The sequence below is a fragment of the Monodon monoceros genome, unplaced genomic scaffold, assembly GCF_005190385.1.
Source record: "Monodon monoceros isolate NGI ecotype Baffin Bay Population unplaced genomic scaffold, NGI_Narwhal_1 Super_Scaffold_6, whole genome shotgun sequence".
NCBI lineage: Eukaryota > Metazoa > Chordata > Mammalia > Artiodactyla > Monodontidae > Monodon > Monodon monoceros.
This window is the reverse complement of record NW_021703783.1, coordinates 9,240,389-9,384,567: the sequence shown is the minus strand read 5'-3', so window position 1 is coordinate 9,384,567 and position 144,179 is coordinate 9,240,389. Positions and strand designations below refer to the sequence as shown.

At 42.0% G+C, this 144,179-nt stretch overlaps 3 protein-coding genes across 7 annotated transcripts; 1 reads left to right on the top strand and 2 right to left on the bottom strand.

The window, feature by feature from the left end:
* Positions 1-41,559: 41,559 nt before the first annotated feature.
* Positions 41,560-46,783, bottom strand: CDKN1B (cyclin dependent kinase inhibitor 1B). Its single transcript, XM_029206257.1, has 3 exons — positions 45,724-46,783; positions 45,051-45,180; positions 41,560-42,915 (listed from the first exon to the last, which is right to left on the bottom strand). Exons 1-2 carry the CDS (start codon positions 46,196-46,198, stop codon positions 45,059-45,061), a joined length of 597 nt encoding a protein of 198 aa, XP_029062090.1. The 5' UTR covers positions 46,199-46,783; the 3' UTR covers positions 41,560-42,915; positions 45,051-45,058.
* A 31,618-nt stretch (positions 46,784-78,401) lies between these two features.
* Positions 78,402-96,425, top strand: GPR19 (G protein-coupled receptor 19). The gene is made up of 2 exons (XM_029204756.1): positions 78,402-78,558; positions 94,275-96,425. The coding sequence occupies exon 2, from the start codon at positions 94,291-94,293 to the stop codon at positions 95,542-95,544; it is 1,254 nt and encodes a 417-aa protein (XP_029060589.1). The 5' UTR covers positions 78,402-78,558; positions 94,275-94,290; the 3' UTR covers positions 95,545-96,425.
* CREBL2 (cAMP responsive element binding protein like 2) lies at positions 78,549-137,123 on the bottom strand. 5 transcript variants are annotated; one of them, XM_029204759.1, is made up of 5 exons: positions 136,792-137,123; positions 112,079-112,276; positions 110,752-110,896; positions 79,701-79,776; positions 78,549-78,714 (listed from the first exon to the last, which is right to left on the bottom strand). In XM_029204759.1, exons 1-5 carry the CDS (start codon positions 136,804-136,806, stop codon positions 78,705-78,707), a joined length of 444 nt encoding a protein of 147 aa, XP_029060592.1. In that variant the 5' UTR covers positions 136,807-137,123; the 3' UTR covers positions 78,549-78,704. The 5 variants fall into 5 exon arrangements, with proteins under 5 accessions (XP_029060592.1, XP_029060590.1, XP_029060591.1 ...); XM_029204757.1 differs by lacking the exon at positions 136,792-137,123 and adding an exon at positions 134,396-135,608; XM_029204758.1 differs by lacking the exon at positions 136,792-137,123 and adding an exon at positions 134,396-135,608 and having other exon boundaries at positions 78,557-78,746.
* Positions 137,124-144,179: the final 7,056 nt, after the last annotated feature.

The following is a 144,179-nucleotide window of genomic DNA, read 5'->3' as shown; positions in this document are numbered from 1 at the left end:
TCCTTTTGAGATCTAGAAATTTGGGTGCAAATATAAGTTATTGGTACCTTTTCCCAAACCAGTGACTATTTGTGATTTCTGATGACCTTGTAGCCTTTTATTTATTTACTTTTAATTTTATTTATTTATTTATTTATTTTGGCTGCGTTGGGTCTTCGTTGCTGTGCGTGGGCTTCTCATTGCGGTGGCTTCTCTTGTTGCAGAACATGGGCTCTAGGAGCACGGTCTTCAGAAGTTGTGAAGCCCTGCTTTCTGACCTTTGCAACAGAGAACTATAACCAACACCAGAGCGGTTAAGATTGACTCTTTTACTTTAACAATAAAAAATAATAGGGTTTCCCTGGTGGTGCAGTGGTTGAGAATCCGCCTGCTGATGCAGGGGACACGGGTTCGTGCCCCGGTCCGGGAAGACCCCACGTGCCACGGAGCGGCTGAGCCCGTGAGCCATGGCCGCTGAGCCTGCGCGTCCGGAGCCTGTGCTCAGCAAAGGGAGAGGCCACAACGGTGAGAGGCCCGCATACTGCAAAAAATAATAATAGTAATAATAACAGATTTTGGGGGGTGTTTATGCAGTGCCCTTAAGTGAATTAACTGTTTAACAACCATTTAGGGGTCTCTCGTACCTTTGTCTTCATATTAGGCATAACAGTGCTTTTTTTTCATGGAAAATGTAGTTTATTTTCCTAACCACAACATAAATAGTTCTTGTAACAAATTCATATAGTATAAAAATGTCGAAAAGTTAGAAGGTTTTCCCCCTCCATCTGTTTTCACCCTCTAGAAGTAATATGAAGGTTTGTAGTTTGCTATGTGTTCTTCACAATGTCTACAATTATACAAATATGTGGCTGTGATTTTCTTTTACAAAATAGCATAGTGTTTATGGATTGCTGGGCAAATTTTTTCCACTGAGAAAATATGACCTAAATATTGTGCCTAAATATGACCTAAATAGAGTCATTCTCTATCTCCACAGATTATTTTTTGCCCTTTCCCTCTGCCTGCTCTGTGCCCCAGCAGCCTGTCTCCTGTGTACTGCCTCACTCAGCTTCCACTGCCAGACGCTTCTGATTGGGTCCAGCCCATGGGACATACCAGCAACAGATCAGAGCCTAAGAGGAAAGAAGTCAGAGTATTCCTTCCCTGCTTTCCCTTGCTTCAGCTCTGTCTTTTGCAATACAGTTGGCCCTCCATACCCTCAGGTTCCACATATATCCCTGTGAATACAGAGGACCAACTGAAAGGGACTAGAGCATCCACAGATTTTGGTATCCATAGGGGGTCCTGAAACCAATCTCCCACGGATACTGAGGGATGACTGTAGCTGAATCCCGCGTTGGCTATAGTTCCACTGGGTGGCCCTGCCCCTATGTTCCAAATTTCACTGTACTTCTATTATTTTTTTATTTTTTTTTATTGAAGTAGAGTTGATTTACAATGTTGTGGCAATCTCTGCTGTACAGCAAAGTGACTCAGTTATACACATAGAGACATTCTTTTTTTTTAAATTTATTTATTTAATTTATTTATTTTTGGCTGCATTGGGTCTTCAATGCTGTGCGCGGGCTTTTCTCTAGTTGCGGCGAGCAGGGGCTCCTCTTCGTTGCAGTGTGCGGGCTTCTCACTGCGGTGGCTTCTCTTGTTGTGGAGCAGGGGCTCTAGGCATGCGGGCTCAGTAGTTGTGGCGCGAGGGCTCGGTAGTTGTGGCTCATGGGCTCTAGAGCACAGGCTCAGTAGTTGTGGCACACGGGCTGAGTTGCTCCTCCACGGCATGTGGGATCTTCCTGGACCAGGGCTCGAACTCATGTCCCCTGCATTGGCAGGCAGATTCTTAACTACTGCACCACCAGGGAAGCCCTAGACATTCTTTTTTTTATATTCTTTTCCATGATGGTTTATCACAGGATATTGAATATAGTTCCCTGTGCTATACAGTAGGAACTTGTTTATCCATCCTATATAAAATAGTTTACATCTGCTAATCCCAAACTCCCAGTCCTTCCCTCCCTCTCCCCCCTCCCCCTTGGCAACCACAAGTCTGTTCTCTATGTCTGTGAATCTGTTTCTGGTATTTATGTCCTCTCTTATGTACCTTAAGGCCTCTCTTAAGCCCTAGAATGGTAATAGCTTTCCACTATTGCTAGTCTGTAGGTACGTCCTCACCCCTTCTTCGTTTGCTTAACACTGCTCAACCTTTGTAAGTAAACCGTTCCTTAAAATTTCTTCCTTTGACCCGTCTGGGGGTGAGTTCTGTTTCCTCCTGGGACCCTCTCTTATACAAACATTTTTCTAAGGTGATACACGTAGCTGTCGCTCATCCTATGGACAGGTCGTGATTTATTTAACCATTCTTTTATTGATGGACGTTTATCATATTTTCAATTGCATTGTTTATTACAAACAATGGTTCAGCCACCATCCCTGTGTGTGGGTATGTGTATGTGCGTGCAAACTCTTGGTGACTATTTTTGTAGGAGAGATTCCTAAAACTGGAATTGCTGAAACAAAAACATACTAATTTTAAATTTGATAAATATTTTCTCTCCCCGCTGGGCAGAGAGTCAACAGTTTCATCTCCCTGAAACATACTTACATTTAATGAGCAACAAACAAGCTATAGCTATGATGAATAAAAAAGTAAGGCTCTGGTAAAACATGCAAGTTTAGACCATTAATCCAAAAGAAATCATGGATATTTTAAAACCTAAAAATAAAGTAAGTCTTTGTAAAGGAGTTTCTGAATCCTACAGCTATTCAGACAATGTAATCCTTCAATCAGCTTTATTTCAAGGAAAGAGAACAATTTCTGACTGTTTGAACTAATCTGACCAGAAAAAGTTCCTGTAGTCCCTAAGTGTATTAGATTAAGCCCATGATTAAGAATAAAATCCAAAGAACATTCTGATGGTAAGTTTCAGAGTACATTCACATAATATGCAGCTTCCATTTGGGGTCCAGATACCAAGATGTTTGCTGCTACATTCTAGGTTTAAGTTTACAAGATTTAATATCTCAAAAGCAGAGATAGATTCAAGAATCTAAGACAGGGGCTTCCCTGGTGGCACAGTGGTTAAGAATCAGCCTGTCAATGCAGGGGAAATGGGTTCCATCCCTGGTCCGGGAAGATCCCACATGCCGCAGAGCAACTAAGCCCGCGAGCCACAACTACTGAGCCCGCGTGCCACAACTACTGAAGCCCGTGTGCCTAGAGCTCGTGCTCCACAACAACAGAGGCCGCCGCAATGAGAAGCCCGTACACGGAAACGAAGAGTAGCCTCCGCTCGCTGCAACTAGAGAAACCCGTGTGCAGCAACGAAGACCCAACGCAACCAAAAATAAATAGAAAATAAAAAGAAGCCAAAAAAAAAAAAAAAAAAGAAGCCAAGACAGAGACATTCATTGAGCATTGTATGTAATAAATTAAAAATAATCTAAATTTCCACCAGTCTGGAAATGGTTAAATTTCAGTACATCCATACTATGGAATTTTATGCTGCAGTTTTAAAATGCACTCCCTTGATTATGAGCAAATTTGAGCACCTTTCATATACTTAGGGTGGGTTTTTTTTCATTGAAAGTGAATATTTTAAAGTTTATTGACTATAAAATGCAATTTTGAAGATGATTGTAGGCAATTTTGTGGGGGAAAGAAAAACAAGAAAACAAACAAATCAGTAAAAGCATACTAGAAAAATTACATCAGTTAGAAAAATACCAGTGACCCAATATTAGAAGATATGGCTAAGAAACTGATTAAAGCATGTGAATGCATATCGAGACTACTGAATTATTCTGCTTATTGTATTTTTAAATATTCTGATAATTAATATGAAGATTTTTAAATATTTGTATACATACATTATTTTTTAGAAAGAAATAAAATTTTTTTAAAAAGCTATTTGTCAATAAGTAAATATTCCAAAAATTATACAACTTTAATTACTTTAGTGACCTCTTTCACTCTCAAGAGTCCTAGTTTGGATGATGAATTATATGGTCACACACAATATTGGTGTGAATTCCAGTAAGTGATTCCATAATCAAAGAAAAGTCCTTTGGTCCTCATTTCACAGATTGGTGAAAAATTGTACAATTCTATTTCTAAACAAGTATACAACGTTTAATATATCTATGCATCCTTCTTTTTGCTTGTAATTATCTGTTTCATTGATTAACAGGCTCAGCTGGGATTAGTTTTATTTACGTAGAACAAAACCAGTTACAAGAAACTAGATAGAAGTTTATTTCAATCACAGTATAAAACGTAATACGTGGTAAAGCTAGGATTTGATTCAAAATCTGTGCTCTTATTCACTGCATGGTGTATAGCAGTTACAATGTGTTCAACTGTAAGTAACTGTAAGGCATGTTATCACACATGCAAAATGAGTCTTCTATGGGAACATATACAGTTGTGTTTGAGCTTCTTTTCAAAATAGTTTCAATTCTCTTGGATAAGTTAGATACATGCTCTACTTCCATATTGTTAACTTAAATAAGTATTATTGAATACCTAATATATGAAAAGTAATCCATGAATTGTAGTAGGATATAGAATGAATAAAGTATGATTTCTGTCTTTAAGTATCTTAGATTATAATAAGCTTAAAGATAATTATCATCATTTAAGCCTGTGACATAATTTTATTTTGTAAGTAGAATAAGTTTCAAGAAGCACCTAGATCTATCAGCCAGTAATTCTCCTATGGAGGAAAACAGCAATTGCATCAAAATTTAAAATTTTCCAGTAATGTATGTCCTTTTTTACATTTAAAATAAAAACCCAGTCCAAGTTTATTTAATAAAGATGCTGTCCTAATTGGCAATCTGTGTGGAAGAAAACAAAGTTAGATCCCTTCCTCACAACGTGTATCAAATTCCAGATGGACCAAAATTTTAAAAAGAAATATTAAATAAAACAGGAAACATGGCAGAAAACAAGATAGAAAACTTAAGAGCCTAAAGGAAAAGACAAATGTAATTCATCATAGAGAAATAAATATAAGTTAATATGACAAAAGACACCAGAAATGAAGTCAAAACACAAATGATAGTGTGAAATAGCAATAATGGAAATCACAGATCAAGGGTTATATCCCTTAGGGCAGTCTTTGTTTTGTCTTTTTCCCCCCCACATCCTTCTATATGGATTATCTGTTCATTATCTCCTTTGCCTATATTTCTATTGGGTTGCCTTTTTTTCTTATCTATATATAGAAGGTTTATTATGACATGGATACTAATTCTTGTTATGTATGTAGCAAATATTTACTCCCATTAAGTTGCTTGTCTTTTTGTTTTAATTAATTTATTTTTAATTAATTTATTTTTGGCTGTGTTGGTCTTTGTTGCTGCGCGCTGTCTTTCTCTAGTTGCGGCGAGTGGGGGCTACTCTTCGTTGCGGTGCGCAGGCTTCTCATTGCGGTGGCTTCTCTTGTTGCAGAGCATGGTCTCTAGGCACACAGGCTTCCGTAGTTGTGGCTCGCGGGCTCTAGAGTGCAGGATCAGTGGTTGTGGCTCATGGACTTAGTTACTCTGCGGCATGTGGGATCTTTCCAGACCAGGAATCGAACTCGTGTCCCCTTCATTGGCAGGTGGATTCTTAACCACTGCGCCACCAGGGAAGTCCCTAAGTTGCTTGTCTTTTAATTTTACTCATGATGTTTTGTAGCCCTGACATCATGTAATCAAATTATCAACGTATCAGTATGGCTTTTGCCTTTCTGTATCTTCTAATAATAATAGACTCTTCTAGGTTCTTAATACGACCTTAATTAATATTTGTGAATAGTAAGAAGTAGAAATTTAATATCTCCTTCCCAAAGGAAGGTTAATTATCCTTACATCTTTCCCAGAAGCCGCAGTGAGTGAGTTTCTTCTTGTCTTTTATGGACTCTGGTCATGCTGATCTCTGAACTAGTCACTGTGGGCTGGGTGACTGGATATGCTGATTGGCTTAAGTTAATCCAGGCAGCAACGGAGCTGGAGATGAGGTCAGTCCATCTCAACACACTTCAGTAAGGCTCAGTGAGTGAGGAATGATAGTCAAAATAAATTTTGGGAAACTGTTCCTAGTAGAAATGTTACCATGCATGTTAGCCTCAGATCCTAACTCCCGCTTCCCTGAGGGAATGTAAGCTGTGGGGAAGTGTTACCTTTGTCTCACAGGAAACCATCAGAAGAGAAAAACAGGAGGCCACCAGAACTGGTTAGAACACGCTAAACCCAAGATGGTGGAAGACCTGATCTCCAATAGGCCTTGAGCCCCATTAGCATACATTAGCATGCTAAATGACGTACCCACCTGCCGCCATGACAGGAAGTAGTGGACCATAGAAAGTAGAAAAAGAGGTGGCACCTCAGTTCCAGGAAGAACCCCACCTATTCCCAAAAAAACAATGCTTATGCTTCCCCCTCATTAACCCTACCTTTAAAAATCTTGCTTTGATCACCCCTGATGAGAAGTTGATTTGCAAACTAAGTTCCCAGTTCTTCATTCTATGGTCATTGTTTTTTTGTGTGTGTGTTGTTGTTGTTTTTTTTGCAGTACTCGGGCCTCTCACTGTTGGGGCCTCTCCTGTTGCGGAGCACAGGCTTTAGACGTGCAGGCTCTGCGGCCATGGCTCACGGGCCCAGCCGCTCCGCGGCATGTGGGATCTTCCCAGACTGGGGCACGAGCCCATGTCCCCTGCATCGGCAGGCGGACTCTCAACCACTGCGCCACCAGGGAAGCCCCATTCTATGGTCATTGAGTAAAGCTTGTGCTGTTTCAGTCTCGCAGAGAGTGTCCTTCAATATAGATCTTCACCACCGGGTCAGCTTCATCTGAGAGCAGATATTTTCATGCCTTTCCATTCAGAGTCTCCCCTTTGCTCTCAGAGTTCGTTCTTCTGCCTTGTGTTTCGATTCTCCAGAGAAACAGAACCAGTAGGATAGAGAGAGAGAGAAAGAGTTAAGGAATTGGCTCACAGGATTCCAGGTGCTGGCAAGTCTGAAATTTGTAGAAGAGGCTGGCAGGCTAGAAATTCAGAGAAGAACTGATGTTGCAATTTTGAGTGTGAAATGTGCAAGCAGGAAACTCAGACAGGGGTAGACACTGCAATCTTGAGGCAGATTTGCCTCTTCTTTGGAAAACCTCATTCTTTGCTTTTTAGGCCTTCAGCTGATTGGATGAGGCCACCCACATTACGGAGAGTAATCTGCTCTACTCAAAGTCTATCGATTTAAATGTAAATCACATCTAAAACATACCTTCATAGCAACATCTAGACTGGTATTTGACCAAACAACTGGGCACCAGAGACTAGTCAGGTTGACCCATAAAACTAACCATCACATGCCTCATTCTCTAATTTGTGGTTCCTTGTTGCCAGCAGGTCCAAGGGACCTCTTCTTCCTCCTGCTTCTCCAGAAATCATGTACAGACCACTCCAGAATCCTTCCCACCAAAGGACTTTTCCCTGGCCTACCATATCTTTTAGCAGTGATGAGACATACCCATCCACCAAATGTTTGCCTCCTTTTACTACCCCATGTACTGTATCACTGCACTATCTCTTTATCCTGACAGAGCGGGTGCTCTTCCGGGCTGATGCAGCTTTCAATCAAACCTCCTTCTGAACCAGAGACTTTTTTTAAAAATCTCTTTTCAAAATTAATTTTGAACTGTGGCTCATTTTTAATTTAGGAAATTGCTGTTACTTAAGTGATTATATTTTTACCCAAATGGAAAAGCTATAGAATTGTGATTCTTGCAGTAGTGTTTTTGTAAACAAAGTTGATTTAAATTTAAAAAAAAAAAAAAAGGTTGTTGGTTTACTGCTGTTTTCCCAGCTCCCAGCACTGTGCCTTGCATGTAATAGGAGCTCAATAAGCATCTGTTGAATGAATCTGTTAACAGAGTGAATGAGTCACATTCTCATTGAGACTCTTCTTGCATTCTAAGATAAATTCTAATCAGTCACGATGCATTATTCATTCAGAATACATCTAAATTAAATCTAGTTCTTGAGTGATTGATTCTTCTGTGTTCCATACGTGATTGGGCCTGTTTCTTTTCTTATGCTGTCTTTGTCCTTGCTGGTATCAGAGTTAAGTCGGGCTTATAAAATGAATCACATAGCTTTCCATTTCATTCTGTGCTCTGGAAAGACTTGGAGAGGATGGGGATTATCTGTTCCTTGACTACTTGGGAAAATTCGTTGTAAAACATTTGTTCCATATGCCTTTTTGGTGGGTATTTCTTAGACAACCATTCCATTTCTTCTGTGGTTATTGGCCTGGTCAGGTTTCCACTTCTTGCGGATTCAGTTTTTAAAATTTAGGTAGTCTTCAATAATTGTTCGCTTTTTAAAATATATTGTTATACGTTATATATAACATTCTTTAAAATCTCCTCTATATCAGTATTATGTCTCTTTTTTAATCCCAGCATTAATTTTATTTTTTCCTTTCTGTTGATTAAACTTAACAAAATTTATCTAATTGCTTTTTCTTCTCAAAAAACCGGTTCTTCATTTTTATTCATTTAGGGTTGCCAGATTTAGCTAATAAAAATATAGAATATAAGTATGTGCCCTCATTAGTTTCCCATTTTATCTTTTTTTTTCCTTTTCCTTTCTTTGTTTTTTGTTTGTTTGTTTTGTTTTCCCTAGCTTCTTGGGTTAAAAGACTAGGCATTTATTTTCAGTCTTTCTCATTTTCTAAAAATCTGTTTAAACCTACAGAGATTTTCTTCTTTCATCCCATTCCACGGGTTTTTGTTCAATTCTAAATAATTTGTAACTTCTATCATTACTTTCTCTTTAATCCAAGATTTATTTAGATGTCTGTTTTGATTTTTAATTGTTAAGTGTGTATATAGCTTTGGGGATGGTTCTTTTTATCCTCAGTTTCTGATTTTATTACAGTGTAATCATTGCACGTGGCCTGAAGTCTGTCAAGATTTTCTTTCTGGTCAAGTACCTGCTTCCCAAATTTTTTGGTATTGTGACACATGTGGAAAACCATATTTGTGCATCTAATTGGGGTAAACCGAAAGGAATTGAGAGTCCCAGATAAGAATGCTAGTGAGGGACTTCCCTGACAGTCCAGTGGTTAAGAATCCACGCTTCCACTGCAGGGGGCAGGGGTTCAATCCCTGGTCAGGGAACTAAGATCTCGCATGTCCCATGGTGTGGCCAGAAAAAAAAAAAAAAAAAACAATGCCAGTGGGAGTCAGGTCACAGTCCCCAAAAGCCTCTGGCCCATTCTGGAGGATCCCATTCAGTCACCCATGGTATACAACTTGAAAAACGTGCTCAGTTTTTGTGAATGTTTTATGTGTATTTGAAAAGAATGCTGTTTCTCTTCTTGCTGATACGTCCATATATATGTATATGTTTGCATATATGTTTAAGATTTCAATGGTCTGATCAAATCCTCTATAGTTACTTCTTTTGATCTGTTTCCTTGGTGATCACATCCTCCTCTTTTACCGCTAGTGGTAAACACTATCCTGCATTTGGTGCTTATCACTCCATGCATTTTATTATGCTTTAAGTACTACGTATTTAATGTGAATCAGTATATAGTATTCAATTGCCTGTTTTAAATTTTATATAAACAGTATCTTACTCAATATCTTTTTTAGCAATTTGCTTTTTTCATTCAATATATTTGCAAAAGCCATCCCTATACTGAATGTGTAGCTCAAGTTTAATCATAATCTAATCAGGTTCTTTTGTAGTAATCTTTATTAATGAATCCAATTTAACTATTCATTTTCCTATTGATGTATATTTCTAATATATGTTTCTTTTTTTTTTTACTTTTACTATGCTGCTCTGAACATTCTTGTCCAAGTCTTACTGACTTACTATGGCAAGAGTTTCTCTAGAGTACATGCCTCAGAGTGGAATCCTAGGCCCTAGATTATGTGCATTAATAACTCTTCTAGACATTACCAAATTGTTCTCCAAAGTGGACATACCAATTTATATTCCTTCCAGGGGTGCATAATAGGTCCTATGGCTCCATACTCTCACCAGCAATCGGCATCTTCACATTTATATTTATTTTTGCCAAACTGGCTAAAAATTGAACTTGGTTTTTATTTTCATTTTTATAATTCCTAGTAAGGTTCATCATCCTATGATTTGTGATTTGGTTTTTCTTTTCTGTGAATTTTTTAATTTTTGTCTCTTTTTTCCCAGTGGGTTACTTGTATTTTATTGATTTGTAGGAGTTCTTTATGTAATCTGGATACTAATCCTTGTGTAACATTATATATGTTACAAATATCTTCTTTCAGATTGTAAGTTTTTGTAACAATCAATTTTTATGATGTCTTTTAATAAACAACTTTTTTTTTATTTTAATGTAGTTGAAATTATCAACCTCTTCCTTTGTGATTTTGGCTTTCTTTCACCTTAAAAGGCAAGACCATAAAAATATTCTCTAGTTTTTTCTTCTAAAAATTGCTTTACACTTTGGGTTCTTAACTGAAATTCATTTTGGGTGTATGATCTGAGCTAGAGATATAATTTTGTATAATCGGTTATCCCAGCATCTCGGATATAATAGTTCATCTTTTCCCTATAGATCCAGAGTGTCAGTTTTATATAAGTCATGTTTTCATAGATAGATGGGTCTGCTCTGTTCCTAATTGTCCAATTGTCCATTCATGCACTAATATCACACTGTTTTAATAACCATAGCTTCATATTAAAGGTGGAAGTCTGGTAGGAAAAGTTTCTCCATCTCTTTCTTCTGTTTGATTGGGCCTAATAGAATCCTAAATTAAAAGTTACTGTCTCTTAAAACTGTGAAGATAATATTTTGCACTTTTATTTTTCAATTCAGTGTTTCTGATGAGAAGTCTGATGTCAATTTGATGCTCCTTCCTTTGTAGGCAGTCTATCTGTTTTGGTTTTTTTCTGGAAGATTTTAAGATTTATCTTTTTATCTTTTCTGTCACAAATCTCACACTATTTGTAGGGATTTTGTAGGGACCTTTTGATCTGAGGACAGAATTCTCTTATTTAAATGTTCTGCTTCCCTTCCCTACTCCATATTCTTTCTTTCTAGAATTCTTATTAAATGAAAGTTAGAATTCTGGATCTATCTTCCACATCTCTTGATTTTTCTTTCATACATTTTATCTTTTTCCTATTTGGTCTATGTTCTGGGAGAATTTTATAGCTCTGTCTTCCAGTTCATTAATTTGTTCCTCAGTAAATTAATTTGGCCTTTCTATTAAATTATCTCAACAATCGACTTCCACAATCCTTGTTTATTCTTATTTATATGTGTATTAAGTTTTCCCATTTGATGACACAAATCACACTATTTCAAAGCCTTAATCTTCTTGCCCTATTAACTCTATTTTGTCAGATAGAAGTTTTATCATCTGTTGGGTTTCTTATCTCTCTTTCATGGTGGCATTCTTTTGGCCATTCTTGATTTTTCACTCATCTCTTTAATGGACATTTCCTGTTAGATCTATGTTGCATCTGTTTTCTTAGCCTTTTCTAAAGAAGCACAGAATTTACCACTGGGTATACCTTGAAGGCTGATGTTCTGATATGGGTGTTCCCCACTCCTCCAGGTATTGCCAGACACTGGGGGTGGGGCACTGCCTTATCTTTCTTGCTGCCACCCTCCTACTCATTTTTCTTCGCTGAAGATAGAAACCACCATCACTGTTGTTTGACTGAAGGGATAGAAAAGTAGTGGTGAGCAGCAATCAAAGTATCTAGATAGTCCTGCTGCAGTACCTGAATTGATCGATTTATTGGTTACCTTTGAACTTCTTCCTGCTGCTAGCATCCATCACTTTAGGGCAAGGAACATTCTTGGTGTCCCTGCTACATTTTGCAGCAATAGCCACTGTTCTAGTTTTTTTTTTTTTTTTTTTTTTTTTTTTGGCTGTACTGCGTCTTTGTTACTGCACGTGGGCATTCTCTAGTTGAGGCGAGTGGGGGCTACTTTTCATTGTGGTGTGCAGGCTTCTCATTGCGGCAGCTTCTCTTGTTACAAAGCATGGGCTCTAGGGGCGCAGGCTTCAGTAGTTGTGGCACACAGGCCCAGTAGTTGTGGTGCACGGGCTTAGCTGCTCCACGGCATGTGGGATCTTCCTGGACCAAGGCTTGAACCTGTGTCCCCTGCATTGGCAAGCAGATTCTTAACCACTGCGCCACCAGGGAAGTCCCACTGTTCTAGTTTTAGCTCTGGTTTATCTCCAGGATTCTGTGTCATGCAGGGATATGTCACAGTGTCTGGTCCCTAGAAATTTCCTCTCTTATTTCCCATGCAGCTGTGATTTTCTTCATTTATCTTTTCCATTACTTATAGAAATTTGGAGCTGAAGAGAAGATTGTATCATTTTTTTCAATCCATTATCTTCAAATTCACTTTTTCACCACACTTAAGGTATGTATAATGAGAGAAATAAGACAAAGAAGTGGTCTGTGGAGGCCAAAATATCACCTTATTCTGATACAGCTACTGGGGAATGTAGCTTAGCATGAAAGCCAGATGAGCTTACTAATACTGAGCCACAGAATTATATAAACTTAACCAGCCTGGCCCAGCAGCACCGACTGGAGCAGGTCTCATCATATGGATGGCATTCTGTCCTGCAAGAAATAGAACTGTGCTTTCTCTGCCTGACTGGCTCCCAAAGAGGAAGGAGAATGAAGCTAATTGTGCTCTGTTTATTATTCCAGAATTCACCAATCAGATTAAGTCACCCTCTCCAAAAACACAGATGTACTAAACTTTGTCCCATGGAAGATGTATTCATGTACTATTGCCACTGTAACAAATTACCACAAACACAGTTGCTTGAAACAACACAAATTTATTCTCTTATAGCTCTAGAAGTCAGAAGTCCAAAATCCATTTCACTGAGCTAAAGTCAAGGTGTTGGTAGGGATGATTCCTTCTGGAGACCCTAAGGAGAAAATCTGCTTTCTTGCCTTTTTTAGGTTCTATGCCCACCTGTATTTCTTGACTCGTGGCTCCTTCTTCCATCTCCAAAGCTCATCGCTCCCATCTCTGCTTCTGTCATCACATCACCCTCTTCTCCGACTCTTGCTCCTCCTGTGTTCCTCTTATAAGGACCCTTGTGATTACATTGGAACAACCAGGTTATCCAGGATCTTTTAGCAAATTAAGCTACATCTCACTAGAATGGGGGCAGTTCCTACAGGGCCTCCCAATTAGAAAATAATAATACCAACCAAGTCTGTTCCGTTACATTGGGACAACCTCAGGATCCTTAACTTAAGCATGTCTGCAAAGTCCTTTTTGCTGTACAAGGTAACATATTCACAGGTTCTGGGGATTAGGATGTGGACAAGTTTGGGGAAACATTATTCAGCCTAGGACAGAGGTAGTATCAATAGCTGGTTAAGAATGATTCCCCACTGATATTCCCTTGATTCTTGTTCCCTTAAACCATTGGTTTAGCCATTAAGCCTATGTCAACCAGAAGTGTGTCTCACATCTTCAGGAGAGAATCTTGGCAGCCTATCAGAACAGTCCTGCCCCATTTTCTTGAGGCTACCTTTCCCTCTTGTGTCAACCAACTTTGTACCCTCCCAGGGACACTAGTAGGAAAGAGAGATTTTGCTCATGAAAAGTTCCAAAAGAGTTCCCTAGTATGCATTAATTAAATAGTTCAATGCCATTCTGTATCCAAGGCTAAAATTTCATTCATTTTTCTATAACTTTTTTATTATTCCTATCCGTAGAGTCCATGTAGCATATCAGAGGATCAGCAATGAGATTAAATGACAAAATTACACTAGTCTAATAATAATATGCACAAAGAAACCTGGAAATAATCGTCAGGGAAATGCAAATCAAAACCACAGTGAAATACCACTTCACACCTGTTAGAATATCTATTATCAAGAAGACAAGAAATAACAAGCATTGGTGAGGATGCAGAAGAAAGGGAACCCTTGTGCACTGTTGGTGGGAATGTAAACTGATTCAACCACTATGGGAAACAGTATGGAGGTTCCCCCCCAAAATTAAAAATATAACTACCATATGATACAGTAATTTCATTCCTGGGTATTTATCTGAAGGAAATGAAACACTAACCTGAAAAGATATATGCACGTCATGTTCACTGCAACATTATTTCCAATAGCCAAGACATGGAAGCAACCTAAATGCCTATCAATGGATGAATGAATAAAGAAAATGTGAGATAGATAGATTATATACTATACTAAGTGAAATAAGTCAAATACCATATGATCTCACTTATATGTGGAATTTTTAAAAAATGAATTCGTAGACACAGAGAACAGATTGGTAGTTGCCAAAGGCAGGGGTGGTGGTGTGGTGAAATGGGTGAAGGTGGTCAAAGGTACAAAATTCCACTTATAAAATAAATAAGTCTCAGGGATGTATGTACAATATGGTGACTATAGTTAATAATACTGTATTGTATATTTGAAAGTTGCTAAGAGAATAGATCTTAAAAGTTCTCATCCCAAGAAAAAATTTTGTAACTACATGTGGTAGGGCTTCCCTGGTGGCACAGTGGTTGAGAGTCCACCTGGCGATGCAGGGGACACGGGTTCGTGCCCTGGTCCGGGAAGATCCCACATGCTGCGGAGTGGCTGGACCCGTGAGCCACGGCCGCTAAGCCTGCGCGTCCGGAGCCTGTGCTCCACAACGGGAGAGGCCACAACAGTGAGAGGCCCGCATACAGCAAAAAAAAAAAAAAAAAAAACCTTTTCATTTTCCCATCCTTTTTGAAGATGAGGTGCCGGCACTGCAGTGTTGTCATGAAGGTGAATTCTAACAGAACTCCCACAATAACCAGTAAACATTTTTCTTCCTGTGCTGCAATGGCTCTTTCCACTGCCTCCTTCTGTGGAATTCCTTAGGCTTAAGAAAACCATCACCTGGGGACGATTTCTCCCTCATATCTAAATAACCGGTTTCTAGCAGCCTTGAGGACAAAAATAGAGGGAGTAATTCCTGAGCCACATGAATTCAAACTTAGTCCATCTACTCCGCCCTCTTTTGCCCTTGAAGATGGTTCAAAACAACATAAAAGCGGAATTTAAAGTCGGGCTGTTTGTTTATATTACCTACCTACGCTTAGCACTAGCACATTGAAAATTAATCTCTCGCTAATGCTCTGTGGTCCAGAGAGAACCCAGCTGCCCCATGGTTTAAAAACAGCAAATATTTTCTTGCTCCTTTAATATCTAAAAGGACGGTATATGAAAAGACTGTTTCTTTCTCCTTATAATTGAATCCTTGCCCCAGCTGTAACTGCTTATTAAGGCCTCTTCAGCCCGCTGGCCCCTGCTACGTTCCTCTCCTGGTCCCTGTGCTCATGCCAAGGCCCTCTTACAGCCTCTGAGTGGCTTTTCCAAGGTCTTTTTCCCCAGCCACATCTCTTAAGAGCCAACTGCACCATCATAGAAAACTACCTGGTCCAATATAAGCCTATACAAACTGCCAAGATCAAAATGTCCTTGGAGAACAGACTAGTGGTTGCCAAGAGGGAGAGTGCTGGGGAAGGGATAGAGTGGGAGGCTGAGGTTAGTAGATGTAAGCTTTTATATATAGAATGGATAAACAACAAGATCCCAGTGTATAGCACAGGGAACTATATTCAACATCCTGTAATAAACCATAATGAATATTTCACAAAAGAAGGTATATGTATGTATAACTGAATCACTTCACTGTACAGCAGTAATTAACACAACACTGTAAATCAACTATACTTCAATTAAAAAAAAATGGATCAAAATGTCCTGCACACACACTCAAGAACAAGACCCCAGGGCCAATGCCAATCCTTTGCCACTCTAGAAGCCTCGATCACTCTACATGTACTCGTTTGCTTCTCCCTGACCTCCTTATTTGTCATATACCAATTTTCTGGCCAATGCATCAAAAGTGGGAACACTGAAGGGGTATCCAATCGAAAGCACCCTTCCTCCTTTTCTGAGTTCAAAACAAATTACGAAATAAGATAACGGAATGGAAAAAGAAAACCAAATGATTACTTAATTCCTAATAAAGCTGGGTTGCAGGATTCGGTTTACTATGAGAGAAGAGCTTCCTGACACGAGGCCCCAGAATAAGAGGCAGCAACTCTGATCCAAGGTAGACTTGCCTCACTGAGGGTGGGAGCGTCAGCTGCTCCTGCAGCGGACCTCATGCTAGCTGGGTGCCAAAGAGGAAAGTGGGCAGGAATGAGTTACACAAGTCCACTTTACTTCCCCCAGATTTGCCAATTAAATCATGCCCTCCTTCAGTTCAGGGCAGAGTTAAGAAAGGGCCAAAAAAAGCCAGGTGTCACACTAATGCAACTCCCTTCCCCTGAAAGGCAGTGTTTGAATTTCTTTTACTAGTAAAATATACGTATGTATGACTTGGATAATTAAATAACTTGATTTTTTAAAAAATTTTACTGGAGTATAGTTGCTTTACAATGTTGCGTTAGTTTCAGCTGTACAGCAAAGTGAACCAGCCATACGTATACCTGTATCCCCTCATTTTTGGATTTCCTTCCCATTTAGGTCACCACAGAGCATTGAGTAGAGTTCCCTGTGCTATACGCTAGGTTCTCACTAGTTATCTATTTTATACATAGTATCAATGACATAGTGTATATATGTCACTCCCAATCTCTCAGTTCATCCCACCCCTCCCTTCCCCCCTTGGTGTCCATACGTTTGTTCTCTACATCTACGTCTCTATTTCTGCTTTGCAAATATACGATATTTGTTTTTCTTTTTCTGACTTACTTCACTCTGTACACAATGGAATAACTTGATTAAAAAAAAAAAAAAGCTGCTGGTAGAAGCCGCTACCTGGTGGGACTGAGGTGCCAAGGTTATAATCCGAAAGTCTGAAGCTTAGATTTCTCTGGCATTATCCATTAGCATTAGGAAATGATTTCCCACTCTTTCAAATAGTTTTCCATATGTCTTTATGAAAACACTTTAGTTCATACATTTATTGGCCATGTACTTTAAAACATTTACAGTTTGCAGCAAGATTTAAATACAAGTTTGGCTCAATTACAGAGACAAGTGTTTTTAGCCTTCTCAGCTTCCTTCCATTACCCCTTCTGTTCTCTCTTTTCATCCCCACCATGCGACTCACTCCTCACTTCCAGACTTGAATGAAATCGCCACACCACAAGGTGTGAAATTAATTTCCCAAATGGTCACAGAGTGGCCAGATGATGGCCACCTGGGAGTTCAGAGGACTTAGCTCCGCGCAGGGTGAACTGTGGCCAAGGGAAAGGGAAGCAGGAGGAAGCAGGCAGATAGATGCCCTCTTCTTGCCGTTTTTCTTGGACTCCTCTGAGGTGTAGCTTCTTCCTGAAACCTTTCTGAAGAATTCCTGAGTCCTGAGCAAATACACCTAATGAAAGACCTGCTATTCAAAGACTACTTTGCATCCTCTCTTCCCTTTTGCCTCACTCTTACCACCTGAAACCACTCGGGCTATATAGGGTCACCTTGCCTCTGCCCAAAAGCCAAACTCAGGGCTTCATGCATCCTGTCTGCCACAAATCCAGCGCTTACTGAGTATTTCTTAGGGAAGCAAAGAGAAGATTGCTTTACATATTACATAGGAAACCTTCCTTTGAAATATCTTTGAGTTTCTTTCCTCAAAAGTTCCGCAGCTTAGAGCTCACCCAACTCTACTTCCTCTTCTCTTCAAGATTGTAATAAAATTTTCTTCCCCATTCTGTGGTGGGTAGAATAATTCTGTCTCCTCTCAGCATTTTAATTTTCCTCACTGCCAATCACCCTGCTTATTTCAACAAAGGCCCTCTAGTGAGCCGAATGCACAAAGCATTCATTCTTCCTTGTAGACAAGAAGGGAGGTATTGCCAGGACATGCTTTTAATATGTGTTCCCCGTGTCACACAGGCATAAAGCAAAATTCCAAGCTGGCAAGAAGTGGAGGGAAGAAAAAGTTATGTCAGGGTGAAGCAAGCATGGGTCTAGGTAGGTACAAGTTTTTAGTGATGTCTGGTGGAAAGAAAGTTCCAGATCAGGAACGTGAATCTTGAGGCAGGGGCAGACATGACCTAAAACTGGGTTCAAATGAGGCCACATCACCTGTGAAGGGGAGGCCAGGAGCTGGGAAAGGATTTTCAGTCATACTGGGAACAGGCACAGTTCAATTTAATACTCAGTAAATCTTATACTCAATAAACATCCCGTAAGTTTGCCGCCAGCATCAGAACTGATTCCCGTGGCAATGAGACTGATTCTGAAAGTGGACAAATAGATCTCCTGCCTAGAGTTTAGGGTTGAGGGACCAGGAAACCAAGTCGTTCCCTACTCTTAATATTTTCCCCTCATGCTTAAGAATAACACATTTTCTATTGATGCTGTTAACAAATTATCACAGGGACTTCCCTGGCGGTCCAATGGCTAGGACATCGCCTTCCAGTGCAGGGGGTGCGGGTTCGATCCCTGGTTGGGGAGCTAAGATACCACATGCCTCACGGCTAAGAGGCCAAAACATAAAACAGAAGCAAGATTGTAACAAATTCAATAAAGACTTTAAAAATGGTCCACATTTTTTAAAAAAGAAATCTTTAAAAAAAAATTACCACAAACTTGGTGGCTTGAAACAACACAAAGTCTCTTGCAGTGCTGTGGGCTAGGAGTCTAACACATGTCTCACTGGGCTGACATCCAGGTGTTGACAGGGGAGAATCCTTTTCCCTGCCTTTTCCAGCTTCCAGAGGCTGCCGCATTCCTTGGCTCGTGGCCCCTTCCATCATTTGCACAGCCAACGAGGGCAAATCGAGTCCTCTCATCACTTCACTCTGACGTCTTCTGCCTTCCTCTTCCACTTTTCAGGATCCATGTGATTACATTGGGTCCACTTGCATTACACAAAATAATCTTCCTACTCGAAGGTCAGCAAATTATCAAACTTAATTCCATCTGCAACCTGAACTCCCCTTTGCCATGTGATAAAACGTAAGCACAGAATCTGGGGATTAGGATGTGTGCATCTTTTGGGAGCCATTATTCTACCTACGACATGGTGATAAGTACTGTGGAGAAAAAACAGAGCAAGGATGGGAAAGAGGGAGGGACCACTCTTCCATAGTCGTGCTGCCCTCTGACCACAGCTGGAAAGGTTCTCTGTTTTATTTTTGTTTTGTTTTGTTTTTTTGCGGTACGCAGGCCTCTCACTGCTGTGGCCTCTCCCGTTGCGGAGCACAGGCTCCGCATGCGCAGGCTCAGCGGCCACGGCTCACGGACCCAGCCGCTCCGCGGCATGTGGGATCTTCCCGGACCGGGACACGAACCCGTGTCCCCTGCATCGGCAGGCGGACTCTCAACCACTGCGCCACCAGGGAAGCCCTTAAGGATTCATTTGATTAGATTGAGCCAACCTGGATAATCCGAGATCTTCTCCCCATCTCAAGGTCCTTAACATTAATCATTAAACATTAAGACCCTTTTGTCACTTAAGGTAACATATTCACAGGTTCCAGGGATTAGGATGTAGACATATTTGGGGAACCATTATTCTACATGCCACATCTTACCTATGATGGAATTTTTTAGGCATCTAGGCTTGTTGATGACTGAATTTCCAACTTGTACTCAAAAAGGTCAAAAGCCCTTGGAGAGAATTCAACTGGTAGGTATGATATTTCAATTTAGTCAAAAAGCAGAAATTAAGATTTCTCACTGTTAGCTCCCTAGACTGGAAAAATGTGTGCGTATTTTCTCTTGACTCAGAAGTGAAGCAGCAGCGTGATGCCTCCATCACCACCAAGGTACAAAAGAGTTACATCAGCCCAAATAATCCCCTGGTGCTGCCTCTGTGTAACCAGCACATCTTCTCACCCCAAGCCCACAGCAATCACTGATCCAGTCTCCATCTCTTTGCTTTTGCCTTTCTGAGAATGCTACATAAATGGAATCATATGATCTGCAGTCTTTTGGGTCTGGCTCCTTTCACTGAGCAAAATGCATTTGATATTCACCCATGTTGTTGTATGTACCAATAGTTCTTCCATTTTTATTGCTGAGTAGCATTCCATTGTATGGATGTGCCACAGTTTGTTTATCCATTCAATTGTAGATGGACATGTGGGTTTCCAGTTTTGGTGATTATGAATAAAGCTGCAATAAACATTCATGTACAGTTCTTTAGTGTGAACCTAAGTGTTCATTTCTCTTGGGTAAACACCTAGGATTACTGGGTCATATGGTAAATGTATGTTTATCTTTATAAGAAACTGCAAAGCTCTTTCCCAAAGTGGCTGTACCATTTTGCACTCCTACCAGGAATGTATGAGAGTTCCAGTTGCTCTACATCCTTGCCAGCATTTAGTATTATCAGTTTTTTGTTTTGTTTCAGTTTGGTTTGGTTTGGGTTGGGTTTTTATCCATTCTAATATGTGTGGTATTATCTCACTGTGGTTTTAATTTCCCTAATTACTAATGATGCTGAGCATATTTTCATGTGCTTATTCACCATTCATGAAGTATCTGTTCAAAATCTTTTGCCAATGTTAATTGGGTTGCTTGTTCTCTTATTGGTAAGTTTTGAAAGTTCTCATATATTCTGCATGTAAGTCTTTTGTCAGGTATGTGATCTTAAAATATTTCTCCTAGTCTGTGACTTGTCTCTTCTTTCTCTTAACGGTGTATTTCACACATCAAAAGTTTTTAATTTTGATGAAGTCCAATTTACAAATTTTTTTCTTTCATGGATCATGCTCTCAGCGTCGTATTTAAGAATCCTTTCCCTCATCCAAGGTCATGATTTTCTCCTGTGTTTTCTTCTAGAAGCTTTATAGTTTTACATTTTGCATTTAGATATTTGATCCATTTTGAGGTGATTTTTGCATAAGATAAAAGGTATGGGTTGAGATTCTTTTCCTCTTCCTCCTCTTCCTCTTTCCCCTTCCTCTGCTTTGTTTTCTTTTCTTTTCTTTTTTTCGCATATGGTTGTTATCTGTTCAACACCATTTATTGCAAAGACTATCCTTCCTACATTAAATTGGTTTCGTTTTTTTGTCAAAAACAGACTGACAATACATGGGTGGATCTATTTCTGAACTCTGTATACTGTCCCATTGATCTTTGTATCTATCCTTTCAACAAACACCACTGTCTTGATAACTATAGCTTTGGTGAATAGGTAAATCTATTTTTTTAATCCAAAAATCTCCATCACTCAAAATATTTCACCTTGAGCAAGTTACATAACTTCTCTTAACTTCAGTTTTCTCAGCTGCAAAAAGAGGATATTCATAGGACCTCTGTGAAAGAGCCATTATAGGAACTGACTAGACAAGGAATGGGGGGGTGGGGTTGTGGTGGATGTTGCCTGTTTTGTTTGTCCAGCTCTGCTCCTTTCTTCCAGGATCGGCATCTCCTTCTTTTACGGAACAACTCTTCTTACTCACTTTAGAATGTATACCCCAAGCATAGTAACACCAGCCTGTACGTCATATTTCCCAGTCATGTTCCTACATGATTTCATAGATTATGTTCAGCCTCATGGACAGTTCTACTTTTTTGTTTGTTGATTTTTGATCGGTAGGCAAATTCCTACCAATCCTTCAATACTTAAAATCCCATTTCCTCAGCAAAACTTTCCCAGAGTTGCCTTTGTCCATGTGTACCCTCCCAGCAGTTTGTTCAAATCTATTTTATTGTTTCTAACTCATTATACTATGACTTCACACACACACACACACACACACACACACCCCTCGGAGCTCCTGGAGGGCTTGAGGGCTTGAATAATGTTTTTTATACCTAATGCTTAGCATACAGTAGGTGCTCAATACATTTTTATTGGGAGGAAAAAGGAAAGGAAAAAAGAAAACTGATTGATACAAATTCCTTCCCTGATAGATATTTGCCCGAACTTTGTGCAAATGGGCCTCCTTGCAGCGCGTATGAGCGCCACGGGCATACGTTATTTTAGCTCTTTTAATGACTCGGCCAGACGACCACAGAATAGATTATGCTAAGCACTAATGCAGTTACATCATACCAGCATGGACTGGTTCTCATTTGGTTAATTAAGATATATCGTGCTGAAGAATGAGGCACTGGCCCTAGGAAGCAGGTCTAGCGCACCAGCCATGAAGAAAACATGCTTATTATCCCAAGCATGGGCCATGTTACATCAGATTATTAAGTAGCGTTACAACATGCCCTTAGTTTTGAATTGTTCTCAGTGTTCCCCAAGTAAAGAATAATGTGTAGTCTCCACTCAGAATAGAACAACCAAGGAAAACAAATACAATGCTCCAGATGCTAAAACTGAATGGAAGAATGGACTTCTATGAATATACTATGCAAACTGAGAGACAGCAAGGAGCGATGGGAATAGATGCTGAGGAATATCAGTGAACAGGTAAGGGAAGGATGTATTTTGAAAAGGTGCCACATGTGTGAATAAATCAGCTTCCTCCCATTAGGTGTGTGATATTGTGATATATCATAAGAAATATATATTTGGTCTTCATCTCCTTTTCTGGCACAGAACTCTTAAAACCCTTAAAATCTCCTAGATGATGAGTGATCAAGGTGTCTTATTTTATGTTAATGAGGTGACTCTTGGAAAGCATCTAAGGGGCGGGGTTGGTTGCCAGAGGAACCAACCCTGTGATTAGAGAGTTGGAACTTTCAGTCCCACCCCCTGTCCTGTGGGAGAGCCTCTCCTCTCCCTTCTATTCACGCCCCCCCCAACCCCAGGCTGAATCAATCACCAATGGCCAATGATTTAATCAATCATGCCCAGGTAATGAAGTCTCCATAGAAAGCCAAAAGGATGGGGTTCAAAGAGCTTCCAGGTTGGTGAACCTCTGGAGATTTGGGGAGATTAGCACAGTGGGAGAGGGCATGGAAGCTCCACCCCCTTTCCTCAGACCTTGCCCTCTGCATCTCTTCCATCTGGCTGTACCTGAGTTATATCTTTTGATAATAAACAGTCAATCTAGTAAGTAAAATGTTTCCCTGAGTTCTGTGAGCCACTCTAGCAAATCAGTAGAACCCAAGATGGGGTCACTGGAACCTCCAATCTGTAGCCAGTCGGTTAGAAGCACAGGTAATAACAGTGTGACTGGCGTCTGAAGTTAGGATGGGGGGGTGGGGAGCAGTCTTGTGGGATGGAGCCCTTAAGCCGTGGAATCTGATGCTTTCTCTTTTTCTGACAGAGTCAGAACTGAGTAGAACTCTAGGACACCCAACTGGTGTCACAGACCGCTCGGAGGTGTGGGAACCACTGCCCCGCACAGCACATCCAGGTTGGTCCCAGAACCTTATAGGCATAATATTAACTTGCATTCCTGGTAACTTTGGCTGACATTTCGTAGCACACCCATTAGCCACCGTTTTCACACATTATAATGAGAGATTTTCAAAGCACTTTCAGATATATTATTTCAGTTGATCATGACAACAACCGCATGAAGAGAAGTTATTAGCTTCCCTCATAAGCTTGGAGACGTTAGGCTAGGCATCCTACACAAAAATAATGACCCAACATACAAGTTGGTCATGCCACTGAGGAAGCCTGCCAACTAATCAGATCCACCTCCAACCGGCCCCCAATGCCCATGCCCTGCTCTGGGTATACCCCATCTGAAAAGCAATTGGGCTTTCCAGGGCTTAAACCCTGGGGGCCCAAATGACAGGCTGAAATGAAGACCTAGGGCTTAATTATTCTTTATAGAATCCCCTCCAAAACAGGAACTGAAAAGCAGACGGTGAGGAAATTTCCCTAGGAGCTCTTTAATCACCCAAAGGAAATGACTTTTTAATGAGACCCCTCACTAAATAAACAAATTAGCCAACACCACTTGGCTACTGTTATCTACCCCGACACCTCCCTCAGAGGAAGCTGGACACCCCCTCCCAGGCAACTGATGCAGGAGGGAAGAAACCTACCCAAACGAGTTCAGCAAAGATAAGGCTTTTGATCAGCTCCTTACCTACTTTAGAAGAAGGTGGCCTTTGAGAAACACCTGAATCTATTTGGAGCTAAAAAGCAAAAGAGGTTCAGAGGCCGGTTCATAGTAAAAGGACTTCCTATCTCAAGTCAGTCAATCAATCAAGCAGGCAACCCATCACCTTCCTTGGGCCTTCTCTGGTTCTCCTGCCATAAGATGGCCTTCATCCCTTAAGAAGGGGCTTCCAAACCTTACAATGTCCAGCGGTTGGTGTAGCCTCCCCCCAAAAGTGTCTACGAATCATAACTAAGTAGTATCCCCCGTTTGTCTTCTTCCCAGAGCAACTTTGGAAACTGATACTGTTCTTTCCATCTTGCCTGAGGAAAGACAGGTAACAGAGAAATACAGAGGTATTCCTGTAGTCATTCCGAGGAGCTTTGTTTTTGTGTCTAATGAAACAATTATTAAAGATTTGGGAATATCAGTTTTCCGTAGACGGCAAGACATTGCTGGCCAGAAATATTTAATCACAAGACCGTCTTCCAATCTGGCAGAAAGTGAAAGAGAATGATTGGGGATCGCGTGTCGCCCTGAGCCAGTTGGCTGTGTTCTCACTGAGATTATTTACAAGAATAACAGGACAGTCTCTAAAGGCGGCCTGAGAGTCAGCAGGACCTAAATTTGAGCCCTCTTTCGGCGGCTTAATGTGACCTCGAGCAATAGCTCCCAGGCTCCGTTTCCTCATCGATACAGCTACTTCTCAGAATTTCATCAGGATTAAAAGAAATAATGTAGATAAATGCCCAGCACACACTGTGTGTTCCATAAATGTTGGCCACTGTTATAATTTATTTAACTGTAGAGAGAAAACATCTGCTTATCAGACTATTGGGTTTTTTTTCCTGTAGGCAGACTGTAGCAAAATGCAACCCAGGCACTTCAGGGAGGTGTAACTCAAAACCTAACATTTGGAATCATTTTTTGTATTTCTTCTCACTACAAACTGGAAATAATCCTATGTGACTATTAAAATTGAGTTGGTAGAAAAAGTATAGAAGTTTGCAACAGATGGTCCAGGCTACAATCAAATATCTATTCAGTTACTTGCATTCTAATTGTATTTTTTCCAAATGAGGGGAAATGGTGGTAGGACATAATTAACAAGCAAGAATTTCCAGGTAATACTGGGCACATCTGCCCTTCCACGTGAGGAGTGGGGAGAAAGGCTGAAGGCCACTGCCTTAAGGGACCTTGACATTTGTAGTTGCATTAAGACTTCTAATTCCCTGTTCAAGCCAGATTTAGAAGGAACTGTGGAACTGCCAACCCATTTTTAAGGAAACAGAGATTGCGATATTAAGTTAGTACATCTAGTTCAGAGGGAAGTTATGTTGTATTATAGCTACATTATCATGTTTTTATAAGCCATTTAATTAATAGTAAAATGTCTTCTAATCTAAGAGGTATGAAATTACCTGCCCAACCTCAAGATGAAAAGTTTACTATGAAGAGACAGCTGCTACTCTGCGTGATTACATGAAGCTTAGAGTAAGGTTTTTTTTTTCTTTTTGGCTACGTGCCATGTGAGATCTTAGTTCCCCCACCAGGGTTCGAACCCGTGCCCCCTGCACTGGAAGCTCAGCATCTTAACCACTGGACCATGAGGGAAGTCCTAGAGTAAGTTAATAAAATAAAATTTTCCCCTTTTAGAAAGTTTTAGCACATAAAATTATCTTTACTCTGAAAGGTACTCCAAGATATATTTTTTAAATATTATTTACAGTTGCTATCCACTAGTGGATACATTTCAAATGTATCTTGGTTAGACAATCACATGTAACAAAAGTTCCTTTCCTTGAAAATGCCTGCAGGAGTTCTGAAAACATAATAACTTCACTTTACTGTAACACTGATACTCTTTTCCTGTCCCAGCTTTTGCCTGCTTCTTTTTAAGATACAAAGAGTACCCATCTTCTCAGTCTCCAGAGCTTTCAGGCCACTGGACAAGAACAGAATGCAAAGTACTCAATAACTACATATTTAAGTAACCACCGTATAATTGGAGTTGAGCGGAGGTGTTCTGGGGAAAAGAAAAACAAAATCAATGACCCTGTGCAAGATGTGTATTCTCCTCGTTCAAAGTCTCCCCCCACTATCTGTCCCACCTGCCAAGCCAACTTTATCTCTTTGTATGCCCTGGAACACCTCCCTCCCCGAATCCGTCTCTTGCATAGCTACCAATCAGAATAGTCCCTTGCTCAAAAATCCTCAAGGACTTCTGTATCAGTTAAGATTCGCATTTGGCAACTAGTAACAGAGCCCAGAAATAATAGTGGCTTAAACAAGATAAAAGTTTATTTTTCTTTTCTTTTAAAGGAATTCTGGAGATAAGCAATGCAGAGCTGCTACGGCATCGCCTAGAGTTCCTGTATCTTTCTGCTCCACAATGCACCTTCTATGCTCAGGAACAAAGGATGCCTCCTCAAGTTGCATCCATCTTATCCACCTTCTAGGCAGCCAGAAGGAGACAGACAGGCAGATGTCAAACTTCATTTCAAACGCCTTCGGGGCCTAACACAGTCCAGCATACTTCATGAACCCTCTTTAAATAACTGCTAGATCCACAAATGAATTAATTTGGCAGCAGTACTGAAGCAGGGCGATTTATCATTTACAAAACTTTAGCAGCTTTTAACAGTACACCCAGGGCATCATATTAGAAACTATAAGGTGTAAATTGTGACTCTTAAACTGACACCCTGCTTTAAAATATCTCTATAATTCGCTTGCCACAGTACCTGAAATTCCCAGAGTTAGAGATTTATTCTGGGCTGTTTTCTTTATTTTTTTGTTTGAAGTATAGTTAATGTACAATGTTGTGTTAGTTTCAAGTGTAGAACAAAATGATTCAGATATATATATATAAATATATATATGTACTTTTTCAGATACTTTTCTCTTATAGGTTATTACAAGGTATTGAATACAGTGCCTTTGGCTAAACAGTAGGTCCTTGTTTACCTATCTTTGTATATAGTAGCGTGTATATGTTAATCCCAAACACCTGATTTATAGAGAGTTATTCTGTTAAGAGACTATATTTGCAGTAAAAGGAAATATGCTGAGGGAGCAGGGAGAGTTCAAATACGTATAAGGCAACTTCTAACATATGGAAACTTATAGCATCCACAAAAAAAAATACTCAACGCTATCAAGCAGCATAGAAACGCCAAGATCAGGAGGCGTTTCAGAGAAGGATAAACGTCTACAAACATCTTTTGGTAAATGTGTGAGTCAAGTGATTTGTCAGTGTCCTGCCAAGACCGGAACAGAATAAATAAGTTGAGGAGAAGGAGGAAGGGCCGTCCCGGGCTGGTCAGAGAAGCTGCCTAGTGGCTGTGCTGACAGACCTGGGTTCCCTGTGTGCAGCAGAGAGGAGTGAGGGCCTTAGAAAACGGGATGATAGGCAACCTGAGATGAGCAGAAGGTACAAGTAAAAAGCGTCTCTTGCCCAATGCAGAACAAGGAGAGTGCAGGTGTCATACAGGGAAGGCCGAATCCGGGAGATCTGGGTTCCAGCCCTGCCTCAGCCACCCGCTGGTTGGGTCACCTTGAGCCACTGACAACCTCTCTGGACCTCAGTTTTCTCAGAGGAGTGGTTGGGCGAGATGAGCTTAGCGTTAATGAGCATTAAAATGATTATCACTTGATACATTAACATTATTATATAACATGATAATAATATAACTTGATACTGACCCTCATGTGTCAGTCAATCCGGAAGAGGTTGTTGAAAGTATGAGAATGAGGGGACTTCCCTGGTCGTCCAGTGGTTAGACGCGGGTGCTTGCACTGCAGGGGGCGTGGGTTAGATCCCTGGTCGGGGAACTAAGATCCCCCATGCATGCCAGGCTGCGTGGCCAAAAAAAATGTATGAGAATAAATAAAGGGGTGAGAGTGGGTTAGGTCTGGGAAGACAGGAAATACAGGCCATTGTGTGGAAGCAACGTGCCAAACCAGAGGCATCTCTGCTGCTCTGCTCCGGAGGGCCCGAGATGCTATTCTAGCCGTGAGCTTAGGACCTACTCTAGCAGTGCAGAAAGGCCACTTCTCGTGTGCAGGGGTGGTGGTATATTCCAGAGTAAAAATATAATGATAAAATAGCAAATACACACGTAATTATTATTTCTATGCAGGCCTTGTTCTAAGTTCTCCCCATATACTTTTTTTTTTTCCATAGAAAAGTGTTCTTAAGATTGTCAATAGAGAGGAAAAGCAAGAAACAGAATTAAGGCACGTCACAGGCTTGGCTCAGGGCCTGGCACACAGTAGGCACAGATCTTTTGTTTTTTAATAGTATCTTTTTTTAATATAAATTTATTCATTTATTTTGGCTGCATTGGGTCTTTGTTGCTGCCCGTGGGCTTTTCTCTAGTTGCGGTGAGCGGGGGCTACTCTTCATTGCGGTGGGCGGGCTTCTCATTGCGGTGGCTTCTCTTGTTGCAGAGCACGGGCTCTAGAGCACAGGCCCAGTAGTTGTGGCTCACGCGCTCTAGAGCACAGGCTCAGCACTTGTGGTGCACGGGCTTAGTTGCTCCACGGCATGGGGGATCTTCCCGGACCAGGGCTCGAACTCGTGTTCCCTGCATTGGCAGGTGGATTCTTAACCACTGCACCACCAGGGAAGCCCCAGATCATCGTTTCTATTGTTGACAAACAAAAGGTCTCATGAAGACATTCCCCTTTCTCCTCGCATGTAACCACCCTCTACATTCTGCAGTGTCCTCGGTCTCCCATTCACCAAATCTCACATTCCCACGGTCACACAAATCCATCAGAAGATGTAATGGGATTCACAGCTCTTCTCAGGTATATAACTCCAACCCTGGGCCCCAGGCCTCCAGAGCCAGGTGAGGATATGCTAGAGATAAGGGTTTTGTTCCCTCCTTCTCACTTTCCATCAGCAGTTCTCTCTTTTGAGTGAAGACTTGTTTTATTTTATTTTACTGGCAAGAGAGGAGGAAGGGAGATGGAGGGAAGAAGAGTGAAAGGGAACAGAGAAGATAAGATACAGGAGGTATTTCAGGCCTGGGTTTTGGCTGCGGAGGACAGGTAGGGCTATTATTTTTGAGAAATTTGAAAGCCTAACACCAAAGACTGAAGCAGAAACAACTGTGATTGGAGCTGGGAATTACAGGTCACTTAGACCAGCTCCAAAAGAAGCTGAGTTGATAGCAGAGATAATGAACAAACTGTGAGCAATCAATTTGCCAACACCACCTGTAAAAGCTTAACGGACATGGACCAATGCTAGGTCACTATAACAGTTTAACCAGCAGAGGTCTCTCTTTTACTAATCTTCAACTGAAAAAACCAAACAGCAACAAAAATCCCCGTGGGTTGTGCATTTTTATTATTCCTCTTTTGAAGTCACTTTCCAAAACCAAACATGTAAACAATGAATCATTTGCCCAAAGTATTCGTGAACACTGAATCCACTTGCTCAGTCAAGATGAAAGACTAAAATGCTGAGCTTTTTTGAAGAAAATGATTCCATATTCACCCCTAAAGCTGTTCACTAGCTTAGAAGCTTCACACCAACTGTACCGGCAAAGGACAAAATGTGGACCGGTCCGTAAAATGACACAAGCAGCCAGCTCATTGTGACAATGAAGAGAATGCAAGCTGAATCCGTAGCAGGAGGAGCGGAAGTAAATCAGTTGGCCGATGCAGCAGACCAACACCAGGCCGTGGGACTTGCTTGGGTCCTCCTTCAAAACCTGAAATAACTCAGCTGTGACTGGCATCTGCTCTGATGGTCCAAGGACCTCACGTCTCCTTCACTCACTGAGGCCAGAGTTTTAAAATGTTTTTTATATTGTGTATGTTGAGAGCATCTCAAAGGTGTGAGCCTGGACTTTCTTTCCCACACCCTATTGGAATGATCCCAACATGAGACTAAGGGTTTTGAAAAGAATTAGACAAAAGGAGGAAATGAGAGAGTTTAATTTAAGCTTAATTGAAGTCACTCTCTTTGGTTATCCAATGGTTTCCCATTGCACCTTGATGTCAAGTCCAACATTCCTAACGTGGTTTTAAAAGCCCATCGTTGTAGGGCTTCCCTGGTGGTGCAGTGGTTGAGAGTCCGCCTGCCGATGCAGGGGACATGGGTTCGTGCCCCGGTCCGGGCGGATCTCACGTGCTGCGGAGCGTTTGGGCCCGCGTTTGGGCCCGTGAGCCATGACCGCTGAGCCTGCGCGTCTGGAGCCTGTGCTCCGCAACAGGAGAGGCCGCAGCGGTGAGAGGCCCGCGTACCGCAAAAAAAAAAAAAGCCCATCGTTGTAGGGACTTGCCGCTCTAGTCGGAGCCCTGATCAGCCCTGCTTAGCCGCGTTTGCGGCATCCCAGCCACAAGCACCTTCTTTCACTTCCTCAAAGGCCTTCCCAGACTTGGGGCCTTGGGCAGGGCTCTGCCTGGATCACTCTTTTTCCAACTGGTCCCCACCACTAGGTGAGACCCTGTGTCCCAAATTCTTGCACCATCCTGCAGGGCACCCACTACAACATGGGGGACTGCAGAAGGCACCACAGAGAGGGATGGATTTTTAACTTTTTGTTTGTTTTTGCGGTACACGGGCCTCTCACTGTTGTGGCCTCTCCCGTTGCAGAGCACAGGCTCTGGACGCGCAGGCTCAGCGGCCATGGCTCACGGGCCCAGCCGCTCCGCGACATGTGGGATCTTCCCGGACCGGGACACGAACCCGCGTCCCCTTCATCGGCAGGCGGACTCTCAACCACTGCGCCACCAGGGAAGCCAGAGGGATGGATTTTTAAAGGCTTGTTTCTTTTTGGTGAACACAGGCTGGCCTGGGGTTGGTGTTTGGACTTCCGCCCCTGCCTGATACCTCAGCTGGACACCTTTGTGTAGGGCCCAAACTGTTGGAGCCCAAAGCAGAAGCTCCGAGGTTCCTTCATAGCACTCATGGTTCAGAACACTCATCAGCTACGATTCCTTGTCCATCTCCTCCAATGGCCTGTGGCTTCATGAGGGCAGTGCTCCTGTCTGCCACGTTGAAGACACAGAGCTTGGCCCTTAGAAGGGGCTCCATGATATTCAGGCAACAGTGAAGCAGTGTTTGGCACCGCCGAGCAACCACGAAGTTATACCTTCACATGCCTTTTTCTGGTAAGATAATACATGTTAACGGTTCAGCCTATACTCTTGTACTATCATCTTCCTTCGGCTCCTGTGAGTATGTGGTTTGTGGCCAAAAATCAGGAATCTAGCTTCCCTGGAAAATAACCTGATCCACAGGCATGGAATGTGTGCTCTGGACTAGGAAACAGGAATCCCAGAATTGTAAGCCAGAAGGAACCTATGAATCATCTTATTTAACTTATCCACGTTACAGGAAATCATGGATTCGAATTTTCTCACCTGTCGAATGAAGACTGGATGCAGTGATCTCCCATTCCAGGTATTGTGAGGTTTCTAAGTTTTGCCCCAGGTCAGTCCCATGGAGCGTGACAGCTCAAGACTGGCCTACTAACTTGAAATTCAAAACGATCTCCCCAGCACTAGGTCCTAAGTAACTAAACTATGGCAGGGAGTTAATGCCAAATGCCAAAGATCAAGGAATGTGAGGTTCGGGATAATATTACCAATGGGATCCCATGTGGCAAAAAAAGATGGAACAGGCTCAATTTCCCATGGTTTGTTAAGATGTCCCTGAGTTAGTGGGGATGATATTTACATCTCTCTTAGGTGCCCTGGAAGCAAAACCGTATACCCAAACACACACACTCCTCCGAACTCATATATGCATTTAACGATATCTGAAACTAAATGGAAAAATGGAGAGGAAGTGAATTCTAGAAATGCCTTGTTCTTTGCTAATGTCTGAAAAGAGACTGTATGAGACACAAAGAGAAACTTATTCTGTGTTCAAGAGTTAGCAGGATAATTATGTGTCAAATCTGAAAAATCTTTATGTTTTATTTCTTGTTAAAATCCATTATAAAAAATACAACAGGGACTTCCCTGGTGGTCCAGTGGTAAAGAATCTGCCTTCCAATGCAGGGGATGCGGGTTCCATCCCTGGTCACGGAACTAAGACTCCACATGCCGCGGGGCAACTAAGCCCGTGCGCCACACCTACTGAGCTCGCGTGCCTCAACTAGAGAGCCCACGAGCTGCAAACTACAGAGCCCATGCACCCTGGAGCCCACGCACCACAACTAGAGAGAGAAAGAAAACCCGCACACCACAACTAGAGAGAAGCCCATGCACCGCAATGAGAGCCCGCGTGCCACAACTGAGACCCGATGCAGCCAAAAAATTAAAGAAAAAAAATAAAATAAATTTAAAAAAATAGATATTAAAAAAAATACAACCAATAATGAAATGTATAAAGTTAAAGTCTCTTCATACTCCCCCTCTCAGAAATTGGAGAGGTAACCTTTCAGGCCGGGACCATGCATATATATGAATTAAAAATTTTTTTTTACAAAAATGGGATCATACCATAAATATTGTTCTGTGCCTGGCTTAATATTATGAACTTTTCCTATTCATACATATAAAGCTACCTGGGGTGTTTTAATAGCTGCAATCTGTGTCATTCTTGTATATTCTACAGTTGGTTCAATCAAATAATCAATCCTGTAATCCTAAAGCAAAGGGGAGGTTGTTTGGTCATTTACTTGTTTGTTTCCTTTTAAACAAACAGCGATCATTCTGGTAAATATATATTTAGTCATACATGTGATTATTTTCCTAAATTTGTAGAACTGCTAAATGAAAGACTAAACCCACAGTACATAACATAAAATACAATATGTGTGTATATGTGTGTGTAGGAGGGATTTAACATTTTTCCCACATGATAAGCTATAACCTAACACCAATTATTCCATAATATTGTCTCTCTACTGATTTGAAATTTCATGTTTATAATAAATTCTGCTTGAAGACTTTTAAAAGAATAGAGAATCTGAAGGGAAAGCCAGAATAAGACAATGATTTTGTAGAAACTCAGGTTATCCAACGATATACAGGCATTAAAAGCAGGAATGGACGAGATGTATTGAGAAAGGTCGTTGTACTTGTTTTAAGAGGCTGACTCTGGGGGTTTCTATGGGCAAAGTAAGGTGATGCCAATAAGCCAAAAATTAGACAGTTTGGATGAGAGGGATTTCACACTGAACTTGAAAGGTGGTCATGGCTTCCACATATGCAAACTCCTTGCTTCTCTGGTCATCACTGAAGCTAGAAAAAAATCACTCAGCTTTGGATAGAAGGGAGGGAAGCAAATGTTACACTATCAAGAAACGATAATGGCCAACTTTGTATCAGAGTGATGCTAACTGTAACTCTACCTAAACTTATATATTCTGTATATAACTTTTATCCCATAGTCTCACATTACAACGGAGCATGTTTTCACATTTTAAGAGCCTTTTGTGTTTCCTTTTCTGAAAATTGTGGTCACAACCTTTGCTTACTTTTCTACTGTTTTGTTTGCTTTTACTCATTGATTTGTAGAAACTCTTTATTTATCAGGGAAATTAGCCCTTTGATATATGGGTTGCCAACATTTTTTCCAGTTTGCCATCGTCTTTGTGTATGGCTGTGAGTGTTATTGATTTAGTACCACAAACAAATCTATACCAGGTCCTTTCTAAGGTAACTAAAGATGGCCCTAGAGTCAACGAATGCTTTTTTTTTTTTTTTTTTTTTTTTTGACAACACCATGTGGCTTGTGGAATCTCAGTTACTCGACCAGGGATTGAACCCAGGCCACAGCAGTGAAAGCCTGGAATTCTAACCACTAGGCCACCAGGGAACTCCCACAAATGCCTTATTTTTTAAACTTTTTTAAAAAATTGGGGTAAAATATACATTAAACTTACCGTTTCAACCAGTTTTTGCAGTATATTCATTCTGTTTATTAAATTACCACCCCCCTCCAAAATTACTTGTTCCTCTTAAGGGTAACAATAGCAGTAATTAAAAATGAGAAAATATGTTTACAAGGTTAGTATAGTGCCGGTTGTGGTTACTTGAGAATCCAAAAAAAAAAAAAAAAAAAAAAAAAATGGATGTCTCGGGGAATTCCCTGGAGGTCCAGTGCTTAGGGCTCCGAGCTTCCACTGCAGGGGGCACAGGGTCGATCCTTGGTCAGGGAACTAAGATCCTGCATGCTGCGTGGCATGGCCAAAAAAAACCCCTGGATGTCCCTATTAATTATGTGTATAATGGTTATTATTTATATATACCAGGTACTGTGCTAAGTACTGCACACAGTAACTTGCAAAAGGGTCTCACAGGCAATAAGTTAGGTAAATAGGACTCTACCCCAAGCAGTCTCATTCCAGAGCCTCAAAAAGGATGGGATCCAGAATCCTGTGAGATTCTTTTAGATGGAACATGGATGAACTTTAAAATTCTTCCAGTACAGTAGCTTCTCTTTATCCGAGTTTCCGATTTTCTCAGTTTCAGTTACCCGTGGTTAACCGGCATCCAGATATATTACAAGGAAAATTCCAGAAATAAACAATTCATAGGTTTTAAATTGCAGGACCTTCTGAGTAGCATGATGAAATCTCTCAATAGTCTGGCTCCTTCCCGCCCAGGACAAAAAGCATCGCTTCGTCCAGCATATCCATCCTGTATATGCTACCTGCTCCTTAGTTTAGGAAAAAACACGGTATATGTAGGTTTCGGTATTACCCTCGGTTTCAGATATCCACTGTAAGGGAGGACCACTGTAGCTGCATATTTATTTATGTACTATTATAGTTAATTACAACATAACGTAAAATTTCCCGTTTTAACCGTTTGTAAATGTCCAGTTCAGTGTCATTAAGTACATTCACATTGTTGTACGACTCTCACCACCATGTCACTGACTTTTGACTTTCTATGGCGGGTTTTCCATGCAGAATATTTTTATGTCATTGAATTTATGAATATGAAGGGAAAGCCAGAATAAGGTAATGATTTTGGAGAGACTCAGATTATGGATTTTATGTGTTGTGTCATACTTAGAAAGACCTTCCTCACTCTGAGATTATATCTTTAAAACTTCTCTGAGGGCTTCCCTGGTGGCGCAGTGGTTGAGAAATCTGCCTGCCAATGCAGGGCACACGGGTTCAAGCCCTGGTCTGGGAAGATCGTACATGCCGCGGAGCAAATGGGCCCGTGAGCCACAGCTACTGAGCCTGCGCGTCTGGAGCCTGTGCTCCACAACAAGAGAGGCCGCAACAGTGAGAGGCCCGCGCACCGCGATGAAGAGGGGCCCCCGCTTGCTGCAACTAGAGAAAGACCTCGCACAGAAACGAAGACCCAACACAGCCTAAATAAATAAATAAATAAATAAATTTATATTAAAAAAAAAAAGTTCTCTGAGATCTCTTCTCGTATGTCTATGCCTTTTTTTTTTAAATTTCACTCTTTAATTCTTGAGGAATTTATCTGGTATGAAGTGGGAGATAAGGATCCCACTTTATTTATTTATTTTAACACAACAGGAATTTGCAACTAGACAAAATTCATTTTAAATCCATCGGGGTGGCGGGGGGAGGGGTGAGGGGAGGCAAGCAAAGAATCCAGGAAAATTCTGAAAAAGAGAAGAGTAAAGGTACTGGTTGGGGTGTGGAGGATTAGTGCTATGAGTAATTATAACTATTCTAAACTTACAGTAATTAAAATAAATGGTCCTCAGTGTTTAAACTGAACAATGGAACGAAATAGGATGATCAGACTTAGAATTTAGTGCAAAGGTACAAATTTAACTTAAAAGGTATAAATTTATTGCCATCTTTATCATTTTGCATATACCTATCCAAAAACATGGCACGCCTTTTCATTCGTTCCAATCTTCTGATAGAGGCGCAATCACGGAATGAGAACACTGCTCCATCTCCCTCCCACCTTCCTCTCTGCTGACAAGTGCTACTGAAAAGTTACTCATGGAGACTTTGTTTGGGATCTAAATTTTTTTTCCAGGGTCATTCCTAACATATTGGCTCTCCCAGGTTCTCTACATAAATGTGGAAAGCTGTGATCAAGTCTGCTTTAATCAGACAGAGCTGTACCATATTTCCATGGGCTGGGCTCAAAACAAGTACTATGTGTTATAGATTAAACCGTAGGTGTTAGGTGTTGGTAGAATTCTTTAAGGGTTCCTGAGGCTGGGTTTGGGCCTTGACGTAACTTGAGAACTTAGGATGGCAACTAGAAGTTATCAGCTACTCCTCAATATTATCAGCCACCAATCTCAAAGATGGGGCTTCGAGTTACCACGGGTGTTGGTCTAGAAGAGCAACGTCCAAACAGAAATATATAATGCGAGTCATATCTATAAATTAAAACTGTCTAGGGACTTCCCTGGAGGTTCAGTGGTTAAGACTCTTGAGCTTCCACTGCAGGGGGCATGGGTTCAATCCCTGGTTGGGGAACTAAGATCCCACATGCCGGAAGGCAGGGCCAAAAAATTAAAAAAATAAAATCATGTTTGAGTTTTTTTTTTTAATTGTCTAGTAACCACACTAAAAAAAAGTTTAAAAAGAAACAGATGAAATAAAATTTAATATTTTTAACCCAATAACCAAAAATATGATTATTTCAACATGTAATCAATATAAAAATTATTAATGAGATATTTAACACTTTTTCATACTAATTCTTGGAAACCCTGAGTATATTTCACACATAGCACATCTCAGTTTGGACTAGTCACATTCAAGTGCTCGACAGCCACAAATGGCTTCTGGCTACCATATTGGAGAGCACAACTCTAGAAAATGGTAATGAGCAAGGCAAATGGCTTGGTTTAGTAGATATCCAGGAACTCCAAGTTTGGAAATACAGTATCTCAATGGTCTGGAACAGACTTTCAAAATCACTAGTCCTAATATTCACTTGATATTTGAATCTCTTCTACAATGTCCCTATTAAGGGGTCATCCAGACTAGTGTTTGACTGGTATTTCCAGGAATGAGGAGATCACTGCTTCCTGAAGCTACCCAGTCCATTGGGGGACAATCTTAACTCCCAAAAGTCCTTGCTAAGGGCACAAGCAGGTTGGTTTGTGGTGGTCTGAGGAGGCTGGTTGGTCTGGGCTAAGCTTAAGGGGTTAGTTGGGTTAGGAAGTATTGGGAGAGTTTAGTACTAAAAAATTGACTGTAGGTTGGACAGGATAGGAACCGTTAGACTGAAGGCTGGGTCTGGACATCTGGTTAAAATCGTCAGCCACACTGCAACAAGAGTAACGGACCCCCCAAAAAACTGTACATATGCTAACCTCACTAATCTGGAGATTCAGTGATTTGGAGAATAATTCGAATTATCATAAACTTTAAAAAATTTCACAGTAAAGTAAAACATAACCGGGTTATAAATTAAGGAAGGCTATCACTTGTATAAGACCTGTATTACAAATAACATTATCCTAAATGGTAAAGTACTTTATCAAAAGAATTAATTTCAGACCCAGTAATCAGAGGCACTTTCAAAGTCTTAATCCCTATCTCGATTTTATTTTAACATGCTCCTTACTCAAAAACACCCTGGAAATCAAGGACAGAAAACTTTTTTTTCTTAATTCAGTAAAAATGATACTGACTGCCTGAATTTTGAAGGATTCTGACTGGGTGACCTTTGAAATAATACATTTTTGCTATAATTGTATTTCTTCTGTTGCTTTTTTCCCTTGGAAATGAGAAAGTGTTCTTTTCCGGGCTACCTTCACCCTCCCGCCCTGCCCAGTTCTACCTTTCCAAGGCAGGGGAAAGGTGCATCCTCGCCAGGGCTCCTGCCAGCGCCTCCTAGTACCTCTGGCCAGCAGCCGGTGAAGCGACGCGCCCTGGACGTCCAGTAACGTTTTATACTACACTCTGCCCCCGCCGCAGCTTCTCCAGATTGTACACCGAGGCCCCAGGCACCCCCACACGCCCGCACACTGTCTACCGCTCTTCGGGATAAAATTTGGGAACGGAAGCCCCGCCCACCCTCCTCCCTCCTGCCTTCACAAAACCAGCTACTACACCGCACCTCGGGCCGCCGAAGTAGGTTTCGCCACACGAGCTGGGGCACCGTCTTTTTTTACGAGAAAACAAGCATCCAAAGGAAAAAAAAAAAAATTCAAACTGCTCTCGCGGGCCAATGGGGAAGAAGCGGGAGGGGGCGGAGCCAGCGCGCGACGGGCGGGGCGGGCGCGGGGGCTGGTACCGCAGGGGATTCGTAAAAACGCGGCGGGCGCACGGTTTGGGGTTTTTTTTTTTTTTTTTCCTCCAAAACTAGCTAAAGCTCGAGACTCCGCCTGAAGCTGCAGCTTCTCGGGTCCACCTTAAATCTTCAGTGGACTCGGCGCAGGGGTCAGTGGGTGCAGCCAATGCCAATCAAGTTTACAACCACCAGCACGGGAGGGAAAAAAAAGAGAAAAAAAAAAAAACTTCAAGTTCTCTGGTCCGCGCACACACTCACACGGACGCACGCATACACACACGTCCACAAGCACACAAAAGGAAGGAGGGGGTGGGGGACAGGCGTTCGAGAGAGAAGGGGGACATGTTTGCAGAACTCTCGCTCGAGGCTCAGTGCCCGTGGCCAGAGCGCTCGGGGAAGGCGCACGGGAAGCGCGGCCCGGCCCGAGCGCCATGATGGTGGCCGCGGTTCGGAGCCCATTTTCTGGAGGGGGAGCTGCAATGATGCAATCCCCCGGCCCCGCGTCCCGGCTGCGCGCCCTTCTCCCTGCCTTTTCTTCACGTTCGTTTTGAGGCGCGTCGACGTTTGGCTCCCAGCACGCCTCGATTCCTTTCTGTATTTTTCACTCGGGGATTCCTGCCTCCTCTGTGTGTGTCCCCACGCGAGACAGGCCCGGGACGCGGATGGCCGCACGGGGACTTGAGTGTACGTGTAAATGCTACACTTTCGGTTCTGCGGGGTCTGGCTGGCGCTGACCCACCCCGCCCTACCCCCCCGCAAGCCGAGATCCAGGGGGTGCCACCAACCCCCACCTCCCCGGGGGAGGAGAGGGTCTAGCGTGACCGTGGACCCTCTGACCCAGCCCCCCGCCCAGCTCTGCTCGCAGGATTTTTACCTTAATTTTGGCCGGGAGGGAGGGGAGCGAACGTAGGGTGTGGCCCAGGTGAAAGAGATGGCAAACTTGAAAAAAAAAAAAAGAAATTCGTACTCTGAAAAACAGATCGCAGATCCTAGACGAGCTTCTAAAACACCTTTCTTTCAATTCAGAAAAGCTTCGGAAGAGCAAGTGTCTACGCTAACGAGGGTTAAGATGAAATGGCGAAGGCAGCGTTCCTCGGCAGCCCGGAAAGGTCTCGGCGCGCGGCCGGTGGGCACACCGTGGCCTGAAAGGCCGCCCGCCCCGCTCCCCTCCTGTTGATTTCCACTGTCCCCTCCGTCCCCAGTTATGCCTCTGGACCCACAGTTTCCTAGGTCTTCCCTGCCCTGGTCCCCCGCACTGGGCAGCGGGGATGCAACCGAGGGACTTAACAGAGCGGGTGTAAGGGAGGAAGCGACCCCCGCGAGCGGCTGTGGCGCGCGGCCCCTCCTGCGCACGGCTGCGGCCCTCCTGGGCCGCCGGCGAGCCGAGAAGCCTTTCGAAATGCGCGGGGCTGCGGATCATTGGAGCCTGGGGTGGGGGTGGGAGCGGGCTGCTGCCCTGGAGGGTCCACGAATTCGGAAAGGTTCTTCTCTCCGCTCGAATCTCCCCAGCGCCCCGGAGTTGGCGGGGTACTGATATGCAGGGTCTGATTGTGGAGAGGAATGGGGGTTTTCGCTTCTTTCTTAGCCCAGAGGAGAAATGATGAGGGAGGCAAGTTTCGGAGAAACCGCCCAGCCCAGCTGCGGGGGCCGAGGCGCAGCCGCCCTCCATGGCCTGCGGGCGCCCGGGGCGCGGGAACTGCGCGCAGTGATCCGGGCGGTGCGGGAGCCGCCAGTTGCAGACGAGGAGCTAGACTTGATAGCCTTTTCGTCCCGAGGCTCCAGCCAGCCTGACCCCGCAACTGCCGCGGCGGGCCGGCGCGGGGCTGCGGGGCAGGGTGGAGAGACGACGGCGCAGTGGCCGGGGTAGCGGGGTAGGGGGTGGCTGGCGCCGGCGGCCGCATCCCCTCGGAGGGACGCCCGCGGCGGACCCTGCAGTCCGGGGTCGGGGAGAGGACGCTCCGAATCCCGGGAACACGTTTGGAGACTTGACATAGAACGCGTGAAGGACCGACACGGTGACTTTAGGGACTGCGTTCCTGTGAACGTGCCTGGCGCGGCGAGCATCCACTTCTTCCTGGCCCAGCACTCCTAAAACGCAATCTCTAAAAATTCACATTAAAGATGGCTCTTTGGGAAAGAAACGGGTTATAAGCAGCAATTAGAAGAGGACTTTTTCCCCCTATCTGTTAGAGACACTTTTTAAAGTATCCTTTTTGGCTCAGTGAGAATTTATTTCATTATTTCCTGACTCTCCACTCCTTCCTCCCCATTTTGAATTGTTTTTCTTGCTTTCTCAGTCTCTTCCTGAAAAACACCCTGCCTTCGTGTTTTGAATAGAATCACAAAAACACCTTTAGTCTTTAATTAAAATAATACCAACTTGGAAGATGTGGCCCAGCCACCAAAGGACCTACTTTTCCCTTCCTGGCAGTCGAAGAGACTCAACCCTGGGGGTTTTTTTGGTTTTTTTGTTTTTTGATAAGCAATTTCAGGTCAAAATAAGCTGAAATTATCTTGTTTAGAGCCCCTTTTGGGGTGCAATAAATTAAATGCAAGTATTTGAGAGAAACAATTGAACCCAAATCCAGATTTTTGCATTTAACCATTTGCAGATTCCTAGAAAAAATAATTTAATCTTACACCTTAGCCACATTTTATGAGAATTTCAAATTGCAGGGATTATCCTAATAAATCTGACTTTAAAATGCCGTGTTTAATTTTTTTTCTTATTTAAATAAAAAATATCTTTGCTCTGTGTATATGGGATCCTCAAACTCTCAGATCCGGTATTCAGATTAACCAGTTTTAGGTTGTGTAGATTATAACCAGGAAATTTAGAAATTGAGGAGTTCGTGTATGATGACCAGTTCAATTTGAAGCATACCTGTTCTACCTAAATTAGTGTGGAATGCACACCCATTTCTCAAGGACCTATATATCTGAATATTTTGGATGAGAGGTGTAGATTAGATGGTCTGAAAAATGGCCCTAATTCCTCACAACACTGCATGTGTAAATACAGAATTTAGAGAAATCACCATGTTAGTTTCATTTTCAATCCTGCAAACGTGTGATCGGTCTACGCTTATGTAACAATTTTTGGTTCTGACACATTCATATCCTAGAGACGTAAATATTTGAACTAATGGAGACTTTGACCATCTTATTAATATGAAAATGTGGCCTGCCTACTTTCCACTTCTAAAGCTTTGTCCACCCATACAGAACTAAGTGGAAAAGAGTTACTACATTCGGACCTACATAAACATCATCTGAGTGGTGGGCCTGAATTATCTAGGTGTTTGCCAGTTCATATTATATTTGTGGAAATATGACTACAAAGCTAGGTCAAATACCTCAAGCTTACTAATAAGGTACATTACATACAGTTCAAGTCAACAAATAGCTATGGAAGTTTTCTTTATTGACTACTTGATGTGTAACAATAATTGGCGTCTTTTTCACACATTACAAAAAATTATACCTGGCTCAGTATGCAACCTTTTAAGCACAGCCATATTATTTAAAAGAAGAAGGGGGAAAACCTAGTCTACCCAATACAGCATTTACAAATGCACAAAACATGCCGCTTTGGCTTGTATATTGTCTAGATTAAAAAAAAAAAAATCTCTTTTTAACATAAATAAGTTAGTATAATTTTCAGTGTCTTTACAGAGTTATGTACACAGGTACACTTCAAATGGTTTTGTTTCATACACATACACAGGCAGTGTAAAAATACTGTTTAAAGATGTAGTATCCATTTCACATTTCACCTATCCACGGGTGCTTTTCTCTATACGCACTTTCCTTTAAAAACACCACCTTCCTTTGGGCAAATTAACAAATAGAATGAGAAGCTGTAAATTAAACATTATTTCATTATTTTTTATGTCAAGTTACTTACAGATCTTTAAAAATATCCAGGGATTTAGAATGATTTTGACTGTGTCTACACACCCTGAAGTGAAAAGAAAATTAAGAAATTTTCTCAACAAATCTGATAAAAATTAAATGGTCAATTCTGAGCATTCAGAACTCCCCCCATACATGCCAGATTTTTGCCCAGGGGTACCTGGAGTGATTACCAAACAGCTGAATACTTTAACTGGCAAATTCCAATTTTAAGGGAGACTGGAGAAGCCGGGGAGCACTGAGTAGAGTTTTGTTTAAAAAAAAAAAAAGCCATTTGCTGCTACATAACGGAATCATCTGAGCTCCTAAATGAGAAAAAGCTTCATGTAAAAATAAGTATCAATTATCTGCAGCCAGTGTTCAAATTTGGATGATTTTTTAAACGAAGTATCAGTTCTCACTGAAAGGGACATTACATCTTTAAAGAAAACAAAACCTTCCCCCCAGACTGCTTCTCTTAGTGCAAGTCAAATATTTTTCTCCTTGCTCTAAATCGAAGCAAGCTCTTCATACCCCCCCATGCCAATTCCTCAGCCCCACCCTGCCCTCCCTTCCCCAAGGTTTATGTGCTACAAAAAAAGTAAAAACTATATACACAGGTAGTACAATGAAGCAAATAAGGAAAAACCTAATTGCACAATGCTACATCCAATGCTTTTAGAGGCAGATGATTTAAGAGTGCCTAAAACTTTAGTGTTATTGGGTTGTTGCTGTTCAGTGCTTATAAGGGATGTCCACTCCGTGGAGTCAGCGATATGTATTCAAAATGTTTAATTTATATCTTCCTTGCTTCAAGCAGTGATGTATCGGATAAACAAGGAAACATACTCTCAATTCTGCAAAAGAAACAAGAAAGTATTAGGAGAAAAGCACGAGAACAACACTGCCAATATATTACGGGAATTATTTTGTTACTGTCTTTGTTGGGAAATACCTGAGCAATAGCAAAGAAAGAACGTGCTAAAAGTTGGTGCTCAGAGTCACCTCCATCCAACATTTCCTTCACTGGATTTTTACTCTCCCCTGCACTGTGGACTTTCGTCTAGAGCAGTGGTTCTCAACAGTGGGTAATTCTGCCTCCCCCTCCACCCCCGGGGGACATTTGGCAATGTTTGGAGACATTTTTGGTTGTCACACTGGGTGGGGAGGGGGTGCTACTGGCATCTGCTGGGAGAGGTCAGGGATGCTGCCAAAACATTCTACAATGCGCAGGACCGCCTCCCACGACAAAGAATTATTCGGCCCCAAATGTCAACAGTACAGAGGTTGAGAAACCCTGGTCTAGAGAATCGGGGGTCAAAGATAGTGAGAAAGGACAGACACAGGAAAATTCAGAAAGTGTAACACATAAGAGTAGCAAAATTTTCTAAGTTTGAAAAATAACTGGAAATCACACTTAAAAAGACTACCCAAAGAAAATTCTATTCACTTTTTTTTTTCTCAAAATATTTTAGGCTTAGTCATATGTAGAATATACACACAAATGCTTATGAATAGGTCCTTACTACTATTTCCTGTATTCTCTGAACTGGCAATATTTACTAACAAATGCTTCTCTGTATGTCAGAATGGGGCCAGATCAAAATCCAGTAGGTCTGATTTGCTGTGGCTCATCTGATGAGCTAGGCCACAAGTCACAAACCAACAAGAGCTGCAGGTGGTAAGGTTGCTTCAGAAAATTTTTTCAACCAATTTACCCACTTCATATATAAGCTGTGATGGAGAAGTTCAATAGCGCTGTTTTGTATAAGCTCTGAAAAATATGTATGTAATGAAATCCTATATGTGACACTGATTTAAAAATACAACAAACTTGAACCCCACCTTCATCCCTTTTTTTTAAGTTTTAATTTTTATAGATGAGGATTTTAAAAGTTAATATCAACATCTCTTAGGATCTCTTTATATGCTAGGCTATGAGGGTGTTTTGGAAAAAAAAAAGAGGACACGGTCGTTGTCTGTAAGACGTTTACAAACTATTAATACATGTAGCCTGATCATTATGGAGACCAATCCACGTAAAGCTGGGGGCTGAATTATTCAAATTAGCTTTTCATGTTGATCATATTTTAGTAGACGGCAAAAATCTCCACTTCCCTTGTTTGGGGTACACCTACCCCGTCAGCTCTGATATCTACTATCCATTTCCCCTACAAGTATCTAAATTCCCCTGTTATAGCACGACTGGCATACACATGCTGACGTGTTCCTGGACTGCTTACCCTGGCAGTTACTTTAACTTTTGCTTTGCAACTTCAGTGTTATCAGAAATTCCGTCAGAACCTTAGGATTTCTGAGCCTTCCATTTTGGTTTTTTTAAATACACACGTTCCTTCTCCATCCCCCAAACTTATCAGAAGACAGGGAAAGTGAGAGTTTGTGAAAATGATAAAAACCAAAGGAAACCACATACCTCTCTTGTCACGTTTCTAACCATTTGAACAACCAGCTATGAGCCATTTGTGCCTCACTTTTCCCTCAAAGTTTGAATTAAATCATTTATTTGAATTAAATCATTTTTCCATGTGTGGCTCAAAATCTGAGTCAACCTGGTCTTCGGGGAGATGAATTCTCATGAAGTGGGATGGAGGCAGACCCCCGCTCTTGTTCAGATGGAAAAAGAACCTATTGTTCCCAACATGTTTTGATGGGACTCTCAGAGAACTGACCTTCCTCCCCACAGGGCCTTGGTTACAAGTACTTGCCTGGGACCCTTGCTCTAATCATTTGGTACTTCAAAGGAAAATGATCTCAGGACATAGAAACTGGGAAGAATTACAGCACCTCCACAGTAATTCTCAGTCTTCCCCATTCCTACTTCTTTTGACCTCCAAAATATAAACCGAACAAAAACCCACAAGCTCTAATCTGCCAGCCACCACTGAGATCGGGTTATCCTGGGGCTGGAAAGCCCACGAGTTCCTGCAGCCCAATTCGGGGGTCACTTCTTTGCTCGTAGTAATCAACCCACCGAGTACTTTACGTTTGACGCCTTCTGAGGCCCGGCTTCTTGGGCGTCTGCTCCACTGAACCCGCGTTCGGGGAACCGTCTGAAACATTTTCTTCTGTTCTGTTTGCTCTTTTGTTTTGAGTAGAGGAATCTAAGGGCAGGAGGGAATTTTAAAAAGAACACACACAAACAATCTTTATTAGAAAAAACAATGGGTGACAGAAGTGGACCCAAGAACCAGGGGACGAAAAACCCACCACCTACACCCACAATCCTGGATCCGTCATTCCCAGTGGCCTTTAAGGGCACAAAATGAGGTTGTTTTCACATAACAGAAAGTATTCTACGCCCCCAAAGCTCTCTCTCCAAAGCGAAGAGGGAGGCCGTTGATAAACATCCCAACGTTGTCACATACCTACCGCTGGCGAGCGGGGAGGAGCCGCGATGTTTTCAGTTAGAAGAATTACCAGATAGATAACACAGTCTCAGGCTTCTGACTTAAAAGTCATAAACAGACAAGCAGTCAGCTAAATAAATAGCATTTAAAACCTAAGATTAAGAAAGTGCGCTCCCCCAGAGCTAAATCAGAATGCGCTGAAAACAAAGTTGAGGTTAAAGACCCTCAGGCAGGCAAGGCAGTGCCGCTAACACAGACACACAGAAAGACATTTCACTCATTTGAAAGGGTCATTACCGTCTGTGGCAGGTCGCTTCCTTATCCCAGTGCACTGCTCCGCTAACCCCGTCTGGCTGTCCGGTGCATCAGTCTTCTGGTCTACCAAATGCGTGTCCTCTGAGTTTGCCTGAGACCCAATTAAAGGCACCGCCTGGCGGGTCCCGCTGACATCCTGGCCCTCCTGCGCCGGCACCTTGCAGGCGCCTTTGGGTGGCCGCGGGGGTCTGTAGTAGAACTCGGGCAAGTTGCCCTTTTCCACCTCTTGCCACTCGTATTTGCCCTCCAAGGGCTTGTGATTCTGAAAATCAAAATTCCACTTGCGCTGGCTGGCCTCTTCCATGTCTCTACAGTGCTTCTCCAAGTCCCGGGTTAACTCTTCGTGATTGACCGCGCCGAAGAGGTTTCTGCAGGCCGAGGGCTTGGGGTACTCCGCCTGTCTGGCGTCCATCCGCTCCAAGCTCGGGCTCCCATTAGACACTCGCACGTTTGACATCTTCCTCCCCGGGCTCGGCGACCGCCTCTCTTGCGCTCTCGCAAAACAAAACGAACAAAACAAGACGCCCCGACCCAGCCCGAGCCCCTCTTATAAGCCCTGCGACTGCCCTCCGAGCCAAGAGAAACAAACACGGACGAGTAAGTGCCCGAGCGTCAGGAGCGCGCGGGGCTGGGGGAGGGGGCGAGGGGCAGCCCCGGCCAGGCAGCCCCGAGTCCCCGCCGATCAAGTGGACTGGCGAGCGGGAGGCGGGGAGGGGAGGGGAGAGGAGCGCAGCGGAGAGAGGAGGGGGCAGAGCCAGTCCAAGTCCGGGCAGCTGCGAGCCCGCGGGTCCCGCCGACCGAGCGGCTCTCCAAACCTTGCCGGCGTCGGAGTCGCGGAGCGGCGAGAGAGTGGGGACAGGGGAGGGGGAGAAAAACACCCCGAAAAGACGAGCCCCCTTTTTTTAGTTGCCCAATATGGCGGTGGAAGGGAGGCTGACGAAGAAGAAGATGATTGACACCGCAAGTCTATTTAAACAGAGGAGGAGATCATTGGTCGCGGCGCCGGGAGCCGCCCCGCCGAGGCTGGCGAGCGCGGCCTTAAGGTGGCCCCGGGGCGGCCGCGGCGCCTCCCCGCCTCCCGAGCGCGCCCTCGCCGAGCGCGCGCCCGGGAGATGGGCTGGTCGCGTGACTGCTGGAGGCGCACCGCTGCCAGCAAACCTGCTCCGGCTGGCCTCGGAGAAATTAAAAATAAGACAAACAAGCTCGCCAAACGGCCGGGGAGCCGGGGAGGGGCCTGTGCAGCGGGGCCGGCGGGGCGGCGGGTTCTGGTCCCGGCGCTGCGCGGGCCGGCGCGCGGCTGCTCCGGAGCCCCGACCTCCCGCTCCTCGCCCGGGAAAGCTGGGGAGCTCGAAGGTTGCCGGCAGCTGGTTGTGCGCCTCGCCGGCGATCTTGTTTTCCCCGCACTCGCCCAGCGGGGGATGGGGGCGGGGGCGGGCAGCTGGGGGGCGGAGGCGGACGGTGGGAGCTCGGCCCCCAGCTGAGCTCTCCCCCGGGGTCCCAGCCGCACGCACGGCGGGGGAGGCGGGGAGCCCTTCGGCCTGGGTGACTTACTTAGGTGGGGGTGAGCAGTGGTTAGCTCACCCTTAACCTAGAAGTCTGTGCTAGTCTGGGGGGGCAGGGGGCTTAGGGGAGAAGCCACGGCGAACGGCTTTCTATAAATTAGCCTGGAAGAGACGCAGCACTTACAATGTATTCTGAGCCCAAGCTCTCCCTCAGTAAAAAATAAGAAAGGATTTCCAGATCAAAAAGTCGACTGGTCTCCCAAGTCCCCAATAAGCTTTGTAACTGCCTCAGACACATTTAGTTTAAAAAAAGAGAGATTACACCCCTGGCCCAGGTTCTTGCTTCCCAGTCACAGTTAAGGCCACTGACACGGGCTGCGTGTGGGAACTCGTCTCTTCTTTGTATTTTTCAATTCTTTGCCGGGTTGTAGCAGTTTCCTCAACCTGAGTCCCGCCGCCAAATACAACAGTTCCTTCCTTCCTCCACCTTTCTCTCCCACCAGACTCACTTCTCGGAACCCACCCAGAACACCATTCAGATGCAAGTGACGCCTTCAGAGGGCTGCAGGTCGTCGAAGAGTGAAAGTAACCGGGAAGTCCGGATTGTGAAGTGATGTATAAAACCGCCACCACCGTGTCCTCACGTCTGATGATTACTTGGGCATTTCTCTGCTCCCCTTTGCAACTTGAAATTTACCTAAGCAATATGATCTTGAGCAAGGTGATGGACGTTAAAACAGGATGGACAGGGCTGTCATATCTGAAACAGAGCTCAGTCTTTAACTGCCTCCCCCCAACCCCGTGTATGATCTTGGTCTGGGTCAAAGTTACACATTTTACTGGAAACTAATCTCCAGTTCTAACAGTGCACAACGGCAATTGTACACAACAGTTTTCTTGGGCGTCTATGCTACAAATGAGTTTGACTTTTAACTTGTTTTCTTAACCACGTATTATTCGTCCACTTTGTGTCCCTGCCTTGCTTCATACACTCCAGAATGTAAGAGCTGGGAGGGACCTTGGGAACCCTGTGGTTCAACCCTCTCTTTTTTTTTACCACTGAGGAAATAGAGACCGAGAGGATTCCTGTCCAGGGACACATAACCAGTTGGTAGCAGACTAGAGGCAGGTCTCCTGACTCTAAAGCTGGTTCATTTTCTGTTCCTTTCCCTCCTGATGACCCCAACTGGTTTGGGATTTCGTCTGGATTCGCCTATGTCCCTCTCCTACAAATGATTCAAAATGGCTCCTTCTCATGACCTGGGCTGCCTGCAGATGTTTCCTTGACGTGGCCTGTGGTCCCTGATATTTTAATACAGCTGTCACTGGCCTTTGGTATGACCTTGGCACTAATTTGACTAAAATGCAGATGCCAAAAGGGCAGGGTGAGACCCAGAGAGCAGTGAGGGAGGCAGTGCCCAAAATTTGTTTCAAGGTCGGGACTTCCTACCTGACCAACAGAAAATATTTCACCTGGGATCAAAGTAAAAGGTCTCATCTTCTTTATTTTTTTACATTGAACGCCCCACTTAGTTTGCTGAGTTGGAGAAGAGGGGGAGAGGGACAGGAAAATTAGGGTAGGTCTCAATACCATAATTTATACCCTATTCCTGAAATTAGATCATTGTTGTTGAAATTTTTACACAATTGCTAGACTACACCGGAATTCTATATTATATATAAGCATCAATGCAGATGCATAAATACACAAACTACCACATATATGTAAATGGAGATATTCTAGAGTATTGCACCTTGCCACAGATGTTTGATTTTATTCGTGCAATTAATATCTTACAGAAAAGTTAAAAATGAATACTTCTATCCCCTCCACACCCTGAATATTTCTTCAACTAATATGTAGGACCACCATTTTGTCGCTTTGTTAATCTTGAAAAGTAAACGAGTCACAGTCACGCCACCTTAAGACGTCTGGCTGCCAGCAGAAAGGCTGTGCTTACTCCGACCTTGCTATGATCTAAAGTGTTTTGTTTACAGTCAAGGCACCGGAGATCTGCACAGCAAATAATGAGAAGGCAGGCGTCTGCTGTAGTAGCGACGAAGCGTGAAAAAATACTATGGAGTCCCCGGGGGAAGAGGGAACTGGGAGCTCAGAGCGCCATCCTCCTGCGGAAAGTAGGCGGTGGCTTTAAAAGACTGAGCGGGGGAGAAGAATTTCCAATAAACAGCGTGAAGGCGGAGCCTGGGGAGAAGACAGAAAGTTCCACTGGCACTGCTCTAAAAAGGGCTCTGCTGGCCCAAGACCCAGAATCTAGTCCTGGGTGATGTTTTTGCTGTCATTTTCACTCCTGGTAGTTTTCTCCTTAGAGCTGAGAAGCGTCCCATAAGCCACCCAAGATTGCGTGTCCTTCACCAGCTGAGGAGAGAGAGGAAGACCAAAATAACTTAAAAGAAAACACCTGTGTGGTAGCCAAGCGTCCCGGCGGGGCGGCAGGGCAAGCTCGCCTCCCAGGTGTGGTCCGTGGTCCTCGCAGGGGGGAAGTCAGGCAGCCCCAAGTTTCGCGAAGGCGCAGGTTTCCTTGCTCTGTTGCCCCTCCCACCACAAGCACACAATTTTAATCCTTCCTCCAGGGTGTTTATGGTGAGGCAACGTTCACTCAATTTCACTAGTCTTCTAAACCGACATATTTTTAGAGTTTGGCAATTTGACAGTCGTCTGTTTCTGACACTTTTCATTCGATTTAATAAATATTTATTGAGCATCTTCTATTAATTTGCTTATTCTTTATTTCAACAAAGATTTGTTGAGTGCCTTTGATATCCGAGGCCCTGGGGATACAGAAGTAAACAAACAGATTTAAACTAGGATGAAGTTTACACTCTAGTAGGGGGAGAGGAGACAGATGATACACAGTAATACATGAGTGAAATATATACACTGTATAAGGAGGTGATACATGCTGTGGAGAAAGAACAAGCAAGGGAGGGAGAAGGAGAGTGTCGTGAGGTCCCAGTGGGACTAGAGTGGTCGGGGAAGGCTTCATTGAGGAAGTGGCCTTGGAGAGATGCCCCGAGGACTCAAGAGAGAGCAGCCATGCAGATATCTGGGGAGAGTGTCCCGATAAAGGGAACAGCAAACACAAAATCTCTGAAGTGTGGTCTTGTGTGATGTGTTCAAGGAACATGGAGGAGCAAGGGGAGAGTAGCAGCCGGAACATCTGCTCATATGAGGCCATGCAGGCCTCTGGAGGGTTTTTTATCAATGACTGAGTGATAGGGGAAGCCACTGAAGCATTAGGAGGTTCTAAGCAGTGGAATGATGCGCTCTTACCATGTGTAAGGTATTCCCCTAGGCGGTATTCTCAGCAGCCTAAGGATGAGAAGTCACAGTCCCTGCCTTTAGGGAGTATACCTCCTAGATGGGGAGACCACCATGTGCACAAAAACTCCAGAGACAGAAAGCAAAACCTGGAAGAATGCAGTCCAAAGATAGAGTACAAAGGAGGGAGAAAGAGGAAGCCTTCAAGGAGGTGATACGAGTCAGGTCTTGAAGAATGAGGAAAATGTCAAGAAGATTATAAAGATGTATTGGCAGGGGTGTTAATTGGCGGATGGGGTCAGACGGTGGCAGGTGTATGGATGACATGCTAAAAAAAAAAATGTTTTATTCAGTAAGCAATGGAGCATTTGGTGAAAAGAATATCGTGATCACTGTCCAAACTTGTCTCCTGACCCGGAGCAAGCCTGGGCCCTGAGAGACAGTGTCTAGGGACAGAGCTGAATGAAAGCTGGGTGGACCGTCCCATTATGGTCTTAACCCAAAGGGAGCTGGTTGTTGGACAGAGTACGGGTGTGAGGCAAGAGGGTAGAAGCATGAGCCACGAGACCACAATAAGAGGGTTTGGAACAGAGAATAGGAGGCTGTCTTGTGTGAGCTACTGAGCTACGAAGGCACAGCTGCAGGTGCTTTGTATGTGGTGCGCACAGCCTTGACGGGAAGCGGAGGCAACTGTTAAGAAGCCCACGCCGTCTTGGACAATCAGATGTTTGTGTTCAGTAGTGGCATCTGACAGCAGAGTAGAGGATGGGTGTGATGAGCCTGGAGGGGCTGACACAGGGAGGTGACTTTGCAGGCTGATTGCAGTTGCTCGAGCAAGAGATACAATGGCCTTAAGCTGTACTGCAGAGGAGGGAATGGAAAACTAGGAATGAATGTGTGCTTGCTTAGGTAGTCAGAACAGATACGGGGGCTGGAGAAAGATGGAGAAATGGAGGATGGCTTTAAGGACTCACGCTTGGGTATTTGAGAGAATAATGCCGTTAATTAAGAGAAGTAACACAGAGAGATGATGTAATAGAGAATGTTAGTTGTCCACCAAATTCCATCCTCACCTTCTTCCTCAGTATCGGAATTGTAACTGGGCATACAGCTGCGCAGCTACTCTAAATTTCCCAGCCTCCTTTACCGTTGGATGTGGCCTGGTGCTAGGTGTTTTCCAACAGAATGTAAGCCAAAGTGATGTGTGTCTTTCAGGCCTAGTGCATAAAACCTATCACATGACTCCTTCCCTTCTGCTTCTCTCTTCCCCCTCCCATGGGCTGTAAAGGTGAATATTACTGTAACCTTGGAAGCCACATGTTGAAGGTGATAGGGCCACCATCAACCTGAGTCCCTGATCTGACCCAAGAGAAAAAATGAATTTCTATTTTGTTAAACTGTGATATTTTGGAGGTCCATTTGTTATAACATTTTATAGTCAATCCGAGCTAATACAGAGGGAAACGTTTGGGAGATAGGGAATAGGGAAGATTAAGAATTTGATTTGATGCAGACAGTATGTGCATTGAAATTAACTGGATCCCTGAGGAAAAAAAGTATAAGAGGTTATGTTCCTTAAGAGGGCAACTGAGACAATATTGGAGACATGAATCTGACACATAATGTGAAAGGATGCTATGGTTGGCGGGACTCTCTGAGGCCTGTCCATATTTACAAATGTGCCAGTAATCATATGGCCAGAGCAGATCCTGAGTAGATTAAAGCTTTCAAAAGTGTGGAAATAAGGATGTGTGTGGTGTTCTCAATATTCTTCATCACATTTGAGCTGTGTAACACTCATTGTTTCTTCATTGTCCCACCCTCCCTTCTCAGAAAGTCTGCTCCCTTAGGCTCTTCTGCTGAGAGATTATATCCCATTGTTCCCATTCTCTAGATTTTTTTTTTTTTGCCAAGCCACGTGGCTTGCAGGATCTCAGTTCTCAGACCAGGGATTGAACCCGGGCCACGGCAGTGAAAGCCCAGAATCCTAACCACTAGGCCACCAGGGAACTCCCCCGATTCTCTTTCTGAAGGTGACCAGAGGAGGGGAGAGGCTGTATCTATCTGACCCGCATTTGGCCAACCAAATTCTCTCTCCTGAAAATTTGAAACCAGGTCTCAGAAACTTCAATTAGTAAACTGTAAATTAGAGATTAATAAGGTAATGTAGATTTGGAATTCAAAGAGCAGTTTTAAGAAAGCTGTCTTCGGCACATGTGTGATGGAGATGCAGATTAAGATCGCCTGCAGCGTCAGAAGAAAGAAAGGGACATTCAAAGAGGGGCAGAGAAGAGAGACCACGGGTTTTAGAAAGACAGATAACAGCACCCCCAAACTCCCCAGTTTCTGGGTCCTGCAGCTCAGGAGGTCCAACTCCCTGGATTTCAGTTCTGTGGGACAGCCTGTGTTTGTAAAACAACTCCTCTCATTTTGCTCCAAGCTAGTTTGTTACTGGTTTCTATTAGAACGCAAGACATCCCTGATTAACACAATACTTTACATACTTGAAAGCAGCTTCTCTGGTGTCATCACATTGGACCCTCATAAGACCACCGTTTCGAGAAGAACGCTATTATCCCCTCTTGCAGATGAGGTCCTGAGATAGAGAAGGCCGAGTGCTCCAAAGCTAGGACCAGTATGCCTGCTCTTCCGAAGCTGAGTCCAGAGTCCACTGTGATGACTCTTGAAGATGTAATGACTTGGTGGGTTTGTAAATTTTATCACTGAGGCTCATTGGTTTAAATTACCTACAGTGTACTATTCATAAAAAGAAGGTTCTGGGGAAAATGAGATTCAAGTTCCTAAAAAGAAAAATAGCATCTTCGAAAGAACCTGGACTCAGAAAGGGTTTGAAACTGATCCAGTGGGGTCAGACTTTAAAGAAAAAATGCATCAGGCAATTTTAATTAGAGAAAAATCTTCATTTTCAAGTAAAATGTAGTAAGCAAATACAGTACTGCTGGTTTCATAAGAATGTGAAATAAATGGCAAACCCTGGATCCATGACTTTAATTTCCATGACTGAAACATAAGTGGACACCTCTGTGAGTAGAATATGGAATTTGGAACAAAAAAACATATTCACCACCAACTCACCATTTTCAACTACAGTCATTGAGAAGATACAAAGGAGAAAACCTCCCTCAATTATCTCAGTCTTCAGTTTATGCAAACTTATACCTAAAAAAAAATAACTGGAAAGTGCTCATTTTTTGCTCCTGACCACTCTCTGAATAACTGTTCACATGAATATTTGTTCATTCCTTCATTCACTAAATTTTTAATGAGCTCTTAGCAGATGTCAGATACTCTGGGGACACAGCAGGAAAAAAAAGATAGCCAAAGTCCTGCTTTATGGAATGGAGTTTACACTCAAGTGTGGAAGGCAGACAAGACACAAATAAATAAGCATAGTATGTCATGTTGTTATTGGTGCTAAAAGAAAAAAACTAGTGTAGTTGAGGCTTATGAGAGTAATGAAGGCAGATGCTGTATTAACAAGGAAGGACTCTTTGATTAACTGACATTTGAATAGAGACCTGAATGAAATGAGGGCATTGGACTATGTCATTTTCTGTGTTCCAGGCAGAGGGAATAGCAAATCCAAGAGCCCTGAGGAATGTGCCTAGGGTGGCTAACGAGTAATAAGGGAACTAGTAAGCCAGACACAGTATGTAGGGACTGGGAGTAGGAGATGAGATCAGAGAGAAAGTAGAGGCCCGGATCATGTATATTATATAAGACATGATAAAGACGTTTGATTTTATTCCAAATGAGGTAAGCCACCTTTGAGCAGAGAGTTTTGGTCAGCTAACTTTGGTCACTTTCCAGAGTGGGAAGTACTTCAGAAAAGCAAGAGAGAAGCAGGGAGACCAGTTAGCAGACCATTGCAGTAATCCAGAAAGAGGTCATACTGGTTCAGACCAGGGTGGTAGCAATGTACGTAGAAAAAGGGGTAGAGTTATTAATAGATTTGCTGAAGGATTGGAAATGGAATGTGTGTATGGGAGAGAGGAGTCCGTAGTGATTCCAAGGCTTTTTCACCTAAGCAACTGAAGAAGGTTTAGCCATTTACTGAAATGGGGTTGACTGAGGGAGGAACAAATTTTGCTTTGAATGTGTTAAGCTTGAGATATCCATGGACATCCAAGTGGAGTTGCTGAGTGAGCAGTTGTATATATGAGTCTCTCTTAGGGGAGAGAGGTTTGTGCTGGAGATACAAATTTGTAAATTTTCAGCATTTAGATGATATTAAAGCCATGGGACTAGATAAGATCACAAAGGGAATGAGTTTAGACAGGGAAGAGGCCTGAGTATTACAACTTTTAGAAATCAAAAAGATGGAAAGGCTCTAGACAAAGGAGCATATAAAGGCGCTGCTGATGGAGTAAAGGAGAGCCAAGGAGAGGTGACTCAGAGGCCAAGTAAGAGAAAATATTTCAAGGACAAGAAGAGATCAGATGGTTCAAATGCTGCTGCTAAGTCAAGTAAGATGAGGTCTGAAAACTGACCATTGGATTTGGCCATGAAGGTCATTGGTGATCTTGATAAGAGTAGTATTGGCCAAGTAGAGGATATGAAAGCCTGACTGGAGTGGACTGAAAGGAAAGTCATGTACATACATGCTGTAAACCCACATGAACAAAATATGCACACATAAACCTTGTCTAAGCAGAGGGTGGCTAGGTTCTAATATCAGGGAGCCAGTCTGGAAGCAGGCCTGGGGTGGGGTCTGTGTACTGGCAGATGAGGAAGTAAGCACGGGAAGAAGGTGCCACCCATTCACTACCTTAACTTGTTTCATTGTATGCTGTCACCTTCTATGGTTCCTTCAATATCTCTTCTTGACTTTCCTAAGAATTGTCATGTTGACAAATTACCTTAAAGCTCTTTGAAAGGAATCCCTTTTGGAGACGATGCTAAGAGAATTAGCACAGAATGAGCTTTGCTTGTGAGTCTCATATTTCACCCAGCTAAGAAATAGAAAATCAAGAGTGTAAGGCATTATTGTAAATTCTAAGCATAATAAAAGGACATTGAGTAGCATTTCTAGTTATTCTTGACAAAAAGCCTTTCCTGACGTTGTCATAATGGTATTCTTCTCCGAACCTCAATAATCTGCTTAAGATCTTCCTGTATCAGCGGACCAATTATACAACGTGTCTAATGCAATTTGAAATTTGTTGCCTTTTGCCTTAACTTGGGATTTGATTTTCTGACCTAGAATGTTTCAGAGTAGTTTTTCCATCTCTTCCTTTACCGAAGAAACAGAAACATCCAGAATAGTTAGGCCCTCTGTGGCCACATGAGGACAGAAGAGGGTAAGTAATAAGATAGAATTCCCCCGCGGAGCATTCATGAAGCAAGAATGTAATCGACCTGCTGAGCTGTTTAAACAGCACAGGAGGGCAGCACAAGGCCAGAACTGTTGGCCCCAATCCGGCAAATATTCCAAACCACAACCATACTTATGGTCTACTTTTCTGAATGCATACACAAGAGTTTTAATCCCCACCAAATTTCACTGAACTTTAAATCTGCATAGACGCTACCTATTAAACATTTTCAGATCATTTTCATACATTATTCACATAATAATCTGAATTTAACATTTATGTATTTTACTGTAGCAGAGTGTTTTAATAATTGTCTGTGCAGTCGAGGTAAGTGTTATAACCCTTAACAAGTGAGGAAGTAGAAATAAAGATAAAAGGTGATTTGCCTATGGTCATCACAATTAGGTGCAAAGATAACCTAAGCCTGATGCTTTTCCCCTAAACTCAGCTCTTCAGAAAGATACCCCTCCATCCCCCAAACACACACGGACACATTCCACTGCCTTCGTGACATATTCACTTTGATTTCAGATATAAATCTACAGTCTTTAACCTTTTCTGTATCCTCCAGTGAGGCCAATTTCCAACCTCTAAACAAAATAAATACAGAGTAGGTAGCACCTAATAGATATTACTGGCAAATATACACAGTTGCAGTGAAGCTCAAAGAGATATCCCCTAGTGAATTCTGTTAGGTCCTCGATATGGCAGTCATGGAATCCATCAAATCTACAGCTCCTTCCAAGAGCAAATGCCCCACCCCTAGCATGGGCCACGGCATGGGCTCCTGACCAAAAACTGTGTTTTATGATGGGGCCTGGCACAGACACCTCTGCCCAAAAGGAAGATGGTTATTAGCTACTCAAATCTTATACTCTCACTCAAGAATTAGAACTGGGAAGTATAGTAAAAACCAGAAGGTCACAGTGAAAAGAGCATAGACTGATGCAGAGAGAAGACATGTAGGGACATAGAGTCACTATGTGCTGGACTCATAGGCCATGGACTTCCATGGCAAAGATGTCTAGAGCTCTCAACATTCCAAATGAACTTATAATTCCTGTTTACATGTGACTCTTTCAAGGCCCTGTAGTTTGGGTTTCCATGTTCTAAGGATTTGGCAGTATGGCTAAGATTCCCGTCACACATGTGAACACACATTCACACACTACTCAAGGGAACAAATGAGACTGTTCCTTACAACCAAAAGAACTTAGCCAACCGCCACCCATAGATAATGCTCCATAACCAAAATAAGCAATATTTAATCACAACCAAGCTCACATGGAACATATGATTGTTTGATCAAAGCTGTACTTCATTCACTCATTATGTATCTATTGATTACCTATGTGTCAGGCATTAGGTGAGAGCTGGAGTTATAGATACAAATAAGCAAGAGACAAATAAGACAAGGTCTCTGTATTTGAGGGGTTCCCACCTCAGTGGGAAAGGCATCATACAAGAATGGAAACAAAGTGAGAAAATTTAGGGAAACTGTATACTGATTGCGTAAATGGTAGATCCTTTTTTGCTGGTAAGTCATTCTAAAAGAGCCCTTCTAGTCAAGTCCAGTTTATCAGTCAACATGAGATTTGTGTCAGTATACTGTATACCCAAGTGAAAAGATGAGAACAGAATCATATCATCATTCTTGAGTGCCCTGATGACTGGGATGTACAATGGTGTAATTAGATGGACAGGGTTAATAATTACCACATTCATCATGACCATTGCTTCATGCTGGCTTCTCAGGACTTTAAATGTGGTTATGATGTTTTAGACTTAAAAGTTAGACATTACTTACTGATTTCTTGATTTGAGCGATTATCAAGACAGATAATTAAATAAAACATAAGGAGTTTAAAGTAGAAGAGAAAAGGGGAAAGGCCCTGAGAAAAGGGAGAAGGAGGGAGATCTAAAATACCAATCTTTTTTTTTTTTCTTTTTGCAGCACGCGGGCCTTTCACGCCGCGAAGCAACAGGCTCCGGACGCGCAGGCCCAGCGGCCATGGCCCACGGGCGCAGCCGCTCCGCGGCACGTGGGATCCTCCTGGACCGGGGCACGAACCCACGTCCGCCTGCATCGGCAGGCGGACTCTCAACCACTGCGCCACCAGGGAAGCTCTAAAATACCAATCTTTTAAAACATGTCATCAATATGTGGATCCAGATTTATCATAGGTCTATGTTAACTGTGGATTCAGTCTTAATCACTTAAAATATTAAAAAAAAAAATCCACCAGTACATACTCTAATATGTTTGGTTTGATTTTCTAATATGCAGAGGGTTCTCTTGTAGTTTTTTTAAGCACTAGAGATGTAAGTCAAATACCAACTCATACTTTAAATTTTAGAAATATTCTATTAAATAAAACGTAGATGTATTAAATAAGTCATTTTAGGATAGATACAGTACAATTAAATTCGACAAATACTTAAGTGTGTCTCATTTGTATGAACCATAAGGCCAATCACTAGAGAAAATTTGAAAAGTAAGATACAATTACCATCTTCCATGGCAGGAGCTTTATTCTAGATATAAAAGTTAAACAAAGAGACAATAACATTAATGTATGGCCAAATATATGTGCTTTAAAAAGATGGTACAAGCAAAGTGCTCTGAAGTTTCTAGAGGGAAGGCTTCAGAGGTTGCTTTTGAAAGGGTCTTGAGAATTCAATGGAGTTAAGTTGAGAGAGGCAGAGAACTGCATTAATTAAATGGGAAAATTTACTAAATGTAAACTTGGTAATGAGAAGAATCATCTTATTTCCCTGTTATTGTTCACTGACACTGTCCGAGATAGCTCATAAATGTATACCATCCCTCTGAAAATATAGGATTGGAATTCTCTCTCCCTTTTGCCTACTGGCAGTCCTATCTCCCACAATACGAGCTCTGTACGCCAGATATAGTCATTTTTAGCTCATATGCAATTGATACAAGGGGAAATAATGTCAACATAATTCAGAAATCACATTGGTTCTTTCATTATTTTTCCCAGCACACTTACATTTTGAAGTGATCAGGGGCAGGTCTTCTTACAATTAAATACAAAACCTTAGCAATATAAACACTTTAAGAAAAAAAGCAGGAAATTCTTCAGGAATGCCTTCCTTTAGTACAAATAGAGGCTTGTTTGTGGCTTCAAAAACCTTTAAGAGGGCTTCCCTGGTGGTGCAGTGGTTGAGGGTCCGCCTGCTGATGCAGGTGACACGGGTTCGTGCCCCGGTCCGAGAGGATCCCGCATGCCGCGGAGCGGCTGCTCCCGTGAGCCATGGCCACTGAGCCTGCGCGTCCGGAGCCTGTGCTCCCCAACGGGAGAGGCCACAACAGTGAGAGGCCCATGTACCGCAAAAAAAAAAAAAAAAAACCTTTAAGATTTTTATTACATTGTTATGTGGTAAAGCTACACAGTGTAAACGAAGGTTCGAAACTGTTTTGTCCTGTGTGTGGGGTTGGGGGTTGGGGGACTGATTGATCAATAAGGCTAAATACTGGATCAGACTCTTCTTTTTCATTAGCTTAGTTTTTTGTTTTAAAAGAGAGACTGTCATTATGGTAATTCTAGTGGATTTTTAAAAAATTGAAGTATAGTTGATTTACAACGAAGTGTTAGTTTCTGGTGTACAGCAAAGTGATTCAGCTGTAGATAGATATACATATTCTTTTCCATTATGGTTTACTACAGGATATTGAATATAGTTCCCTGTGTCATACAGTAGGCCCTTGTTTATCTATTTTATATACAGTAGCTTGTATCTGCTAATCCCAAACTCCTACTTTATCCCTCCCCCACCCCCTTTCCCCTTTGGTAATCATAAGTTTATTTTATATGTCTGTCCGTTTCTGTTTTGTAAATAAGTTAATTTTTGTCATATTTTAGATTCCACATATAAGTGATATCATATGGTACTTGTCTTTCTCTTTCTGATTTACTTCACTTAGTGTGATAATCTCTAGGTCCATCCATGCTGCTGAAAATGTCATTATTTCATTCTTTTTTATGGCTGAGTAATATTCCATTTTATATACATATAAATATATACATATATATATATATACATACCACATCTTCTTTATCCATTCATCTGTCAATGGACATTTAGGTTGTTTCCATGTCTTGGTTATTGTGAGTAGTGCTGCTATGAACATTTGGGTGCATGTATCTTTTTGAATTATAGCTTTGTCTGGGTATATGCCCAGGAGTGGGATTGCTGGATCATATAGCAACTCTATTTTTAGTTTTTTAAGGAACCTCCATACTGTTTTCCACAGTGGCCGCACCAATTTACATTTCCAGCAACAGTGTAAGATAGTTCCCTTTTCTCCACACCCTCTCCAACATGTGTTATTTGTAGACTTTTTAATGAGGGCCATTCTGAACTGCTGTGAGGTGGTACCTCATTGTAGTTTTGATTTGCATTTCTCTAATAATTAGCGATGTTGAACATCTTTTCATGTGCCTATTGGCCATCTTTATGTCTTCTTTGGTGAAATGTCTATTTAGGTCTTCTGACCATTTCTTGATTGGGCTGTTTGGTTTTTTGTTATTGAGTTGTATGAACTGTTTTTATATTTTGGAAATTAAGCCCTTGTCGGTAGCATCATTTGCAAATATTTTCTCCCAGTCCGTAGGTTGTCCTTCCGTTTTGTTATGGTGTCCTTTGCTGTGCAAAAGCTTGTAAGTTTGAATAGGTTCCATTTGTTTATTTTGCTTTTATTTCTATTGCCTTGGAAGACTGACCTAAGAAAACATTAGTACGATTTATGTCAGAGAATGTTTTGCCTATGTTCTCTTCTAGGAGTTTTATGGTATCATGTCTTATATTTAAGTCTTTAAGTCATTTTGAGTTTATTTTTGTGTATGGTGTGAGGGTGTGTTCTAACTTCACTGATTTACATGTGGCTGTCCAGCTTTCCCAGCACCACTTGAAGAGACTGTCTTTTCTCCTTTGTATATTCTTGCCTCCTTGGCAAAGATTAATTGACCATAGGTGTGTGGGTTTATTTCTGGCCTCTGTATTCTGTTTCATTGATCTGTATGTCTGTTTTTGTGCCAATACTATACTTTTTGATTACTGTAGCTTTGTAGTAGTGCCTGAAATCTGGGAGGGTTATGCTTCAAGATTTTTTCTTTTTCCTCAGGATTGCTTTAGCAATTCTGCATCTTTTATGGTTCCATGTAAGTTTTAGGATTATTTGTTCTAGTTCTGTGAACAATGTCATGGGTAACTTGATAGGGATCACATTAAATCTGTAGATGGCTTTAGGTAGTATGGCCATTCTAACAATATTAATTCTTCCAATCCAAGGGCACGAGATACTAGATCAGATTTTTAATTTTGACAAAACTGCTTTCAATTGGAATCAAATGCCCTCAAGGACCTATATGTCCAAGGAGAAAGCACATGTCCCAGGTTTAAAGGTTCTAAAGCAGCATTGTCTGATAGAAATATGAGAAACAGGGCTTCCCTGGTGGCACAGTGGTTGAGAGTCCGCCTGCCGATGCAGGGGACACGGGTTCGTGCCCCGGTCTGGGAAAAGAAATACAAGAAACATGCAATTTTAAGCTTTCTAATAGCTATATTTTTAAAAAGTAAAAAGAAACAGGTGAAATATTTCAATATAAAAACTATTAATGAGATATTTCCATTATTTTTTCATACTAAGTCTTTGAAATCTGCTGTGTATTTTACATTTACATCACATCTCAATTTGGATTGGTACATTGAAATGCTCAAGAGCCACACTTGGCTAGTGGCTACCATATTGGACAGCATAGCTCTAAAAGATGACTGTAATGTTGAGTACAAATGCCAGTGGAGGTTTAATTGTGTTAGTATTTTTTTATTAGCCTAGTAACTTTTATGGTCCTAGGGTAACAAAACTGCATAGGCTTTCAGTGTTGTGCTCCTAAGCTTCTATCTTCTATAAGTCCTATTATTTTTAGTGCACCACTTCTAAAAAACTACTTGTTTCTTCTGTACGTATTTTCCTACCCTTCCTCCCAGCTAGAGGTAGTCATGTGACAAGGTTCTGAGCAATGAAATGTGAAGGGAAGTCTGTTAAATCATATGGGAAAGATTTTTCACCCTGATAAGAAGGGAGGCCACAAAGAGAAAGCATTTTTCTTTTTCTTCTCCCTCTATCCCTGCCTTTCTGTTTGAACATTTCACATGAGAACATGATTTTTGGTGCTGTGGCAGCCATTCTGTGACTATGACAGAAGACTCTGGTATGTTGAAGATGGCAGAACAGAAAGGCATCTTTCCTTACAGAGATGTAAACGCAATGAAGAAGCCAGCCAGGCAAAGATGGGGGTAGGAGGGAGGCGGGAGAGGAGTTCCCTAACAGCAGGAAGAGTGCTTCAGCAGATATGTCCTTAATGGGCATTGCTTAATATTCACAATCAAAGTCACCCTTTCTTCTCCCATATGCCCCCACCCCCTTGCTAATGATTCCCTTCCAACTGACTGGAACATTCTTTCTTCAGGTGTGACAAGAGTGCTGGAATTACTCCCAACACTTGCAAGAGAGCAGAGCTAGAAGCAGGAGCACAGTTTTCTTGAAGTCCCTTGTTTATCATTAAGGATTCATGCACAAACACTGCAATTTGGCTATCACGTGTTTAATACTTCAAAAAATGTTTAAAATTATCTATCTTGAAAAAAGTTCTATCACTCAGTTAATAAGTAAGATTATATTGTGTTGATTCAACCAATTTTGGGTGATTGGGAATGCATACAAGATTCACTGATCAGCAATTTCTTATCTTGGGGTCACAATAATTCAAGAACCCAGGTTTACATAAATATGTGGACACATATGGTAGCAGTTTTTTTCACTGCTTTACAACGTCAGGGTAATTACTGATTGTGGAAATTCTGGAAGTCTATTTCCTGAGTCGTATGACAGACTGAATGGATAACCAATTCAGTAGTGAGTTTCTTTTACTCATCAAAGGATTTTTTTTTTCAGTGAACAAAGACGAAGTTTTATTTGACCACTTACCAGTCTTACACTAACATTTTCATCACATGTAAATGAACCAGTAGTCTCAAAGGATTCATAGTTCCATATCAACTCTTCATCCAATTCCTGTTCTCTATTTCCATTAGAACCATCTCATCATGTGCAATAAAAGCATTCAGTTTCTTTTACAGTTGTTGATTGCCTTGACAAAGTAAGCAGTGTTTATGAGTCAGTCTTAATCACCTTAATAGGCGAACAAAGAATCAATTCAGCTTATCTACGTTTCTTTTCCTTCAGGAAGAAAATGTCAATTCAGTCCTGGCTTAGAAAACTGGCTATCACCTTACTTCAACCAAATGAGTGTACCTCTAGATAACGGAGCAGGATTTTAAAGTTCCTTGTGACTTTGGTACAAATTGTTGCCTTAAAGGGTAAGTATCCAAATTGCTACATTTACTAAATTTTACTATCATATCGAACATAATAAGAAAAACCCAGGGGCTGATTTTTTAAGGTGAAGGCTCTGTGAACCATGCTGGAGGTGTCCAGAGCCTTCAAAATCTGGCCCCATCTGCACACATGTCCATACTTTTCCTCTACTTGATTTCATGCTACCTAAAAATTTCACCTTCCTTTTGTAGAAAGTTTCTTCTATTACAAATTAAAGTCTTCAAATCCATCATTTAAAACCTAACAGAGTCCAACAAAATTTCCCAATTGTTAACATCTATGCTATTATCCAACTCGAAGATAAACATCTAGGTTTAGCTGAATCTACCAGTTACTTAAGGCTGTTTTGAGCACATTAAAACGCATCACTGGAAATTCTTCCATAAAGATAGTTTTAAAAAATCAGCTTGCCTGCGTTTTCTTTGTTTTCAAACAGATCCAGTCATATCTATAACACAAAGTTTCACCAGATCTTCTCATTTTGTAAGTATCATAGTCTTCTAAGCCACCTGAAACTGATTCTGAAGGGAACTTAAAACCGTTTTCGAAAATTTGCTTGTTGGTTTGTGCTTTTTCTGGCTATTGCTTCTAGAGTCATCTCTGTTTTTAGTTTCAAAATTTGCATGGCTCCCTTTTTGACTCTGATTCGAGTCTTTTTTTTTTTTTTCAATAGTCATTCTTAACGATGCAGGTATTGCTCGAAATTTGAGCAAGATAGGCTTAGGGTTAGTGTTATTTGCATATTTTCCATTACAGGAGTCCATATTTTTAACAGGTACCTGAATACGACCTTCGCTTTTGGGTTTAGTACTGTTGCTGCTTACCACTTCTTAGTTATGGTTAGAGTGGTGCTATCACCTTCATTACGTTCATAATGAAGCTCTTCCATGACAGATCTGAAAAGGCAACGATTTCTAAGTGATCAAGGTTGGTTTTCATTACGGCTCGTGTTTTCATTACGGCTCGTATTTTCACTGGTTTCAGGTTTACACTTAACCTGTCCTGTTATTAACCTCCCACCCGTGTTCCCAGCTGAAAACGCGACTTTGATCATGAACTACACACCAAGACCTTAGACTCCGGACTCTGAAGTGGGTACCCAGCGGCCGCCCGAGGTAGTAAACAAAGCCCCGCGCAGGCGCAGTAGCAGTAGAAGGGGGAAACTTGGTGTGTTGTCAGCCAATGGAATTTTTCCTACAGTGAAAAGTGGAAAAACAACAACAAAAATCCCCACACCGCATTCTAAGGTTTTAAACTGGTTGGCTTTTTTCCATTTTTTACAGACTTCTGGCTTTTGTTTCTGAAGAACTTGTGCGGCCTTCGGGGCCTCGTAGAGAAAAGCCCTTCCTCGGCCCCGGAGACCTGCCGCTGGCGTGTCGCCTACTTCTAGCCTCGTTTGTTCTCGCCGCGGAGTCTTGATTTTTTTTATTTGACGACAGCATTAATCCATCGGGGCTGGAGGAGAGGTGGGGGCGTAAATAGGCCTCAAAGCACCCCAAAAACATTACTACTCCCCGGGCTGGCCCAAACATCGCGAGATCTGCCTGCGCGAACAGCGGACGCCCCCTCACCCTCCGGGCGTTTGCTCATGCGCTTGACTGATCATTTTTAGCGCGAAAACATTTAGAAACGTTTTGGCTGGTAATAGTCAACCAAATTTGACCCTCGAGAAAGGTCGGAGGTTAACTCACGTGGACGCGATGGATTCGAGCACACAACACTACATTCTTCGAGATTTTGCAGTCACAACTCCACACGCTTATACGGTCGTCACTCCTTTCCGTTGCTCTGTTTCGGCCGTGAACTCTGTGAGGAGGTTTCAGCGAATCGAGTAGTAAAGGCGTGGGCGTGGGAGAGCCGTCCAGGCTTTAAACCAGAGTGGTGAGCTTTCTGTGTTTGGAAAGATAACCCTGGGAGCGAAATAGAGGAACAAATCTGAGGGGCCAAGAAAGAAAACCTTATGTTTTCTTTGTATTTTTTTTTTCTGGAGACCAAGAGAAGATGTGAATGTAAATAAGGTAGTGCAGTGGGAGGGAGAAGGTGGGAAAATTGAAGCGGTGCATGAAGGCAGTAGCCATGCAGCACAGTGGAGAGGGGAAACTAGGAAAACAGAACTCTGGGCAGTAGAGCACGTCTTCCTTCAAATAGTGCGACCCTGTGCGTGTTTGTAAACAGAAAGGCAGAAATGCTCCACATCTAGTTCCTCGTGGGTGAGGTGGAAATAGGGGAGTCCCTAAGTGAGTGGAACAAGGAGGATTCTAAAAGCCAGAGTCGTGAGCAGGGGCTGAGGTTGGGATGAGGAAGGACAGTTAAGGTAACGGGAGTCAAGAATTCTGCAAGTGTTTTGAGAGAACTGACCCATCTGACCTCTTTCTCTCTCAGGGTATGTGGGACACCTGCGCAAGCACTGGAGTTTGCCCTGCAGCGCCTGAAAGGTACCACCCACAGTGTCCTCTCCCAGTGGGTCCCCTGGCCCCTCGAAGCATACCTCAGGCGGAATGCAATGTGGATTGCATGGAGTGAAGTGGTGGAATTGAGCTACCAAGACACTGGCGCGCAACAAAAGTACCGACTTGTCGCTGCTAGCCTCCCAGGTCACTAGGTAAGAGAGCCCCATCTTTTTTTTTTTTTTTGCGGTACGCGGGCCTCTCACTGTTGTGGCCTCTCCCGTTGCGGAGCACAGGCTCCGGACGCGCAGGCTCAGCGGCCATGGCTCACGGACCCAGCCTCTCCGCGGCATGTGGGATCTTCCCGGACCGGGGCACGAACCCGTGTCCCCTGCATCGGCAGGTGGACTCTCAACCACTGCGCCACCAGGGAGGCCCCGAGAGCCCCATCTTGATGTTAGCAGCAGTCGTATGCAGCTTAGCCAGTATATTTTGATGCTCTGTGTACTGTCTGTAGTACAAGGCAGAGGAACGGTGGAATACATGGTTTTAGTAGACCAGCAAAGGAATGGCTTGTAGGTAAGCAATATAGCTTCATCTGTAAGAAAAACTCAGTATAGAAAGCCGCAGGGTTTAAGTTAGCAGTGAGGGAGAAGGACCCAGGTATCGGTCAATAGAGTGGAAGTACTTTAATAAAGGCCCAGACCTAGTAGTCCCCTATCAAGAAGTTCTGCCTGGAGCACTTCGCCTCATTTTGGCAGCCTAAAGTATAGCCTAGTAACTGGGCTGTATGTGTGGAGTTCATGGGAAAATGTTCCAGGAAAAAAAAAAAAAGATCCATGGATGCAATAGACTAGGGTTTCTGCGCTGGCGCCTGTTTTTGGGGGGAGTGGGATTGTTACCGAAACGCAAATCCTGTGTGCCCGACGCACAGTGAGGCCACACAATACCAAAATGCTGGAGTCTGGAACACAGAAAGGTTTATTGCAGGGCCATGCAAGGAGATGGGTGGCTCACACCTTAAAAAACCCCAAACTCCCTGAAAGCAATCAGCAAAGCCCTTTTATAGGAAAGGCGAGGGAGGGGCGTGGTTAGTTGGTGCACACTTCTTGGTGTCAGAGCCTTTGTCCTTGTGGTCAGGTCATGGTCAAGTCACGATGTTCCTGTAAATCTCCACCAAAGCAAATGTTACTCTCTGTTCTGACAAGAAAAGGGGAAGGTCCCAAGGCACGACTTTCGCCCTCCGAGGTCCAGGCCTGGTGGAGAGAAGGGGGGCGGTCACCCTAACCTCGGAGCGTCAGTCCAGCACCCAGTCTGGCTCCTCCCACCAGTGCCCAGGCTGAAGAGGCAGATCTCAGACGGTGGCTCCCTCCGGGCCAGGTCCCCAGACCCTGCCCAGCTGTCATCGCTGAGGCAGCCAGGCGCCCAGGGCCCAGCTGGCCCTCAGGCTCCTCAGGTCACGTAAACAGTGGGGGCCAGGTTCCCCGGACTGTGTCCCATGCAGACTGCCGCTGCCATTCGGTCGCAGAGGCGGGGATGGGGGAGAGGGTCACCGCAGCCTCAGGGCCTGGGCCCGGCCCGTGGGCGGTCCTGGCGAGGCTCTGGAGCCCTGCAGGGCACACCCCCAGCCTGTTCCCTGGGCCCCCCAGCTCGTCTGCCAGCCCGAGGCCGGGTGAGCTGGAGGGCCCCAGGGAGAAGGCTGGGATCGGCCTCTTACCTCACTCTCCAAGTGGACGGCCACCGCTCCGCCGACCGTGGGCTTCAAAACGCCCCTCAAACGGTGGCTCCTTGACAGTTGCTCGCTTGGGGGCGGGGCCCACGGCAGCGCCGACCAATGGCTGAATGGGGCCGTCTGTGGTGCCGACCAATGGCTGAGCAAGACCTCTCGCTGAGGCTCCAACCCCCGGCGTTAATGATCTCCCGGTAACCGTTGCCTGGTAACGGGGTGCGGGGTGAGGGTGGGCAGCAACGGCTGAGGGCTAAGGGCTGCGCCCTGCGGCGCTCCGTTACAGGGTCATCCAGCTGTAAGAGGCGTGACCTCTTCAGGATGGTGTCACAGAAAGGGTTTGACCCTTGAGCATACCAGTCACTCTGTGTGCCCTCTCTGGGCCTCGGTTTCCCTGTATGTCAAATAAGGACAATAGTGCCTACCTCATAGGATGACTGTAAAGAGGAAATGAGGTACAGTTGAAAAGACTGCATGAGTTACTAGCGTAGAACTTGATATGTAGTGTATGATCAACAAATAGTTTCTGCCTTGAGCCTCCCACCACATTTACGCGTGCCATCTCCTCACCAAAATGTGGATGTTCTGTGTAGCATGGATGCATCCGTATTCAGAGAGCCTTAAGACAGATTCTTCACCTTGCCTCCACAGTAGACTCAGCTAGGGAGCTTTAGAAAGTCCTAATGCCCAGGCTTCACCCTAGACCAATTCAATCAGAATCTCTGGGAGTGGAAACTGGGCATCAGTATTTTTTAAAGCTCTTCATTTTGCTGCTAAAGTTGAGAACCACTGCTTTAAGCAGGAGGAGAAAAGAAGTTAGGCCTGTGGTTGAAGACCACTTGTCTGGATAGCTATATATTTGAAAATTTTCTAGAGGTATAAGGGCTAGAGCTTGAGATGGGCCGATGAGTAGGGCATAGTGAGCTCTATTCAGGAGAGAGGGCACTATGATAAGGTGGTAAGCATCGTGATTTGGGAAAGGTCAGTGATGAGGTCATTAATACAGGCCCCAGGAATACACAGGATTTACTGCAGAGATGGAGGACTTTGGCCTCCTAAGTTGGGCCTTTGATTAGCACAGGTGACACAATTCTGGCTGGTTAGCTCAGTTGGTTAGAGCGTGGTGCTAATTTAACAGCGGTGACAAGACGGGGATGTCTTTATTGCTTTACCGCGTTGTGGATCTTGGGCCATGAGCATGGCGGACTGCAGTAGTGGGGTGCGGGGACCTTTTACAGTTGCTCCACTGGTTGGGGAGGGACATCGAGTCATCGTTGACATGTATGTACGTGGGTGTTCTCCAGCGGAAAGGCCATTGATGAGGAAACCTCTTCCCGGAGCCTCATAGGGTTGATGTGGCTGCTCTGACTACACAAGTGGTCCTGTCAGTACTAACAGGTGAGAAAGGTGAGGATCAAGTCTGTTTTGCAGACTTTCAGTGAGTAGAGAATCAGTTAGAATAGGAGGGACGGCGTGTCTGGGTCAAGAATGTGAGGTTCTAAGAGACAAGGTACTTTCCTTTAGGACGACTCTGGTTTCTAGAGATACAAGTAATTTAGAAGTTGAAACCACCATACTACTTCAGTCACTGATGCCAAGACCCAAACGTAGCAGTAATGGCCAGGAGTATCTTCTGCCAAAAGGGGAGGGGGTAATCTGTCTTTCACTGGGTCCCTTTTCTTGAGAAGCACATGAGTTTAATCCCTAGCAAGAGCGTTGGTGAAATGGCCAGACATTGTTGCCTAGGTAAGAAGACAGTATTCAGAGACTCTGCAGGGGTCAATAACTAGAGGTTATGGAAGTGGGTGGATGCAGAAGTGAGGAGTGGAATGGGGTAGAAGGATAGGAGACTTGGGGTGAGGAGGGAGACCTATTGAAAGTTCGAAGTAGAAAAATCCCAAGTGCTGACGGTTTAAACAGTTATAAAAGTATGTCAGAACAGGAGTGCTTCCCGAGACCCTGTGACAAATACCAGAGACAGACTGCTCTGTAGGACTCTGCAAGATGTAGGAGGCTGAGAACTGATTCGACTGCTCTTAAACTCTCACCCATGTCAGGGTCATAAAGGAGTCACGAGGAAGACTGGGAAAGGCTTCTGCAGAGGATACTTGAGTGGAGTTGTTGGAGTGCCGGTAGACAGGCAAAGCAGGGAGAGAGGGACGTGGCTCCACTCTTTGCCTGAACGTCAGCTTTCCCGGGTACAGCGGCTGCAAACTGGTGGGAAGGGGGAAGCCTTTCCTGTACGTCAGGGGGCAAATTTCGACTATGATACTGGACTGGAAATTTTAATTACTAACTTTTCTTACCTAAAAGTGACCATAAAAAGGAATGGGGCAGCTCAGGTTTTCATTCAGGGATGGGAGTACCAGGCACTACAGAGTGTTTTCACTGGGACAGTGGGAAATAAAAATTAAGTTGCTTTAAGTTAGTCCCTGAAATCATGCTTGTTCAGTGTGCTGGAACACTGTTGTTGAGAACCTACTTTGTTTTTGAGATCCTAGAGGTCTAAAGATGAATTAAATGACATTGCTCCCTATAGGAATCTATGAACACAATGCAGTATAATGTATACAATAAAAGAAGTAATATATGTGAAAATTAAAGAAGTACTATAGTAAGAAAGAAGGTGTGAGTAACTTATTTTGCAGGGGGTGGGGCTAAGAGGGACCTAGAACCTCAGAGAAGATGAAAGGCAGCAGGGTTTGAGATGGGAATAGGTGTTCCCCAGGTGGACACAGCAGAGGAAACTGCCTCAGGTCTAACCATGCGTGACACAGCATGGTGTCCATGTGGGAAAACCCAGGTGGTGTGAAGGGTATGCGTATTCAGGTGGGTGATTCAAACGGAGGTGACATGGAGGCCAGAGGTGTTGTGCCTTGGCAGGCTCACCAGTGGAGAGGTCATGGAATTTTAAAAACACACACACACATACTAAGATGCCAGTCATTTCCTCCGTCGGTCCCTTCCTCCCTCTCCTTGTGCTTCCCCTTTATAAAACTTGCCAAATTTGTTAGAGAGTGTTGAGGGGTAGCCCAGGAACTCTGCTCCATCCCAGTGCCTGCAGCTGGTTGGATCCGCTCTGTATCCGACTTAAGCTGAGTCAAACAGACTCTGCCTCCTAAGAATTTAGATCAGAACATTGAGAGCCTGGGTCATATGTTTTCTCCCCAGCTTTACTGAAATATGATTGACAAATAAAAATTGTGTATATTTAAAGTATATGATGTTTTGATATACATACACATTGTGAAATGACCACAATCAAGCTAACACCCCATCTCACATAGTTACCATTTTTGTATGTGTGGTGAGAACACTTGAAATCTCTCAGTAAATTTTGAGTATACAACTATTATTAACTATAGTCACCATGCTGTATGTATATTAGGTCTCCAAAACGTATTTATCTTATCATTGAAAGTTTGTACCCTTTCACCAGTATCTCCCCATTTCCCGCAATCCCCCAGCCCTGGTAACCACCATTCTACTCACTGTTACTGTGAATTCAACTTTTTTAGATTCCACATATAAGTGAGACCATGCAGTATCTGTCTCTCTGTGTCTGGCTTATTTCACTTAATATAATGTCCTCCAGGTTCATCCACCCTGTCACAAATGGCAGGATTTCCTTCTTTTTTAAGGCTGAATAATACTCCATTATGTGTGTGCATGCGTGTGAAGTGTATTTGTTTATCACATTGTCTTTATTCGTTCATCTGTCGACAGACACTTAGATTGTTTCCATATCTTGGCTACTGTGAATGATGCTTCGATGAACATGGGAATGCAGATATCTCTTCAAGACAGTGATTTTATTTCCTTTAGGTATATACCCAGAGGTTAGATTGCTAGATCATACGGTGGTTCTATTTTTAATTGAGACTGGGCCATTTAAATAGGAGCATTGAACTTGTAAGGTCATGTAACTTTCAGAGCCGAGGTCACCATTTGGGGACCAGTAATCAGAACCAGCTGATTGCAAAAGAGAAGCAGGTGAATGCAGCTAATTAAGAGAGAGAAAATAGGGGACAATCGGTCCCGTAGCCTGAGAGAAAGAGATGGAGTCAGTGTCTCTTGGCTCTGACAGCTTTCTGTCCCTTCCTTCAGTCCCATCTGTGGTCTAACTGCCACTTCCTGTTCTTGAGTTCCCTGCACTTCTTCTGAGTCTTTATAATAAATCCACCTCCACCTCAGTGGCTTTCTTTTTTCCCCTTAGACAGCACTCTAATGTGGCTAGTTGCACTCTCCCCCTCCTCCTGTTCTTGGCCTAATAAAACCACATGCTTTCCACAAGAGGAACACACATACGCAGTATGGACACATGTAACTCACTGCAGCTCGAATGTGCCAAGAAAAGGTAGTTCTCATCATTGTTTTCTGTAGTTTTCACCTGTGTATAAGTTATCTATAAGTTACCTGCATAACAAAATCCCCCCAAACTTAAGAACTTAATAATAAACATTATCTCCTAATTTCTGTGGGTCAGGAATTTGGGAGCAGCTTAGCTGGGCAGTTCTGGCCTGGGGCCTCACAAAGTAGAGGTCAAGATGTCTGGACTGCAGTCGCTTGATAGGGCCGGAGGATCTGTTGCCAGGTGGCTCACTGCCCTGTTGCTCGTTGGTGCTGGTTGGTGAGAGGCCTCAGTTTTCCCTGCGTGGACCTCTTCACAAGACAGCTTTAGTGTCCCTACGACACGGGGGCTGAGCAATCCAAGAGGCAGAGAGCCAGGCAGAAACTGTCCTTGTGATAATCTCGCCTCGGACATTACAGAGAATCACTCCTGCCACATTGTCTTCACTGGAAGCAGGTTATGAGTCTGGCCCATGTTCAAGGGAAGTAGTATTAGATGTCACCATTTGAAGGGAGGCATATCAAAAATTTGTGGACATATTTTAAAACCATCACAACTGTTAGGTTAGAGAGAAGAAAAACCAGGCAAAGTGTCCAATTCAGTCTCAGGTATAGTTCAATTTCATTTCTTAAGTGGTTTCTTTAAATAGTATAAGTCTCCTTTGGGTAAAAATGTTTTCTCTTTCATAATGCCTCCCAAGGAGGTCCTGTCATCCTCTCTGAAGATAACATCCATTTGAATGGAGGGTGGGGAGGGGTAACATACACATCCTTGTGGAATTGCTGAGAGGGGTGTATCCCCGACTTCATTCTAGACCTAGAGTGTGCACTGGCAGGGTTCCGGCATGATGCCCCTCGCTGGCCTGAGCGCTGGGGAACCTGCTGGCCTGCGATGCTGAAGCCTGCAGCTGGTGAAATTCATGGCCCATTTTTGGCTTCAGGCAAATCTCCACAGGGAGAATCGGCCTCCTCCCCTTGGGGACTCTTTTCCCCTTGGCCCCGGCTGTGGAGTCGCCTCACCTGACCACGGCAGGCCCCCTGGCTGTTAGTTGAACATCCATGCTTCAAGGGAACCGGAAACACTTGGGACAGTTGACTGCTCTGTATGCCTACGTACACTGTGAGAAACTTGCCATTGGCCGAACGGCCATGCAGAGTACAGAGGATGAGGTATGAGGGGCCTAGGCAGTGGTCCCCAGAGGGGAGCAAAGGCAGAGAGCTCTTGCCCTGGGCGCCCCTCTCAGCATGGAGGTAACTTACTGTGGTACGCAGAGTAAGGACCCCTGAAGATATTCACCCTAACACCTGGAACCTGTGACTGTGTTACCTTACAGGGCAAATGGGACTTTGTAGATGTGACTAAGTTAAGGGCCTTGAGAGGGGAGATTATCCTGGATTATCTGGGTGGGCCCAATCAAGTGACTTTCCAGTCTGAGGTCAGACAAAGGGAGATGTGACTGTGGAATAATGGTTAGAGAGATACAAGGTTGTTGGTTTTGAACTTAGGAGTTAGGGGGCTACGAGCCAAGGAATGTGGGTGGCAAGGAAACAGATTCTCCCTGTGTAGCCTTCAGAAAAGAACACAGCCCTGCTGTCACCATAATCTTAGCCCAGTAAGACCCATGTTAGATTTCTGACCTATAGAACTGTAAGATAATAGATTTGTGTTGTTTTAAGCTACTGTTTGTGGTAATTTGAAACAACTACAAGAGAAAATGAGTGCACTCATATCCGCCTTTGGTCTAGAAAGAGGTCAGGCCCAGTGACTGGCTGCTTTATTCTCTTCTATTTCTCTCTGAACCTGAGACCTAGAGGGAGAGACTCTTTTTTGTTTTGTTTTGTTTTTGCGGTACGCCAACCTCTCACTGTTGTGGCCTCTCCCGTTGCGGAGCACAGGCTCCGGACGCGCAGGCTCAGCGGCCATGGCTCACGGACCCAGCCTCTCCGCGGCATGTGGGATCTTCCCGGACCGGGTCACGAACCCGTGTCCCCTGCATCGGCAGGCGGACTCTCAACCACTGCGCCACCAGGGAAGCCCGAGGGAGAGACTCTTACTTTCCATGTGGCATGTCCTTGTTCACCACAGAGCAGAATTTATTACTTTTTTATTTTCATTCAGACAACAAATTGAAAGTAAGTACAGTAAACACCCATACACTCTTCACCCAGATTTCGCCAGTTAACGTTTTGCCGTATTTACTTTCCCTTTCTGATTATGTGCGTACATATTTTTTGTTGTTGTTGAACCATTTGTGGGTAACTTGCATTCGTCTCGACCCTTTATCCTTAATACTTCAGCATCTCCTAAGAATAAGGAAATCCACTTATTAACCACAATTCGTTTCTCACACCTAATAGAAATAATAATTCCATGACACCATCTAATATCCAGTTCACAAGACAAATTTCCCTAATTTCCACAAAATATTTTAGAGCTTTTTTATACCAACTCTCCCTCCCTCCCCAGTCAGCATCTCATCAAATTACATGCTTTGCAATTGGTTTTCTTTAGTCTCTTTAATAATAGCTCACCCTTATTATTTCACAACATTGACTTTCTGATAAGTCCAGACTAGTTCTCTTGTAGAATATTTTGTTTTCTCATTTTGGTCAATTATTTTCTCATGATGTCTTTAATCTGTTTCTCCAACCCCTGCCTTTTTTTTTTTCCCCCCAAACTGGGCACTCTGTCTAGAGGTTTGATTAGATTCAGGTTAAATGCTTTTAGAAAGAATATTTCATTAGTAATGTTGGGTAGGTCACCTTGCTTTATGTTAGGCACTAATTTCAGGTTGTCCCACTGTTAGGTTAGTGATGCTAAATTTGGTCACTTGGTTAAGATGGTGAGCCCCTGCCAGTCTCACCCTTGAAAAAGTACACATTTCCCTTTGCAGTTTGTAAATAACGTACAAACAACCTGTTCCCAACAACTTTTCATCTCATAGTTTGAATACCTGCTGTGGTCCTTGCCTGAATCAGTTATTTCACTGCGGCCTGTAGAAATGGTGTTCTAACTATTATATTCTGCCTTTATTAGCTGTCATTCTTTTGTAAAAAGAGCTTTCTTTTAAGAGAACTGTTGTAATGACTCTCTCAGTGGACAACTGGATAGTGGTTTGCTTTCAGTTTTGTTTAAAGCAATTGGAAAGCTCTTGTTTCTTAAAAGGATGCGTTAACTCAATTATTGAGTTCACTGATATCTCAGTAGCATCCTCAATATTTCCAGTTGTTTCTTTGCTTGTTTCCCAGGGCTTTTTAAAATCCAGGCAGTTCACCATTGTAGGATTTGAGGTAGAGGTGGGTGAGAGGTTCACCAATCTATGGTAAAAGGGAAGAAAAACTACTGGATGGGAACCAAGAACGAGCATGGCACCTTGACTGCACCAGTTCTCAGGAAAGTCAGCTTGTGGAAGTTGAGAATCTAGAAATTCCGATAGAACTGCCTGCAGGCTCTGGAACCCCTTGGAAAGTTTTTGCCTGCCCCAGTGTGAAGGCCTGCTCTATGGTACCAAACAGTCTGAGCAAAGTCTTCTATATTTGGTTGATGACAAATAAAGGAATTTTGAGAATGGCTTTCAAAACGGTAGCTTGGATTTCAAGCCTATTGTCTTGCTGTACACTCCTATTTTGAATTTCAGAAGCTGAATATTATTTCCTTCTTTCTTTCCATTACTTTTATAATTTCTGAACAGTGCCACATTCCCTATCCCCAAGGCAAATCGATTCCCCAGGCAGGCAGAGGGGAAAAGAATCACATAAATTATTTTCAAAATATTACCCTAGCTACACAGTATTATGGGATTTTTATGGGTTTGAATAGAAGACAGCTGTCTATTTTCTTCCCAATGGCTGGGAATAAGTTTGGTGATTATAAATTTAATATTTTTAACAGAATTAGTACATTACATAACATGTTTTATAGCCATCCTTAATAATATTTCAGATTATGATTCCTTATAAAATCGTTTTTATTATTTTATCACTAAGCTGTGATGTACACGTGCAATCATCCTAAAAAGAATGAATGATTTGGTCTTTTTTTTTTTTGCATCTCAAATGATTTAAAGAAATCTTTTTGTGTTTTTGTTTTTTTTTGCGGTACGCAGGCCTCTCACAGTTGTGGCCTCTCCCGTTGCGGAGCACAGGCTCCGGACGCGCAGGCTCAGCGGCCATGGCTCACGGGCCCAGCCGCTCCGCGGCATGTGGGATCTTCCCGGACCGGGGCACGAACCCGTGTCCCCTGCAGCGGCAGGCAGACTCTCAATCACTGCGCCACCAGGGAAGCCCAAAGAAATCTTTTTGATTTCTTCTGTCAGAGGCCCATAGTAATGAATCACATCAGTCACATTAAATTGACAAGTTATTTTGATTGAGTCCATTATCCATGATACAGATTCTTATCATATAATATGCCTGCTCTGGAGTCATATTAAATACTCCTCAATCCTAGCTCCCACGCTAACTAGTGGTGTGGTTTTGGGCACGTTACTTATCTTCTGTAAGTTTCCTCGTCTGTAAAACAGGAATGTTAATAATAGTACCTGTTTCATGGTTTGATAGGATTAAATGACATCATGTACTGAATACCTGGTGCATGATAAATATTAGCCGGTTTTGTTGTTGCTGTTATCATTCACTAAAAAAAGAGAGGTGATATCTTAAGTAACTATCTGGCTGGCTCTCTAAAACTTTCTTCAAACACATATCCAGCTTTCCTGATAAATGAATTTTCTGAAAGTGGCAAATATTAGAATTAACAGAGTTGAATTTCTCTGTGAGTCTTACATAGAAAAACTAGAATTAACTTGATTCTTATCCTAAAATAAAAGATGTAAACATGTCTTAAGCTGTGGATGTTGGACCAGGAAGGCGCTTCAATTTCCTGAAATTATACTCCAGCTCCTGTATGCTACCTCTTTTCTTATAGAGTTTGCATTATTGCACATTGAAAGTCAGCATTTCTATCCCTCAAAATAAATATTCAGAATTGCCATGCTTAGGATTCCGAGTTAGAAACCATCAGCTATATGCGTGCCTAATGAGACAAGTGCATAGCTAGCTTAAGTTCCTGACTTGGGATAGTCCAAATGCTATCCAAGGGATTGACCTTATTATTCAAATTTATTTTTATTCAAAATAATCCAGCAAGGCACGTTAAACCATATTTATCTTTTCTGCTATAAAATTGTAAAGCATTCACAAATTGTTCCTGGTTCAGGTGTGGTTCTAAAGTATCTCCCTAAAACTAAGACTGTGAGACTTAGATAAATGGCCTCATGAAAGCCAGAAGCCTCAGCCTGAGAAGAAATACGTTTCCTGTGTTCTTCCCTGTGCTCTGTGGTGGCATATGCCACAGTCGTTCTGTGAAGGTGGCATTTTCATTTAGTGGCACCTAAATAGATTTTTAAGGAAAGAAGCAGTGGAGGATGGGGGGAGTTACCATTGCAGTGTCCATACTAATTCCTAGAAGCCTTTCAAGATTTAGGGTCAACAACAATTCAGTAAAGAAAGGGCCCATTAGGTAAATTTGGCTGTGCAAATGCTAATTGAAAGTCCTCCTCTGCAATTCAGTCCTGTTCCCTCTTCCTTTCTTTAGTCAGCAGGGTCCCATGGTGACTGGTTCTGAACGAAATCATCCCCTTCAACAGTTACCATGGCAACCGGGACGTCAGTGAAGCAGGAAAGACCCTGCACAAAACTGTTCCTGCCGGGCTCCCTCTCTGAGTTGGAGAACTGGGCCCTGCCTGAGGCCTAGGGATGGGACTAAAGACATCTGGACGTGCACACTCAAGAAATCTTACGTTTGCCTGTCATTGTGCCTGTGAGCGTAGATATATGGGCATATGGTAAACTGTGTAATGAGAATTTCCCCTCCCCCCAAAAACCATGGAGCATGTTTAAAGGGTGGGGATGGGTGGTGGGATGGGGCCGGGGAGGTAGACATGGGATAGTCTTTTTAGGTTTAATGATATGTAAAAATTATATTTGTGTTTATAAGGTTACAGTAAGTTGATAGTAGGGGAGGTTGGGGCCTTACATATATATAGCCTGATGTATATTTAGACACAAGACCTCAGGGGAAATATTTTTAAAATATTTTTATTTACCCGAGAGTGAAATAGACAAATGGCTTTAAGGAGCTCTGAAGGGGGGTGTAATGCTGTCCGTGGTGCTGAACACTTGATTGTCTCAGATGTGCCAAGGGGGCTCTGGAGGGAGGTTAGGGAACACCTTGCCATGTTAGGGTACTGATGATAAGAAAGAAAGAGACGGCCTGGGGAGAAAGCATTCTTTCCTTCCCTTCCAAGCAATTCTGAATGCCCAGGAAAAATGTTCAGATGAAAAATAAAACAAAAAAGAAAGCGGAGAAGCCTGGAGGTTTGGATGGTTGAATCTTCCCCTTTTCATGTGGAGATTTTTGGTCCGAGCCAATCAGGTCGGAGATTTCTGCTGCTATGCTCCTGAAAGGAAAAGTGGGGGAAGGGAGAGAGAAGCCGGCCACATTCTCCCCTGGAGCCACATGATCCATTTCCCATGTGACACATTCCAGAGCCCTGGAAAGGAGAAGGGAGGGGCACCAAGAGAGTGGGGCTGGGGGCGGGAAGATGGTTTAACAGTCAACCCTGCACAGCGTCATCTTGTCTTCCTACCAGGAAGCAGGCTCTCAGCCAAGGGGAAGGCAGAGGACAGATATGGATGTGTTCCCAAGCTTCCCTGGTGGTTTATGGCATTCTCCAAACTCCTCTGCAAGGGCTGTTCCTGACCAAGAAGACCCAAGGAGACCGTTTCTGAAATAAAGTCCGGATGAAGGTATGTGCTAGAGATCCCGCGGTTTTGTGGCTGAAATTTGGCTCAGAGGACATAATACCTTCTGTTTTCCAGACAATTTCGAGATTTTGTCCTGGCTTAGACGCTGGTTCGGGGCTTTAGATTTGTCACAGGTCCAGAAAAGATGCCTAGGTAGTTCTGTAAAATGAACAATTCACCACAGTCACTGCCTGTTGAAGAAAAACGAGATGGGAATTGTATATAGTGATAATTAATAAAACAAAGCACTCATTGCTGAAAAGCATTTTTTTCATTGAATCCTGGAAAGAGGGAAAAAGATAATATTACTGACACCAGCCAGATTTCATTGTCACTGCAATAAAATCCTGTTTCATCCTTTTTCAGCTGCTTATTCTGTGCCAATGTTCCCCGAGGTTATTGGCAGTGGCTTAGGGAGCCTGAGTGGGCTGGCGTGCTGTTTCTTTGTGCTGTGTGATCGTCTTCCTTCTGATGTTCCTAATACCAGGAGTGCTTGTGATTGTTTCCAGCTCTCTTAGGGACAGTAGACTGTCACCAAATTCCATATCTTTCAGAATAGCTACCAAGAGGGCTTCCAGGAAGTTCTCAAAGGAATCTTCCGAAGTTACAGGCTAAAAGAATCTGCCATGCACTCAAATCTTGATATCTTTGACTATTTCTATCCAGCACAAAGAGACGAGCTAGCAGATTTACATTTTATTTTGTCTTTATTTAACGAATACTTGTAAAGTTCTTGTTATGTGTAAAGCATCATTCTAAGCACAGTCAGTTATTTAATCCTTATATAACCCTCTGGGGGAGTTATTATTAGTACCCACATTTTGGAGACGAAGAAACTAAGGCACAGAGAAGTTAGGGAATTTTCCCAAGGTCACACAGCTAGCAAATAGGAGAAACAGGGTTTGGACCCAAGAAACTTGACCCTAGAATCCATGATCTTAACCACTTAACTATGCTGCTTCCCTGCTCCTATTATTTCAAATGATGTCAACAGTTGATTTGGCTACAAATTTTGTTCAGCTGATGCTACTAGAACATTGAATCAGCTTTCCTGGCTAAAACAGACCCCCAGTGAAATCTATAGTAATCTTGAATTATCCCAGTAGTCACATTCTGTACCCCCAAATAACCCAGTAAGTAATTACCTGTTCTTCTCTTCCCCTTGTGCTGTATAGATATCTGGTGGTAAAACACTGTATTGCAATGGTGACCAAATGATGTCTAAAGGAAAAAAGAAATCTAAAATTACATCATGGTTCATTTTTTTTTTTTAATCAAACCTAGAAACATTCTTCCATCCTCAGGACCTAGTAATAAGACCAGCCTAAGCATATTAACAGTACTTACCTGGTTTTCAAAATAAAATAAATAGATTAAAAACTTCTGAAATTATAAACACAAACTATGTTATCAAACTGAGTAGATTTATTGCTTTAAAATAATATTATCATACTTTAAAATAGGGAATAGATTTCTCTTTTTGCAAATTAATTTAGGTTTTTAAGGGGAAAAGAGGAATTTTTTTTAACTTCTGGAAATATCTGAAATATAAGGGCTACCTCCTTTTGGTTACCTCCTTTTGGTTACCTCCCTTTGGTCTGTGTAGTTTCCCTTTTGGCCCTTGACAAGAAAAGATGACTGATCTCATTCTTATATGCTGTGGGAAAACTTAGAGAAGTTACTTTGTATCAGAGATACAAAGAGGAAGAAAAGGGGGTAGGAATCCAAAATTTGTGAAATTCCTCACTATATAGTGTTTCCTTCACGGTTTCAATTGAAGAGAATACTTTGAGAGGAAGGAGTCCCCTTGACACCTTAAACTTTATTGAACCTTAGTTCTTAGATTTGATCCCTGCTGAAATCAGCATTTCCCTGGAACAAGTACACTTAACGCTAGCTACTATAGTCATCCGAAGTCAGCTTCTAGACAGAAGGGACCATCTCCTTCCATCTCTGGCTTTCTAGCACTTAGCACCCAGCCCGTTTATGATATCTACAGTGTCTCAGTGTACCCTTGCGAATGAAGAATGGGAAGACTCAAGACTGACAGCATTCTGGGGGCCCATGCCTATTTTGTTTTGCATGCTTTTATGGGGAGGATAGTGAGGAGGTAAAAGTGTAGTAGGAGAGAACTTGGCAACAGTCAATATTATGTCTGAAATGTACATATGCTAGTCAGACAGACCCTGGAGCAATAGCAGACTAGAGTTCCAGAAGGATCCATAAATTATTTCCTGGTTATTACCAATCCCCCTGACATTTTATTTATATTTAGAATGAAGTTCTCCTGATATTTTTATTTACATGTAGATGGGGGCACCCCAAATAGTCTCATTTTCCTCTGACGTTTTGCCTGGCACCGTCTCCCCGTGTTGAAATAGTTCACCTTGGGTTGAGAGTGAATGTGGTGAGAAGGTCGGTTCCTGCCCCAGGCAATCCTGCCCTAATCAGCTGTGCCTCCCCTCGCTAGAACACTTCACCAAGAGCCCACCCGGTAGGACTGCAAGACTCCTCCCTGGAGAACCATGGGATCTTCAGAGCCAGAGTGGGTTGAGCCAGACTGCCTTTTCCACGCCGTGGCAATTAGGACCTGAGTACGAAAGATTGTCTCAGGCATCTTGAAAGGTTGCTTAGGATTTGAATTTAAGTTAGCAGTCTAACCTGGCTTAAAATAGTCACCCCTATAGAATATAACCTATTCTATTCTTTTTCCATCTGATTAAGTCATTAAAGAGCATTAAGAGTGGGGTTTGTGGTGACGGTTTGGGTCCTTGAATCCTGTCTACTCATCCTCCTGGTCTTTAGTGTGACCTGGAGTGAATGAGGGGTGGAAAAGAAACAGCCCTGCTGGAAGCAAGGTACAGCCAGGCCAGTGCTGCCTGCCCACCGCACGCTTGCCGGCCTTCTCAGATGAGCCAGGCTAGTGCACACAAGAGGCTTAGATCTGGAAGCCTCTCTGGGCTTCCTACTCATCCTTCTCAAAACTGAAAGGGGGCAGTCCTCTCTACCAGCTGAACAGGAGAAGTAGAATAGAGAGAAAGTGGAGCGGTTCCTCTGGAGGAGAGGCCTTGCCAAGAGTGCTTTCAGCTTGGAGGCTAGGGATGAAAGAAGAAACAAGAAGAAGGACAATGGACTTGTCCCTCAGTGGGCATGTGGAAGTGATGCCTGGGTCCTGCTTTTCACTCTTAGTAACTTCCCGCTGCTAGTAAGCCCTGCCTGCTGAATTATCAGGTCCTTTCCTAGGATGTATATGTGGGGAGGTGGAAAGAATAGAGAGAAGGACCAAAGTGTGGATGCAATTTCTCCTCTGAACCCAGGTGAACAGTGGGTTGAGATGGGAGGTGGCTTCTCCAAGAGGACAGTTTAAAAAGCAAGAGGGGAGTTACCATCATGACTATATTTCCCTGTTTATAGAGTCACTTTTCCTGGGCCAAACTTTGAAAGCACCCATCTCTTGGAGCCTGTCATTCAGCATATTTCCAAGACACTGGATGTCTGTCATGTTTAATCCTGATGGAAGCTCTCTGATATGCATTATTAGCCCCAGTTTCTGATCAGGAAACTGAAGCTCAGAGTAACTAATCTGCCCAAAGTCACATACAACAAATAAAGCCAGGATCTGAATCCAGATCTTTCTGATTCTGTGCTCTTTCCACTATGTCACAAAATAAAGTTCTTTCCTCTACATTCTTTTAAAAAAAGTGTTTTTGGATATTAGGGTAATACAAATACAGTTCTAGAAAATTTGGAAAATATAAAGAAATATAAAAGTGTAATGAAAATAAAAATCAGTCATGGTCTGGCCACCTAGAAACAACTTATTTTAAAATTTTGGTGTTTTTCTTCTCAGTCTTTTTCGATGCATCTAATGGTAATGAAAGTAAACATTTGTTAAACACTAGCTTTTTTCCAGACATTGTTCTTAGCTCCTGTCTGTGTCGTTTATTTTATTCTCACAACAAATCAAGAAGGTGGACACTGTTTTTATCCTAATTTTACTGGTGAAGACACTCAATAAGCACATAGATGTTTAGTAACTTATTTAGGTAACAGGTGATTTGAAACCCAGGCAGGTTGGCTTGAGAGCAGGGTTTCTCAATCTCCACACTGTTGGCCTCTTGGATCAGATAATTCTCTGTTGGGGGTCGGGGGGAAGCTGTCCTCTTCATTGTGGAATGTGTAGCAGCATCCCTGACCTCTACCTACCAGACGCCAACACTTTCCTCCCCGAGTTGTGACAACCAAGAATGTCTCCTGATATTGCCAAATGTCCCCTGGGAGGCAAAATGACCTCTGAACCACTAGTCTAAGAGCCCGTGCTGTCAACCATGCATTATGGTTGAGATAACGTAGCCTCTTCACATTTTAAATGTGTTCAGAGTTATTTTCTTCTACATCTGAAGAAGGGAATACACCTTTGAATTTGGAGGCAGGCTATGAAGACTCCCTGGGATGTCAGTGGCTTTAAAGAGCATAGGCAGGAAATTAATTATTTCCAGGGAAATGCTAGACTTTTGTAACAGGTTTGTCATATCCCACCGTTGCCCAGTGTGGAGAATAGCCATGTTTCTTTCTCTTATTACCTTTTCCTGGTTCTATGTGTCAGGCACCCTTAGCCTTCAAGAATTCAGATTTCAGGTGTACACTTATGGTATAGCAGGGCAGTGCTTATCAACCAAAGTGTCAAAATATGTCCCAAACAAAAAATGTCTGTTGCAAATAATTTCTAGCTGATAAAATACCAAAGTTTGCTGGTGATTCATTTTTTAAAAAACTAATTAGAATAAATGTAAGGGTATCTACATAATTATTTTCTTTTCAACATGACTTCTAGGTTGAAGATTGTAGGCTGAGCTCCTGGTGTTACACGTAATTCTGGATGTGTCCGTAAGAGTGTATCACATGTATGGACACATTTGTCACATCTGCCTCCGAAGAAGAGGTTGAAAATTGCTGGTGTTGGTGATTTTGGTCAATCATTGCTGACATGCAGAGAGGATTAAAATAAGAAGCACTGAGAAGTGATAGCAGTAGCATTTTAACTTATAAAATGTCTAAAAATATATGGCACTAAAAAATATATTAACCATGTGAAACATATGCAGATACATGTTCAGCCATATTTTCAGTCACATCTGACCACATATATAGTTGCATAATTTGTCCATGAAAAATACATGTTACTGCAAATTCAAATCTAACTTCTGCTCCATGAATTTGAAGGTTGCTTTCTTGGAAAACCCTGATTGAAGACAGTGGTGCAGATCAAAATTTCCCCAGAGTGTTGATGTGAACTTGACGTGAGACAGAATGTAAATGCTTCTGAAAAACGGAAGTTCTTAGTAACTTCCTGTTTGGTGCTTACACTCGGTTCTTAACAAATCCTTCACCTTCTTTTCAAATAGCTATAAATCATATCTACTGTACAGCTCTTTGCTTTGAGTGTAATGAGTCTGCTCTTTGCCTCCCCCCCCTTTCCTATTTCAGTCATACAACTAAAGATGTTGATACTGAAATCAGAGATTGGACATAAAACTGAACATTTCCCTCCCAAACTTGGACTCAATGAGCACACGGCAACTATTCAAAAACTGTTTGTTGTAATAAATTAAATTGAATTTGGCGAGGTGCAAATTCTGGGGCCAAATTGTTTTCTTCAAAATTTGGAAGATCCCTTACGAGGAGGAGAGGTGTGGAAAGTTGGTTGAGGACAGTCAGGGGTTCTAGCAAGTGTTTCTTCCTGCTGAGAAGTTTGCTGTTACATGGGATGGGAAGCAAACACAGGTGGCAGGTCTTCTTAGACCAGACCGCTTCTTGCAAGGAATCTTCAGTAAGAGATTATTGGCACATCCAGGATAATTAGTGAGGAGGGCTTGGCTGGCCCCTCTGTACAATTCATCTCTCCTTTGGAGACCCAGACTACCAATCTTGGACAGCAGAGGCTCAAGAACTGGGCCCCAGCAGCCCTAAACAGCTTCCCTGTCCTCCCATCACAATGCACTTTCAGGATGCACTCTCCGCCAGGTGAAAGTGGTGGATTATAAGTTAAATGAAAGTGTGTTGCTCGTCACAATGTCTACCTATCAGTTGTAGTTCATAGAGCAAAAATGGTCCTAGAAATCATCTAGACCAACTCATTCATGTTGCAGATATGGAAATAGAGATTCAGGGAGATTAATTTACTTAAGGTCCTTACACCGATGTAAAAATAAGACCTGGGCCTCTTGACTTGCTGTTCAGTGCTTATAATCATAATTATAACTTAGGTTTCTTAGTCTCCAGTCTAACATTTAAGGTGAAGTAGAAAGTGCTACATTCTTTAAGCTTTTGGGGGTTTCTAATATTCTAGATGATGGTGGGGTAGTGGAAAGTGATAGAATGGCTGGTATGAGTTTCAGTTTTCACACTCAGTTATATAACAAATGCTATATTGAATTAGTTTCTATTGCTGCTGTCACAAATTAACACAAACTTAGTGGCTTACAATAATGGCCATTTATTACATCATAGTTCTGCGGGTCAGGAGTCTGCGTGGGCTTGGCCAGTTTCTCTGCTTAGAGTCTCACAAGGCTTCAAGGTGTTGGCAGGACCATGCTCCTTTTTAGAGGCTCCAGGGACGATTCCCCTTCCAAGCTCATTTCGGTGGTTGGCAGAATCCAGTGCCTCGTGATTTAGGACCAAGGTCACGTTTCTTTGATGGCTCTCAGTTGGGGGCCACCAGTAACTCCCAGAGGCCTCTCCCTGGTTCTTGCATGTGGGCCCCGGCATCTCAGAGCCAGAACAGCACGTTGATTCCTTCTCACGCTTGGAATCTCTCTCTGGCTTCTGCCGCATCTCTCTGCTACTAGCCGAGAAAGTTCTCTTTGTAAGGGCTCATTAGTTTGGGTCCCCCTGGATAAACCAGGATAATCTTCCCATTTTAAGTTCCATAACCTTAATTGTATATGCCGAGTCCCTTTTACTATATAATGTAACATATTCACAGGTTCCAGGATTGGGGCATGGGCATCTTTGGGGGCCCAAAGTGATTATCTTTCCTTTTCAGCCTCTGGAGAGAGGAAGGCAAGGAAGGAGTTGGGAATGGCCATTGGGTAACCAACCAACCATCTGCCATCCATTTTGGTTCCCCATTCTGCTATATTTTTCTCCATAGCACTAACCATTTCTTTATTAATTGTGTTGTTTTTCTTATTTAGCTGTGTAATATTGTTTCTCCCACTAGAGGAAAGCTCCATAAAAGCAGAGACCTTGTCTGTCTAGTTAACTTCTGTATCTCCAGCATTTAGCACAATCCTGACTCACACTAAGTGAAAAAGATTTGGATACTTTGTGTGATTGAGGACCACTTTGCATATACCATCCTAACACATTAGTCATTTCTTACGGTGAAGTTGCTTGGTGTTTCTTTTTCCTTTTCCCATTTTATCTGACCACCGACTTTGTGAGAACAGTAGGGAGGGAAGTTCCGTGTCATTAAACCATTCCACACAGAACCCTACTAAGTGGCAGTTAGGGTGGGAAATACCGGATAGTGTCCTTTATATATTCCCCCAAAGAGGAGCCAGTATGACCTAACATTTTCTCCTGCAACTTGGTTTGCAGAGAATTTGGGGAGGATTGCAGCTTGTGGTCAACATAAACCTCCACATGGGGTGAAGCTCGGGCTCCTTTCTGAGATCATAGATCTCAGAGAGAGACGGAGTCTCAGAGGTCACTGCTCTACTGATAATATGTAAAAAAATTTACTCTTTAAGTAGTAGTTACATTTTAAATGGAACTTTGGTGCTCACTTCGGCAGCACATATACTAAAATCAGACTTTGACTTTAAAAGAATGATGCTCTGATGGTGATAGAAGCCTTCCTGGTTTCTGGAAATCATGCCAAGGATGCTGACTTTGTTTATTTCTAATATTTTAGAATTCGTGTAAAGAACAAAGAAAGGTAAAGGTGATAGAAGAGGAATAGTTCCTTAAATCTAGATATCTAGAAATTTCTCACCCAGAAATGTCGTTGTGGGTTATTTTGTGATGTTAGAAGAGGCTGTTCTGAAAATCCTTCTCTGTTCAAAAAATCATGTTCTCCTTGAAAGCATAACCAATATTCAAACAAAAAGAAAATGTGCCAAGTCTGGTCTCAGGAAACTGCTTGATCCCAGTTTGGAAACAAACTGAAAGGCATAGACCTGGAAATATTACGGAGGAATATTTATATATCTTGTATAACAGGAGGAAAGGGAAAAGGGCATTAGGGAAAATTCCAGGCTTATAAGTCGTGATGCTAGTGGTCTCAGATGGTGGAGAAGAAACTTGGTTTTCATTGAAAGTATGAGGTTCTTTTGCAATTATTCAAAATTATATAAAGGAAATAATTTAAGCAGGATAGACTCTATATGCTTTTGAGAAAGACATAGTCAATCCAGTTATATTTACATCTTTTGGTTTAGGTTATAGAAAAAGGTTTTATCTGGCTAACATGTCACTACAAAATCATCCCCAACTTGGAGAAAGGTTATGTTTATTTATTTGGACCCCAATGACTTTCCCCTTAAAAACAATGTTGTGAATGATGATTAGGTCCCCAGGCCCCTTCACAAAAGCCATTCATCCTTAACAGTGCTAAATTATGTGACTAATGTTAGTATTATCGCTATAGTATGTGATGTGGTTACTAAAATTTGCTTGTCATATGGCTTAGAAGACTTTTATGGGCTGACAGTAGTAAGAGTGCTAATTTTTTCAGCACTCGCTATGTGCCAGACACCAAGCTAGGTGTGTTTTAGAACTACAGTAGGATAACACTGATTGAATGTTTTTCTCATACCAGGCAGATTGACTTGTAATAACTCATTTAACTCCTGTGCATCTGTTATCTCATTTAATCCTCATAATAATCAAATGAGATAGGGACTAATTGTCCCCATTTTACAGATGAGAACACTGGAATCAAGAGGGTTAGATAACTTGTTTTGGATCACACAACTAGTTAGTGAGTGACAGAGGAAGGACGCACACTTCAGCTGTCTGCTTCAAAGCATGCACACATAACCACTTCGCAATATTCCTGTATTGTGAGATGAAAAATAAATGTTTTTCAGCAGAAGATTATGTTCTAGGTGTGTAGGTTTGTCAGATTTAGCTAATAAAAATACAGGACACCATTTAAATATTGTAGGAGATATTACATGAGACATACTTATGCTAAAAAATTATGTGTTATTTATCTGAAATTCACATTTAACTGGGCATTCTGTATTTTATCTGGCAACCCTATCTGAGTGGCACATTATGAGAACACGTCTCTGTCTCTCTGGTTTTCCTCTTCCCCACCACAGTCATGCTGGTGGCTACCTGGGCCTTAACGTAGTTCTGTAAAGCACATAGCTCAGTGTCCGCACCAGAGCCATAGCTCAGAGCCAAAAGCAAGATAGGAACTCAGGAAGCTTCTGAAGAGCGTATGGGACCTCCTTAGCCATTTGTAAATTCAGGGATGTGTGTAAGTTCAGGACTTCGGGATAGGTTGCCCCGTAAACTCTGCCCTACTGGAAGCGGTGGGCTGGTCAACGTTTAACAACTGGCTCTTCAGGGGAAAAACCTATTTGTGATGTTTGTCAGTTTCATGGTGTGAATATTCCTACCATGGCTGATTCATGATACCAACATGATGTCACTGAACTTGGAGTTGGGAAGGAATGTGTACAGCTGTCTCTGAGGAGCCCCATGCAAGCCGGTCCCAGTCCACCTCTGTTCCATTCTTATTTCATATATAGGTAAATCAGGCCTATATAACAGTGAAAGATTTAAGGAAAATATCTACCACCATTATATTTCCTAAATTACAACAATTAAAATTTAAAAGAGAATTTCCTACTCAGGGAAATACTGTTGATCCAACTTTTTCTGCATTTTAATCAAACTGAAGTCTGGAGTTCTGCTTTCATTCTGCATTTAAAAGGCAACAAGTTGATCATCTGTGATAATGAATTTCCAATATTCTCACATTCTTTATTCTGAAGAAAGGCTGTATTTCTAGACCAGCATTTCTACTGCACTTTTGATGCTAAGCCTCTGTGCAGTATATAGTGGGAGTGATTTTTTTTCCCCCAAATGTTCACTGTGTCACATATTTCTCAGCTAGCATATTGAACAGATGTATCTGTGGGTAGCAAGAGGCTGTGGGGGAATAACTTTATATTCCTATGTTTGATTGAGAAGTCCATGTACAGCCAGTTTGACTGTCTGAATTCACATCCAGCCCATTGTGGCTTTCCAACAGTATGACCTTGGGGAAGAACTTCAGTTTTTCTCAATTGTAAAACAGGACTAATCATGTTACCTACCTCGAAGGGCTACGCATATGAAGTACCAGACACATAGTAAGCACAAAATAAATACTAACTCTTTGTAGTAGTAATGTTATAAATACTGTCATCGTTGTAATTAATCTCATTAGTAAACAGCCAATGTATCTGCTTAGGTGCAGCAGATACTTTCCCTTCTACAGAAAATGTTTCCGTTCATTTTTTTTTCCCAACCAAACCATATAAATATTCAACATTATAAAATTCTAATTTGCCATTAAATTTTTAAACAAATGTCAGAAAAAAATGGTCTTCCTATATTATGAGAACATCTGTGGATCTTTATAATTTCAGGAGGGAAAAACAAATCTGTTGTTAGGGTTTTTTTGAGTCTAGAAGAAACCTAACCAGCAAGGATGTGCTTATCCAGGAATAGCCGCCGGCAAACTGTGAAGTAAACACAGTTTCTCATCTGTGCCCCTCTATTGTGGTCCTTTCATTAGTTTCTAATCATTCATACATTCAGCCATCCATCAAAATACGATTTTCAAAAAGTTAAAATCATGACTGTCACGATTTTCAAAAAGAAGTTAAAATGACTGTCATTCATCATGACTCATTCAAATATAGAATGAACACCATATCAAAGATTTATTAACTTATTACTGAAGGAACTGATCAGATAATCAGGTTGCTTCCAAGAGCATTTGAATAAATGGATATTTATAGGGTTTTTTTTTTTGTCATTGCTGTTGTTTGTTTCCTTAAATAATGTGAGCATAAGATTGCTAGGAGGCACAGAGCTGGTTACTGTCGTACAGGGCAATAAGTCTATAACCTTTGGGGTTATTTTATCTACTAGACAGAAATTTGCATGTTAGCGTGTAATGTCTGGGCGCTAGTCATATAGTAATAGCAAAATCAAGCACAGATACATTCTTCCAGAGAATTAAATAATCCTTGGGGAAGCCCATTTAACAATGTCATAGCATGACATTAAAATGTTATGCTATGGGGACCTCCCTGGCGGTCCAGTGGTTAAGACTCCACGCTTCCAATGCAGGGGCTTGCGTTCGATCCCTGGACAGGGTGCAGCCAAAAAAAAACACTTACGCTATGCTCTCTGTGCCTTATTTTCAAGTATTGGATAATTTTTCTTAACACCTCTATCCATTTTTTTATTCAGTAAACCTTTATTAATATCTGTATGCCCCAGGGATATAAGGACACAGTCACTGTCCTTAAGGAACTCATAATGCAACAGGGGAGACAACGTTCAAAATAAAAATTACAGTATAAAATGATAGACATATCATTTTATATATAGACCCAGACCTCTGTAATGATGGGACTCTCCAGGGTCCCATTATTTCAGAGGTCCCCCAGTCCCTAGCTGTACACCATGTCAACCCATCCACCATTTTCCCCACCTATATATTAAAACCCATCTCTTAGATCCCAATAGATGAATAATTCCTCTCTTAGATAATATATAGATAGAGATATATTTTAAAATAGGGGCCCTCAATATCAACCCAATGGAGTGTGTCATGTGGCAGTCTCCGAGTTGGTTGGGAACAAACAGGTTGAGCAGGAAAGAGGTGAAGAAGTCTTTCTTGTTGCTGCTATAATTACTGAATATGGATGACCCAGACATAATTATGAATTCCGCAGCCCTTGTATTTCAGAAACACCCCCTTGAAGATGTATTTATTTCCAAATTAATGGAGCAGGGGAGACCTTTCTGAACTTTTACTTTGGGACCCTAGAATTTAGTTATAATATGGCAGACCATGTTTTCTGGGAGGGGGGTGCAGGAGGCTGTCTGTGGTCACCTAAACTACCTTGACTGTCCCTTAAGTGAGAGTTGACCTGGGTGACTTCAGTTTCACCTGCCCTGCTCTGCTCTGCTCTGGAGCCATGTTTTCCCCTGTCTCCATGGTCACCAGCGTTTCGGCTCTCTGAGAACACACGGCGATTTTCTGTCTCTGCATTTAATTCTCCTAGCAGAGCCACCTAGAGTAGGAGGCCTGTATTTCAGTTCTCTGTACTTATGGAGTCAATTCAGTAAATAGCTAACAAGCGATTATTAATGTAAAGAACTTCAGTGGAAGCTGTAGAGCACAGACAAAGAATAATGCCCTTTTCCCAGGACCCCATAGTTAATGAGAGAAGACAGAAACATGGAAGCCATTCTAAAGCAGTGATTGTTAGTCTGGGCTGCGCGTTGGGATCACCTGGGGAACTCTGAAACATCCCGATGCCCAGGCTGCACTCCAGAGCAATTAAATCAGAATCCCTGAGGGGGGCTTCCCTGGTGGCACAGTGGTTGAGAATCTGCCTGCCAATGCAGGGGACACGGGTTCGAGCCCTGGTCTGGGAAGATCCCACATGCCGCGGAGCAACTAGGCCCATGTGCCACAACTACTGAGCCTGCGCGTCCGGAGCCTGTGCTCCGCAACAAGAGAGGCCGCGACAGTGAGAGGCCCGCGCACCGCGATGAAGAGTGGCCCCCGCTCACCGCAACTAGAGAAAGCCCTGGCACAGAAACGATAGACCCAACACAGCCAAAAATAAATAAATAATTTAAAAAAAAAGAATCCCTAAGGGTAGGACCCAGGCATCTGTATTTTTTTTCAAAGCTCCCTGGGAGAGTTTGTGTTGCTAAGCTAGAGAGCCATGGCTCTAAAGCAAAACAAAGTGGGAAGAGGAGCAACAACATGCTCTGTGAGCAAGGAATCCACAGCCATTCTGTATATTCTTATCCACTGTGTGACCACATTTCAGCCCATGAATGTGGAAAATGTAACCTCTCATTATAACCATGGGGAAAATGTAGGTCAGTTTGACTGTAGGGCACTTAGAGACTGTATAGTCTGGGAGGTATGGTCTGCAGAAGACTATACCTCTAAGGGGAAAAGGGCCCAAAAAAGAGCAGCCCTAGAAGGAAGACCCCCAAATCATTCCACATGCTTTCTCCCTCCCTTGTAATGTTTGGGGCTTTTTAAAAAACCCCTTGTGTTCCTGAAGAAGGGACCTTCATCCTCCAGGTCCCCGGCTTACACCTCACCTCCTTTGTGAAGGCTTTCCTTTCCTTCCCCCATCCCAAGAAGAATCGGGTCCCTATTTTTCTCTGTCACTTAACTCCCTATCTACTAATTATACTTATTATAGAATTTAGTTATACTATGGCAGACAGCTCATTTATACATTTACCCTTTTATGAGCCTTACTTTTCGTTGTTCTCCTAGTACCTAGCATAGTTTCTTGGTGTATTGAATAAGTAAACAGAGCTGCAGCACTTTTAGGTCCAGTCAGAAAAGTCATGCCATCAAGCAGGGGAGACCTAGACTGGAGAACTCCTCAGGCTGCCTCGTTCCATTTCTGAGCAGCGGGATCCTGCGCTTCCAGGCGGGAGTGTGTGGGGCGGGGGCGGGGGCGGGGCGTCAGAGAAATTGGTGGACACACTAGTTGATGTAAAGCAGCTGGAGGAAAGGATGGACGAGGGCCTCGCAGCGCTTTGGTGGTAGTGGTGATCTTGCTTTTCACCTGCAGAGTTTTGCTGTGAGAGGAAGAAAGAAACAGAAGGAAGTTCACAGGTTTCAAAGTGTGTGTGGAGCCATGGGAAAGTGCCTGTGCTCCCAGCTCCTGTTGTATTTAGGCCACAGGCATCCCCCAAGAGTTTAGAACAGCTCCTTCTGTCTGGGAAAATAGCTCGTCTGTTTTATTTTTAAACTTTAAATCTTTTTAAAAAATTGTAGGGGTTTTTTTGGGCTTTGGGTTTATTTTTGGAATTTTGTAGGTTTTACACATATAAAGGTGAAAAGATTATTTCAATTTTGTAAGGATAACAGTCATGCATTCCAGATTTTCTAGGACAGTGCTAATTTTAGATCTTATGTCCTGTCTTCAGACCGTGTATCCTAGTTTTTTATATGGAAAGTATGGTAGCTAGTCTTACAATTTACTATCAACCAGTCAGCCGTGCTTAAAGGTCTTTTATTAAAATGGCTAATTACCTTACATTTCTCTTTGAGAAATCAAGTAGGGCTGTTTCATGGATCAAAAAAAAGCCTTGAAGGGAACCTGGACCTGGCCTTCACTGCATTGCCCTGAGCCCCAGACTTTTGTTGAATGTGGTTTCTTGGTGAGGACAATATCTATTAACACCCTCTCCCTACCACAAGTCATTGGGAAAACCCTTCAAGGAAAAATAGGTCGGTAAGAACTGTTCTTTCATCTCCCCTCTAAACCCCAGAAACGTTTCTCTCTGAGGTGTAGTGACAGGAGCCCCGGAGAGGGCCGGGAGGCCCTGCTGAGCCTGCTGCTGGTGTGCCCTCCCCTGCACCACCGGCCAGGTGGGATCGCTCTGGTTATTATGGATTCAATCGCTGTGCTTTCTCTTTCTGCTTAATAAATTCAGACCAAATTAAACCCTAATGATCGGACTGCAACCAGTCACCTCAATTTTAATTGAATGGCCCACAATGATACAGGCTTTTTCCCTATTAAAAAGTATACCTTTTTTTTCCCCCCTCACTGAATAGTAGGGAAAAAAATGTTAAAATAAAGGCTGGGTAAAGTTAGAGTTGCTTGCTTACAATCATCTGAATGCCATAAGGTTTCTAGTAACCTGGTTACACGTTCATTAGGGGACATCTTGTATATTCCTCAGTCAGGGTCATTTTGTGAAATACTAACAACAGAATAGCATCAAAATATGTCACTGATAGGTGGCCTATCATCTTTTGGAAAAAAACAGGCTATGTTTATGTGTCATTAAATGCGCTACTTCTGGCTCATGTGAAAGTGTTATGTTTGCTCCATGTGCTCCCATAATGCTTTTGTAATGGAAATTCTAAAGTAAGTAACGACAGGGTCGTTCTCAGTGGCCAGTCAGTCTGTATTCACAGATTTCTGTTAGCTTTTTCCATAGCCGACGCCTGTGTGTTTCCATCTGCCCAAGTTTTCCTCCCTTGCAGCCTCGTTACTTTAGTGGTACAATATTCAGGAACTTCTCACGTACCTACCGGGATTCCAGCAGCACATCATTTGGGGGTAACACCCTAACCATGAGCCAGATTTGAGCTCTCTAACCCTCCGTGATCTCCAGCGTATGAAGGGAACAAGGTTCAGTGTAGGAGTGGGGCTTGCTATGAGTTCCACCACATTTGACTAAGGGTCAGGAGACGGGGAGGCCAGGGAAAGCCTGAGCTGGGATCAGCTGAAAGCATCCTAAAATGAAAGAGAAACGGGGCCAGAGGTCTTTCCGGGTAGCAGTCATGTTTTCCTGCCAACACACAAGCCCTACTCATTGACAGATGACAACCGATCTAAGCGTCAAATAAGATTGTTAGTCTTAGGAATCAATCCGTGTGACACCGTTTTAACGGGAGGCCTCATTCTTCTTTTCTTATCCAGAACTAAGAGGGAAAAAATGAATATGGTTTTTGCTCACAGAATGGATAACAGCAAGCCGCCTTTGGTTGTTCCTACACTTCTGGTGCCCCTCCAAAACCACAGCTGCACGGAAATGGCCTCCCCTCTGCTGAGCCAAGACCTGACGGAGCTTTACGAGGAGCACGGCTGGAGGAGCAATGGAACAGACCTGCACTACAGACCAAACCCCGGGGAAGTGGCCGCAGCCAGCATTTTCTTCGGGGCCCTGTGGCTGTCCTCTGTCTTTGGCAATTCCCTGGTGTGTCTGGTCGTACACCGGAGCAGGAGGACCCAGTCCACCACCAACTACTTTGTGGTGTCCCTGGCGTGCGCCGACCTGCTCGTCAGCGTGGCCGGCATGCCTTTCGTCCTGCTGCAGTTTGCCACCGGCCGGTGGGCCCTGGGCAGCGCCATGTGCAAGGCCGTGCGCTACCTTCAGTATCTCACCCCGGGCGTCCAGGTCTACGTTCTCCTCTCCATCTGCATAGACCGGTTCTACACCATCGTCTACCCTCTGAGCTTCAAGGTGTCCAGAGAAAAAGCCAAGAAGATGATTGCAGCGTCCTGGATCTTTGAGGTGGCCTTTGTGACCCCCGTGTTCTTTTTCTATGGCTCCAACTGGGACAGTCATTGTAACTATTTCCTCCCCTCCTCTTGGGAAGGAACTGCCTATACCGTCATCCATTTCTTGGTGAGCTTTGTGATTCCATCCGTCCTCATAATCTTATTTTACCAGAAGGTCATAAAATACATTTGGAGAATCGGCACCGATGGTCGAACAGTGAGGAGGACAACGAACATCGTCCCAAGGACAAAAGTGAAAACTGTCAAGATGTTCCTCATTTTAAATCTTCTGTTTTTGCTCTCCTGGCTGCCTTTTCATGTTGCTCAGCTGTGGCACCCCCATGAACGAGACTATAAGAAAAGTTCCCTTGTTTTTACAGCTATCACGTGGATATCCTTTAGTTCCTCAGCCTCTAAACCTACTCTGTATTCCATTTATAATGCCAATTTTAGGAGAGGAATGAAAGAGACTTTCTGCATGTCCTCGATGAAGTGTTACCGAAGCAATGCCTACACTATCACAACCAGTTCACGGATGGCCAAAAAAAACTATGTCGGCGTCTCAGAAATCCTCCCCACGGCCAAAGCTGTAGCCAAAGACTCAAGCTATGGTTCATTTGACAGGGAAGCCAAGGAGAAAAAGCTTGCTTGGCCCATTAATTCAAATCTGCCCAATACTTTTGTCTGATTTCTCAGAATTCTTTCAATTACTGTTATGCACCAGAGATTAAAAACTTTAACTGTAAAAACGGAAGCTATTTATATATATATTTTTCAATCAACTTTCTGAGGGAAATGTTTGATTTTGTAAAATGCACTCACTATTGATTTTAGTTTCTGTGTTTTTTATTTTAGTTGCTTTTTGTTTTCGAGGAAGCTTTCACCTTGAGCTTATGGTCAACGGTCCCTTTCCTATATTAGTTACATACATTAAAAAAAAGAATGCTTTCCTACTTTTTAATTTACCAGTAGGTCCAAAAAGCGTAAGCCATATACACAGTCTTTGATTAATGATTCAACCTGGTTTTATTCTGTTTCCTTTTTCTCCTCCCTACTGAAATTTTGTTAACTATGGGCTTCTGTTCCAAATGAAATCTCCTGTGTGACACATTTCAGAGACTTGAATTTCTCTACTAAGCAACATTTAGAAAGTCTTAATATTGTATATGTTTTTACATTACCTTCTGTCCGGATCTGTTCTGGAGAGCGCTCCGTATATTGGAATATATTGGAACTTGCTGGGTAGTCTTCTGTGATCGAATTATAATCAGGATTCTTAGGGAAAGAAAGCTTATAGAGTTGCCTAATTTTGGTCTCTCTCTTTTTCTGTCTCTCTTTCATTCTCCCTTAACCTAACGAGCTGATGATGCCTTGAAACATTTGAGGTGGCCGTGCTGTTTTCCTCACATCTGTGTCCCATCTAGGCTGTGTCCAGGATGTTTACGTCTCTTCTGAGTTAAACTCAAGATAAATGAGCAGGGACCCTGCCTGGGCAAGCCCAGAAAATGCCAAAGGGAGAAGTGCAGATGGGATCTCCCTGCGCTCTGCAGTTCAGGCAGACACCTTTGGCTGCCCGGCGCTGCCCCTATACACTAGGACAGCAAGGGCAAGGAGCGCTTTCTTCTTTCTCCTGGACACTCAGACATGAGGCCGTTTCTCCAGCCAGCGCTTCCTACCCCTCATCTCTCTCCAGGATGTATCATCATACCCTCAGCAAGCTCAGACTCTTCTTTGGCTGTGGTAACTCGAGATTTTCTTCTCTGGTTGCCAGGTCTCCATTATTTCAAATCTAGGACTAGCACATTTTAAAGATGTACTTATTCAAACAATAACGGGTTTACAGACAAGACTGGTGTGCATTTTCACACCCTAGTTAACGAGAATTGCAAATAATAATATCAGTTGTTCAGTGATTTTACCTGTATTATCTCACTTTATCCTCTCAAGTATTCTGTGATGTTCATATTATCATCTCTACGTGACTTGCCCAAGTCAGAGTGTGACCGAGCTGTTTTTCACACTCAGGCCCCCTAACTGCAAGTCTGTTGCTCCTTCCTTGACAAGACAGGTTTCTCTCTAGGGAATACATGAGTAGCCAAACCCATCCAGACCTCTGTGGGCCTAATGGCTGCTGCCTGCGTGGAAATCTTGAGGTCTGGGAGAACGTGGCATTCTTAACAGGAGAGTCTGGAAATTTAGTGAGCTGGCCCTCACCTTTTCCTTGGCTGTGGCTAGGTTCCTGGGCTGGTGGTGCTAAACGTCTGAAATGGGAAAGAAGCTGTACATCCCACCTCGCAGACACAGGGAAACAAGATTAGGCTTGGTATTTGGGGCAAAGAATGAGAACAATAAAGTATTCCATCCACAAAACGTCTACAGAGCTGATGCATTTAAGTGGAGGTGCTTTCTTTAATCAAAGTCAAAAGATAAAAAGTGTCTTGTATTTTCTTCCTTTTCTTTCTCCTCCACATATTCTTCCTTATCCTATCAGCCAATGGCTGACCAGACAAAATGAGCCAGATGTTTATGTCACATGGCCCTGGTATTTTGTGGTTCAGAGTTGTTAAAAAATAGAAGAGACCCTGCAGTACTTTTTTTTTAATTTATTTTTTAAAGTTGGATTGTAACAAGTAAAATTTCATTTACTTTACATTTATTTATATATGTATTTTAGGTCTCAGTTTAAACCAAAAAAGACTAGATGATTACAAAGCTCCATTCTGTCCTTAATGTTCTGTGAGTTTACCCCAGTGGGTGGAAATTCAGTGAGACTACCTCTTACAAACTCTTGTTATCGAGATTAGTTTTTTTTTAAATCCCCCCAAATAATGACAAATTAAGAGTGTTAATCAAATCACAATGGAGAGAGCTCTGAAGTCTCATGACCTATGATAATTCAGCTACATTTTCTCAGCATGTGGATAATTCATTTTATTTTATTTTATTTTTTTAGTTTAATATTTAGGATTCCTGTTGTCTCACTTGATCCTGAATTTGGAAGAAACTGGATGTAACGCACAGACTGATGAAGATTTGCATAAGTCCCAGCAGTATGGGAACAACATTCACCATACCTCACGTTTACCTGCCAAGCACAGGGAGGCAGGCTGTTGGGGGGAATAGGAAAATGACTCCAGTCTCCTTATCAGGCACATGACGAGGTGCATCACAAATGTGGATTCATGTAGCCTCCAAACAGGAGTTCAGGAAAGCTAACGGGGAGCAGGGTTCTGAGGAGAGCAATTCCCCTCCCTGGCTCCAGGTGCCCACAGACCATCAGAGGAAGGGGCAGGGTCGCATCCTTTGAGGTGGAATTCAAATTTCTCCTTTCCTTCTAATCTTCAGTGAAATCATTAGTGCCACCAGCCTGCTGCCCAAAGTCCATCAGCACATCCTGCTCAGGTACACTTCCCTGTGGACCTTCCGTCACAGGTTTCCCCAGGGTGCCTGGGACCAATGAATGCCCTGGGCCAGAGTTCTCAGCAAGGGCAGTTTCATCCAGGGGGACCTCCACCAAGCATGTGGGGAGCAGGGTCATTTGCCAGATAAGGTTGGCACTCTTGGCTCTCCTGGTGGGCACAGTGCTTCCCTTCTCCCTCCAGCCTTGCTGCTACCTGCCAAACTTGCTTTGAAGCAACAGAAGCAAGATCTGTTGGAGCTGCTGGACCAGGATCAGCTTCAAGGTTATTCTCCTTATAAAAACCACACGTAACAGAAGCAAAGAATTCGACTTTTAGAGTAGAAGGAATGGGACGTTGGGAGACCTAACCCAAGCCCCTCACTGTTTAGAAGAGCAAATTATGTCCAAGAGAGGTCAATGTAGGGGTAAACAAAAATGCCTTCTGCCAACCAGTCCAACATTCTTCAAATTTGCCGTGCTGCTGGCATGATGCATTCACTGGAGTGAAAAAATCCTCACTGTGTTGGGAAGAATATGAAAAGAATAAACAATTCCCCATTGCTTAGTGAACCTGCTAATTCATCTGGAGCAGAGACGACCTTAGGGGGGCCCTGATTAGACAGCCATGGAAACGAACCAGCTTGGTGCCACTGTTTTGCAGAACGACCGCTTGGTGGCACTGTGGCCAGTAGGCAGACCCCACCAGTTCTTCACAGGGCCCGGCACACTGGCGATTTGGGGGAAAGTCCTCGTTGCATAGCAACAAGACAGTGAAAATTGCTGAGCACCCAGAGCAGCAGCTGCAGATTAACTAATCAGTGTGTTCAAAACACAAAGCATCTCAACATAGGAGGGAATTCCAAAATAATTAATACCCTTTACAGACATGAAATCACTAGTCAAAATATTATTTTAAACCCATTTTACAAATGGTAGCATTTTCGAAAAACCCCATCTCACCAAACACGCAGTTGTGCCACCCACACTTACCAGGGCCTCTCTCTTTTCTCCTTTTATTATTTGACTCTCAGAATTTATGGATTCCATAGCAGTGTAATCTAGACTTTCCCTAAAAGTAAATGTTCCTGTGTTCCTGGTAGGTAGGCAGTTAAATTTATTTTAGGTTAAATTTATTTTTGGCCCGTCTCATTTCCCTCAGACCCTCTTTAATTTTTTGAGCCCCTACCTACAATCTGGGCCATTCTGAATTGTTTGCTCAACACTTCTGTTCAAAAGCTCTGTCTTCTTTCTCAGGAGAAGCCTCCTTATTATTTTTTTTAATTGAAGCATAGTTGATTTATAATGTTGTGTTAGTTTCAGGTGTAAACTGGACACCTGAAGGTAAAAGTATATATTCTTTTTTAGATTCTTTTCCATTATCGGATAGGTTATTACAAGATGTTGAATATAGTTCCCTGTGCTATACAGTAGGTCCTTGTTGTTTATTTATTTTATATATAGTAGTGTGTATCTGTTAATTCCAAAGTCCTAATTTATCCCTCCCCCTCCTTTCCCCTTTGGTAACCATGAGTTTGTTTTCTATGTCTGTTAATCTGTTTCTGTTTTTTTTTTAATTTTTTATTTTATATTGGAGTATAGTTGATTTACAATGTTGTGTTTCTGCTGTACAGCAGAGTGAAACAGTTATACATATACAAATATCTATTCTTTTTCAGATTCTTTTCCCATATAGGTTATTACAGAATACTGAGTAGAGTTCCCTGTGCTATACAGTAGGACTTTGTTGTTTATCTATTTTGTATATAGTAGTTTGCATCTGCTAATCCCAAACTCCTAATTTATCCCTCCCCACATTTCCCCTTTGGTAAGCATAAATTTGTTTTCTATGTCTGTGAGTCTGTTTCTGTTTTGTAAATGAGTTCATTTGTACCATTTTTTTAGACTCCACATGTAAGTGATATATTTGTCTTTTTCTGTCTGACTTACTAGAAGAAGCCTCTTTAAAAGTGTTGCTTTTTAAAAACTCTCATCAACCCTAATTGAGTTATACAATTAGGATTCACCTATAATTTGAAGAATGTGTGATTTTAACTCTGCAGGAAAATGACCCCCAGAAATGCTGGGTGTGTGTATCTGGTTTCAGGGTTATGATGCAGGTCTGGAAGCTTGAGAACATCATCTGGTTTTCAGTGGCAGACAGTCAATATAGCAGTTTCAGCTGTTTGCCCACAACAGCTAGATATGGGGAATGAAAACTATAAGGGAATTCTGAATGAATCCTCTCTATTCTGCTTCCCTGCAATACCTTCCAAAGAGTGCTCTGTTTTAGGAGACTATATTCTGCTAGTAGGACCCTGAATGTGCTACGCGGACCATGGCATGGATACCTGGGCAGCAAAAGATCTGTGAAGAGTTTTATGGTGGAGAGGGTGGGAAGCACAGTGTCTGAGAAGAATGGATTTATACTCTATTCATCAGTCCAGACTCATTAAAATCCTGGGCTGATTCTCCAGGTAGATGGACTATATATACTTGAATGACCCTTTAAAAATTAGTGAAAACTGGGTACAAGACTCCAGTGACACCTCCAGCCAACAGAGTTTTCCTTAATCACAAGTGTGATGGTTGTTTTCAAGGGCTCTGGAATCAACTTCTGCGTTGAAGCTCAGGTTCTGCTTACCACCTGTTTAACCAGCAAATTCTCAAACCCCAGCTTCTCTATTTTTAAAATGGGGAAGATAACATGCCTACCTGTATTAGGGTTCTTCAGGAAGAGCAGAACCAATAGGACATAGATGACAGATAGATAGGTGGATAGATGACAGTATTTTAAGAAATTGGTTCTTGCAATTAAGGGGGTCAGCCAGCTTGAAGTTTGTAGGGTGGGTGGCAGGCTGGAAACTCAGGTAGTTGCTGCAGTCTTCAGTTTGAAATCTAGGGCAGGCCAGCAGGCAGGATTTGATGCTACAGTCTTGAGGCAGAATTTCTTCTTAGGGAAACCTCATTTTTGTTTGCTCTTAAGGCCTTTAACCGATTAGATAACCATATTATCAAGGATAATCTTAAAGTCAGTTGGTTGTAGCTGTTGAGCACATCTACAAAATACCTTCACTGCAACACCTAGGTTAGTGTTGATTAAATAACTTGGTATTCTACCGTAGCTGAAATGTAAGACTATCATACCACCTTATAGGATTGTAATAAAATGAGCCCAGACCCATGTAAATCATTCATTCAGTGCATTACCAAACACATGGGAAGCCCTCAAAAAAGGTTTTCTATTGTTGTTATTTAAATTTAGTTGTTGCTAACCCAATGGATTTTTCCATTTTCAAGTTCTTCAGCACCTATTGCTATGTGCTAACTAGTAGAAACAGTTTTTTAATACCATTCTCAAATTGTGGCATCGTTTTCCTTCTTTAGCTTTTTTTCTTTTTCTTTTCTTTTTTAGTTCTGCTAATATTTTGCAGACTCAGGGGGAAGGAACAACTGGGAACAGGAACTTGAATGGGAGGTAGGTGACAGAGCTACTTCTATTCACTCACTCCAAAGGGGATTTTTTTGAACTATTAAGAAGGCATGGTCTAAATTCAGGATATGAAAACACTTGAGAATGCAGCCTTTTACCGTCATTCTTGTGCTGCGATTTCCACATATACAATAGAAAGAACTGATGGAGGAAAATCAGTTTCAACTGTTAATTTAACCATTCTAGTCAAGTGTAAGAAAAACCAGTGAAACGGGACTTAAGTCACTCTTGGCCATAGTTAATTGTAGGCAACTCTGTAGCTAAAAACATGTAACCATTATATATTTTCAGTTGAACCATAAGTGAATTGTACTGTAACTCGAAACAAATCTAAGTGAAAAGTGAAATTGAAGTCAAGATAGGTTTTTTTTGTTGTTTTTTTTAAAGCTATTTGATAATTGGAGTGAAAGGGCAAAGAAACACAATGAAAATCCAGACTCAAACTTACAAACACAAATATTGTAAGGAACTTTTAAGTTTATTTTGAAGAAAAATTTAAACCAGCTAAATGGTTTATGGCTTTTTTGTTTTTTTAAGAAAAGATATGTGAGTATACTGTTTGGAGGACAAAGGGGGAAAAACACTGCCTATATTTATCCGTTTTGTGGTTTAAAGAAACCCTCAACTAAAACAGGCCACATATTAAAACTCAATGTAATTTCATAGACTAGGTAGAGGTCTCCAATAGCACCTGCTTCCGTTTTTTGGTTTATATGAGCTGTCACACCTTGTGGAAGGTGAAAGTGAGACCTTGCCCTTTGGCAGCTAAGATCTCCCGCAGGCTGGATGCACGCAGGCTGGGTGGAGCAGCATTCATCACCTGGCCTCAGGAAACTGCTAGTGATCTTAGTGGTATTATCCCAACCTGGCTCCACCTGTCCCAGAACTGACCCCACAGACTAAGGTTGACTCTCCACTCCCTAGTCACCCTCACGTTTATTCAGGAGACTGAAGTATATTAACCAGAGGCCAGTGTATTGATTTTCAAGGGGGTATATTCCTTTCCAATGACCAGAATGCTTAGATGACTTATTCAGGGCACATTCTTATTGATTTTGGAATAATTGGGAATCTGGAAGTATAATCTGGAAGTTGCTTGGTGAACATGGGATCTGACAAAAAGGAGTATGGTTATTTTTTTGTTTGTTACTATTTGGAAGATATTTTAAACTAGTTTATTTTTATAAGTTGAATATGAAATCTATATTTCACATGGAAAAAAAATGGAACAATTGTATTAGTTATCTATTATTGCATATTACCCCAAAATTTGACAGATTATAATAACCCACATTTTTTAAAATCTCATTAACTTCTGTGAGCAGGAATCTGGATACAGCTTAACTGTGTCCTCAGGCTGCAATCACAGGGTTAGGGTCAGGGTCTCATCTGAAGGTTCAGTGGAGGTAGCATCTGCTTCCAGGATCACGTGGTTGTTGTTGGAATTCATTTCCTTAGGGGCCTGAGGTTTGAGGGGCATTATTATTTACTTTTTGTCATTAACCCTATACCTTCTTTTCCTGTGGTATCGGCAAGCATGGTGTTCATTCCACTGAAGTGGGAAAACCCAGAACTCAGTGTGGGCTTTTGGCCTGCCGGTTCTGGGTTATCCAAGGCTACCTAGTGGAGGCACGGGAGTCGTCATTTCTAGCCTGCTGACTTGACCAGGTTCGGGGCAGTAAAGTTCGGGGCTTGTCAGGCACTGTTTGCCTCTCAGGAAAGGGGCACTGAGGCATGGCAGGATTGAATTGGGTTCTGTTGGATCTCAGGAGATTTTTCCTGCTCAAATACTTATCTAACTGCAGAGTCAAAATGGCCTATAAGCCAAAGCTGACTGTCCAGCTGCAGCCCAACCCCCAGCCCGGGAGTGTTGGAAGCACTGTGTCACAAAGCAATAGGTAAGTTAGTTGTACCCACTCTGACCCCAAGGCTTGCTTTAAGAATTCAGCTGATCTGCCTCCCGGTCATTTCTAGAGTTCACCTGGGTAGTTCTCTGCAACCCATAACCGTTTCTGAGTCACGATCACCATCTATCTGTCTTGTGAAGTAATCTGAATTTGACATGGATGCCTCCAAACTTCCTAGAGACTTACAAAGAGTCCTTCCAGCTCCATGTGTCCTCCAGTCAGATACGTGGGGCCTCAAATGTGGCTGCTCGGGTCAGGGCCATGCTGGCCTACACCAGGCCTTTACAGTGGTCTGCTGGAAACCAACTCTCTGGCAGGGGAGGGAAATCCCTGATTGGTAGCATGTACTGCTTTCTGTGGTGTCAGTATTCCCATCACTGCTGATTAAAAGCTACCAATCTGATGTCACTCAGCATGGAGCTGGGATAGATGCACATGATTGGCTTTCCTCTGGGGCCAGCAATAGACCAGCTGCAGCACACTGCCGTTTTGCACGTTTTATGAAAGGCACCCTCCAGGTAGAGGGATTAAGAAAGGCTCCTCTCCGGGCAGACCTGCACCACACGTGTGACCTGGTGAGCAATGGCAGGCACCCTTTCCTCCTCACGTGGCTTGTTGAAAGGAACGTGAGGTCGATTTTAGGCCTCCTCAACTGGGTGCCTTTGTGCAATGCACATTCAGCACAACCTCACACAGCAGTCCCGCTGCGATTCATGATACTGTGTAATTAAGTAAAATGGATGGGATAAGGGAGGAGTGAGCCAGGTTACCTAGCAGCCTGAACACCTGCTTTATGCAGGTGATAGGATTACCGCCGGGTGGAGCATTAACTTCTTAAAATTAATCTAGTTAACAGAAGGCTATTATTGCTAAGAAGAGCCCCCAACTATACACCATTCCAGGGACAGACATAATGATATAGCTAAAAAGACTTCAGAAACATGAGGCCTGCAACGCTACATGTTTAGATTCCAGACCATTACATATATTTATCATTAGTGATTTAAATCTTAATAGTCAAACCCAGGCACACATGAATATTTAAAATTTAATGTAATTCTTTACTACTTTAGAAGCAGTTTCCCATAACTCTATTTAGCCTACCAATTACTCTGGAAAGTTATCCTCCCACTTCTTTACATATGAGGAAATAAGCCGAGAGAGTACATAATTCAAGGCGACGCAAAAAATGGATTCAAGACCAGTTCTGCCTAAATCTCATAATCTTTTTACTATGCTTATACAGACATACTTCAGTATTGTGAGAAAGACAACCTGAAATGGCTCCGGTGAAGATATTTTATTTTTCATAAAAATATAATTGTACAATGCTCTTCAGAGAAAGAAAAATTCCTTCAATGCCCCAAAATACCATGTGATTTAGTAGTAATTTTCCTCTCTTTTAAAACTAAAAATGTAATTGATAATGTGCAACTGATTTCTTGTGAAACATCGCATTTACGTTTTTAAATTTTATTTGCCTTTATTTTAACTAAGTCCAGTTTAAACCTATGCTTTTTGGAACAACCCAAATCAAGCCTACCAATTCAAAGATGATAAAATAAAATGCTAAATGGTGATGCTGATAAATACTGTCAGTCAGCTGGTAAACAGTGATATGAATTTGCTGCAGCATGAAAGATCCTGATTTAGATACATTAGAAAGATTTTAGATAAAATAGAAAAAAATTTAAGAACTTCAACTATATCCTAAAACTTGATCTAGTCAAACTTATTTCATATTATACTCAGTTGCTCTAATATACAACGGATCTATGCTAAACTAACAACAGAATATGACTGGTCTAAATACGTAAATTTATTTTCCCCCTTACCTTCCTTTCTTTGGGAAAAGGAAAAAGGAAATATTACTCTGTGTACTCAGAGAGCAAGGAGAACAGCAGAACAGATGAAGGGGGACTGAGCTCGCTGACTCTTCCACCCGCTTCTGTTCTCTCTCAGCCGGTATGTTGTCCTTATAGGTGAGTGAGAGATGCTAGGATTTCAGCATGCTGCTCCTTAACTGGAATGGGGCAAGTGCTCCAGCTGTTTTAATCAGTGACGTTTATTAACATGCTTCAAGTGGCCAAAGCGTGCAACCAGCACAATACCCAAAGCAATCAGAACATTCCTTTTTAAGACCAAGAATTTTTCTCTCGGTTTGATCTACTCCAAAATACCAAATAGATAGGTTTAGGATTAAACTGAAATAAACTGTAATTTACTTTCACCCAAAATTACACATCGGCTACCTGAGGACAAAGTCACTGCTCTTGTAAAGATACCGAAGGGAAGGGGAGTAGCTCAAATGAGCCTAAAATTTAAAATCACAACCAGAGAAGAAACACTTCAAGCACAATGGGGACATTCCATTGAAGAGCCACATTCATTTGGAATGTTTGTTTTGAAAACAACTCTTTGGGGGAATTCAAAAGGTACTGAACAAAGCAACGTAGAGTAAGTCTTGGGCTGTTTTGCAAAATAAAAATATACATTTGAGTAGACCAGATGGCAAAAACATACCCATTACAATCTGAACACTATATTTAAAAAACTTAAATTCTGAAGGCCTGAACATTAACAATCTTTAATCTATCTATATTTGTGATCCTAAAAAGACATTAAGTACTCTTAAACCCCCAGTCCTCCAAAACACAGAGAGGCCCAACAGACTGGGCTAGTGGTATATCAGTTGTCACACAGTACTAGACTAGAGAGCTGAGTCTGCGACCTAAGCACAAGAGATCTTCAGGAACTCAGGCCTAGGGGAAGCACTTAATTCAAATGCATGGCCTCAGAGAAGGAGGGAGGTACCTCATCACCTGAAACTATGTGGTCCATCTCATGTTCCCCCTCACAGTCAAGCTAGACTATGATGCCTCCTCTTAAACTGCCTCGTAACAAAACACATATTGTTTGGAAGCCAAATGTTTGCTTCACTAGAGCAAAGAGCAATTACAATTTAGCAGCAAGAGAGGACACAACTCCTGATTTAAGGATGGGAAAGAGAAGAGAGAGTGTTAAAGTGTCCCAGTGGGGACATCAAAAGATTCCCAGATCTGAGTGTATCATATTGAGTGTGACTCCTCAACCATCACTCCATTTGGTAGCCAGAAAGAAAGCAAAGGTAGTTGTGGTGGGAACTGGAGGGAACTCCTCTGCCTTCTGCTCCTTCTGCCAGGCCCCCTGGCGACTCTGGCTTCAGTGCTTCACTCCAGAGTGGAGGCATGGCCAGGGCTGAATCGGATGCACACCCACAGTGTGTTTCTCTCTGGCTCAGAATACATTCATAAGGAAACTCAAATCAGGGAAGAAACTAAGTGTTCTGGTTATGGCTACCGCCATTAGATCCACCAGCAATGTGTCCCTCATTTCGTTCCAGATCTCTTGAGGCAGAAACTCCATCTCAGCAGCTAATTTCATCCTATTTTCTTTAGAAAAATTCTCCAAATTAGGTGATTACACAACGAAATGTGTGTGAACATTCACTCCTGCCCTCCCCATATACATATATAGACATACAATAGAAACACACTGTATGGGTTGTCAAGACGATGTATGTTACTGAAATGCCTAACAGGTTACTTCTTATTTAAAAATAAAGTTTGACTAATTATTCTCCAAGTACAGATTAGGCCCTAGCAAACCTGTATAAATACAGTTAGAAAAGACAGCAACAAAAGTTTTAAATAGAGGCTATCTTAAGGGCTTTCTTGATGGATTTTGTTAATGTGTACATTATTTAAAACGGGCATATCATTATGGATTATAAAAATAGAAATGTATATATTTGTTAATACATATTCACAGCTTATGCTGGAATGGCTCACAGGAGAAACGGTTCATGCAGAAAATAAACATTACTCAAGTAAATATAAAGAAATAAGATTAGGTCCATAAAGGCTGAGAACTTATAGTCAGTAATCAGCCCATTTGGTTTCTCTTTGTAGGGCAATCAAAAACATGAAAGGAAGTGACACCTAAACACACATACACATACAATTACATGAATTACATGGAAAGAATATAAATTAACCAATAAAGCAATGTGGAATTGAGGTGCAAAAAATATAATCTTCACTCATTCTCTCTACTGTACTTTCAAGCATTGCAACATGTTAAATGCCATGGGTGGCAATACCAACCAGAACAGGTCTGAATGTTTGTAAATTTTCTAAGTGTTGAAAACTAAAGCAAAATCCTTTGAGATCTATGATCACACATTTTGGTAGAAATTGCAAATTTACAGAGATGACTGAGCAGTAGGTAGTAAATGGAGCCAAGAAGTACAATCTTGCCTATTCATCCTCCAATAAGAATCAGAATATTGGCTTCAATCACTGACTCATCATTTTATATGCTCTTCACCCTGAAAAATAAAGTTACCAATGTAAGAATGCTTTTTTTTTTTTTTAATAAATTTATTTATTTATTTGGGGCTGCGTTGGGTCTTCGTTGCTATGCGCGGGCTTTCTCTAGTTGCGGTGAGCGGGGCCTACTCTTCCTTGCAGTACGCAGGCTACTCATCGCAGTGGCTTCTCTTGTTGCGGAGCATGGGCTCCAGGTGCGCGGGCTTCAGTAGTGGCACGCAGGCTCAGTAGTTGTGGCGCACGGGCTTAGTTGCTCCGTGGCATGTGGGATCTTGCCGGACCAGGGCTCGAACCCGTGTCCCCTGCACTGGCAGGTGGATTCTTAACCACTGCACCACCAGGCACAGGGAAGTCTCAAGAATGCTTTTAAAGTCAATGAAGTTCGGTTAATCTGTTTTAAAATGCATGCTTTTTTTTTTTTTAATTTAGTATCTACGGGAAGGCTATTTTCAAATACAGACTGAAAGAAAACTGTTTTGGCTTTTTTTCATTAATTGAATTTAGATTAAGGCAAATGTTACCTCATCTAATAACAGCTATAAAAAGCCAATCCTTCAGTTTTATAAAAAATTTTTTAAAAGATAAAAAGTTTGTAACATTTCCTTATAACTATTTTCAAGTGCTCCCAAAGCAATCACAATGATGAAGAAATCAACATATGGCATCTTCATTCTAAAACCTTAACAGTCTCTCCAACAAATGGTGCTGAGACAACTGTATATTCACATGCAAAAGAATTAAGCTGGACTTCTATCTCTCACCATATAGAAAAATTAATAGATCAATGATCTAAGTATAAGGCCTAAAACCATAAAACTCTTAGGAGACAACATAGGGCAAATCTTCATGACCTTTGATTTGGCAATGGATTGTTAGATATGGTACCCAAAGCATGAACAACAAAATTAAAAATGGTCTTCCTCAAAATTAAAGTCTTTTGTACGCCAAAGGACACTATCAAGAAAGCGAAAAAACCTACAGAATGGGAGAAATATGTGTAATCATATATCTGATAAAGGTCTAGAATCCAGAATATATAAAGAACTCTTACAATTCAACAACATAATGAAAGACAATTAAAACACGGGCAAGGAACATAAAGAGACATTTTTTCAAAGAAGACATACAGATGGCCAACAAGCACATGAAAAGTTGCTCAATGTCATTAGGGAAATGTAAATCAAAACCACAATCAGATGCCACTTCACTAGGAAGGCTACAGTTTTCAAAAATGGAAAATAAAAAGTGTTGGCAAGACACAGAGAAATGGGAAACTTCATATACTATGGTGGTAATGTAAAATATTTCAGCCACTGTGGAAAACAATTTGTGGTTCCTCTAAAAGTTAAATATAGGCACTTCCCTGGTGGTCAAGTGGGTAAGACTCCGTGCTCCCAATGCAGTGGGCCTGGGTTTGATCCCTGGTCAGGGAACCAGATCCCACATACATGATGAAACTAAGAAGTCAGCATGCCGCAACTAAGACCCGGCATAGCCGAAATAAAAATAAATAAATAAATAAATATTTTAAAAAATAAATAAAAGTTAAATATAGAATTACCATATGACCCGGCAATTCCACTTCTAGGTATATACCCAAAACAACTGAAAACAGGTACTCAAATACATACTTGTACATGCATGTTTATAGTAGCACTGTTCACAACAGCAAAAGGTAGAAACAAATATCCATCAGTGGATAAATGGATAACAAGTTGTGGTATACATACACAATGGAATATTATGCAGTCATAAAATGGAATGAAGTACTGATACAGGCTACAAGGTGGATGAACCTTGAAAACATTAGGCTAGGTCAAAGAAGCCAGACACAGAAAGTCACACAGTGTGATTCCATTTATACGAAATATGCAGAGGAGGTAAATCCATAGAGACAGAATGCAGATTCATAGTTAACAGGGGCTGGAGGGAGGGGGTAACAGCGAGCAACCTGCTAATGCATTTGGAGTTTTCTTTTGGGGTGATAAAATGTTTTCTAACCAGACGGAGGTGGTAGTTGTACAACACTGTGAAGGTACTAAATTCCTCTGAATTGTGACTTTAAAATGATTAATTTTATGTTATGTGAATTTCTCCTTAATTAAAAAAAAATCCTTATAGGTGATGGGCTACTGTACTAGATAGAGCCTGAACTAGGTGAGGACAGGTTCTACCATTATAGCTGTGTGACCTTGGGCACCTTACCAAGCAGCACCTGTGCTATTTCTTCATCTATAAAATAAAAAGTACAATTATACTTCACACAATTACTGGAGGAAATAATTATGACAAACATAAGTGAAAATACTTTGTAAATCAAAATCAAAGGTATTGTTATTATTAACAGTAACTAGGGAATTCCCTGGCAGTCCGGGGGTTAGGACTTGGCGCTTTCACTGCCGAGGGTGCAGGTTCAATCCCTGGTCCGGGACCTAAGATCCTGCAAGCCGTGCAGTGCAGCCAAAACAATAACTAGACTGGTACACTCTCACTTATTGACTGAGTCGACTTTAAAACTTTTCCATGAATTTATCAGTTGCTCTCTATAGACCCCATGTATAACGCATTTCAGTATTTAGAATCTAACGCCAGTTCACTTGCTTATTGGTGTATTACAAATGACATCAACATTTTATTTTATTTGAAGACACAGCAAGGAAAGTGGTCAACAGAAAGCCTCCTTTAAGTCACTCTTCTACAGATAAACTCTCCCATGTACTGTACTCACAGGAATTGCTGTTAGCGTCTGTCTTCCCAGCTTTCAGGTGCCTGCTTGAGTTCTGCTGAGATTTGTTCTGCTCTTCTCCAGTGAGTAGGGCCTTTATTTCAGAAGGGATTTTCCCTTGGTCCATTGCCATGCACCACTGCTTGTACTGAAATATGTAAAATATATTTAAATAAAATTTTACTAGTCAGAGTTCAGCAACCACAGGTGGAAATCCTAGACATAAGAACTCCCGTAACTAGAGGTCAAATTGGCTGCTGGGAATCCCACCTTCTGTTGTACTCCTGTTGATAACCTAGGACATGGACGAGGCCTGCTATCTTCAGAAGAGGGTGAAAAACTACTGCTGAATCTTCTTGTGATGTGCTGGAGTAGTGCTCAGATTAAAAAGGGCCCTCTGGCTGAAAGAATATCTCCCCATGGAGTGCCATTCGTTAGGATTCATCTCTTTTTGCTGACTGTCACATTATTATGTCTACTCCTAAAATAAATAATTTTGTAACTTCCTTTCTCTATTTCATAAATATTCACTAAACACCTACTTTCTACCAGAGTGTGTACTATGGACTTTGGGGGTATAAAAGATGAATCAGTCCAAAGATTATGTCCTCCAGTGGCTTACAGGGCAGAAGGTGAGAAATAATTTACAAGCCAAATTCAACGTATTAAAAGCAAGTCTACTGAATAGTGTACATCTGGACTCTCTCCATGACCCGACTTAATTTTCTTACCTTCTAAAAAGCTGGGGGTAGCCTGTCCCAGTTTTGTAATGATCATGTTAGTATTCTCTCTCTCTTTTCCAACCTGTCACCTCCTCCCCTGAGCTCACAGTACTAATGGGTTTCTATTCCCTTTTACCTATTCTCTTGTATATGTCTACAGCTACTACCTAAAGTCTGAATGAATGAATGAACAAAACCAGGCCAAATGGTATCACACTATGCGTATTACTACATACTGTTATACTGCTTTTTCCATTTAGCAATATCTTGTAAGTGTCTTTCTACATCAGTAAATATACATGTGCATTGTGATTTTCATGGGCTGCAATGTAGTCCAACACGTGAATGTAGTATAATTTAACCAATCCCCTACTGCTGAACATTTTGGTTATTTTCGATTTTTTTTCCTGTCATAAACAATCCCTTAAAGAAATAGTCACTTTCCACTCCCACCAGCAATGTATGAAAATGCTTATTTGCCTATGTGCTGGCTAACAGATGAATATGCTTTCCCACGTTCGTCAACTGGATAGCTAAAAAATGGTATCTTCATGTTTTAATATAGCTTAGGTTGATTGTTTCATGCGTTTATTGACAGACTTTCTTACCATTTCCAGTTCCTCTCTGAGGGCACAAATGGCTCTTTCCCGACTGGATACCAACTCTTCCAAATACTGATATCTCAGTTTTTTTCTGGCCCGGCATTCTCTTGCACTCTGCCGGCTCCTCTCGAGTTTTGCCTTCAAGTCAATTTTGGCTGGCTTTCGACCACGTTTGCCAGGCTTCTTCACTTTACCTCCAACCACCTTCAGCAAGAGAGAGAAACAGTTAATCTTTTTCCTAGTTCTGGGTCTAGGAAAGTGACCGCGGCTGCATATTAGCACGGAAAACATTTACAAATAACAAATAAATGGAGCCTGTGGAACTAAGAAAGCATAATCCCATCAAATGCCTTATGATTCTTTGCTTCATAATTTCTTTTTCTGATACTTTTGATACCATGAATGTGAGAGAAGAAATAGTATAAGTTTTCATTATTTCTTCAATAATAAACTTGTTTTAATAATAAACTTTACAGAGCTTAACAGTAAACTTTATGAACCATATATAGCTAGTAAAATCTAAAAGACTGCCATTAAATATTTTGTTCACATAGAATTTTTATTGACTTAATAAGTAAGACAAAATATTGAAAATTAAGTTCAGTATGATCTCAATCTTATAAAGCAAGACATAGAAGAAAGGATCGTAAAAGGTCAGTGGCGGGGAGGAATCAAGAGGCCGGTGTGGGAAGACATGGAGTTAGCGTCTCCCCACAACTAGGGTGCCTGATGGCCACTGGTGGGGGAACTCTGACCCCCAAGGAGATGGGAGGAAACCCAAAGTGAACCGGTAGGACATAGGGGGACCGAAGGGGTAGGAGAAGTGGAGGCCAGACAGGATCAGTGCCACTGAGGCCAGGGAAATCAGAAGAGGCAGGTGGGAGGGACTCTTCCAAGAAGAGCAGGAGAGGAGTGGAGGGCCATCGCCCAGCCCACTCAGATGCAGGGAGCCTGCTGGGCTCCCAGGTGAGGTCCCCTGCCCTCTGAGACTGGGGTGGGGGGCATGCCTGGGCCCCTTCTGTTCCTTGAGCCTAAGATCCACCCCCAACAGCACCCAGGGCCTTTTCCAGCCCTGTGGATCCTGAGCATTGGCCCCGGCCACTGCCCAAAACTCGCCCTTGTTTAGGCCCCGCCCTCCACAGCCAAGGCCTTCCCCCCCCTCCCTTTTTTTTCCTTTCCCTCTGTTACTATTGTGGTACTGATATACTTTCCGGTTGTTGACATACCTATATTTTTACATTCTTTCTAACATATCTGTTAGTTTCTTCGTCTAATTTTATTTTTTACTTTATTATTTTTCTCCTTTTTTGTTTTTCTTGCCACCCCACATAGCTTGCGGGTCCTTGATTCACCAGCCCAGGGTCGGGGGGAAGCTCCTGCGGTGGGAGTTCCGAGTCCGAACCACTAGACTAACAGAGAACCTCAGACCCCAGGGAATACCCACTGGAGTGAGGTCTCACAGAGTTCCTTATCTCAGCACCAAGACCCAGCTCTACCCAATAGCCTACAAGCTCCGGTGTTGGAAGCCTCAGGCCAAACAGCCAGTAAGACAGGAGCACAATCCCACTCATTAAAAAAAAAGAGACGGCAAATAAACATGTCACAGATGAAGGAGCAAGGTAAAAACCTACAAGACCAAATAAATGAAGAGGAAATAGGCAATCTACCCAAAAAAGAATTCAGAGTAATGATAGTAAAGGTGATCCAGAATCTTGGAAATAGAATGGAGGCACAGATTGAGAAAATACAAGAAATGTTTACCAAAGATCTAGAAGAACTAAAGAACAAACACAGATGAACAACACAATAACTGAAATGAAAAATGCACTAGAAGGAATCAATAACAATATCTGAGGCAGAAGAACGAATAAATGAGCTGGAAGACAAAATGGTAGAAATAACTGCTGAGGAGCAGAATAAAGAAAAAAGAATGAAAAGAATTGAAGACAATCTCAGAGACCTCTGGGATAACACTAAATGCACCAACATTCGAATTATAGGGGTCCCGGAAGAAGAAGAGAAAAAGAAAGGGTCTGAGAAAATATTTGAAGAGATTATAGTTGAAAACTTCCCTAACATGGGAAAGGAAATGGTCACCCAAGTCCAGGAAACACAGAGAGTCCCATACAGGATAAACCCTAGGAAAAATACACCAAGACACAAATTAATTGCACTAACAAAAATTAAATTCAAATAAAAAAATATTAAAAGCTGCAAGGGAAAAACAAAAAATAACATACAAAAGAATCCCCATAAGGTTATCAGCTGATTTTTTAGTGGAAACTCTACAGGCCAGAAGGGAGTGGCACGATATACTTAAAGTGATGAAAGGGAAGAACCTACAACCAAGATTACTCTACCCGGCAGGGATCTCATTCAGATTTGATGGAGAAATCAAAAGCTTTACAGACAAGTAAAAGCTAAGAGAATTCAGCACCACCAAACCAGCTTTACAGCAAATGCTAAAGAAACTTCTCTAAGCAGGAAACACAAGAGAAGAAGACCCACAAAAACAAACCCAAAACAATTAAGTAAATGGTAATAGGAACATACATATCAATAATAACCTTGAATGTAAATGGATTAAATGCCCCAACCAAAAGACACAGACTGGCTGAATGGATACAAAAACAAGAACCATATATATGCTGTCTACAAGAGACCCACTTCAGACCTAGGGACACATACAGACTGAAAGTGAATGGTTGGAAAAAGATATTCCATGCAAGTGGAAATCAAAAGAAAGCTGGAGTAGCAATACTCATATCAGATAAAATAGACTTTAAAAAAGACTGTTACAAGAGATAAGGAGGGACACTACATAATGGTCAAAGGATCAATCCAAGAAGAAGATATAACAATTATAAATGTTTATGCACTCTACACAGGAGCACCCCAATACATAAGGCAAATGCTAACAACCATGAAAGGAGAAACTGACAGTAACACAAAAACAGGAGGGGACTTTAAAACCCCACTTACACCAATGGACAGATCATCCTAACAGAAAATAAATACGGAAACACAAGCTTTAAATGACACAACAGATCAGACAGATCTAATTGATACTAAATAACCAAGAGATCACTGAAGAAATTAAAAAATACATAGAAACAAATGACAATGAAAACACGACGACCCAAAACCTATGGGATGCAGCAAAAACAGTTCTAAGAGGGACGTTGATAGCAATTCAATCTCACCTCAAGAAACAAGAAAAATATCAAATAAACAATCTAACCCTACACTTAAAACAACTAGAGAAGAACAAAGAAAACCCAAAGTCAGTAGAAGGAAAGAAATCATAAAGATCAGAGCAGAAATAAATGAAACAGAAATGAAGAAAACAATAGCAAAGATCAATAAAACTAAGAGCTGGTTCTTTGAGAAGATAAACAAAACTGATAAACCATTAGCCAGACTCATCAAGAAAAAAAGGGAGAGGATGCAAATGAATAAAATTAGAAATGAAAAAGGAAAAATCACAACTAACACTGCAGAAATACAAAGGATTATAAGAGACTACTACAAACAACTATATGCCAATAAAATGGACAACCACGAAGAAATGGACAAATTCTTGGAAAGGTACAATTTTCCAAGAGTGAACCAGGAAGAATTAGAAAATATAAACAGACCTATCACAAGTAATGAAATTGAAACTGTAATTAAAAATCTTCCAACAAACAAAAGTCCAGGATCAGATGGCTTCACAGGCAAATTCTATCAAACATATAGAAAAGAGCTAATACCAATCCTTCTCAAACTCTTCCAAAAACTTGCAGAGGGAGAAACATGCCCAAATTCATTCTATGAAGCCACCATCACCCTGATACCCAAACCACAAAAAGATACCACAAAAAAAGAAAATTATAGACCAATAAATATCACTGATGAACATATATGCAAAAATCCTGAACAAGATATGCAAACAGAATCCAACAGCACATTAAAAGGATCATACACCATGATCAAGTGGGATTTATCTCAGGGATGCCAGGATTCTTCCATATATGCAAATCAATCAATGTGATGCACCACATTAAGAAATCAAGGAATAAAAACCATATGATCATCTCAATAGATGCGGAAAAAGCTTTTGACAAAATTCAACACCGATTTATGATAAAAATCTCCAGAAAATGGGCATAGAGGGAACCTACCTCAACATAATAAAGGCCATATATGACAAACCCACAGCAAGCATCATACTCAATGGTGAAAAACTGAAAGCATTTCCACTAGGATCAGGAACAAGACAAGGTTGTCCACTCTCGCCACTCTTATTCAACATAGTTTTGGAAGTCCTAGCCACAGCAATCAGAGAAGAAAAAGAAATAAAAGGAATAAAAATTGGAAAAGAAGACGTAAAACTGTCACTATTTGCTGATGGGATGATACTATACATAGAAAATCCTAAAGATGCCACCAGAAAACTACTAGAACTCATCAATGAATTTGGTAAGGTTGCAGGATACAAAATTAATGCAGAAATCGCTGGCATTCCTATACACCAGCAACAAAAAATCAGAAAGAGAAATTAAGGAAACACTACCATTTACCACTGCAACAAAAAGAATAATATATCTAGGAATAAACCTGCTTAAGGAGGAGAAAGATTTGTACTCAGAAAGCTATAAAACACTGATGAAAGAAATCAAAGAGGACATAAACAGATGAAGAAATATACCATGTTCTTGGGTTGGAAGAATCAATATTATGAAAATGATTACACTACCCAAAGCAATCTACAGATTCAGTGCAACCCCTATCGAACTACCCATGGCATTCTTCACAGAATTAGAACAAAAAATCTTACAATTCGTATGGAAACACGAAAGACCCCAAATAGCCAAAGCAATCTCGAGAAAGAAAAATGGAGTTGGAGGACTCTGTGACTTCAAACCATACTACAAACTACAGTAATCAAGACAGTATGGTACTGGCACAAAAACAGAAATATAGATCAATGGTATAGGACAGAATACCCAGAGATAGACCCACGCACATATGGGCACCTAATTTACAACAAAGGAGGCAAGAACATACAATGGAGAAAAGACAGCCTCTTCAATAAGTGATGCTGGGAAAACTGGACAGTTACATGTAAAAGAATGAAATTAGAACACTCCCTAACACCATACACAAAAATAAACTCCAAATGGATTAAAGACTTAAATGTAAGACCAGACACTATAATACTTTTAGAGGAAAACATAGGAAAAACACTCTTTGACATAAACCACAGCAAGATCCTTTTTGACCCACCTCCTAGAGTTACGGAAATAAAAACAAAAATAAACAAATGGGACTTAATTAAACTTAAAAGCTTTTGCACAGCAAAGGAAACCATAAACAAGACAGAAATACAACCCTCAGAATGGGAGAAAATATTTGCAAATGAAACAACAAAGGTTTAATCTCCAAAATATACAAACAGGTCATGGAACTCAATATCAAAAAACCCAAACAATCCTGTTAAAAATGGAGGAAGATCTAAATAGACATTTAACCAAGGAAAACAGACAGATGGCCAAGAGGCACATGAAAAGATGCTCAACATCACTAATTATTAGAGAAATGCAACTCAAAACTACAATAACGTATCACCTCATGCCGGTCAGAATGGCCATTATCAAAAAAGGTAGAAACAATAAATGCTGGAAAGTGTGTGGTGAAAAGGACCCTCCTACACTGTTGGTGGGAATGTAAATTGATACAGCCACTGTGGAGAACAGTATGGAGGTTCCTTAAAAAGCTAAAAATAGAACTATCATATGACCCAGCAATTCCACCCCTGGGCATATACTCTGAGAAAACCATAATGCAAAAAGAGACATGCACCACAATGTTCACTGCAGCACTTTTTACAATAGCCAGGACATGGAAGCAACCTAGATGTCCATCAGCAGATGAATGGATGAAGAAGATGTGGCCCATATATACAATGGAATATTACTCAGCCAGAAAAAGAAATGAAACTGAGTTATTTGTAGTGAGGTGGACGGACCTAGAGTCTGTCATACAGAGTGAAGTAAGTCAGAAAGAGAAAAACAAATACCGTACGCTAACACATATATATGGCATCTAAAAAAAAGAAAAAAAAAAGAGTGGTACTGATGAACCTAGTTGCAGGGCAGGAATAGAGAGGTAGACATAGAGAATGGACTTGATGACATGGGGTGGGAGGGCGAAGTGAGAGCAGCATTGACATACACTACCAAATGTAAAATGGTTGGTGGGAAGCAGCAGCACAGCACAGGGAGATCGGCTCGGTGCTTTGCAATGACCTAGAGGGGTGGGATGGGGAGGATGGGAGGGAGGCTCAAGAGGGAGGGGATATGGAGACATGTGTGTGCATATGGCTGATTCGCTTTGTTGTGCAACAGAAACTAACACGGTCTTGGGAAGCTATTATACTCCAATAAAGGTCTATTAAAAAAAATAGTGAGGATTTCTCTGATAGGTGTGATTATAAAAAGCTTTTTTCTCATCTGTATTTTTTATGATTTTTAAATATTTACAATTAGAAAAACATAAAATTTGTACATAAAATTATGTGTATAAATAAATAAATAAGAATCCTAAACAATTTGGCTATCAATTCCCTCTTCAAATTTGTTGAGCCCAAGGGAACACACAGAAGTCCCTGAAATCTTCAGGATAATTGTCTCCTGCCGTTACAAGTCTATAATTATAACCCTAGACTGCCTCAGGAGATTTCTACCTGCTCCCTCTGGTGTCACAGACATCCTCTCAATATCCCTGTTATTCATTTACCTGCATAGGCACAGTTTTTTGGTGACTGCCAGAGTAATTTAATGTTCTTCACTGTTTAGCTTTGGAACCTCCCCAAATTCTTATATAAGATGTAACTATGAGATAAAGATGATGAATTTTAAATACATGAAACTGAACTTATACATCAAATGAATTTCCTTTAAAGGAGTCACTGTGAAAGGGGAAAATTTATTCCAATGAATAAGCTTTCTTGGAAACTGCTTTTGGAGCCAGTTTCTTACAAGCCACAACACAATATTACTTTCGCCGTATTACTTTCGAATGACACGTTATTCTTTAAATTCCCAATCTGATGGTCCGCTTTGTTTATCTGACGAGGCTCCAAATGATGTCTAGGTCTTTCTGAAAATTACCCTCAGAGAATAAAAATGTCACTACTTTAGTATACTGAAAGGAATATTGTTGAGGCTTTAAAGGCAATTCTAAAAGAGAAGATGCAAAACTCAAACACTGGCAAATCATTGGAATAAATGCAGAAGTCTTACCAGGTAACAAAACTAAAAGGATCAATCTCCATTTGGATATAAAAACTCTAATTTGTTTGTGTGTTTGGAATCACTATTAATACCATAAACCAACAATGCCCAGTACCCTATAAAGATCAGATCTTTACTCGGTATCATGGTTGGGTCAGGAAAACCAAACTTCAAATGTTAATCAGCGACATTTACCAGAAACTGTGTCATAACAAGACGGCTAACCACTGCATCTAGCATTTTATAGGGTGGCTCTGAAATGAGACTGAATACTCCGAGGCTCTGGAAAAAAATCCTTTCCACCACCATCTTAAAAGCCAGCTGCTTCAGTACTACTCCCAAATTAGTTTTAACTTTTCAAAAACTGGTCTTTCAAAGCTTTCCTATTCTGTCTCATCACGTTTTGATTCCAATATAATAATATATACCTCAGGAAACTTTTTTTCAAAATCAAATATATGATTAGCACTTGAAGGATAACTAGTTGATCCAAATATTACTATGGGCTAAATTTTAAATTATGCCTATGTTATATCAACTGCACAATTTCAATAAAGTATTTTGAAATCACCCTAGATTAAAACAAAGTGTATTGCTATTGATACAGTCTTTAAAAAGCAATATATTTATAGCCTAAAATCATGTCTATAGTGAAATAAATGGTAATCACATCTATTCTTTATGTAGTAAAATGAGTCATCAGTCACATACCACTCACTATAATCCAATACCTTATATATTGCTGTTTTTAATTAATTCAGGAATGGAATTCAGGAATGGCTGCCTTTGAGAAGCCAGCAAGAGGACACAGTGTACTGCACAGACTTCACTGATTTTTTACACAAACCTAGCATAGTCATAAAAATCAAACAAAAGGTATAGCCCTTTGTTTAGTTTTCATGGTAGCAAAATATTTACACTGGAACTATTTTATTCCTTTTTTTAAATTAGAAAGGCACAGTAAATGAATCCAGGGTTCCTGCATTTTATGTCATCTGTAAAATTATATTTAAGACCACATAACCACCACTTCTCTAGCTTAATTTTTCCTCAGTAATAGACTGAATTATTGGCTTTTGGTGTCAGCTAAAATCTGATTAGCGTTCCAGTTTTCAAGAGAGTGAAACACATCACAGGATTATTATAAATCTTAAGTAAAATAATGTAAGAAAGCACTTTTTTAGAAAAAAAAAGGGTATTATACAAACATAGGTTAGTATACTAGTTGCCTTAACAACTGAACTTTACATATTTCATAAGCCATAAAGATTGGGGAACAGATAAGGGAAGTTAATAAGAAATGAGGAACCAGGGGACTTCCCTGGTAGTCCAGTGGCTAAGATTCCACACTCCCAATGCAGGGGGCCCAGGTTCGATCCCTGGTCAGGGCACTAGATCCCACATGCATGCCACAACTAAGAGTTCGCATGCCACAACTAAAGATCCTGCACGCCGCAACTAAGACTCAGCGCAGCCAAAATACATTAATTAGTTCATTTAAAAAAAAAGAAATACATGCTGTATTTAAAAAGAAAGAAAAGAAATGAGGAACCAGAAACTAAAACTGAAATCAACCCCACAAATTCCTTAAATATGTCTGAGCCAAAAATTAGTCTTACCAATGTTTCTTAGAATTTTCACAAACTCAGTGATAACCACATTGTCCCCTTGCTCTCTCTTATTCTGTGAGGAAGCACATTAATGTGGCTAAATAAAAGTACTGATTTTTATGCACCAACACAAATGCCAAGAAGAAAACTATGAAAATAACCCCCCAATTTAACTTCTTTTCTGTTGTAGTTTTATTTCTACCAACATAGGGCCACATGAAAATTTAAATAGCTGTTATTGTAACATGGTACCTCTTTATCGGCTATCCATTTTACCTCCTCTTCCTCCCCAAAACACATTTGTGAGCTGCAGAGAAAAGGTCCTAAGGGAAACACTCACAAGGCCTGTCTCCCTAACCCACACCACCAAGAAAAGCAACCTGCCAGCCATTGATTTTGTCTTGCCCTGCACAGGGAACTTATTTCACAAAGGTAGGATATTAGAGATGTTAGATTTCAGCAGGGCCTCTGCAATTCTAAGTCTGTCTTCATTATATGTTAAAAACGTTAAAGTAAGAAGGAAGGTCCTACTTTTCTGTTAACTATCTGTTTTTAACACTTTGAGATAAGCTAAAACTAAAGGTCATGATTTTTAGAAAGTAAGCACCAAGGACTCTGTCATATTTTACCTTAGTACACAATAAGTATTTAATAAATATGACAGATAAAACACAAAAGACATTCCTAAGTAGCCAATGAGTCATAGAAGACATCACAAGGGAAATAAGAAAAATACTTGGAGATGAATGAAAAGGAAAACACAATATACCAAAACTTTATGAGGTACAGCTTAAGCAGTGCTCAGAACTAGCCATAAACACCTAAATGAAGAAAGATTTTAAAATCAATAACCTAACTTTCTACCCTGAGAAACTAGAAAAAGAAGAGCAAATTAAACCTAAAACAAGTAGATGGAAAGAAATAATAAATATCAGACTAGAGATAAATAAAACAGAGAATGGAAAAACAACAGGGAAAAAAATATCAATAAAACCAAAAGTTGGTTCTTCAAAAAGACCGACAAAATTGACACACCATTAGCTAGACTGACCGAGAGAAAACATTCAGAATCCTAAACTCAAGACTGAAAGAGAAGACATCACTATTACCTTTACCAAAGTAAGAATGGTTTCACGGGAATATTATGAAAAATTGCCAAAAAACTAGATAACCTAGTTGAAATGGACAAATTTCTAGAAAGACACAAAGTAGCAAGACTGACTCAAGAAGAAATAGAAAATCTAAAAAGACCTATGACAAATAAAGAGACTGAAAAAGTAATCAAAAAATTTCCCATAAAGACAAGTCCAGGTGACTTCACTGATAAATTACCAAACATTTAATAAATTAACACTGATTCTTTTAAAAACTCTTCCAAAAAGCGGAAGAGGAAAGAACATTTCCCAATTCATCCTATGAGCCAGTATTAGCCTAATACCCAAACCAAAGATATCATAAGAAAACTACAGACCAGTATGCCTCACGAATATAGATGGAAAAATCTTCAATAAAATACAAGCAGACTAAATCTAACAGCATATAAAGAGGACTATCTACCATAACTATGTGATTTATCCCAGGAATAAAGGTTGGTCTAACAACTGAAAATCAATTACTGTAATACACCATATCAATAGGAAAAAGGACAAAAATTACATGTTCATCTCAATAGACTCAGAAAAAGCACTTGACAAAATCCAACACCCTGGGGCTTCCCTGGTGGCACAGTGGTTAAGAATCTGCGTGCCAATGCAGGGGACTTAGGTTCGAGCCCTGGGGTCTGGGAAGATCCCACATGCCGCGGAGCAACTAAGCCCATGTGCCACAACTACTGAAGCCCGCATGCCTAGAGTCCGTGCTCTGCAACAGGAGAAGACACTGCAATGAGAAGCCCACGCACCACAACGAAGAGTAGCCCCCACTAGCCGCAATTAGAGAAAGCCTGTGCGCAGCAACGAAGACCCAATGCCAATTAAAAAAAAAAAATCCAACACCCTTATATGATTTTAAAAAAACCAAAACACTCAAAAAACTAGGAATAGAAGGGAACTTCTTCAACCTGGTAAAGGGCATCTATGAAAAAAACCACAGCTAACATCACTTAAAGGTGAAAGATTGAATACTTTCCCTCAAAGATCAGAAACAAAACCAGGATTTTTGTCTTCTCTTGTCACTTCTATTCAACATTGTACTGGAGGTTCTAGCCACAGCAATTAGGCAAGAAAAAGAAAGAGAAGGCATTCAGATTACAAAGGAAAAAGTAAAACTATTTCTACTTGAAGGTGATATGATCTTATATATAAAAAATCCTAAGGAATCCACAAAAAAACTATTAGCGCTCATAAATGAGTTGAACAAAGTTGCAAGACACAAGGTCAATATACAAAAATCAGTTGTGTTTCTATATACAGTGAACAAGCTGAAAATGAAAACATTCCATTTAGAATATCATCAAAAAGAATAAAATACTTAGGAATAACCTTAATAAAATAAGTCCAGGGACTCCCCTGGTGGTCCCGTGGTTAAGAATCTGCCTTCCAATGCAGTAGACATGGGTTTGATTCCTGGTCAGGGAACTAAGATCCCAAATGCTATGGGGCAACTAAGCCCACGTGCCACAACTACAGAGCCCATGCGCTCTGGAGGCTGCACACCACAACTAGAGAGCCTGCATGCCGCAACTAGAGAAAAGCCCATGCACCGCAACGAAAGATACCGCATGCCGCAACAAAGATCCCACGTGCCACAACTAAGACCGAACTCAGCCTAAAATTAAAAAAAGAAAAAAAGTGCAAGACATATACTGAAAGCCACAAAAATCACTGTAAGAAATTAAAGAAGACCTAATAAAAAGAAAGACATTCCATGTTAATGGATTGGTAGACTTAATATTGTTAAGATGACAATATTCCCCAAACTGAGCTATAGATTCAACACAATTCCTATCAAAATTCCAGCTGACGTTTTGCAGAAATTGACAAGATAATCCTAAAATTCATATGGAAATACAATGGACCCAAAAAAGCCAAAGCAATCTTGAAAAAGAACAAAGATGAAGGACTCACACTTTCTGATTTCAAAACTTATTAGCTACACTAATCAAGATAGTGTGGTACTGGCACAAGGACAGACATATAGATCAATGGAAAAGAATTGAGCATCCAGAAATAAACCTTTATGTTTACGGTCAATTGATTTTCAACAAGGTGCCAATACAATAGAGAAATGAGGAAAGAATAGTTATTTCAATAAACAGTGCTGGAACAACTGGATGTCTACAAAGAAGAATTAAGTTGCACTCCTACAACATGCCATACACAAAGATTAACTCAAAACAGAACAAAGGTCTGAATGTAAGAGAGACAACTATAAAACTCTTAGAGGAAAACATACGAATAAATCTTTGTGACCTTGGATTAGGCAATGGTTTCTTAGGTGTGACCTCACAAGCAACAAAAGAAAAATTAAATTGGACTTCACAAAATTAAAAATGTTCTGCTTCAAAGGACACCATCAAGGTGAAAAGACAATCCACTGGGAGAAAATATTTGTAAATCACAGATAAGGGACTTACATCCAGAATATATAAAGAACACTCACAACTCAACAATAAAAATACAAATAATCCAATTAGAATGTGGGCAAAGTATCTGAATAGACATTTCTCCAAAGAAGATATACAAATGGCCAATAAGCATATGAAAAAATGCTTAACATCATTAGTCATTAGGGAAATGTGAATCAGAATCATGAGATACCACGTTAAACCCACTAGGATGGCTATATAATCAAAAAGACAGCCAAGAACAAGAACTGGTATAGATGTGGAGAAATGGAACCCTCATACCTTGCTGTTGGGAATGTAAAATGGTGGCCACTTTGGAAAACAGTTTGGCAGTTCCTCCAAAATATTAAACACAGAATTACCATGTGACTCAGCAATTCTACTTCTAGGTGTATCCCCAAAAGAAATGAAAACATATGTCACATAAGAACCTGTACACAGATGTTCAGAGCACCATTGTTCATGATAGCTAAAAAATGGAAACAACCCAAATATCTATCAACTGATGAATGGATAACAAAATGTGGTATATCCATACAATGGAATATTATGCAGCCATAAAAAGGAATGGAGTACTGATACATGGTACAACATGGATGAACCTTGAAAACATTATGCCAAGTGAAAGAAGCCAAATATAAAAGGCCACATACTATATGATTCCCTGTACATGGAATGTCTAGAATAGGCAATCTATAGCAACAGAAAGTAGACTGGTGGTTGCTTAAGGCTGGAAGGAGAAGGAGATAATAGGGAGTGACTGCTAAAGGTTTTTTTGTTTTGTTTTTAATTAATAGACTTTGTTTTTTTAGAGCTGTTTTCAATTCGCAGGAAAATTCAGCAGAAAGTACAGAGTTCCCATATATCCCCTCTCTCTCTGCCTGCACAGTTTCACCTATTAACATCTTGCACTAGTGTGGTACATTTGTTACAATTGATGAACCCCATGTTGATATATTATTAATAAGTAAAGTCCATAGTTTACTTAAGGGTTCACTCTTTGTGTTGTACAATTCTATGGGTTTTGACAAATGCATCGTGTCATATATCTGCCATTAGAGTATAATACAGAATATTAAAATCCCTAAAAATCCCCTGCCCTAAAAATCCCCTGCACTCTACCTATTCCTCCCTCCCTCTCCCGTGAAACCTTGGCAACCACTGACCTTTATTACTCTACAGTTTTGCCTTTCCAGAATGTCATATAGTTGGAGTCATATAGTACGTAGCCTTTTCAAACTGGATTCTTTCACTTAGCAATATGCATTTAAGTTCCCTCACACCTTTTTGTAGCTTAATAGCTCGTTTCTTTCTATTGCTAAATAATATGAATAACATTCCATTATATGAGTATAACAGTTTGTTTATAAGGGTTTCTTTTGGGGTGATGAAAATGTTCTGGAATTAGATAGTGGTGATCATTGTACAACTGTGTGAATACACTAAAAAATCACAGAATTATATACTTGAAAAGGATGAATTTTATGGTATGGGCTATATTTAAAAATGACATGAACCTTAGAGGCAGAAAGAATAGCAGCAAAGGAAGAATCAAGGTGGCGCAGAGACACAAGCAGATGAGAAAGACCACGAGGGAGGGGAGGGGTCAAGCATAAAGCTCCTAATTTATGAGTTTTAAAAGACTGAGAATTAAGATAAAACTACTGCATTTAGCCAAGAGGGAGTTCCTGATGCCACAGGCTCCCCAGTCAACGGGTTTAACGTCTGTGGAAAGCAGAGGTGTGATTGTAGATGCCCTTTAGGGGCTTCTTCCAATGAGGAGGACTCCAGTGTCCAGATTAAATCCTATTCCAAAGATTCTTGGATCATTTTACTTTGGCTTTTTAGGAACAAACAACAAAAACAAATTCAGAGCTAAATCTGGGCGTGCAGGGAGCAAGCACTCACTGCGGGCAAGGCCTTGAGCTAGGCCTCCACGTGTCAGGCTCACGTTATTTCACACCAGGGGAGGTAAACACTGTTATCCTCATCTTTTTCAGGTAAAGAGGGGAAATTTAATTTCTTTATTTAACAACCATTTATTGAACACTCACTTTGCCCCAAACACTGTCAAACTCTAGGAATATTAATGTAAGAAGATAGGGTCCTTATCTTTTTTTTTTGGGTTTTTCTTTTTCTCCGGGACGCGGGGCTCTCACTGTTGTGGCCTCTCCCGTTGCGGAGCACAGGCTCCGGACGCACAGGCTCAGCGGCCATGGCTCACGGGCCCAGCCGCTCCACGGCATGTGGGATCTTCCCAGACCGGGGCACGAACCCGTGTCCCCTGCATCGGCAGGCGGACTCTCAACCACTGCGCCACCAGGGAAGCCCAGGGTCCTTATCTTTAATATATTTATTAGACTTCTGAAATGCAGCAGACATGAAATAAACACCATTATAAAGGGCAGGATATCAGTACATACAGGAGTCCTGCTGGGAGAGGGATGCACACACACACACACAGATAAGCATAGTGATCTCTTTATTTCATGGATATAAGATCTAGATAGAACCCAAGTCCCCTGATTAGCATCACAGCAACTGACTCGAGATGCTCAGTTGTCACAAGCTGACTCGCTATCATCAAGCGTGACTATCCCCTTCTAGATTCCTAGGTAGGACTCATTAACCTGAACACATAACTCCCTGAAAAGGCTCTAAAGCTGACAGAGGCTTTAAATGCAGTGCTATATTAATGCTATATAGTCATTCATTTAATGACTGGATTCATTTAATCCAGCTCACTGTGACATTAGTCACTTGATGGAGGGCAGCGGTGAGGAGGTTAACTAACAAATTTTTTCATTTTATGCGTCTCTGAAATTTCCCTCTGCTATTGGCGACTCTCTGTGCCCACCCACTGAAGTCATGCCAGTTTATTCCTTTACAACATGTCTGATTCAGCTCTTCTTCTCTATTCCTACTACCTACATTACTACCCTACTTACAGAGTATTGCCGTGGGTTTCCCAGTGGGTCTCCCTCCCATCCCTCCTTTTCCATCCTTACTTCCCTGGTTAATCTGTCTTGCAAAGAACTGCCAAGTTAGCCTTTCTTTTCAGCTTATTAAAATAACTTTAGTGTATTTTTTTTTCATTGTGAAAAAGTAATACCTGATCATTATAGAGAGAACAAACTTTAACGGCCCTTTGGCCATGTCACGCTCCAGCTCAAGGGAAGGCCTCTGGCTCAGCACTGCTTACCAGGTCACCAAATCCAGAATACTGACTTCCTGTAGCTGCTGTAACAACCACCACGAAGTTGGTGGCTTAAAACAACAGAAATGTACTCTCTCTGCTCTGGAGGCCAGAAAGCTGGCAGGGCTGCTGCACCCCCTCCAGAGGCCCTAGGGGAGAAGCCATCCTTTGCCTCTTCCGGCTGCTGGCAGCTGTGAGCATTCCTTCCTTTGTGGCCACGTCAATCCAACCTCTGCCTCTGTGGTCACACTGCCTCCACAACTGTCTGTCAAATCCCCCTCTGCCTCACTCTTAGGGGGACACTTGCCATTGGATTTAGATTTCACCCAGAGAACCCAGGATAAATTCCTCCTCTCAAATACTTAACTAAATCACATTTTTGGCCATATAATATTCACTCTTTTACCATATAAGGGGACCGGTTCCATTAGCACATGGATGTATCTTTTTAGAGGCCACCATTCAGCCCACCACATCCAGGCTCCTGCTCACCGAGCCAATTTTCTCTTTCGTTTTTCCCAACAAGTCATGCCTGTGTCCTTGGGGAGCTCACCCCACGCCCTGCACTCCTACCTATACTCACCATTTCTCTAAATGCTCCCTCTCCACCCCCGCCCCTGCCACCGGATCCAAACCTGCAAATATTATGCTCCCTTTGGTTAGGGCCAGCCCTGGCCCTCTTTCTGTGAAGCTCTTGCTGACAATCACCTTCTGTCCACACATTATTTTTCGTCTCCGAATCTCTGGAACATATAGTCACCATCATGCTGAATTTACACGGTATACTGGTTATTTTTAGTGGTCTCACAGATTTAAGTTCTATCTCCTCCAAGTGATGTGCGCACCGCAGGCACAGAACCTGTGCTTTCTATTCCAATCCCCACTGTATCTGGCCCAGAGCCAGGCATTTAAAAGGCATTTATTAAAAGACTGATAATTGGATGAATAAATGCAAAGAAAAATTAGCAATATTTTGCAATTTAATTTAAATTGGTATTACTATGACCACCACTACCACCAGCTTATAGAAGTTGATAAAAAAAAAGAAAACCAAACCTCTCTCATAAGGGATATAAAATCTCAAAAACCAATCAATAACTTTTATTATTTTACCACGCTTTTAGCATTTATTTACATCCTAATGCTCTTAATTCTTTTTTTAAAAAAATATATTTATTTATTTATGGCTGTGTTAGGTCTTCATTGCTGGGCGCGGGCTTTCTCTAGTCGCAGTGAGTGGGGGCTACTCTTCGTTGCGGTGCGCGGGCTTCTCATTGAGGTGGCTTCTCTTGTTGAGGAGCACGGGCTCTAGGCACGCGGGCTTCAGCAGTTGTGGCACGTAGGCTCAGCAGTTGTGGCTCGTGGGCTCTAGAGTGCAGGCTCAGTAGTTGTGGTGCACGGGCTTAGTTGCTCTGTGGCATGTGGGATCTTCCCGGACCAGGGCTCGAACCCATGTCCCCTGCATTGTCAGGCGGATTCTTAACCACTGCGCCACCAGGGAGGTCCCCTAATGCTCTAATTCTTAAGGTGACCCATAAAGGTTTCAAGTTGTTAAGTCTAAGAGAATTACTGCATTTACATGAAGTGGCAGCATCAGCCCCAGCTAAGAAGGAAAATAGCAGGAAAGCTTGTTTCACTTTTCTTTTGAAGACATAAAGTGAAACGTTATCTGCCATCGATTAAAGAAAAATAAGATAGATATGAATGCGGCCAGCCACTGCTCTTTACCACTTTAAAGAAAAAAACAAGCAGCTATACTTTCATTTGTGTCAAGGCTCCCATAACTTCCTTCACAGCTGTTGGTTAGGCTTCTTCTCTTTTCTTATTTACCAGATCTTCAGGAAGAGAGAAAGTCTAATCACATCTTCCTGCTGCTAACCCTTCTGCCAGTTTTTCTCATCAACAGAGGAGAAACAAGATAAAGCAGGCATTTCTGACTGTTAACTCCTGCCTCTCCTCTCCCGACCCCTAATCCTCCCCTTCCCCAGCTATTACTGTTTGAAGTTAAATATAATACATGTATTTTAGCAATGCCCCAAACTGTTACAAACTGACTCAGTAAGAGTGGCCTACAGGCATATCTCATTTTATCGTGCTTCACTTTACTGCTTTCTTTTACAAACTTAAGGTTTATGGCAATCCTGTATTGTTGGATGATGGCTAGCATTTTTTGGCAGTAGAGTATTATTTAAGTAGGGTATGTACTTTTTTTTTTAGACATAATGCTATTGTATACTTAATCGACTACAGTATAATGTAGACATAACTTTTATATGTACTAGGAAACCAAAAAATTCATGTGACTTTGCTTTATTACATATTTGCTTTACTGCAGTAGTCTGGAAATGAACCCACAGTATCTCTGAGAGGTCGGCCTGTATACTTAACTGTCTTTGCTTCTTTACCACCCACTCTTCCCTAACCGCTACGTTTTGGCTTCTGCCCCATCACTCTGTTGAAACTTCTCATGCTAGGTTCATAAACAATCTCCTGTTTTTGAAGTCCAATGGATACTTTTTCACTAGTTACTTTACATGGAATAACAACCTTTTTTTTCTGGTTCTCCTGTATCACTAACCTCTCCTTTTCAGTTTATTTTGCTGAGTCATATTCCTTGGCCTCTTCTGATCATTTTAAAGTTTTCCAGGGTTCTGTCTCTTTAGCTCTCTCTTCTGTCCACCGTCTTCATCCTTCAAGGATTTTATGCACGCTGCATCAACCACAACCTACCTTGTAATGGTCTCTAGCATGGTCTTCAGCTCAGGCCTTTCTTCTGAGCAATCTAACCAAGCTGGTGAGGAGTCACAGAGGACCAGCATTTATTTTGAACCCATTATGTACTAAGATTTTTTTAACACATATATAACATTTAATTCTCACACTAACTCAATAAGGCTTTATTAACACATCCAATTATAGGTAAAGAAATACAGTTCTGAAAAGATGAAAATAATTGGCCAACATAAACCATAGCAATATTTTCTTAGGTAAGTCTCCCAAGGCAAAAGAAATAAAAGCAAAGATAAACAAATGGCACCTAATCAAACTTTAAAGCTTTTGCATAGCAAAGGAAACCATCAACAAAAAAGACAACCTACAGAATGGGAGAAAATATTTGCAAACAATGCGGATGACAAGGGGTTAATATCCAAAATATTAAACAGCTTACATAACTCAATACCGAAAAAACAAAAACCCAAACAACAAATGGGCAGAAGACCTAAATAGACATTTCTCCAAAGAAGACATACAGATGGCCAACAAGCACATGAAAAGATGTTCAACATCGCTTATTATTAGAGAAATGCAAATCAAAACCACAATGAGGTATCACCCCACATCTGTCAGAATGGCTATCATCAAAAAGTCTACAAATAATAAATACTGGAGAGGGTGTGGAGAAAAGGAAATCCTCCTACACTGTTGGTGGGAATGTAAATTGATACAGCCACTATGGAGAACAGTATGGAGGTTCCTTAAAAAAACAAAAATAGAACTACCATATGATCCAGCAACCCCCCTCCTGGGTATATATCTGGAAAAGAGGAAAACTCTAATTCAAAAAGATATATGCACCCAGTGTTCACAGCAGCACTATGGCAGTCCACAGCCAAGACATGGAAGCAACCCACGGGCCCATTAACAGATTACTGGCTTAAGAAGATGCGGTGTATATATATACATACAAGGGGATATTACTCAGCCATAAAAAAGAATGAAATATCGCCATTTGCAGCAACATGGATGGACCTAAAGAATATTATACTTAGTGAAGTAAGTCAGACCAAGACAAATATCATATGATATCACTTAATGTGGAATCAAAAAATAATACAAATGAACCTATATACAAAACAGAAACAGACTCACAGACATAGAAAACAAATTTATGATTACCAAATGGAAAAGGGAGGGGGGTAGGGATAAATTAGGATCATGGGATTATCAGATACATGCTACTATACACAAAATAGATAAGCAGCAGGGATTTACTGTATAGCACAGGGAACCATATTCAATACGTTGTAATAACCTATAATGTAAAATAATCCAAAAATACATATATATAACTAAATCACTTTGCTGTATACCTGAAACTAATACAGTACTGTAAATCAACTATACTTCAATAAAAAAATAATAATCTGTCCAAAATCATAATAGCTTTAAGTGGTGGAAATTAGATTTGAACTCTGGTTATATGCCAAAATCTATGTTCCTTCCTGATTGGACCATCTGCCTCTAGTCTTGTTCCAGTTCCTACATCTTTACCCTAATCCAGTCTCCATATAGCCATGAACATTTTTTTTGAAAACACAAATCTGATATTATCACCTTTGCTTTAAAATCCTTTAATAGCTCCTCAACAACTATGGTGCCTTGGTTTTCAAACAAAATTCAAATTCCCAGGCCCTGTTCCCCAAAATTCTGATTCAGTCTTCTTTATTTCACACTTTGAAAAATACTGGCCCAAATTTCTGAGCTTAACTTGCCAAGCAAATCATGATCTGGCCCCTGATTATCCGTCCATCCTTATCTCTGCCCACACCTCTACTTGTGCCTTATGCTCTAGCTCAGGGATCAGTAAACTCCAGCCCAACTGGCAAGCCAAAGCCAGCCTGTTGCCTGTTTGGGGAAATAAAGTTTTATCAGAACACAGCCATATCCATTCATTACATTCTGCCTACAGTTGCTTTCACGCTGCAGTGGTAGAGTTAATTGCGACAGATCGATCACATGGCCCACAAATATTTACTATCTGCCCCTTTAAAGAAAATTCCCCCATTCCTGCTCTAGCTTGTAGCAAAATACTTATTTCCCAGTGCAGTATGCTTTAGTATAGGACATTCCCTCTTTCCCATTTTCTGAGGGAATCCTATTCTTCTTTACAGATTCATTCCTACTGTGTGAACCCATGTCTGACATACCCAGTCAGGCATCCATTCTTAGTGCCCCCAAAGCACTTTGCCACGACCGCCCTCATTTCTTACCTCACCACGTTGTAATTATTTTTCTGTATGTCTGTCTAGCCCACTGAAACATAAGCTCCTGAGAATAATTATAAACTCTTACCTGTCTTTGTATCTCTAGCACAATGCCTCGTATTACATACATATTAGGTGTCTAACAAATGTTTGACGATGAATGAATAAATGAACAAACTTTTAGGAAAACCTTAAAGAGCAAAACATTCTGAATAAGGTTATTTAAACTTAGATTTCAACTGATATCTGTAGAGGTACCCTAGTTAAAATGTACCCGTAGCCTGCGCAGGTAAGGAAGGCAGATTTAAAACATGAATATCTACTGTCTAGTTTGGTAAACGAGCTGGCTCTTCTGTCTTGCTATCATGGAAAGCACGGATAGAGCAGGAGGACAGAAAAGGAAGAAAGTCTCTGGGCTCCGTGGCACTGCCCAAGGAAGGTAGTTCCAACTATAGCAAAGGATGGCTAAGGGGCTGACAGGAGGGACTTCAGGGGCCAAAGGACAGCTCTGGGAATGTCAAAGAGATTTTTGGCCAGGTTAAAATTTTTGTGAGAACCAGCAGTACTCAGAACAACTGAATGGAACAAATGACCGAAGGGGTAAGGAAGGTATAAGAAACCTCATTTTCAAAGAATCATGTGGAGTACAGGTGGAAAGGAAGTATGGAGGAGAAGGGCAGCCCATCTTAGCATCCTGTGGCCAGTGGCTGACACGCTCTCTCACCAGTCCCTCAGCTGGAACTTGGTGCCCTAAACTGTCAGGCTGGGCAATACAGAATGGTGGTCTTTTACCAGCTTAGTCTGCGGCAGGAACACAGCTGGTCTAGGATATCTCAAGTTACTCATTCATTCATTCGATAAACATGAAAGTCAAATAGAAAATAAGAAACCCTCTGTCTATGATCAAAGCCTCTGAAAATAACAGGTTTCAGTTTTCTTTGTAATTGAATGCAGCACGTTAGGGAGAAGAGGCTTTCATAAAAACAAGCGCTTTTCTTAGTGGTGGACAAGCAGGTAGACTCAGGACACTACCTTTCTCATACAATCTGACAGTTAAGGGCACAGTTTTAAGGTCGTTTCACGCCCCATCCCGTTGTCCCTGTCCCACTGTGGGGCATAGTTAGGAGCAGAGGGTAGCATGGGGGAAACACAGCTGCAAATGCCATGCAACAGCGCACACTTAAAAATTACTAAAATGAGCATCTCAGGTGCCTACTGCACTGTGGTAAAGACCGAGGAAGTCCCTGGCAGGTAATATGATAAGGATAGTATTTTCTGAGTGCCTATCATGTGTTAGACTCTGTATTCGATGCTTCATATGCATTATCTCTAATCCTCAACAAAGCCTGGGAAGAAGGTATTGACCATCTAACAGATAGAATGGAAGCTCAAAAAGGTTAAATAACTTAGCCAAGATTTTTGCCTTCCCAACTAGCCTAAGTAGAAATCTATTCAACCAGAATTTGAGATCTGCTACTTAGCACGTCCCCAAGCCCAGTCTGTCTCTTGCTTTGTTTTCCCCCTTAGCTGTAGTCTGTATACTCTGGCTGGCTGGCTCAATAGAGCAAACTGATTAATAAAGCCCAGGTACATCTAGGGAAGTCTCCTTAATGCCACTCTGTTCCAATTCAATTCAATCACTATTAACCAGTACTCTATGATGTAACGTAACAGGCACACTGCTACCTACCTGGAAGGCAAAGCTGCACTCCCATTCAAAACTGTCCTGCCCTGACTCCAGGAACCTAGACGGCAGAAGGTGGAAAGCTCTTGGCAAACTCATTCACCACCACTGATGAAAACAACTCAGAATACAGAATCTTTATAAAGGGATTCATCACATGATCATCACGTTTCCTGACCTGCTCATTCAAATACTGCCTCTCTGTAACTGCTGCACCTGCCCACTTTGTCCTCTTCCTGTTGCCCTGGCCTTGCTGTCAGCCAGTTTGTCATCTTTTATGCTCTCACCAGCACAACCACCATATACTACTTTCAAGCCTCAACTATCCCCTTATACAGGGGAAAATGGAACCTGAGACTCCATCACCCATACATAATGTGAGGGAAAAGTGTGTTTTGTGTGTGAGTATGTAGGTATCTACAAGGAGGAGAATACAATTTTGTGGGACTGTAACAACTAGAGCACAGGGAAAGGCAGGCCTAGGAGCCTTTTTAAAAGACTGTTTCATACCACCTGACTGCTGAAAGAGCAGTCCAGTCTTGCTGTACGTGGCATTTAAATATTACTCAACCACAGCTACGACATGTATTCAAAGTGAAAGTAGTGTATTCACAGAGGCACTATCCATCCAGAGACATCTGAAGTGGTTTTTCTTTTCCGTAATCATTAAAGATTGAAGAAACTGCTGATTTTTAAATACCGTCACAATACAATGAATTAATAAAGAATGAGTACTGAATTCATTTTGCTTAGCTATGAACCTTCTAAGAAGTTATGAAAAGCCTAGCCCCCAAAATTAACTTCACTCTTTAGGCAAAACCGTAACACTTTATACCTTCCACAAGAGCTTGCCTGTTTCTAGAAATAAGTCCTATGTTATTTTATAGGTAGATAAATAACTCAAAATCCTATGTATTTTTCTTGAATTTATTTGAGATTACTGAAGACTCTGAGAAAGTTATTACATGTTTCAAAGGTTCAAAAAAGAAACAACCGAAAATTATGTAGAATATACTGTGAGAGTCTCAAACCGAGGACATAAAAGAATATGTTGCTTTAGCATCCTTTCCCAGCCATATCCAGGAAAGATAGTAGATACAGTATTTGGACTTAATTTCAAAATTAACACTGAAAGATCAAGCTAGCAAAGGTTGTTATGGAAAATTCTCTTCTGATTTTTCTGGAAAACTTTCAGAACTCCTCCTTTCTGTCTGGGAAATACCACTTCCTATTAGGAGGGGTTTGCTACTTCACAAGTAAGCTTCCTCTAGGTGAGTCCTGATTCCAGAGTACTGCCTTGGGCTTTCCCTGCTTGCATTTCTCTCGGAGCCTTCTGCAGGAACAGGAAGAGGAGATAAGGTAGAATAACAGAAGCAGCACAGAGAAGATGGAAATTTTTTCAATCTCTCTGAGGATGGGTGAAACAAAAACTTGATAGCAGCAAAATGTTACTGGTTAGGTGGAAGGGGAAAGGGTACCCAAATGAAGGAAAAAGCTATCACAAGCGGCATGCCAGAGAGTGTGGAAAGTAAGACCTCTGGAAAGCATAGGGAAGAGTGTCTATTTTGAAAACTGGCAAACTCTAGAGTCTGATTCCTTAAAAAAAAAAAGTCCAACTTCCTAAACACTCTAAAACATCGATAAGCTGATGATAAATAAACTGACCATCACTGTCTTCATGACATATAACTAGACAACACTAACGCAGATAGACAAAGGTTATACATAAACTATATGAATTAACCAATAATGAATACTGTCGGTCATCTTATCGTCATAGGGATAAGTGATCTGGATAGGGAAAGGGGGATGGGGATGGAATATTAAGATAGATTAACAAGAAGGAATTCATTCCTTTTCCTGGAGAAGGCTTTCTAGAGGAGGTTAGATTCCAGACTCTGGACGAATAGCAACAGGAGCTTGGCAGAACAGCTCAGAGGGGGAGTGAACCGATTATATGAATGGGGCATTGAGTAAGGGAGCCTGGGAGAAGAAAGGGGGACCGTCAAGGGGAACAGGGCCGGTTCAGGGTGCCCTAGTTAAGGTCTCCAACGTGGAGAAAGGCTGGGTGGGGGCAAAGGAAGGCAAAAAGAAAAAGCACAGTAGTTTCTTCACTTATCTCGGGAGGACTAGGGTTTACACTACCTGGAAAAGCTGACCAACAGGCTTGCCCTGGGTGTGATTTTCCAGAGGTGTGGGCCCTTGCTGGAAGAACGCAGCCCGCTGTTCCCTCAATTCCTGTCTGGGTAGCTGGGGTCATAGCTGGAAGCGCAGAGATGTCTTAGGCCGGTGTCTCTTGGGTGCTGCGTGCGTTACGGGGCTGAGGCTCAGCGGCGGGACGGGCACTTAGCGACAAGCAGGCGGCGGCTGCAGCAGCTGCGCGTGCAAACCCCGGGACTTACCTTACTGTCATCCATCTCGGCAGACAGGCCAGCCCGGCCGGGCGCTCCCTCCCCCGGCCCTCCCCCGGCTCAGCCGGCCTGGCCCGGCCCGGCCCCAGCCCCGGGGGAAGAACGGGATAAGGTTCTGACTGCCTCCTCCTCTCGCCTAACAGTTCGCTTCCCTGATGCCACAGTCACGGGGACGAGGGACCAGTTCAGGGATGGCAGAGCGGACCCTGGAGGCGGCGCAGAACGCCTCCCTTCCCCGCGGCTGCCTCCTCCTCCCCCTCCATGACAGGCTCTGGCTGTGTTTACAGACGCCCTGGAGAGAGGCCCGGACCGCAGAGAGGGCGGCAGCGCGGCGCGCGGATTGGCCGCTTCGGCTGCCGTAGCACCGCGGCATTCTGGGGATTGTAGCTTTCGTTACCGCGGTCTCTGCGCGGCGAACCGAAAAGGAAACTACGATGTCCACAGAGCCTCAGAAAGGCGTCCGTTTTCCTGCCGGCGAGCGCTACGTAGGAGGGGCCGAAACTACGTTTCCCACAATGTTTTGGTCCCTGGGTTCCAGCGGTCCAGGCGTAGGGAGGGGACCCTAGGAGCCCCGCAGAGGCGGACCTGAAGGAGGGGCCCTGGGATCAGGCCCTCCTCACAGACACCGAGGAAACCCTGTATATTTTAAAAATTCAACCCCCCCCAAACAAAACAAACAAACAAAAAACCTAAGAATGCGCAATGGTGCAGCTCCTTCTGGAAACCATTTGACAGTTCCGATATTAGACATAGAGTTACCATATGGCCAGCAATCCCACCGGAAATGACACCGTGTGTCCCCACGAAAACTTGTGCAGTAACGTTCTGTCCTAAAGGCGTTATTCTTAGTCAAAAAGTGGAAACAACCCAAGTGTTCAACAGTGGATGAATGGCTGGCCAATTGTGGTATTTATATTCAAAGGAGTATTATTCCTCAATGAAAAGGTATGAGGTACTGATACATGCTGCAATGTGGATGCGCGAGGATGAGCCTTGAAAACGCACAGTGAAAGAAGCCAGACCCAGAAGGCCACATATCGCGGATTCCACTTATAATGAAATGTCCGGAATAGGTACATTTAAAGAAACAAAAAGCTGGTGAGTGGATGCAGGGGGCTAGGGTTGGGGAACAGCAGGGAGGGAGGGGGGCCAGGAAAATGGGGAGTGGTTTTTAATAGGTACTGGGTTTCTTTTGAGGTGTTGAAGCTGTTCTAAAATTGATTTAGGGATGGCTGCACAACTCTGAATATACTAAAACCCACTGAATTGTATACTTTAAATGAGTGAATATTATGGTATGTGAATTACATCTCAATAGTAAATAACAAAGAATGTCTTGGCATCCTCCTGATTTAGTAAAGTCAGTGAGCTTGTTGTTTTGGCCTGTGTTAGGCCATTGAGAATTTGACAAAGATTGTCTTTATTAATGTTATTCTGGAGAGCCCCTTTGACTCACTCCTTTTCAGACTCCTACAGCGCTTTGCTAAACCCTTCCAAAGTTCAAATGAGGTAGAGTTCCCAGATTTAGCAATAAATATACAGGGGCTTCCCTGGTGGCGCAGTGGTTGAGAGACTGCCTGCCGATGCAGGGGACACGGGTTTGTGCCCCGGTCTGGGAAGATCCCACATGCCGCGGAGCGGCTGGGCCCATGAGCCGTGTCCGGAGCCTGTGCTCTGCAACGGAAGAGGCCACAACAGTGAGAGGCCCGCGTACCGCAAATAAATATACAGGACACTCACATTTGAATTTCAGATAAACAAGTACCTTTTTAGTATAAGTATGTCCCATACAATACTTGAGACACACTTTTACTAAAAAAAGCATTCATTGCTTATCTGAAAGTCAGATTTAAGTATGTGTCTTCTATTTTATCTGACAACTCCAAATTGAGGAAGAGTAATAATAGAAAAGCAGAATTGTCTCTGTCCGATCTGTACAACGCTTCAGAGGAACTAAAGCAGGTCAGTCCCTCAGAAGTAAATGCCGCCTAACCAGGTCATCATGTGGGGTTGCAACTTTCGGCCCAGCCAGGGTAGGGGGGCATCTGTAACTTCCAAACCGCATTCCAGGCAGTCTCGGAGACGTCTAGCCGCATCCTCTCTTATGATCAGGGGAGCAAAGCCTGTGCTCCTTGCAGGTTCTTCTCCTCTTTTCTCACCTAATACCCCTTTTCCGCACCCAGTAAGGCCTCAGTCCTCCTCCCCAGCTATGCCCTTGCCACTACTAAGCCCTCTTTTTCAGGGTGGAACTGCGTTTCCCCCCGGGGGTTAGTCCTCTGTCACTCTGTCTGCATCCCTGCTGACAAAAGTGCGCCGGGCCCTCAGGAAGGAGGACTAAGACGTTTTGAACCAGGTGATGGAAATTTAAACACGTGCTAGGGAAGTAGTATGTACACCAACTTCAGGAGAGTGGCTTTCTCTAGGGAGGGAGAGAGAGAAATGGGATGGAGAGGGTCTTGCGGTGGTTAGCTGTAGATTTAACTTTTATTTTTAAAGAATGGTAACATTTTTATTTATTTATTTATTTTTATATTTATTTTTGGCTGTGTTGAGCCTTCGTTTCTGTGCGTGGGCTTTCTCTAGTTGCGGCGAGCGGGGGCCACTCCTCATCGCGGTGCGCAGGCCTCTCACTATCGCGGCCTCTTTTGTTGCGGAGCACAGGCTGTAGACGCGCAGGCTCAGTAGTTGTGGCACACGGGCTTAGTTGCTCTGCGGCATGTGGGATCTTCCCAGACCAGGGTTCGAACCTGTGTCCCCTGCATCGTCAGGCGGACTCTCAACCACTGCGCCACCAGGGAAGCCCTAGATTTAACTTTTTTTTTTTTTTTTTCGGTACGCGGGCCTCTCACTGTTGTGGCCTCTCCCGTTGCGGAGCACAGGCTCCGGACGCGCAGGCCCAGCGGCCATGACTCACGGGCCTAGCCGCTCCACGGCACGTGGGATCCTACCGGACCGGGGCACGAACCCGCGTCTCCTGCATCGTCAGGGGACGATGAAGCAAATATGTGAAATATTGTGGTGGAGAGTATGGTGTATTGTTTTCTTCGTATTTCTCTACATTGAGAAACTATAAACATCCTCACTTTAGAAAGTGTGGAAATACTTTAAATTATTTACTAAAAATTTAATTTATAAAAACAAACACATCATAAAATAAGACTTGGTAAAGGGAAGAAAATCTTATGAAGAAGTATTGTATAGTCATATGTTAAATATTTGCTGAGAAGTACCCAGGATTGGTAACAAAGGGGTGAGGAAGAACAGAAGAACAGGAGAAAAGTATTTGCTTCTGTAAATTTAAATCCTCAAGGAGCCTATAATCCAGGAAGGAGAAATTCACACATACGGGAGACTAAGAACAATCACTAAACGATACGGACCAAGTTTAATATCTATGTGCTAAGTTGTTCAGAGTGGGTAGGGAGAGCCAAGCATCAGGCTGATTCATGGGAAAGGAAAAGTGAACACAGCAATTTTTTTTTTTTTAAAGGAGTGGGAGGAAGCTTAGATGAAGAACATAATCTCAGGGTCCTGGACATATTTTGTATACATGGTTTTCAATCTTTTCTTCCTATATTGCCTTCTCGAAAGGAACCTCCGAATCATTCAGTTCCTTTGAAAAATGCATATAATTTTCTCCTCCCTCCCCTCCCCACCTTTCCTCCCCAGCACACACAAACACATTTCATGTGCTCTCAGACACCCCACATAGAGGCACTGTTGGCCTGTGATGCGTCAGGTCTCTGCTGTTGCTGTGGAGTTTCTTGTAGTGAATTCCTAAGCAGCATGGCACACACCCACTCCTTGATCTGCATGCCTTCCATGCCCTCATCTCTCTCTTTCTCCTGCTCCCCTTACTGCTTGGCTAAAAGAGCACAGGTGTCTAAACAGAGCCAAGATGATCATGTTACTCCCTGGGCCACATGGGTCTGCTTGGCACTAGCCCCTGGGGAACATCAGAGAGAAAGGAAGCTCATTAAAATAGCTTGTTAGGCTCCAGCTGGCTTTCCATTAAGTTTGACACATAAGAGTCTAAGAATTTAAAAATTATCCAGCCCTTTCCAAACGTTCAATGGAAATGAAAATTGGTTGATTCAATTCTGCCATGCAAATTTGTGCTAGACTCATCTCCAATCTAGAAATAGCAATAATGAACAACAAAACCTTCCAAGAAAGAAACAAAGGTGGCCGTGAAATCGACCACGGTAACTTCTGACCCACCTTAACACACACCATACATTTGGGGAAGAAGGTATCCCAGAGTCACCCCAGAAGTGACCCATCATTACTTCTCTGTCCCTGGCCTGTCTTCTCAAAGAGTTGATCATCTGTGGCTGAGTGATAAAGATTTTTAAAACGCAGCATGGTTGTACAGTGAATTTGTGGATGGTCCCGATTATGACACAGAGACGGGGAAAGAAAAGGAGGAAAACTATTCAAAGAAAAAAAACAAACCACTGATTGAAGAGAGGTAGGGGGTGGCATAAGATTAAGAGAGGAGGGTAAGGGAACAAAAATTAACCTTATTTAGAAACCACAAACAAGGGGAACAGTACAATATTCTACATTCAGGAATGCCATGGCTACATTGATATGTAAATTTGGCACTAGAACAACAGAGTATTATTGCCGCTGATATGGTAATCTTCAGAGGTACAGAGAAAAAGTGGGTGGGTCATGTGAAATTCATGAAATGCTTGAGGTGAACTCACTGTTGAAGTTTTAGTCCTGTTTTGTTTTTTGTGTGTGTTTTTTCCAACGTACTTTATAGATAAGTATTCCTCTGTCCTTTTTGTTTCCGAAAAGTTTAGCTTATTGTCATGAGGCTATAAAATATTCCATTTCAAAAGTTTGGTTCTGTTCTAAAGGCATTTTGCAAAATGCTCCCCCCCACCTTTGCCTACACGGACAAATATGCCTACATTTGCATACAGCACAGTACCTATTTACTCTGCATTGGCTAGAAAGTTCAGAAGCAAGAGCCTAAAGGAACATTTTCAGAACGAGCACATAATTCAGCCTCCAACTTGTCAGCAGGAGCAAAAGAAATAAATGATGCCGCAAAGGACTGAAACAGTCTGTTGCCGAGGAATGAAAAAAGATCTGATCAGCATAAAAATAAGGAAGAGAAAATGAAGCTCGAGGAACCAAAACCTTCCACGTTCAAACTTTCCCTTACCTCTTCCCCTTCACCAATGTACTGAAAGTGTCACCTCCAACTCAGCAACAGCTCTTCTCAGTATCCTCCCAACTACCGTTTCTACTGAAAATACTAAGCCTTATGTACCTCACACTGTAGGAAAGAATGAAGTGTGCCCTTGCTTAAGGAAAAAAATGGGAAATTATTTGGCCAATAAGCAACTGTTTAAAACTAAACCACCCTTTATAAGAGATGGCTTGCTAAGCATCACTATTAGTCATTTACACTTTAGTGTGAATGTGCTTCTTCTTTTTTTTTTTCTCCTTGTATCTGCTACCTGACGATTAGGTTTAGGTTTGGGAGAAAAGAGGAATACACATATGGGTTTGAAGGACAGGTGTTCTAAGAAGGGGAGAGATCTGTGTAGATCTGATTGCTGTGCTGGAGCTTTGAGCATTTAAAGAGCAGCCCAGTAAATGGTGGATGCCCATGAAGGTTAGGGCAGGGGAGATAGGAGACAGATGAAGAACCAACAAGTGACCAGGTACCGTCTTTCACAATTCTTCTGAGGGTTTACCCAGCAGACACACGTAAGACAGGCACATTTATTCTACTGACTCAGACCTGAAGAAGCTTAAACTTACCATGGCACTTGTGATGGAGGAAGTAAAAAAAACTCAGCCTGCATGTTTGCTTAGGAACATTTTTTTTTTCAAAAACAAGCCTCCTTTCATCAAAGTTCACTTTTGAGGTTTTTTCCAGTTAAGTTTTGGTAAACCCAGAGTTGTTTGCTGAATAGAAATCTGACAGGGCTCATCTTCCAGATCTTACATTGTTAAGGAACAGAAGACTGGAATCCTGGGTTATGCAGGAGAAAGCATGGTTTTGGTACCTGTGACTTCAGGAGAGCAGCAGGGGTCCTATTTCTTATTTTATGAATAGCCTTAAGTCCTCCAAATTTTGCTTCAGTATTCTCCATTTCTAAGAAAAAAAATGCAACCTAAAATTTACTATTGGGACTCTATCAGACTGACTTACGACCGTCAAGATGTTTTCAAAAAGCTCCAAACAATATTTATGAGAATTTAAGTGTTAATATTTCCTGTGTCTAGGTGTTATCTACTGCTAGATGTAAACACCTTTGACTCTTTCTGGCATTACTTTTAATATTATGGATATTCTGATTTTTCTATTTGGTATCACATATCTTCATTTATTTTTTGACTCGTTTACATATTCAAGAATCTTTACAGCATATTTTCAATTCCCTTAAAGGCTTCCTCATCTGCATAAGAAGCCTTCCATTCCAGATACATCTTTAAACCATTTTACTTATACATTAGAATTGTTTCCAAAAACATTTAAGCCTGAATATGGTTAATGTCAGTCTTCTTTGGTCAATACAATGGTGCTTGAATGGTATAGCACCTCATATTTTGTGAGATAAAATATAATATTAGTAGTAGTAATACCACTCAGTTTCCAAAAATGTTTGCATGAAATTTATCACGTAGGAATTAAAGGATTGCCACATGGAATTTGACCGATTGTGCTAAGGGTATTTTTGTCACCAACAGCAGTCCTTTGGCAGAACGGCATGGTTGTCCTTAAAAGTTAGATAGCATCGTTCTGCTGAATAGCCATTTCTGTCTCTGTCATTCATAAATGTGTCCAAGTCATTAAAGATTTTTTTTCTGCTTGCTATATGAAATAGTTCTTTAAAAATATGTATTATAAATGTATCTCAAACAAGTTTCACAGGACATCCTTTGATCCTTGTAAACAAGCCATGGTGATTGTGCCCTCACTGTTTCTGGTCTTCAGAGAGTCACACCGTGCTATTTCTCAGCTGTCACATATCCAAATGAAATGTACTGTTTTAAAAAGTCCCCACACCTGAGCCCTGTCAAGTTTTGCAGTGGACTTTTCTGAGCGGTTTCTGACACCATCACCTCTCTTTCCAGGGACAGTCACAGAACTGCCTCAGTACCATCTCCCATGGGTGTGGATGTGTGTGGAGCAACCACGGTTCTGCTTGTCTGTGTTTTAATCTGAGTAAAAGAATTATTCTTTTTTCATTTCTGTTCCAGACTTCTTGCTGCCCAACATTTTCTGGGGCCTTCTACTAGAAATTTCAGGGGATGGATTAACCACAGCGATCTATAGGAACTTTGTATAAGCATATACATATTTTCCATGCAATTACTAAGCTCTTTGTGCCCTTCATTTTTTCCCTTTA

Coding starts and splice junctions, on each gene's coding strand:
- CDKN1B (XM_029206257.1), bottom strand. CDS start 46,198: ATGTCAAACGTGCGAGTGTCTAATGGGAGCCCGAGCTTGGAGCGGATG. Junction 45,181..45,723: donor GAAGCGACCTGCCACAGACG/GTAATGACCCTT, acceptor TCCTGCCCTTAG/ATTCCTCTACTCAAAACAAA.
- GPR19 (XM_029204756.1), top strand. CDS start 94,291: ATGAATATGGTTTTTGCTCACAGAATGGATAACAGCAAGCCGCCTTTG.
- CREBL2 (XM_029204757.1), bottom strand. CDS start 134,488: ATGAGTTTGCCAAGAGCTTTCCACCTTCTGCCGTCTAGGTTCCTGGAG. Junction 112,277..134,395: donor AGTGCAGCTTTGCCTTCCAG/GTAGGTAGCAGT, acceptor CTCTTGCTGAAG/GTGGTTGGAGGTAAAGTGAA. Junction 79,777..110,751: donor AGACGCTAACAGCAATTCCT/GTGAGTACAGTA, acceptor TTTTTCCTTTAG/ACATCATTTGGTCACCATTG.